Source organism: Polyodon spathula, chromosome 7, assembly GCF_017654505.1.
Source record: "Polyodon spathula isolate WHYD16114869_AA chromosome 7, ASM1765450v1, whole genome shotgun sequence".
In the NCBI taxonomy this organism is placed as follows: domain Eukaryota; kingdom Metazoa; phylum Chordata; class Actinopteri; order Acipenseriformes; family Polyodontidae; genus Polyodon; species Polyodon spathula.
This window is the reverse complement of record NC_054540.1, coordinates 19,116,448-19,260,626: the sequence shown is the minus strand read 5'-3', so window position 1 is coordinate 19,260,626 and position 144,179 is coordinate 19,116,448. Positions and strand designations below refer to the sequence as shown.

At 36.7% G+C, this 144,179-nt stretch overlaps 6 protein-coding genes and 1 pseudogene across 7 annotated transcripts in view; 1 reads left to right on the top strand and 6 right to left on the bottom strand.

The window, feature by feature from the left end:
- The window catches only part of LOC121318317 (metabotropic glutamate receptor 8-like), a 179,464-nt gene extending 158,741 nt beyond the window's left edge, over nucleotides 1-20,723 (bottom strand). Inside the window, exons 1-2 of the mRNA XM_041254837.1 lie at nucleotides 20,640-20,723; nucleotides 13,298-14,130 (exon numbers count right to left, since the gene is read on the bottom strand). Of these exons, the coding sequence (XP_041110771.1) occupies nucleotides 13,298-13,807 (510 nt within the window). The 5' untranslated portion in view covers nucleotides 13,808-14,130; nucleotides 20,640-20,723. The remainder of the gene's footprint in view (nucleotides 1-13,297; nucleotides 14,131-20,639) is intronic.
- A 4,931-nt stretch (nucleotides 20,724-25,654) lies between these two features.
- Nucleotides 25,655-50,867, bottom strand: LOC121318316 (zinc finger protein 800-like). Its single transcript, XM_041254836.1, has 7 exons — nucleotides 50,628-50,867; nucleotides 39,683-39,774; nucleotides 37,434-37,548; nucleotides 34,815-34,910; nucleotides 34,401-34,544; nucleotides 28,847-30,545; nucleotides 25,655-26,808 (listed from the first exon to the last, which is right to left on the bottom strand). Coding segments are annotated over exons 2-7 (2,109 nt in total). The 5' UTR covers nucleotides 39,737-39,774; nucleotides 50,628-50,867; the 3' UTR covers nucleotides 25,655-26,807.
- Nucleotides 50,868-77,881: 27,014 nt separating this feature from the next.
- On the bottom strand, nucleotides 77,882-92,490 carry LOC121318315 (annotated as a pseudogene).
- On the bottom strand, nucleotides 87,789-103,333 carry LOC121319028 (ataxin-7-like protein 1). Its single transcript, XM_041256255.1, has 6 exons — nucleotides 103,321-103,333; nucleotides 103,071-103,232; nucleotides 102,555-102,623; nucleotides 101,048-101,152; nucleotides 90,314-90,381; nucleotides 87,789-87,801 (listed from the first exon to the last, which is right to left on the bottom strand). The coding sequence occupies exons 1-5, from the start codon at nucleotides 103,331-103,333 to the stop codon at nucleotides 90,371-90,373; spliced, it is 360 nt and encodes a 119-aa protein (XP_041112189.1). The 3' UTR covers nucleotides 87,789-87,801; nucleotides 90,314-90,370.
- A 2,646-nt stretch (nucleotides 103,334-105,979) lies between these two features.
- LOC121318313 (cadherin-related family member 3-like) lies at nucleotides 105,980-122,275 on the top strand. 2 transcript variants are annotated; one of them, XM_041254834.1, is made up of 19 exons: nucleotides 105,980-106,121; nucleotides 106,579-106,772; nucleotides 107,708-107,876; nucleotides 108,725-108,810; nucleotides 109,315-109,412; nucleotides 109,515-109,619; nucleotides 109,890-110,035; nucleotides 110,134-110,323; nucleotides 112,022-112,187; nucleotides 113,178-113,271; nucleotides 113,837-113,935; nucleotides 114,320-114,558; nucleotides 115,628-115,799; nucleotides 115,987-116,237; nucleotides 116,626-116,819; nucleotides 120,550-120,563; nucleotides 120,674-120,699; nucleotides 120,808-120,856; nucleotides 121,374-122,275. In XM_041254834.1, exons 1-19 carry the CDS (start codon nucleotides 106,055-106,057, stop codon nucleotides 121,742-121,744), a joined length of 2,730 nt encoding a protein of 909 aa, XP_041110768.1. In that variant the 5' UTR covers nucleotides 105,980-106,054; the 3' UTR covers nucleotides 121,745-122,275. The 2 variants fall into 2 exon arrangements, with proteins under 2 accessions (XP_041110768.1, XP_041110769.1); XM_041254835.1 differs by lacking the exons at nucleotides 105,980-106,121; nucleotides 106,579-106,772 and having other exon boundaries at nucleotides 107,746-107,919.
- A 4,896-nt stretch (nucleotides 122,276-127,171) lies between these two features.
- LOC121318312 (synaptophysin-like protein 1) lies at nucleotides 127,172-135,540 on the bottom strand. The gene is made up of 6 exons (XM_041254833.1): nucleotides 135,459-135,540; nucleotides 135,241-135,312; nucleotides 130,123-130,241; nucleotides 129,392-129,596; nucleotides 128,460-128,651; nucleotides 127,172-128,031 (listed from the first exon to the last, which is right to left on the bottom strand). Exons 1-6 carry the CDS (start codon nucleotides 135,474-135,476, stop codon nucleotides 127,891-127,893), a joined length of 747 nt encoding a protein of 248 aa, XP_041110767.1. The 5' UTR covers nucleotides 135,477-135,540; the 3' UTR covers nucleotides 127,172-127,890.
- A 3,779-nt stretch (nucleotides 135,541-139,319) lies between these two features.
- Nucleotides 139,320-144,179, bottom strand: part of LOC121318311 (nicotinamide phosphoribosyltransferase) — a 17,052-nt gene continuing 12,192 nt past the window's right edge. The window contains exons 9-11 of the mRNA XM_041254832.1: nucleotides 142,736-142,876; nucleotides 140,984-141,118; nucleotides 139,320-140,730 (exon numbers count right to left, since the gene is read on the bottom strand). Coding sequence (XP_041110766.1) covers nucleotides 140,617-140,730; nucleotides 140,984-141,118; nucleotides 142,736-142,876 — 390 coding nt within the window. The 3' untranslated portion in view covers nucleotides 139,320-140,616. The remainder of the gene's footprint in view (nucleotides 140,731-140,983; nucleotides 141,119-142,735; nucleotides 142,877-144,179) is intronic.

Sequence of the window (144,179 nt, the reverse complement as noted above, 5' to 3'; positions counted from 1 at the left end):
AATCACATTCTCACATGTATATTTGGCAGGGATAGGAAATTAACCCCATCCCTGCCAATCACCACAGACTATTTGGCAAGTTTAAGTCACAAAGAAAAAAAAAGTTGCAGATGATCACTATGCAGTAAACACTTTCGAAAATGGGCTTTCTGCCAAAATGTATGTGGCCAGCTAAGCACACTCGCTACCTTGACACTTTTTTTAGTCTTTATTAGGGGGCATGCCTGATAATCAAGCTTTGTTTAGCCTCATTATTGGGCAGGTAATAACATGGAAGTGGTTGCTGCAAGAAAGCTTTATTGCTGTGATAAACTGTAGCTGAGACAAATTGAAGAAATTGTTTTTGTAATTTGGGGATCTGGCGGGTTTCTTTTAGATAGTTTTAGACAGTGAGAAAAGATGCGCTTGTCACTTATTTATTTGTATCATGTTTGAGTGTTATTTATTGTACACATTGAATTGTATTATTATTATTATTATTATTATTATTATTATTATTATTATTATTATTATTATTATTATTCATGTAATAAATGCTGCACGACATTGTCACCAGTTTAAAGCAAGGCAATCTGCCCAATAATGTTATTATCATACTGAATAAGTCTGTACTTTTGATATATGATTGTATTTTATAAATAAACTGTTTGTTTTTATAACCTGACCTTGCCTCTGGTAGTGTTATTTTTCACATACATAACTTTGGGTTACACATTATTAAATACATACTTTAGCAGTTATTTAAACCTTTTGTACATATATAAAAAAGGCCTATATATGTATATGTGTGTGGGGGGTGGTATAAGATACAGAGACAAGTTCATATTGTCATCAGAATGTTTTACATGAGAAATCTGTTCAATAAATCATACAGTTCCACAGCGAGCTAGTAGTTTGAGCGCCATGGTATGTCCTAAAACAGGATCTGCCATGAAAATTGCTACTTACAGCTGCTGTCTGGCAGTTGCAGGTTTCAAGTGAAAATTAGCGATGTCACAGCTCTGCGAATGTTTTATGAAACCTATCTTCTTATTTGCGAGGTACATGCGATTACGAATCGTTGCTAATTGTGTTTATGAAATGGGCCCCTGGCCAGCAATCAGCAAGGAATCACATAGGCACATTATTAATCACAACTAAGACCTACAGTTTGGAATATCTTCAGATACCATGCCAGTTCATTTTCTAACTACACTGTAGCTGCACTGCATTTACACTTTTTTATGTAATACATACAGAGCTTTGTGATCAGGTTGATATTATATAATGTAAAAAATTAAGTTCCATCCTCACAATTGAATGCATGTAGCAAATGATAATTACAGTGTAACTAAGTGGAGGGAATGTACCTGTATTTTAAAGTTTATTGAAAGAAAGAAAGAAAGAAAGAAAGAAAGAAAGAAAGAAAGAAAGAAAGAAAGAAAGAAAGAAAGAAAGAAAGAAAGAAAGAAAGAAAGAAAATACAAATGTTGTTGCTTATCCCTTTCTCCTTTGTAGAAAGATTGAGTGTCATGACCTTTGTACATTAGTATAGACAGGTGACACAGCAGAATCCTATACCTCATGAGGCACATGTCTTCTAATTGACATATAGTCAATACTACTTTTGTGCTACAAGTGAAATAAAAAATACAAAAAAAAAAAAAAAAAACTAATTAACCCCTTGCATTGCCTTTCTAATGAAGGGCATGAAGATGAGAAGATATAAAGAAATTATACATTCCTGGTAGGGAGGCCCAAGTCATTTACACAAGGGGCTTTTTTATGTTAGAAAGTGACTGGGGGAAAATTGGGGAGTGAAATCTCTCTAACATGGGTGTGTCTACACCACCCGTGAGAGATCAATCACGTAATCTGACATTTTAGCTGTACTGCCCGTTTGCTTTTTCTTTCAGCCAAAGGTCATGTCTAAAAGAAAAAAGATTACAAATACATCAACAGTGTATATATTACTAAATTACCTGCACCACAGCCTAAAGTACTGTATTTAACAGATCTGTTTTTGGTTTACCGTAAGCCTAAAGTACTGTATTTAACAGATCTGTTTTTGGTTTACCGTAAGCTTTCGAGTTTCTGATTACCAAAAGTAACTTCATTTTCTGATACCGTTTGAACAAAATACGTTAAATAAAATGAAAAATCTGCTTCATTGCAACGAAGATGATACGATAAACTTGTAGTTCTGCCCTGATAGGAAAGCACCATGAGAAAATGTTGCAAGTTTCAGTCTTTTTTTCTTCATTCTGATATTTTGTTAAATACTGGGCATACCTTCCAGTTGCCCTTTTGCCAAGGTCTTTGGAAGTACCCTCTGCCTTTTTCAAGATTTATTTTTTGCAAACCTGTAATGGGGGAAGTGTTATGTGCATGGGTCGTCACTAAATAATAATGAGTCAGACATAGAGCAGTGGGTGTTGACAGGCCGCACAGGCACGCAGATTTAATAACAATGCAGGTGCTGCCACTAGGGTACCAGCAATGGCAGCCCTAGTGTGAGATTTAATAAAGAAAATAGAACAAAGCTAAAAATAAAAGTTTGTCACACAAGGTGAGTGCTAGTTTCAATAAAAGAGACAGGAACTTACTACACTATGAAACCTTCTCTATGCTGGTTGTGATCAACACCCTCTAAACTAACCTACTGCTGTTGCTCCTGAAGTTCTGGCCCCCCAGTGATTCCAGGTCATTGCGAAGGTCCTGGCTGGCAGAGCCCTCACAGACACCATCTTGCAATTGAATGGTTCCATAGTACTTATCCTACCAAGTGGACACTCTCCTCCTCTATGTAAACAAAGTGCCCGTCTCTGTAGCATGGCAGCGCAGTCGCCTCAAGCTGTGGTGCAGACGTTTATTGAGCTGTGCGCAACCTCCCTGGACATGCCCCCCAGCCAATAGGACCACTCAATCAGCTCAGCGCCGGATGAGCCTACCTGCTCAATTAGTGATATAGCAATGCGTCTCCTCTTACAAGTCCCAGCTGCACACATCCGTGCAAGAACCAGTGATGGGGTCGTCCCTGTCACAGACCATCCCCCTCCGAATGGCACTACTGGTACATTCGATTTTCTTCAGCTGGTTCCACTTCTGTGGGGGGGGGGGGGGGGGGGGGGTCAGAGGGTGATAGGAGGTCCAGACATGACAGTGCACTGTCTGGAAGTACGGGCCGAGGTAGTCGAAATGGAGCTCAGGGGTTGTGGACCGGGCTATGGTGGAGCTGGTCTCCTTGACTCCTCACCATAGAAACCCGGTCCTTACTTCCTCGGTCTCAGGGATGGCAGTTCCTCCTCCTCAGGCTGTCAGGATGGTAGCTCCTCCTTCTTTGGCCCTCAGGACGACACCTACTCTTTCTTGGACCATAGCTCCTCCTCTGGCTCTTCAGGCAGGCAGGCAGCCACTCCTACTCTAGTCTTTGTGGGTTATCATTTTATAACTAACTGATACAAGTCTGTGCTGAGAAACCAAAAATTGAGCATGTACAAGTTGCAATAGCAAAAAGATATCATTAATGCAGTGACATAAACAAGACAGTATAATCACTACCCTTAGGTCTAAAACTGCCTTTCTCGGGTGGTAGATTACAAAGAAATGAACACACAATTCTGTATTAAAATGCAATTGTCTATCCTAGCAGTATTGTAGTGTGCTTTATTACTTCTTTCCCACACCCTGCAGAGTTACCAAATGTTATTGCTCAGTTTATAGAAGAGGATTATAAAGTTATATGTTATTATCTGTTCCCAGTGGTAATGATGACACAATCAATTACCTTTTTCTTTTTTTATAAATTTAGTCATCACCAATGGTTTTTCCCCTGGTTTTCGCCCCAATTGGGAATGCCCAATTATTGTTTTGATCCTGGTTCTCGCTGCAACCCCCCGCCAACTCTGGAAACCGAGGCAGAAACACACATTCTCCGAAATGTTTTCCTGCCAATCCATCATTTTTCGCACTGTGGATCCATAGTGAAGTCACCAGATCTATAGTACCAGAGGTCAACACAGATCTAAATGGCACCACTGCAGTCCCACAGGCGCCCTATCAGCCACAGGGGTCACTGGTGCGTGGTGAACCGTGTGTTCCTCTGCCAACCTAATCCATCCTTAACCGGGAGATGCCCGGCTAATTGTGCGCCGCCCCATTGGAACCCGAAGTCGTGGTCGGCAATGACACTCCAAGAGGAGCGTCTTTACTGGATCTGCCACTCAGGAGCCCTTCAATTTTTTTCAATCTGACTTTATACATTCAGTTCACTGTGCAAGGCAATGTGTTAATGTGAATTAAATCTCCAAGTTTCCATTCAACCATACAAAAATGTACTGAAACCTGAATATATTATCAGTTTTCTCCTTGCTACTACTCGCTGTAGTAAGATATTTTTTGTAATATTGATATCATTTTACACCAATAGTGTATATGATGAATGAACACTAATATGTTACTGTTATTTATATGCCAATGCAATTATTGTTGTATAAAAACAGAACAATTGTCTTTTTATTCTAAAAGGCAACAACAACAACCAACAAAATAAACAGTACTATTTCCCCGGATGTTAAACCCGGTCCATGGATCTATATATATATATATATATATATATATATATATATATATATATATATATAATATATATATATACTCATAATATTAGCATTTTCCCATTTCTCATAATGTGCCTTCCCCTACTCAAGCCCCTATTAATAAATTGTATTCTTCCCTTCCAGAATCCCTGGGCTCTTCAGTTTAGGCACACTGAATTATCGACATTATCAACACTGGTAATTTAATTTACCAAAGTCCTGCTGTCATCATATCTGGCCTCCATAGAGCTTTCTTTCAACTGTTCACTGGCATCTGTGCTACATTTGGTTTTGGAAACAGAAATACAGGTACTGGCAGCTGTCCTTCTGGAATGCCTACAGGTTGCTTTTCTATAGGTGGAGACATTTAATTTCTAGAGGACAAACATCAGACTGACAGGGATGAGAACTGAAAGGGAAAGCCCAGAATAAAAGAGCAGAGCCAGGGAAAGACAACCCCTATCATCAGTTACAAATGTATTCATTATTTAGATCATTTTAGAAGCTGGTGATAGCAGGAGACACTATTTTTATGGATATTTTTTAGGATAATCACAGAAAGGAGTGATGCAACAGTTAAAGTAATATCAATAATGGATGTAGGATTCCCACAATAGATCTGGGATGGCCTCTTTATATAAGCCTTGCTTTATCTATCTTCAAATACAGCTCAGCGGCATTGTGGACGCCAGATTTCTTCAAGGCTACTTCTTCTATCCTGGCAAAGGGCTACCTCCAGTTGTGTAGTCTCTGCCAGACAATCAGAGAATAACACATCATATTCATTCACGTTCTACATTTGTGAAGTTTTAATAGAAGGCCTATCTTTTAGTGTGTTGCTGTGTAATATTTAGCCTTTTTTGTGCCTCACAGAAGGTAAAAGAAAATGTATCTTAATTTTCTCCATGCAATGCAATTATTTGGTTTCAGGATAGTGGAAACACCCAAGAAGACAGACTATAACCACACGGTTTTCTCACAAAGGAATTACAAGACATTCACACAGATATACAAGCAAGAACAGACTGTCAGCAACATAACTGCAAATTGACCTGGATTATGATAGTATTAAATAGCTGTGTTTTAATATGTTTTAAAATGATAACAATAAGAGTTGATTTTATTAGGAGTTTCCCAACAATCTGGCAAAATAAGCATTAAAACACAGAAGAAGTGCTGATAAAACAACCATGTCTGCCAAGTATGGCACCACAGTTGGTATTTCATTGATTTCAACAGCATTCGTTTAAAAAAATGTATTTTTGATCAGTACAGCCTATTATACCATGCAAAAAAAACATGTGGCATTGGGTGAACGCACAGACGTTTTCACCACGTCATTGAACAATGAAACGGACAATGCAAGGGTTTTCAGAACATTTGCGGCTCCAGGACACACAAATTCATCACGTCTGTGCATAAACTGATGCATTTCTTAACAACTGTCCAGAATGTTCCTGTAATAGCTTTTGTTTAAATATTTCCTTAGCCTAATCTTATTTACATTGGAATTACAGTAATTTTACAATAACGCAAGAGCAACCTGAAGTTTAAAGGCATGAGTCCGATCCCAATGAAGAGTTTTAAGAACCCAACAACTTCAGCAATATCATTACCAACACCACCTAATATTCTACATCAATATAAATAATAATAATATTTGTGTTATAGTTTAAAGCTATTCATCGAGGTACCAGGCACTCTAATGCATTTACTATGGGACTGCCCAGATGTTCAGCTTTTTTGGGGGCAGACAGCTGATTCCACTTCTGCTATTATCAGAAGGCGCTTCCCACTGGACCCTGCACTTTTTCTCCTGGGTGACATTTCTAAATTTCCTCTCTCTGAGAATGAGCATAGATTGTGGCTGGCAAGCATGACTGCTGCCAAGAAAATGATTGTGAAGCGCTGGCTCCCTCCTCACCAACTCTCCATGCAGCACTGGCTTCAGGTGTTTTTAGACATTATTTTTTTGGAGATGTCTTCAGCCAGAGTTAATGGAGCCAAAGTTTCCACCGTGATCAATATGCACTGCTCATTTATTTGTTGTCAATCCATGTAACGAGGGGATGAGGGGTAGGGGGTGAGGAATCTTTCCAATATCTTTTTGTTCATTTTGTATATAATTTTTCAATAAAAATATAATTGCAAAAAAAAAAAAAAGCTATTCACTGAGTTTAACCATACAATACACAACAGTAATTGTTTTGTTTTAACTAGGAAAGGGTGCCACCTCAAAGGGTACTAGTTAGCCTAACATCTGCCCAAGCCCTTCTGTGACGGTCAGTTGATGTACATACATACTTTTGGTGTTGGAGGTGTTCCCAGAGCCTTTTTCAGGTCACATAACCTGCTTGCAACACTGCGAAAATCTAATTGTGTGTTAAAGAAATAGGGTTGTGATTATTAATCCATAGCTTTCCTGAAAGTAAGATTTACCCTCTAATGTAGGCTCGTATTGCAAGTAGAAAATACTGAAACCAACAGCACTTAAGTCAGTTAAACCTTTTTTTACATTAAAGCCTGTAATATACATTCAGTGTGTCAGTACAAATGGGATCAGAGTGTTCGGACCTTTTCCATATTCAGACTTGCTGACCTTTCTTAATTGCTTTGAAAATCAATTTCTGTCAGCCAATACAAAATCTTCAGATAATAACAGCAACTAACAAATTCAGTGACACCAAGTGAACAAACTTATATATTGCATCTCAACTAGATTGTGTATGACAGTAGGTTAATTAAAATACAGTACCATACTTGCCCTTGTGAACAGGATCTCTCTACACCTTCACACAGGTCGTAACTGTTTATATGGTAGAAACTGATTTTAATTGATGACATGAAGTCTATATGAATAATTACTAAAATGACATTGACCTGCATTCCTCATTCACTAGCTGAATATAAAGCAGCATTATATATAATCTCTGCATTAATAAAGCATAAATAAACGTCTCCTTTTTTGCCAGAAACTGTGTTACATCAATTATATCGGTAAATAGGAGTCTTCCCAAAGGGGGCTGCCAATGACCTTGTATTGATTAAGACTGCAATGGAATGTTATTTGCAATCTCATTGCATAACAGAAATCAGAAGGTAGCAGTGATGCTTTTACAAGACGAATTGCAGGCATTTGAGAAAAATCACCTTTTCTACCCTTCCTCTTACGATCACCTTTTACTGCTATGTCTATCCTAGAGCCTTTAAATACTATATCAGTCTGTCACCCCAAACAGACAATTTAAAAAAAAATCTACAGTAGGTGACCATGCATTAAATTGGTTTTTAAAATACTACAATGACCACTGCATCTCTCATTACTTCAATAGTTCTGCAGCTAGCTTCAGTTATAAATAAATTAAGGCAGTTCAAAATGTTCTTCCTTTCAGCTAAAACATTATATTAAATATATAAAAAGAAGGGAACCCCCTGTGTGTACTGATTTTCATGAATGATTGAGGATTTAGTGTCTTTTACTAAAAGTGGGTTACTTGTCCATATTAAGCTAAAGTATATGTTGATAAAATATCTTAAAAGAGCTTCAATGCTTGGGAGTGAAGGCTATTGATATAATTTTGACCAGGTTGTACTTAAAGGACAAAATTCTAAGTATGGGGTGATTCTAACTATAGCATCTCATTTTTCAAGGATGTCCTGTAAGGGTTGAAAAATAAAATAAGCATCATATAAATGAAGTGAGAAGGGAGAGTGAAGTTAGCCAACTCCAATGTGTGAACCTATATTGAAGAGCAATCTTTCTCAACATTGTGCCAACAAGGTATACATTGTAACTGCAGACAGTATATCATTTGGAGGAGGAAAAAAAAAACAAATAGAAAAACATTCCCCTTTTGTAAACATTTCAATTAAACTGTGCTGTATTAGAAGATAATCTGATTTAGTACCGAAGCATTTAATACAAGAAATCAGTTTGTACACATAACCCACATATTCTTTTTCCCCAAAGATCTTGGGAAGATGCATTGTGTGTTAAAATGTATTTGGCTGGGAAAATATTTTAGGAATCAGTAACCAGTGATGCTATTGCTCAAATCACACAGTAACATTCTAATTATAAATGTCTTCTTCTATGACTCCTCTGTTAGCGATGTTGAACAAAGATACCTCATAATTGTTTCGTAACTCGCTGTAAAGTAAAACTAAGTGAAGTAATTTTCAGTTAACCACGTTTGGTTCATTATTTTCCATTCTTGTACAAAAGCATTCATTATTTTCTATTCTTGTATAAAAGCATGAATTTAATAAGCACAATTAAAATTACATTTGCAATTTTAAATAGTTAAATAAAGAGGCAATGCAAAATGTATCCCAGACACGTATGATGCAGATTAGTGTGCATCTGTTTGCTAATTCTGTTTTTACTCTAATTGTTTTTTGGTGTCCTTCAATGATGTGTGTAATCAATCTCAATTATTAATGTACAACACAGATCTTTCCCTCATTGCTAGTTCTTGTTTGACAGTGAACTTTGACATTTGACTTATGTGCCTTAACAGGTTTGATATTGAAACAGCTTGACCTTCAAAAATTAACAATGGTATCTGGTAACCTTGGCCTCACATTCAATAACCAAGGTATGATACAAGGCCTCCAAACCACTATATACTGTATAATTTATTTTACCATTTCAGTGAGTTTATTTGTGGTTCTGCACATTCAGCAGTACCTACAGCTATGGCCAAAGGTTTTGCATCATCTACAATTTTAGGATTGAGACATAATTTAACAAAAAAAAAAAACATATGAACATAATTTGATGATGTAATCAAAGAAACTACAAACTGATATTGCAAAAGTCTACGAGCCATAATAGTAGTACCATATTTAATGTTCGATTTCGAAATGTCTCATTTTTCAATTTTTGGTTTTATGTTAAGTATATGGAAAACTGCAAAGCAGTATGTGATTCAATATGTTAAAGTTCAACAGGTTTCATTTGACAAAATTTGTTAATTTGATAGGGTGATGCAAAATTATTGGCCATAGCTGTAAGTGCACGGCTAAATTTGGAAGCAAATGATTAATGAATTAATGAATTACTAAAACTCCAGCATGTGTAAATAACTCTACTAAATCTTCTCGATATCTACAACCCCTTGAAAGGTTCGGACATATGATGTTGAATGCATTACTGCATGACTCTGAATCCTTTTTCTCCTTGAAGAAACTGAGGAAACAAAGAACCAACTGCCCTTTGGAAATAACATCTGTTTCCAGTTGCATTACAGAAAAGAGCAGCCAGAGTCATTATTGTGGGCTGTGTGAAGCTGTCAGGGGTTGTAATTGTGAGTTAATTTACAGGTTGCCAACAGCCCCAGTCAGCTTCCCAGGCTGGTATCGACATTACAAAGAAGTCCTTGACAATGAGGTGTCGTTTAAAGTTTACCGCTCTCCACTCTGCATTGTATCTGTTCTTACATCTTTTAAGGTCAAATCAATAATGGCCTCAGCAATAATTCATTATTTTTCCCCTTACTAAATGCTGCTACACACCAGACATGTTGATTTTTTCAATGGGCGACAAGATACTTTCATAGCAACTTGACCATACATGATACAAACATGATTTTTCAACATGTATTTATCCACAAATGAGTCAACATTCAATATCCATATGTGAAAAAGTATGGGAACCTTTAGATTCAGTAACTGGTGGTACCCCCTTGAGCAGCAATGACTTCATCTAAGCGTTTCCTGTAAGTCAGTCTCTCACATGGGTTTTGAGGAATTTTGGCACATTCCTCCTTACAGAACTGCTTCAAGTCAGTGACATTTGAGGGCTTCCTTGCATGGACAGCTCACTTCAGGTCCTGCCACAATATTTCGATGGGGTTTAGGACCGGACTTTGACTAGGCCATTCTAAAACATGGAATTTCTTCTTCTGCAGCCATTCTTTTGTAGATCTGCTTGCATGTTTAGGATCTTTGTCTTGCTGCATGACCGACTTTCGGTTAAGCTTCAGCTCATGGATGGATAGCTTGACATTATCCTCTAGAATCTTTTGATACAATGCAAAATTTGTGGTTGTGTCAATGATGGCAAGTAGTCCAGGTCCTGAGGCAGCAAAGCAGCCCCAAACCATCACACTCCCACCACCATGCTTCACGGTTGGTATGAGGTTCTTCTGTTCGAACACACTGTTTGGTTTTTCGCCAAACATAACGTTTCTTATTGAGACCAAAAAGTTCTACCTTTGACTCCAGAGAATATTGTTCCAGAAGTGCTCTTTGGCGAACTTCAGATGGGCAGCAATGTTCTTTTTAGAGAGCAGTGGTTTCCTCCTGGCTATCCTTCCATGAGCACCGTTCTTGTTCAGTCTTTTACTGATAGTTGAGTCATGAACACTCACATTAGCCAAGGCGAGAGTGGCCTGCAGATCCTTGGATGTTACTCTGGGGTTCTTTGTGACTTCCTTGATGATTTTCTGGTTTGTTCTTGGAGAGATTTTGGTAGGACGACCGCTCCTGTTAAACTTTCTCCATTTGTAGACTGTCTGTCTGATAGTGGATTGGTGGAGCCCCAAATCCTTAGAAATGGATCCTACATGAAATGTATCAATAACTGTTTTTCTGAGGTCCTCAGAGATTTCTTTTGATCGTGGCATGATGTGTTTCCACACACTATGGTGAAGACCAAACTCACAAAGTTTCTGATCTTTATATAGGGTCCCAAACTCACCCCTGAAGATCTACCTAATTATTTAAACACCTGATTCTAATTATCCCCATAATTGAGCTGATAAAACCAGGGGTTCACTTACTTTTTCACATACCCTGAATCTTAATTACTCATTGTTTCTCTAATTCAAATGTCATTTTGTTTCAAAAGACATGGAATTGGTTAATATAAACCCTATTGGATATTTAAGAAAAATGGTTTTGATTCAAGAAGGCTAGCATGGTAAAACTGTGGAATTTCCATAATTATCACTGGGGTCCACAAAATTTTTCTCTGCACTGTATATGTCAATAAATCACACATACCAGGCTTATCCTATTCTGTAAAATGGACTCCCATATATTATCTTTCATCTCTGTATTTTTATAATTGCGATGATCAAGCTGTGGGTATTTCTCCACATCAAGTATTATTTTTTCCTCTGTCATTCTGGATACTGCTTCACATTGGTAGACACCATGCATTGACGCTGTTCTCTAATTGCTCGAATCCAGGCTATGTCATTGCCGACTGTGAATGTGGGTTCCTAGGGGGCACAATTGGGTAGGGAGGGCTTAGGATGGCTGTGTAATCCACGGTTCACCACGTACCAGCGACCCCTGTGGCTGACAGGGCGTCTGCGGGTCTGTAGTGGAGCCATTCATATCTGTGTTGTCCTCCAGCACTGTAGGTCTGGTGGCTTCACTGTGGATTCACAATGTGAAAAATGATGAATTGGCAGGAACACATTTTGGAGGACGTGTGTTTCAGCTTCTTTTTTCCCAAGTTGCAAGGGGGTTGCAACGGTGAACCAGGATGAAAATAATAATTGGGCATTCCAAATTGGGGAGAAAACCAGAGTAAAAACCATTGCCGATGACTACATAAAAAAAAAAAAAAAATACAGTAATAAATAAGCAAACAGATCTCTTTCAGCCTGGTTATATTTCATCTCAATCTGTTTCTCTGTATACTGCATTTAAATAATACTGTGCCATGTTGTATTTGTATGAAACATACATTAACATGATGATGTTTATTTAACAGTGGAGCTGTCTCTTTCAACTGTTGGCTTTAAAATTGAAATGCAGAGCTCTCCAGAAGCATGACTTGTGTAAAACACAGGCTTTTTTTCCATTATTTTATGGAACAATCCAAACAGATTAGGAATGCACCAGAGGATGTGATTTCTTCATCACTGTCTGTGTTTCACATCACTGCCACAGTGAGAAGTGCAGCAAAGCCTATTAAGTGAGAGCCAACAGAAATACATTGTTTACCCTTTTTGTGTGTCACAAAGCTGTGGCTTTAAAAGACAACTGTTTCATTCAGATAAATGCTGTTTTTTCTAGCTTTTGGTTTAATATACCGTCCAATTTTTCCCACTTGGACCCCTTTGCATATTAAACATTCTAGTATCCCTTACTAGAAAATCATCCTCCTCTTCAAGCATGTGCATGCCATTCAGTGGAGCCCTATGTATAAATGCATTGGGACACCATAGGGTTGTAAATTCTCTACGTATGCAGAATGGCTAGAGAAAGACTGCCAATGACGAATTGCCAGAGTGGTATTGCACCAAGGGTTGTACCAGACACAGCAGTTACTGTAGCATAAACATATTTTTAGGGAGGAAAATAAAAGGATGTATTGGTAGTTTTTATGAGACAGAGAAACTGGAGTCTGTTTTAACAGCAACAGATCTAAACAGCAGTATAACTAAACAGCAGAGGATCTCAACACATTAACCTAAATTTTAAACCTGATTTGTTGTACACATTTTAGTAATGTTATTAAGTGGATAAATAAATAAAACCTGGTGGACCCAGCTAGACTAATAGGCTGGTGGTATTTAGACCCCCAAAATAGATATTTCAGTTTTAAAAAAAATATTAAAAAGGGCTTACAGATAATGAATTATTCAAACTGCCCTTTTTAATTGACAGTTATTCCAAGATTGTATTACCAGTAATAGGAAACCTATGTTTTTATTTCTATACCCCACGCACAGAACATATTCAGAAAAGCAAGATCTTACCTTAAAAAGTCTTAGAATATTGGCAACCATAATTGACACTGAACTTGCAGCAGCACCTATTACTCCAACGATCTTGTCAGGCTTGGCGAAGATAGGGGGATCCCCATTGGCACACCTTACGTCTGATGCATCTTTCTCAATGAGAGCTTGCACAAATGTCAAAGACTGCTCCAAGGCATAAGTGTCCCTGGAACAAGTGTCAAGGATCCGGGCACCAAGCGTGATATTAGGAAGGAGGTCAGGATCCTTATTGATCTGGTCTATGGCATAAAGCATAGCTTCCAGTCTATGGATCCCTTTTTCCTTCTTCAAATCCCCACAAGGCACACCTCGATCTCCTCTAGAATGAACAGGGAAAAGTCCTCCCAAAATGATATCACCTTCCAGGCGGATGGAGTGGGCATGTTCCTGGGCCTCTGTTTTTTGCATGGAAGTGAGCAGCCAGCAGCATTTTGCTGTCAGTAGAAAGAAGCATTGGCAGGAAAAAGATCTCTTCCTTTCCCTCACCATGTTTGCTTAAGATACAGCAACTGTCAAAGTAGTGAAGGTTCTTCTGGTTAGAGGAGTAGACAGAACATCTGAAGGTGCACAACATGAACGCGACCATCAGTCCCCACCCAGTGTCAGTTTAGAGCCATGCAGCGGGTCGACAAATGAGTGCTGTTCAAAGAAGGATGGCTGTTGATTTTTATAACATCTCTGCCACATGTGCTTTGCATTTGAAAAATAAAACTTTGGGGGGGGCAAAGGAACATTGAAGTGCAATGCTGCTGCTGAGTCTCAGTATGATTTTGAAGGCATTATATTCCTAATTTTCATCTGCTCTCAGTGTCCTGCAAAAGATGCATCAATAAAAACAGCTTTAGTGTCTAGTCCAATGACTATTAAACTAAGTTTTTCAGCGCGAAATAAAGCTATAAGGTGACTATATTGGAACAATTAGTTAATGTCATACAATTAACACATACACCCCCCCACCCCCCCCCCCCCCCCCCCCCCCCCCCCCCCCCCCCCCCCCCCCCCCCCCCCCCCCCCCCCCCCCCCCCCCCCCCCCCCCCCCCACACACACACTTTAATGCATTGCCCCCCCCCCTTGCGAACGTTAAACACCTGGCACCAAGTGCAAGATATATCATTACAAGTATCTAGATGTGTGGTATGCATTGTAACATCATGGACTATCCAACACCTAGATGATTTTTCTAAACTACTTCAAAATGCTTCAAATGTATAATAATATGTATGCATGGAAGTCTTGAAATTTCTGTACAAATATCAATGCATATACATTGGAAGGTACTATGAATTACCATATTTGTTTGACTATTATTATCATACAGTAAAATTTTCTTTTTCTTCAGTGAAATCCAGGAGACTTGCTTTTAATTAAGGAAGAGCGAAAACCAAAACACCCATTCTCTTTGGAGAATTTACTATGACTAGGCAACTGTAGGACATCCCACATAAAAAAAGAAAGTCTGCTGATGGATCAATCTTTTTTTCACTCAAGACCCACAAGATATACTGTCATGCAAGATAACGCATATGGTTCTAGCTAATTCGAATTTAATTCAATCACAACTCTTGAAATTGTGAGCTTCCTAACCACCCAAAGGTATTGCTGAGTTGTAGTCTCCTAAAGATCAGCCTTATTCAGTCTTAGTACTGACCTACTTAGAGCTGCATTGCACCTTTCACTCTGATCTTCCTGAATAAAGATGTTCTGTTCTGTCAAGGGCATAAATACAAGCAGCATTGTATAACAACCAGCAATAGCACTAGATGTGTGGTGCCATGTCTGGCACAAGTGCTGGTTTTGTTAGCACTAAACAGTTTCTTCTTATTTTTTAAGTGTTTTATTTCTTGACGAGTAATATCTGTCATTTGCCCTTTTGCAAGATGCTGTGAATAGGAATCCTAATATTTGACTGACCATTATTCATTATCTGCATAAATAACAAACCAGGGCCATCAACTGAAGAAACACATCAGAATAATAATGTTGTTTTAGTGACTCTCGTCTTCGGTTTCATTAAGGGCTTTTGTTGTAATGTCCCATGACAGCACTCTTTTAAATGCAATTGACATGCATTCTGCACTGTTTGCCAACAGTGAATTATTTCACATGCTGTATTGTTCATAAACATCATATAAACAGACTGAACAAAACAATGTTTATTTATATTTTTGGTAACCAAAAGCACTATTGACATTGAAGGATTTAATTAATGTGTTATGCACTCTAAGAAAAAAACAATGTTTGAACGTGGTGGAACCACAGGCTTGCAGAAAGAAATATAGGAAATGACTTGTCTTCACCATTTGACCTTAACTTGTAGGAATTAGTGTACATGTTACATGGGATCAAGCCCTAAAATCTCTGGTCAACCACTGAACTTCTTTGAAGCAGTTCTTCAAATCTGACAGCTACATACAAGAGAAAACACAGTTCCTCTAGTCTACAATGACCACTTAAAACTATTAAAGCATTCTGCTACATAAAGTGCAGTTGTTCAGTACTGATCAGCACTGCTTTATTTCAACATTGTTATGTGTTATTTATTTCAAATTCAAAACCTTCTCAGAATAAGAACAACTCAGGCTTAACCACATTTTGGTGATGAAATGCCTTGCAGTTGATTGCATTTAAACCTCCTGTTATGTTGCGGGTCAAATTGACCCATTTTAAAGTTTAACATCACTGAAATGCTATTTAAATTTTTTTTTTCAGCATGAGCCTTCATCTTATCCTCTAGGTAGTGGTAATGAACTTGTAAGAAATAATAAAAAAAATAAATAAAAAAAGGAGAAAAAAAATTACACACTTAGGGCACATAAATGATGTTCTGGGTCAATTTGACCTGGTAACTAAAGTGAATAGGGCTTGTTGTGTTCTTGCACAAAATAAACTTCTCTGTTGTTCTCTCTCTCACTCCTCATCCCACTTCATCTCTCTCTCCCTCATAGTTGCACACACACTCACACAGGTACGTGTGTACGCACAAACACACCCATTTTTGTCATATTGCCAGGAGCGTACATAGTTTCCCGCTGGGACTACAGAGCTCAAACTTTGCGCTATCGGGACACACTGTTCTATTTCTGCGGGAAATGGAACCTCTTTCTCTCTCTTATCCATACATAGATAAAACACTATTCTACACAAATAAAAATGAAGAGGAAACTTCCTCACAGCCTGAAAGTGAGGTCATGTCAAAGAATGGAAACATTGAATGGTCCCCATCCCCCCATGAAAGTCAGGGAAGAGTGCCTGCTATAAATATAGTAAGAATGGTCCCAGGTCCCACACAATATACTATCACACATGTCAAAGACATAAAGTCAGCATTTGAATTGTTCATCCCAAGAGCAATAGAGAAAATAATACTGTATATGTCAAACATGGAAGGGAGATGTGTGCTTGCAGACAATTGGAAGGAGCTTGACGAAACACACTTACATGCATACATGGAGCTCCTCATACTGGCTGGGGTCTATAGGTCCAACAATAAATCTGTTGCCAGCCTATGGCATGCAGAGACTGGCAGGGCAATCTTTCGTGCAACCATGTCACTGGAGGCCTTCCATATCTTCTCCAGGGTCATACAGTTTGACAACTGAGACACAAGACCCAGGCGACGTGAGATGGACAAATTTGCAGCTATCAGGGATGTGTGTGATAAGTTGGTGGAGCGCTTACCATTCACGTTTAATACTGGGCCTAATGTCACTGTGGACGAAAGACTGGTTCCTTTCAGAGGCTGCTTTCTCTTTCGACAGTACATACCGAGTAAGCCAGCAAAATGGAATAAAAATATGTGTGGCATGTGATGTCCACTCCAGCTATGCCATGCAGGTGTACACAGGGAAACCACCTGGAGAAGCCCCAGAGAAGAACCAAGGAATGCGGGTGGTGTTGGACATGACCAAGGTCTAAAGGGTTACAACATCACATGTGACAATTTCTTGTAACGGACGCTGCTGTGAGCACCAGAGAGGACAAGAAACCTGCTACGATTTTGGACTACAATGCCACCAAGGGAGGAGTGGACAATCTGGACAAAGTGACAGACACATATAGCAGCAAGAGAAAGACGGCCCATTGGCCACTGGTTATCTTCTACAATGCGTTCGTGCTCTGGACTGAAATGGACCCTGGCTGGCACAGTGGGAATCTTTGCCAGAGGAGGCTTTTCCTTGAGCAGCTGTGAAAGGCTCTTGTGAACCCCCACATCCAAAGAAGAAAGTTCCCTCCAAGAGCCCCAGCTGTTGCTACGATTGTTGAGAGGGTTCAAGCCGAGGGATCCAGCCCACCTGTGCCTGAGGTTCCAGCTGGGAGCAGAAAACAAGGAAGATGCCATATCTGTCCCTGGAATAAGGACTCCAAGACCACCACACAATTCTGCAAATGCAATAAGTTAATCTGCAGGTCACACTCACACACACATACTGACCTTCATGTTCTGTGTGAATATGATGTGAATACATACATACCTGCATGACGTTGTGGTTGCATTGTTCATGTGACATTGTGTATGGATTAAAACATTTTTGTTCTTGTTCATGTCATGTTTGCAATTATCTTTGACTAAAAATAAAGTGTTGTTTTTGAAAAATATACATTTGACGGTTTTGATTTGAAATAAACTGTATGGATCAATTTGACCCGGAACATAACAGATATTATTATGATGTCTGTCCCTTTGACATTGACAGCAAGACAAACAAAATATGTGTGAAATGCTAGAAACAAATTCAGCAAATAAAAATATAACATTATGTCCATTATAGCATAAAATGTTTGCGAATTGTGTGTTTTATAATGAAAATGAGTGGATAAATAAGACCAATGTGGTATCTATGGAATAAAAAATTGAATAAAAAAAGAAAAAAGTTACTTTTATAATCATAGTTGAGTGACTTGATGGTCATTAAGGTAAAATACATTTTTGGGGGGTAATGACTATTTTGACGTGACTTATAAAGCACTGGGTCGATTTGACCCAGAACATAAAGCGTGTATAGCGTTATTGAACATAACAGGAAGGTTAAATCTCAGAATTGTGATGGCATTGTCTAACATGGTTGTCCTTGTATGTCATAAATTAGCAACCCCAGTGTGGCAAATTTATAGCAATCTGGTTAAAGAATGTATATCTTAATCCCTGTTTTACAACTATACAATCAGTTAATACGAATACTTATTATGTTTTAGAATGTAAGATTCAAAATCTAATAATTTTTTTTTTAAATCGTCCAGACATGCCAACTGTTCAACCTCTCATTGGTGTTGTTGATAAAACATGTTTTCCCTTTTAATAAATAGTCCTATACCAAACCTTCACATCGTTATGGAAATGTATCAACTACATAATGCAGTAAGGTAATAATACTATCTGTGATCTGGCCCTTCAAATGCAGGCATATCACCATTAAGAGTATTAAGAGAAGTAACGGTGAGTTCAATATTAACTTAATAGGAACCTAACGCTTCTCCAGAGATATGGCAATAGGGATGCGATGTAATCGTCTGTATATAATAATTTGCCCATTAAAAATGCAATGCAGTTGTAGCCATCTTATTTTATTCTCTTAGGGATAGTGCACATTATTTCAGGTTCCCTAGCATAGCTGATACTAGATATGTATTTAGATAATTTAGGGTTTATCGGCATTTAGAATATTATCCACATGTCACTTGGTTGTCAGATTCATTTCTAACCATGTGCCTGAATTCAAACATACAATGTCGGTTTGTTTTAAATTAATCATACTATATTCTATAAAATATTTGCCATATATTACCAACTGTACAGGTTTCTTTGCGAGTATAAGCATGGAAAATTACATAACGGATGGCTAAATAAATTGAGACTACCGACTGTCACACAATAAAATCTCCAAGAAATAATATAATATCGATAAATAACACGAGTAATAACAGAAGTCAAGAAAGAAAAAAGGAGGGACACATTAGGCTGCGTGGATTACTTTCCAGCATTGAAAATATGTAACCTACACCCTTCCCCAAAAACAATTACATTGGAAAGAAACACTCTCCAATCTTCCTTTTTAATTTACACGATCCGGTATGTGTCAAACACAAAACATCTTCTGGCGATTCTATTATATTTTCTCCAAATGTACAATCCACTAGGGATCGTCACGCTATTTTGTGGAACAGATAGCTTATGTAGCCCTGTTGCTAGGAGAATGTATCATGAGAATCCTCTCCATACTCAAACTGTTAATTGTTACTGATAATCTGACATAATTAATCATGTTGACACGGATCAGGTCAGATTAAAGTATAACCGGAAACAAATCCTTTGGGGAAACATAAAACACGTTCATTAAAAATAAATAAACGTTTTTATTTTATGTTTGCAATTTTGATAATGTCACGTAGTTGTCTTCATTTAAACATTTTTTTTTTTTTTTTTTTTTTTTTTTTTGACAACACTTCGAAATCTGAATATATCACACATAAGTGATGGGGAAGGGTGGCCAACCCTTAACTAAAATGTGAGCAGAAGCGGGCAGAACGGCTGCATTTCCAAATTTTTATGTCCCTAAACAATCACAAAGTGTATTTTTTTTTTTTTTTTTTTTTTTTTATGAAACACGTTTCAGTTGGTTCTAGGCAGTCATTTGTGACGTTATTTGATGCTTAAATTGAATTAGTAATACATTCAGAATCATCTTTTTAGTTGCATAAAAATCACGGAATTGCATACCTTAGCGTAAAAAATACAAATGTATTAAATAGTAATATTATTAGTAACTGTAGTACAGTAATACTAATATTATTAGTAACTGTAGTACAGTAATAGACTTTCTGGAGCGAAAGTTTCTATTTTTTTATGTTTGGTCTTTTTTCATAAGCATATTGAATTATTAGCGCTGCATGAGGAAGTTCCGTTGAAAATAGATTGTACTGCAAGGAAAATATCAATAACTACATATAAGAAAACGCACACTTACTTTGGCGTCTTCCAATTTTCCCGGCAAATTCAGCATATGTTTTTATACAGTTTGCTCAAATACCCATTACATTCCTCTTTTTTTTTTCTTAATCAGTGGTAGTTCCAATTTCTTTGAATATAAAATACATGACGTTTTTGTTCACATGCCGATCAAATTTGTATTTAGTTCCACAGATATCATTTAGAAGTAGGAGATAAAAGATTATGGCACATTGTTACATTCAGCAGATTATCGTATCTGGTCTATGTCCAAAAAAATACAGTCGGAACACTTGATGCATAAATCACACCCATTCTTCCAATATAACTTTAGAAAAGGAACGACGGCACTCAAGAGAAGTTATTTCAGTACGTACCTGCTGTTCTGCATTTTACTCGCGTTTCCTCCGCTCTTTTAACCCGCTTGAAGCTGCATTAGTAACTGTTCTTGGTGCTGAAAGGGACAGCGAATCGAGAAAACAGGAGCGCGTCTCCTCTAAATGAATAGCAAAATACTCCCACTGGCAGTGATTGGTCTTCACGGCTGTCATCAGATGCTTTGTATCAGCCGTTCAATCAATCCACATGCAATGAGGGTTTCTCTCAGATTGTTTTACTGTTTACAAGTTGTTTTGCATTAATGCGGAATACACAATACGACTGGAATTTTACATACGTGTGTTATACATGGCAGCAAAAAAGAACACTACATATACTATTGAATATCATTAACATGTACACAACATATTCTCATTTCTTCGGTGAACTAACCCCTTGCAATAATTAAAACACTTAAGCATAGTTATTAGAGTGGTAAAGGGGCAAAGACAATATTCTGGAAAAAATAATTGAAATACTGAATTTATAAAAACGTATAGATTCTAGATTTATAAAAAAACAAGTATGTAAATTAAAGTTAATAAAGACAAATTAACATACGTAACACAACATACATATATATATATATATATATATATATATATATATATATATATAATATTATATATATATATACATTAACTAATATAAACTCTGTGTTCTCCCTTAGCAGATCTCTACTTTTGAGAGTCATGCCATCCGCATAAATATTTTATCTTTTAAATATCATAACCGGTGATTTCAGTCTATTGAATTGAATGAATCACAGATAACTAGATATAGTGTATATATAGTGACAAAAATAACGCAGGTGCGTTGGAACTAGGGGTACTGGTGATGCGGTAGCACCCCTTGGCTTTGCATGGCTTCCATCATATAAAGGGGTTACAGTTTTGTTCAATGGCTTCCAGCACCCCCACTTTATACATTGTTCCAGCGCCTCTGATATAAATTGGTAAATATAAAGGCTAATTAATTCAGGTTATGTATAACATTTTATTCCAGTGCCATAAGGCACATGAATGTATATGGAGCCCATTTAAATTTAAATATTAAAAATACAACGTCCAATCTGAAATCAGACAAGTAAACAGAACGCAATGGTGTCTAGTATCTAGTTTTCCCAAATTAATGGTTTATACAACCAATTAATGCATAGCCGTATGGTTTATCCAGGGTTTCTATTTTTAAATAAATTATTGTTAGAAGTAGCCAGCAAGTTTTCAAAATTAACATTTGCCTAGATATTGCAAAGTTACTGTATATACTTTATAACACGGTTTTTTTTTTTTTTTTTTTTTTATATATATATTACACATTTCCCAAACACGGACAGTATTTACCCTACAACAATATTTGTGTATTTTGTTTAATTTTCAATAATGCTTGCTTCTTAGGTTGAAAAGATTGGTTTTCAGACGCTGTAATACTACATGCATTTCTAGCGTGCAAAATACAAACGTCAGGTTTGTAAAGTTCTGATCAGTAGACTAGCTCTATCTAGTGGCTAAACAATGCAACAGTTGATCAGTCTTTCACTTGCCCGGCAGTGACATTTTGCTCCAACACCAATGGCATTTCTACCTCAGGGATGCATTGAAGCAGCAATCTCACATGAGCACACATCCTAAAGTATATTACTAATCGACACGAATCCATGTGAACTTAAAAAGAACGAAAGGGCAAATGATAATTAAACCTATTATTCTGTATGGAAGATAATTTGCTTTTTTAACGTATATGTAGGTGAATTAATGCATGAAAGATGTAATAAGGCCAAGCGAGTCAGTTTCAGATACTGAAGACATTTCATTAACTACTCAAGGTAAATGATCTTGACAGCATCACTAAAGCATGTTTGATAATGTGGCTTTAATTGTAATTGATCTTGGCAACTAGGCCAAGAGGTAAAAACTCATGTTTTAAAAAAGTCAACCATTTTTTAAATTTTATTTTTATTTTTCTAATTCCTATTCAAATACATTGCTTCTTATATACACGTTACAGACAAAAGTTTATTAAACTTATTATACCACAATTCAAGGTACCAGATTAAGTCTTATAATTTAACCCAAATAGTTTATCAAAAAAAAAAATCACATTTATTTCATTTAAAGTATTTGTTCAAGACAAAAGTATTGGCACCCGTTTTAGTATTTTATGTCCTCGGCTTGCTTTTATTATGACTTTCAGGTGTTTATGATAATTCTTAACCACTATGTTACATCTTCTTGTTGAAATTTGGGCCCATTCTGTCTTGCATATTTCCTTCAGCTTAGGCAGACTAGATACCCAATGCTTGGCTACAGCTTTTTTTTCAGATAAGTCTAAAGAATTTCCAATGGATTGAGATCTAGTGATTGTGAAGTCCACTCAAGAACTTTTATCTGTTTTCTTCAAGAATTTCAGAGTTGATTTAGCCGTATGCATTGGGTCGTTGTCATGTTGGAAGATAAACTGTCTATCATGCATGTCTATCTAATACTTTCCATCGATGCCAATACTGGTTACTTTTCTTGCTCACATGGTACCAAAGTTTTATGTAGTTGAATCTATAGCCAATTCATCTTTGCCTTTCCTCAAAGAGACTGTTGTGGCATGAAGCATGTAAATGGGGGGATTGCCATATAAAGGATATGTGTATTATATATATATATATATATATATATATATATATATATATATATATATATATATACACACACACACACACAGTACCAGTCAAAAGTTTGAGTACACCTGCTTGAAACCAGGTTTTTTATGATTATCTATGCTTTTAACTGTGTAAACTTGTCTATAAACACTTAATATCTCATTATATGATACGTGTACTTATATAAGCTGATAATCATAAGTGAATTGCATTCAAAAATTTAATTTTTAAATGAAAATGTAAATATTGTCAATTTCAATTAAATGGTCACCCAAAGCATGGGTATTTTTGTTAGATGTTCTCTGAATTAACTAGCATGTTGCCTAATTAACCTTTTGTCACCAATTATTGTTAACAGGTGAGGGTCCATGATTACTATAAATATAGGTAGCATAGGCACAAGTTTGTCATTCCTGAATGTAAGGGAGCAGAAAATGGCAAAATAAGTTCAGTAAGCAAAGAGTCTGTAATTACTTTAAGAAATGAAGGTCAATCTAAGTCAAATCGCAAGAACTTTGCAAGCATCTGTAACTGCTGTGGCCAAGTTCATCAAACGATTTGAAGAAACTGGCACTCATGAGGACCGAACGTCGTCAGCCAGGCCAAGGGTGACCTCAGAATCAGAGAACAAGTTCAAGTCACAAGTCTGCGAAACCAGATATTAACTGCCCCTGATACACAAGCTCATCTAAATGCTACTAGAAGTACAGATGTTTCAACATCAACTGTTCAGAGGAGGGGAGCTTCACGCAATCTAACTGGAAGAATTGTTGAAAAGAAACCATTGTTAAGAGTGCAGAATAAGAGAAAGAGACTTGCCTGGGCCAAAAAGCACAGAAACTGGACGTTTGAGGAGTGGAAGTTGGTCTTATGAACCGATGAGTCAACATTTGAAATATTTGGGTCCAACCGCAGAGTATTTGTAAGACGCAGAGAGGGTGAACGCATGAGTTCTGCATGTGTGCACTGTCAAGCATGGAGGAGGCAGAGTCATGGTCTGACGAACTGGACAGATGAGGGCGATTTCCTGCTGAAACTTGTTAACCAAATGCCTTGTGTTTGTGAGGCTGTTATTAAGGCAAAGGGTGGCTATTTTGAGGAATCCAAGATTTAGAGACAATTTTCAATTTTTGTGAACATTGCTTTGATATTCCTTGTTTTGTATATTGTAACGTGTTTTCATTTTCAAGTATTTACAGAAACGTATATGATGTAAAACATTGTCAATTATGAAAAAAACCTAGTTTCCAGCAAGTGTACTCAAACTTTTGACTTGTACTATAAAGAATCTTATCTTCTTTATGCTTCACATTATTCAATTTATATGTGCTGCATATTGAACAGCTACACCTCCACTGGGAACATGATTATTAAGGCTTTTAGGGCTCTATTTCACTCCAGGTATAAACCTTTACTATTGTATTCATCTGTAGTTTACATAAAGAACTCAGGACAGTCAAGTATGGGAATGTTGTATATTTAACACTTTTTACTGTGTGGTGTGTGGATAGAAGAGATGATACTGTATCATGGCCCGTTCTCCAAGATCACCAAAACTTGATATATTTGCAATTTCCAGACATTTCACTAAAATCTGGCAGCAACGGTCTCTTTTGTTTTAAAAATAAACCATCATTACCAATGTTCAAACTTTATAGTTCTTTTAAAGTTTGACTGTTAATCAAGAATGAGTTACTACATAAGAACACAAATGTTTGAGAATGAAAAAAGGCCATTCAGCCCATCAAGGCTTGTCCCTTATTTGCACAATAATTTACAGATAGTCTAGCATCCCAAACTAAAAGCAGCTATATTCCAGCTCGGTTTATTACAAGTAAAACACAGTGCATTTATCCAGCATCATAAACATTCAACTGAACAGTAACAGCAACAATACTATTAGTGAAAATCACTAGGAAGACAACCATAATTACATATAGATCTATACTATTTACTTTGCATTCTGAAATGGAAGATACTTGTAAAAATAGCCATGGCAGAATGATCATGTTAAAACATTTAGAATGGTCACTTTAAAAATGAACGTTTTAAAACACCATGTACAGTATCGGTTACATACATCAAATGTGCGTCATTAGAAAACTACCTTATATACGCATATGCAATCATCCTGCTTCAACCATCATTAATGGCATTTGTGAACTGAATTAATTTGAATACTGAATTTTACAACTCAAAATGTGATTTTGCACTTACAGCTTAATATTAAAATTCAAGATAAACCTTTAGTACTTAAATGTGCTGTTGATGTTTGTTGTCTATCAATTTTACTTTACCAAACTATAGTACATTTACTTCCCATTTTTATATAAAAAAGACAGCCTTCAGGAAGAGTACAGATCAAGTTATCAAAATACATATTTAATGTACAATTCAAGACAAAGACAAGCATGTTATGATGTTGCCTATCAGTTATTAACGACATTTAAATTCTGAATTGAGATTTAATGTAGCACATGACAGATAGCAAAACAAGAGTACTGTGTATAGTGTGTGTCTATAGTATAGTACAATAACATAATATAGACATGTACACACCTAAAACGACAACCCACAAGTACACAGAGAATGTACTCGTATTTGGAAAGCTGCCAGCTTAATTATTCCAAGATTTTTAACTTTAAACATATTCTCTTCAAAAAGAAGTTTGAACAAAAAAACCAAAAACAACATTCCTCAAAAAAAGCATGAACAATACTCACAGCTAGTCAATCATATCACTGCAGATTTCAAACACTGTGTGTCCTATATTACATTATAGCACTTAAATCATGTTATCACGTTGTAATATCACGTTGCAATTGGTCACCACTGTGATATCATAATAAAAACTTTCCTCCTCCAGTAGAAATGACTCCTTTGCGTTTAGTATTTTTCTTTCTCAATGAAATAATACGTGGTTCAGCAAGTGGCAACTTTTACCACACTCATGACAACGGCCTGACATAATAAACATGTGGCTTCACCATCCGTGCATTATTAAGCCATCTTTAATTGTGCAACAAAAGCTGTTACCACATGCTAAGTACATACTGCACACACATTTTATATAACATAGACTTTTAAACTAAGGCTTATTTTACTGCTGAATTGGAAATGGAACAAAAACAAAAAGAAACTTATTTTCTGAGCTAGAGATTCTGCATCTCTTAAAAGAAATTTTTAAAACAAATTGGATATGGATCTTGTAGTTTATGAATTTACTACACATACAGTAACCCTTAACCTAAAACAGCAGTGGGACCCCAAAGCCTAGTGCAATTAAGTACACATTAACTTTAAAAAATACTTAAATCATTACATCATTTTTTAATGTTAATTTAGCAAACTATTGTGATGAAAACCATTAGTATACACGTATAAGCCTGCATTTTTTTCTTCAGCGTCATCTTCTCGTTGTAGAAATTTCTGCAGTGTTGCCAGTAGTTTTCATTTCCAGTACATTTTACAATTACTAATCCAGTGCAAGCATGCTGTACATCAGTTGGAGGTATCTGGGAACAACAACAAAAGCTGTTAAATACTTTATATACTGTTAAACAAAGAACAATCTTCTTGTTTCTTAAACTCTTACTCAAAAGGACAAACTCTCTTTCATAGGTCAGTGACCGTGGACTACTGAACCAAAGAAGGTTCTGTTCTTGTATCATCTGCCCTTCCTGTAATTCATTCAAATGTAATTTCAACCAATAGGGAATAGCCAAAAGGTGTATATAACCACTTTGTTCAACTAGCTTTTAAGTCAATACCACCTCAAGGATATACTATGTACATGTTAAAATACCTTCTGCGAGATTGTTTGGGATTTTCCTAAGAGCTGCCTTTTATTGAACTGGGGAAGAATTCTTCAATGTGGACTTCCGGTTGCTGGTTGAAAGGAGTAGACATACCTTATCACTGTCCACAGCAGTTTATTAACAAGAGTGTTGTCCTTGGCTTATATTTCAATTGTATTATGAACATGGCAGCATCCATATGTTGTGATGTTTGGCACTTGCTTATAATCTGCCCAGCATTACTGAATACCCAATCACTAGGGACTGATGTTGCCGGGATTCTTAATACTTCTGACCAAAGATACAACTTTTGGAACAATCTTGGTAATTTTTACTGAGGGGGTGTAGTTCAGATGACAAATGCGGATTTCCTTTTGAAGTTTTGTAGGGTGCCATCTGATTAAATGGTCACACAAATTAGCTGAGTTACTGGAATATCCCAAACATTACTTTTTTGCCATCTTACTTTAGAAGATAATTGTCAAAATTCGGAAGGCATTGTAGCTTGGTCGATACAGTATTTGTAATTCTACCACAACGCTCTCAACTTGCTCTGTTACTTTGAAGACTCCTGCACTTATCTAATCCCATCAGTAAACACTCAAAGGGGGCGGGGCAAGGGGGAGAAGGGGAGCTCAATCGCATTCAGTTAGTCAGATCTGAGGGGAGCAGAGAAGCTCTGCGCTTAATGCAGGGCTCTACGTTTAGATTTTTAACTACTGACCCCTTGGGCCAGTGAGAAGGTGCTTTTACTGGCCCGGGTGCAATTTTATATATTTTTTCATAATGGTTTTTATTTTCAGTATGTTTCTAACTGTGTATGGTAACCAAAGAGAGCCCATGTCTCAAAAGAAAGTGGCTAAACAAAGCCTTAATATATCTTACTTCAGCCATTAATCATGAACACCTCTGTGTGCTTGTCGGAAAATGAAAATACAGTAATCAAGATTTGAAAATGTATGTGTACAAATGATACCCATTTTTTACACAAGGAAAACCACAACTAAGCTGTTACCATATGGTAACAGCAACGCTAAAACTAAATTATAATAATCGTAATTTGGGATGTGTCAGTGTAGTCAAATACACAATTACACGAAAAAAAACTATTTGAATAACATATTACACATTCGAATACAAAAAAAATGCATATATTAGCCACTATTAGAAGCAAACTTTTGGGGGGGGGGGGGGCGACGACACGACACACAACTATGCATCAACAACTGCTGCTGTAAAGTCACTTACAATAGCCCTCTGTCTCATCTGGAGGATGGAGCACAAAGAGGTTATGTGACTTGCTCAGGGTCACACACAGCGAGTCACTGGCTGAGCTGGGAACCACTTGGTAACAATCCCCTTTTCTCTAACCACTAGACCACCAAGCCTCCTAAGGTGATTAGAAAGTATTTCTACAACATCAACACCACTGTTTAATAACTACCAAATATTATTAAAATGTACCAAGACAACATGAATAGCAGGTTTTCCTTGTCCTATGGCTATAGTTCATTAACTAAAGTTTTGGTTTCACATTTAAGCCATAAATTTATTAATTTTCAGTCTTTTTAATTCCTGTCTTTTAATCTGTGAAATGAAGTCAGGCCAGAGCACGAAAGTGAATGGGACCTGCAACATAAAAAGTAATAGTAACACAAGTTCATATTTTCTGACTATTTAGTAGGAGTACATTTCTAAAGGTAAAATAACATAATCAGATAGATTCTTGCCACTTAAGTGGTCTTTACATACTTACTAGAAAACTGCCTTTGACCGTGTACTACGACCTGTAGTTTTGCTTTCTTCAGGGGAGCTGGACGTGCTTGTCCTAAGGGTTTTCTTATGCTGCTCAAGATATGTCTTTTTGGCAAAGGCTTTTCCACACTTATTATACGTGTGCAGGGAGAGGTTTTTGGTGAATTTAACTTCTGTGCCTACTTCAACAGTGTCAGGTTTTCTGTTAGACTGAGAGCTAGGTGTGCCATCTTGCTTTGAATTCATGCTTTTCCCTTCGTCCTTCTGGGGGCCCCGCTTAACCACACTGTTTAGTACCAGCTCAACAGGCTTCTTTACTGCTCTGCTTTCTAGGTTGGCAGTTATTTTAGCTAGGTATCGCGAGGACTTCTTGTGCACAACAGTGATGTGCCTGATCACATCTCTCTTACGACGGGTCTCGTACAAGCAGAGGGGGCACCGGTAGAACTTGATGTAGATCTCGTTTCCATCTGTGTGCAAATCAATGTGCTTTGTTAAATTCTGTTTGGAGGTAAACTGGCGCTTGCAAAGTTTGCAGTACAGCTGCTTGAAGTCAAAGCCCATTGATAGTTTGGGCTTCCTGACCTTCTGCTGGCCACCTGCTGCAGGAGGACTGGATGACTTTGGACTGTCGCTTTCTTGTTTACTCTTACTCTTCTGTGCTGTAGGTGTATGTCTCTTATCCGCTGCTTGACCTGTGCCCTTTGAGTCATTCGGAAGAGACTGACTGACACCTGGTTCAGGTGATTCTGCATCGTGATCTGCTAAATCAGAGGTTTCAACTTTAACTTTGATTTCTGTGCTGTTGGCCGTACCATTTGAACCTCTCTCCAGTTTGGTCATTTTGTGGACTATTCGCAAGTGTTTTTTCAGCATTAACTGTGAGGAGTATTTCCTCTTACACAGGAGACACTTACGAGCAGTGAGGTTGTACTCCGCCCTAGTAGAGTACTTATGTCTGCGCGGCAGAGAGCCAGGTGATTTCTTAGGAGAGACGTTTGTTTCTAGAGACAGTGGTTGACCTGGTTTTGTAGCAATGTCAGGAGTTATACAATCCCTCCTCAACCCTCTGTGAACTTCGTCAAAATGTCTGCGAACATTGGCTTTGGTAGCAAATGATTTTTGACAAACTGGACAGCTTCTACCTGATGAAAGCAATGCACTCTTTGAACGACCCGTCATGACAGACAGCCGATTTGGACCCCCCCTCCTCGTCTCTATGTTCTTTTTCAATTCTTCCATCTTTTTCTTGTGAACCTTCCTTATATGACGACGAACACTGCGTCTTGTATTAAAGTCTTTTCCACAGATGCAGCAAGCAACCTGTTGATCTACGGCATCAATGTTAGAGGTTTCATCTTGACAAATGAGAGGCTCTATTGCTTCGTCTTCCATAGACACTTTAACCTCCTTTTTAATGTCTTCTACAGGAACTGGCTCTACAATTTCTGTGCCTGGTGGTACTTCAGTATGGCCCTGCTCAGAACCAGGCTCCTCCAAATGTCCTTGGTGTGGAGCTTTTAAACTGTAATTCACTGTATCTTGATCATCTTTTCCAGCGGCATATTGATACACTGCATTCTGATTGGTCTCTATTGGTTCCAGTCTTACAATGTATTCTTGCTTCTCCTTTCTTGGATATATGGCTTCCAGAAGATCTTTTATGGCTTGACTCTGTTTATCATTTGAAGCTGAAGGGTCTGAAAAAAAACATATTGTAGTTAGATAATTAAAGTGATCTAAATAATAAAGCCAGAAAAATGCAGATAATTATGTACTGCAAGCTTCTGTAGGGCAGGCAGCATAGTGGTTCAGGTTTTATTAGGCTACAGCTTTGGTTGTATGACGTAAACCTCCACAGTATCTCTTTTGCAAGGGATTCAAATATTACAATATGAGCAGCCTGTACATTTCCAGTTTACGGGCTGACAGGGTTTATTTCTTTTCTGTTACAAATCTGACCAAAAAAAAGCCTTAATTATTTTGTAAAATATCGAGTCAGGTCTGACCACAGTTAAACAGCAAACACCAGATCTCAAGTTTCTTAGTCTCTTCCTTTTCTTGAGCAAATTTAAAGTGAATATGTTTTGTAGATGTGAAAGTTTAACAAAGCAGAGCTTAACTTTGTTTTGTTTAACATTCCCATTTCTTTGATTAATTTCCATGAAAATTATTTTAACCATCTCTCCTGAGGAATTCCACATCAAACATGGTTGCGTATTGTTTAATACTCTGACAATGTAATCCTGACCCCAAGCAAAGCCATGGAGGTAAAGTGCACACTGACTCCTTAACGAACAGGTGGGCATGCACAAAACCCATGTATTGTAGAGATTACCGACAGTCACATAACGGCCTTCTGCAGCACCTCTGTCTAAACTAGCCATTATTTAAATATTAAAATCTGTATATCACATTAAATGTATTATAAATATAACCCCCTTTTCACACTGGGAACACTTGTAAGTGTACAGAGTACGGTACACTTACCAAGTGTGCTCGGCACTTTTCAGTGGAAACCTCCTCGGATCGTCTCTCTTTCACACTGGATGTGTGCTGAGTACACTTGGAAATGTACTGAGTTCACTTCCATCTGTTCAAGTGTACCGAGAACACTTCCCTTTCACATTACACATCTGCAATTGTACTGAGAACACAAAAAAAAAACAGCTAATAGCTAATAAATAGCAAATAAAACAAAACTCAGTACAGTTTGATACATGATACGTAAACACATGAATTTAACATTTGGCAGCGTTAATTTAATATAATATAATAATAAAACATTTTGCACTTACTGTTCATAAGCCACTTCTCATGCATTTTTTTTTTTTTTTTTTTTTTTTTTAAACATTCTATTTTCTATTCAGTTTGCACAAAATCTCCCCTAGAGTTTGTAGTCTCTCAGCTACTGGCACTTCTACGAAAACAAATCTAAGTTATCATTTGTTTATTATATAGGCCTGCCTAATATAACATATCACATAGTTAAATATTCTTAATTCTTGATTATTTTAAATGTGGCAGTTTTTTTTTTTGTTTTTTTTTTTAAATCTTTTCTTTTAAAGTTTGCCATCTGATATCACAGTTAGCTAAAGCATAAGTACAATATTTCTACAGCTGCAGAAGAGGCAACGGATTACTTTTCTTCGCATCCATGATGTGACATCTTTTCAAGGTATGTTACAATGATGGCAATAATACTGTATACAAAATTCTTCTGGTTTTAGGTTCAACTGAGTTACATCAGTTACTGAACTCAATATAACTGACACTTTGGTACACTTGATGTCCGCAACTGAACTGAGAACATTTTTCTTTCACACTGAAGCAAAAAATAAGCGAACCGTCCCCACAACGGATGCAACCATGCCACCTCTTTCATGTGGTCTCGGGACGGATCGTTTTAATCGTTCTCGGGAACGTTGGGAGCTTTCAAATTTAAGGGCAAACGTTCCAAACTCAAACGAACCGTACAGGAAACAGAATATCAGCCAAGTGTGAACAAGCACCACAAATCTGGCCTATATGGTAGGGTGGCAAAAAGGAAGCCACTACTCAAGAAAGCCCACCTTGAATCCTGTTTGAAGTAAGCAAAAAAACACTCAGGAGATTCTGTAGCCATGTGGCAAAAAGTTTTGTGGTCTGACAAAACTAAAATGGAACTTTCTGGCCTAAATGCAATGCGTTATTTTTGGCGCCAACCCAACACAGCGCATCGCCCAAAGAACACCATCCCTACTGTGAAGCATGGTGGTGGCAGCATCATGTTATGGGGATGTTTCTCATCTGCAGGGACTGAGGCACTTGTCAGGACAGAAGGGAAAATGAATGGAGCAAAGTACAGAGAAATCCTTGAGAAAAACCTGTGCCCTCTGCAAGAAAGCTGAAATTGGGACGGAAGTTCACCTTTCTGCATGACAACGACCCAAAGCACACAGCCAAAGCTACACTGGAGTGGCTAAGGAACCAAAACGTAAATGACCTTGGAGTGTCCCAGTCACAGCCCCGACCTAAATATTTGTGGCATAACTTGAAGATTGCTGTCCATCAACGATCATCAAGGAACTTAACAGAGCTTGAGCAGTTTTGTAAAGAAGAATGGTCAAATATTGCCAAATCTAGGTGGGCAAAATTGGTAGAGACCTATCCAATTATAATCTTTCAGTTTTGTTTTTATTTTTTCTCAATAAAAACATTTTTTTCCCTTAACAGTGTGGAGTATGGTGTGAAGGTAAGTGGGGAAAAATCCTCATTTAAATGCATGAAACTCTGAGACAGTGACACAACAAAATGTGTAAAAAGATTGAGACTCTGTCACTGTGTTGTTTTACACAATTTTTCACACAGCCCCCACATCTGTGTCGGTGACACATATATTATATTTATAATATATATATTATATATTATATTATATTTTTTTTTTTTTTTTTTTTTTTTGAAAAAGCCTCTACAGGGAGTGAGCGTGTACTACCTCAGAGAAAGAGAGAACCTACAAAATAAAAAATCAGATATAGTGAAGGAATGGGTGCAATGATCTCAGAAGGTTTTAGCGATCAATACTTCAATGTATTCCACTAGTATGTACCAGTAACCATTAGAATTAAAAAAAAAAAAAAAAAAAAAAAAAAAAAAGTCTAATTTTTAACTTTGCAAATGCAATGACATTGAGGTTTTTTTGCAAACTGCTGGCATCCACTGACTCACGGACAGGCTGTGAACCAGTCACGACAAACAGACACCATTTGTTTTCTTGATAAATTAAGGCAATGGGTTGGGTACAGAATAAATGTACCTTACAAAATTGAATGTTCGGATGCTGCACATTGATTGGATGCTGAGGGTTTTTTAACCATGCATAAATATAGTTTAATGCACAGCGGAACTTACTTGTGTCTAACTACAGTTCGATTAATCAATTATCAATACACAACAGTGAAATAGTTATGGCAGTTGTAAATATTTGGAAAAGTATACAATACATAACTTGTCTTACTCCAGATTTGTTAATATTCCAACTACAGTGCTCCCCCTTTATAAGGCGGCCCTTTATACTGCAGAACAGATAAGGCAGTACGTCAGCTCTTACCGTCAAGTAAAACTTTTTTGTGTTTAATAGTATTACACCAGCTGTTAAACGTTAACCGTTAGTTAACCTTTATTCAATCTCTGGTATTAGGTTAAAATACATTGATATAACATACAGATGTAGTACTTAAATAATGGTTATTTTTGACACAGGTGCTGAAGAAGGTCTTTACATGACTAAAGGGATGTTTAGCCTGTCTCTCTGTCAATTATCTCTGTGGTACCTGAGCTTTGTACACGCTCATCAATGAACTTTGCGAACACTTGATGTTGCTTAATGAATTTAATTCAGATTTCAACATTTAGCAAATTTAAACATGCATAAAACATTAACAAGAGGAAAATGTCCCGAATTACTTAGATCTATCTGTTACGGGACAAAAATGTGTGTCTGGTCCGATTCAATCAATTGCAAGCAATACTCTAATTTAGAAAAAAGTAGAAGTTTGGTACTTTGCTATACTCACCGTTGTCCAACTTTAGCCTGGGAAAGCAATAAAACTCCTTATGTGTGATCAGGTTTGGCAATCCTCGAAAGAGACTTCGACAGAGTTTACATTCAAAAATAGTATCCACTTCCTTCAGTAAAATATTCTTAAGCTGTGCAGTTCCTTAGATAAAAAACAAACAAATAAACACGCAACATATCTACCAACAGATAAAATATTATTGTATACATATTATTCAAACTCTATTTTAGTTATCTTATTAAGTTATCCTGATGGACAAAATAACTGGTATGGCTTAACACACATTCAAATGTAATTCACACTGAAGAACCACTTGGCAGACTTCTTGAAGGTGTGCAGTGATGTTTTACAGTGTATAACAATGCATAATAGAAACTATTACAATTATTCCAATGAAGAACTTGTCAATACCTGATCGGAAGCACTCAATGATTTGCTGAATGCCAGATTTCGATGTTTGAAGTTGGTGCTGTAATAAAGGAGGATCGCCAGGCTCCGTAGCATAGGCTATAAAACCAAAAACAAAATCACGTTATCCCATTCACACTTCAAAACTGCCATTTCCTTGGGCAGAAAAGGTTTGCAGACAGCAAGAAAAGCCACAGACCAGAACTAAGTTAAATATCACTCTATAATTGGAAAGACACGAACTTCAGAGATCTCTCAGTTTACAGTAATAAGCTGGAATGAATTAATGGATGTTACACATACTAGAACTGTAAAGTTATTTCTTATGTAAGTCTAACACTTTACAAAACTTTTTCAAATATATTTGAAGATCATGGCCCGGTCTGAGCTGAGCTATTGAGACTTCATGAAGGATCAGTTAAATGCAGTCTCTGTGAGCACTGTAGATGTGCAAAAAGCCAGCAAACCATATCTATCACAGTAGTTTGTAGTGGAGAAGAGGTATCGAAGAATGTTTGTATAATTGATTGGCTCAGAGCGATTTGACGATTCAGAATTTCTAAATGTCAGTCAGGGGGATGGGACAGGGCCAGCCTCAACACAGCACATGTTGTTGGTTAATGTATTCAACTACCTTTCTTTCTTTTCATTCACAGGCTGTAAAATGTAGTGAATATTCAAAACACATCATTCATTAGTGTCAATAAAACTGACAATTAAACTGATTAACAAATTTAAGCAATTACAGCTGACAGTCTGTCAAGCTCATCATGAAAGGTCAGCTGCCACAGTTATAGTATCTCATTATGCAAAATGCTAACTGGGTCTAAGCTCGTATGTCATTCTGGTTAATATGCCTTTATTTACAATTGAATCATTATGGCTTTGCTACACCACAGCACTGTTCTATATATATTGATCAATGATCATAATACAAATGATTTCGATGGATTACAGTACAGAATTAGATATTTCTATTTCAAATGCATAATTCACGTAACTTCATGTAAGTAAAGTTCAAACAATACTGTATGTAGGCAATTACTTGATTTACTTTTTACAAATGCTGCCTCATGGTTTCTAATTTAACCACAATTGACTGCCAGAACGTTAAGCTTGCATTAACATTAAGATTTTTTTTATTTTTTTATTTGAGCCTGAAGGTGAATATAATAGGTTTTATGATTGATGAGATTCCAGCACCTTGCGCCAACAGAGATCACAGAACTGCAAAAACAGATCATAGGAAGTATAAACAGATTATCATCCCCATAACGCAACAGATACTGAACATAGATGTATGACTTCAGACTTAAAATCTTCAAAGCAGCTCAAGAAAAAAGGAATTGCAAGGGAAAAGGGCCCAGAAAATAGAATCCAGAATAGGACAGAGCTGAATGGTTCTCTGTAGATAAAGTGAACATACAAAAGTGAGGCTAGGTGGCTGTACCCATGAGAACTCCTTTGGTTCTCCCATTGTAGCTACATTCTTCTGTGTACACAGCATCTGGAGAAATTTATACATGGAAGCGACACCCCCCCCCCCCTCACTTTTCACGGCAAGATGTATTCTAAAAATCATCGTACTATCAAATAAGTAGGGCAGTGTATGTTCTGGGTTCACTACAACTCACACCTCGATATATGGATTACGGTACAACACGCACTCCTATACAATTACAACATAAAAAATAGCTATTTGTTATTGTGAACTTGCAAGTATAATTTGCTTTTTTTTTTTTTTTTTTTTTAAAGTAGTAATGTGTAAGAGAGAATATGAGAAGCTTATTTCTTTCTTTCATTACTTTTATTACTTGAATTAATGTATAATTACTAACAAAATATAGTTAAGCTTAACAGTTAATGCGAGTATTTATTATTATTGCTTCTTTTGCTTTGTCTGTAAATCAGTGCTGCCTGTAAGCAGAAGTTCCCTGGAGTTGATAATCGGCTAAAAACAGGACGTCTCAAGAGAGAACAGACTAAGGGAGTGGGGGCTAGTAGATAACAGGAAAGTACCGAGAACAAAGTTTGTGAAGGTTGATGTGACAAAAGGCACAAACAGTGTGGGGCGTACACCGATGTTGTTTTGCACGCATGTATAAAAAAAGTTGTGTGAACTCTGCTGCATTAGAGAGCTTTGAAGTTCTCTCCAGAGCTGTAACCTCACTGTTATGTGATTACAATAAACCAACCTCAGGTTTTGAAACTGGAGTGGTGTGTGACATCTATTTTCTTACAAATAAAACAAAATGTGATATCAACTGCTGAAATAATTCAACAAGCTGAACATAGCTTAATGATATGCCACTATGAACCATTTTACAAAAAATAAGGGGAAAAATCCCCCACTGTTAAACTCATGTGTACTGTACTTTTTCAAATTAGTTAAGAAAAACTTAAGTGAACAAATCATGTCTTATAATTTATGTGACATCCCCACAACTAACAGTGAAGAATGTAAACACAACTGACCGTCAACATGATCCTTAGTTTTTTTTTGTTTTTTTGTTTCTTTGTCAGATTTTACATGGTATTGCACAGAAGCCTAGAGCCATGGTGTGAAATAAAACTAGCTTCCCAATCCCTAGAGCTTATGACTTTTAAAATGTACAGTGTTACCTGGTTCACAGCAGCCATGGTGATGGTGCTCTGTCTGACAGCACTTGTCTTTCACAGGAGTTCTTTGTATCCGTGGTTTATTATCCTCCACGTCAGAGTCATTTTTACCGGTGTGCTGACATGAGATACAGAAGCATTTATTATTATTATTATTATTTGAAAGTTAGTTACTCAGCCAGCAAACTTCAAAGGCACTATTTAAGCCTTTTCACATCTTGATAATGGTGAAAACAACTGACCAGAAATCACAGAAAACTACCAAGATAAATAATTCAAGGAAAATAAAAATGATAACATTTACCTAATAAACAGCAATGACATGACTGTTCTCCATTTCTGTAAATGTTAACTTTAGACATACCCAATGTACATTATAAAGTACTATATGCCTGACCTACTGTATTATGAACCATAATAAATAAACTAATTGTGTTTAGGTTTTGTATCTGACACACTATCACACATTTTATATATCACACACACAAATATATATATATATATCACAAGATATATATGTGGTGATATATATATATACACTAATATATATATATAATTATACTATATATATAAGATATAATAATATTATATATATATATATATATATATATATATATATATATATATATATATATATATATATATATAGTGTGATAGTATATATTTTATTATTTTTTATTTCCCGCTAGAGCCTTTGGATTATTCTTTATCATTAGTTACCGGCAGCGCTCCAGGTAAGCTTTTTTATAAAAAAACACATTGAAAGAAATATGAATTACGCATGACATTTAAATTTAATGCATAATGAATACATATAGTAATTTTGCTACACAGCTTGAGTTTGCCTGTTATCAAGCTTCTTGTACTTGGCTGGTTCTTTGCATGCAGTGGCTAGAGAATGGATCATAGCAATACTGGGACAGCTAACTGCAACCTGCCTAGATATTGCAAGACACACTTGACCAATAATTCTGGGTTTTAAGTTTAAAAAAAAAAAAAAAAAAAAAAATACGTTTTTGAAACGAAATGTACAGCTGAATCCACTCACCTGCAATGCGTGTTTCTGACTACTGAATAAGCAACTACGTTCTTGATTTTGGATTCTGGATTTCTCGAAGCCATCTTAGTGCCCCTCAACATAACCTATAAATTTATCTGTCTAACACATTTTTGGAAGGTACATCTACATAATAAATACAATAGTCTCTGTTTAGCGAGTCGGACGTTTTATATTGCTATAGCAAGTTCAATCAGGAATACAATATCATTGTTTCTTTATAAATATATAGTAAGTGCACGCAGGCCTTTTGTTAAGCATATTTCCATCTGCAGAGCTGGTGTTTAAAAAAAAAAAAATAATGTCTAACTGTATTTGCTTCACAGTCATATTGTTTGCGGTCAAAAAGGCAAAGAAGAATAACTGTTGTTTTTATTTTAAGATCAAGTTTTTGTACAGTAATTCAAAGTAAAATTACAGTTAAAATATAAGACTGTAGTTAAGATTTAGCATCAGGTATGTACAGTATTTATTGAAAGTACTCATCACTTTAGGGTTATGTTGCATTTCACTCTGTCTAAATTGGAGAGTAGATGACTCAATGACCCACAACCGTATCTGAAGCTCTGGTTACCGGTATGTGTGCGAGCTGCATGGATGTTTGCCTCGAAAGCTTGCGAGGCTTAGAACTTCTAAACGCTATTGGATTGATCTGAAATAATGGCGGGGGAACGAAACAGTGCTGATTTGTATACTTAAATTAACATTGGTGTTATTTGATCATGCAGCAGTAAATCTTCCAAACAAAAAGGACACAACTTTATTGTTATGAAGCCCTTAACATTTAACAGTACCTACATCTGGTTATGCTTTTCCTTTCTGCATTCACACTTAACCATCACAGCGCTCAGCAAAAAAAAAAAGTCCTTTAAACTTGAACCTTACTAGTAAATAAATCTGTCTGATCGCAAATACAGTACTTAAACTGTCATGAAGAATGTAGCATGTGTGAACAGCTGAATGCTACACACAGACGATGCAACAGTTGGACTATCAACTAAACTGTGTTTAAAACTGCAGTGGCACAGTTTACAAAACACTTGCAGCTTTTTTAAAATGCAGACGGTTAGGATATGTGTTGCTTACTGTATGCAATTAGAGAGTAAACATACATATCCAAAGATGGGAAGATCAAACCAACATGGTAAACACAATTTATTATTTAGTTTAAAAAAATAAACAAAGTCTAGTCTACCTGGTTACGCAAGAAGTGTGAAGTCTTCCTAATGGCAGAGGGAGATTTCTCCATAGTTTTCACGACAGGACAGCAAGCCAGTTCAGTTCAACCTGTTTAACAATAATAACATTGGTTGAAATAAAAAGCAGATCACAACTATGGGGCTTAGTTGTGAAGGGTTAGGTGTGTAGGTTTTTTGCAAATATTAGTTTGTGAAAAAAACTTTATGTACAGTTCTGGTGGTATTTCATTTTAGTCGTCTGCTGATGCAGCTCCAGACCTGTGCTTATATAGGCTATGACATCTGTTTGCTAAATTATTTTATTAATGGGATTAAATACATGCTGGTAGAATATAGTGTGTAAACAACGAAATAGTTAAAGTAGGGAACTGAAATTTTTTGTTTTGTTTTTACGAACACCCATCCTCTAACATGTATATACCGACAGCATGCTAGAAACTGAGAGGTGTATGACTTATGGAGATCTGCATAGTCCCACCTTCCTTTTATATATTCATTAGACAATGGCAAGACTCCCTGGCCTAAATATGTAAATGAACCAAATCCCGGCTGGGAAACTAAAGTGATACAACTCTAGTTTCCAAGCCTGCTGTGATCTCAGTGGCATCACAATGTAAATAGCCTAAATGACTCCAATGCAGATAGATCAATGTCATTTTCTAAGCTCTTTGCTGCTTTGCGACCAAGTGTCACTATTTTTCATTGGGAGCCTCTTTGATTAGATTTTTCTAATGAAGGGTTTTGAAGTCTTCCCTTAATTTAATTCCAGTTTTGTAGTAAATTGGCACAGCAGAACATCAAGACCCAACACAAGTTACCAGAATATTAAATTAACCAGAGGATTAAATCAGAACGATGCTGCTCCATAGCTACTGTACAAGATTACAGTAGTCAGGACATTATCAAACGTTAATTCAATCTTGCCTGTTAACTATTTATGTTAAAGAACATGGGAGTCACCATGCTATGCAATTAGACCGAGGAAGTCTAACATTATTTACACATGGAATACTTTTAAATTTCTCGATTTCAGAAAATGAGGATGAGCTCCTGAGTTCAAAGCATACCGCACTACTTTATCGGTGGTAGATCGCAGAACCCATTGAGATCCACCAAAATGGATGTATTGGCCTCCACTGTTGTAACCCATTCCCACAACATTCTCATGCCAGAATTCCGATCCCCCCCCAAAAAACAATGCAATTTAAAATGAACCCAAAAGACATAACTTTGTAACTTGAATTAAGTTTCTTACAGAAATTGTTTGGAACATGAACTTTGCAGGACACGTCTTCCCCACTGCCCATGCTGCGTGTACAGTACAGCACAACGACATGACAATGAGGTTTCTTTTGCACAAAAATATTTTAGGAGTAGGTGCTTGGTGTAACGGGAATGCTCCACAACAACTTTTAGCATATCCAATGATGAAACCGAAAACACTCTTCTCGTTACGTTCAATAATAAAATAAAACTAGTGCCCTGTACAAACTACTGTAAGTGTAAAAATATCACTAAGATTAAATTAGCTTAGTGTTCTTTGATCATTGAGGGTTTTTTCTTACTGTACTTGCTTACAGTATAGTCTAAATCTTCCAAACAAAAAGGAAAAAACATATTGCTATAAAGCCATTACTAGTTAAATGTAACTTTCTTTACAGCAGTTTAAAACAATTAGCAAAATGTATCAATTCATTCACATATTTTACAATATTTAACAAGGTTTGTCTGAATAATTTATATTTACGCTTTTTTTCCTCAGCACTATAACCTTTATAGCACAATCATTTTAAACTTTCACCGAAGAGTGTACTGTAACTGTCTAAACATACATTAGTATGTTTAGACATACTATAGTTTACATAAACCATAGTTTATGTAAACTATGGTTCACACCTTTGACTTTCTAATTCTGAAATGTAACAAGTATCTTCCTAAAGCCAGCAGAGGGAGACAGAAAAATTAAATGTAGTAAAAATGAAACAAAGTTCCCGGTGGTTATCTTTCAAAACCAAAAAAAAAAAACTCACATTTCGATTTTCTGTAAATCAATTTGTCTGAAAGATAACGCAACATGACTTGCTAATAAAACGTGGTGGTTGTGGTTAGTATCGCCATATATTAGGAGATCAAGCATGTAGCTGATTTTTTTATATATACGTTTTCATATACAGTTCAGCAGGGAATAGAAAAATGTATTCCACCCCCACCCAGCCAAATTTAATTAGTCAAAGTTTTTTTTTTTCTTTAGGCTGTTGATCCCTACAGCTCTAAATGTTTCAAAGAAAAAAAAATTAGGTTTGTTATGTACCAAGTACAAATCACCATAAAACATTAAAACTAGGTTCTCAGTGCATTTCAGCTCAATAGATTACTTGAGCATAAGACTCCACACTGCGCTGGAACAAAAAGGGTAGCGCATAAAAACACTGTATCCAACAGGGAAAGATTGTTTAGCAGTTGCTGCCCTACTGCTGTGACACTAAACAGATCTTAAAAGTTGGAAAAGGAAAGGGAAAAACGATTTCTTATTTCACTGATAAGTCTTCGCTAGCAGGATACAGATGCTCTTTTCAATACGGCAGCTTTCTGTGCCAGAAATGTAAAGTGCACAATGAAGTCCGTGGCTGTAGCCCAGGCCATAAGGGACCACTGCAGGTGTACAAATGCTGTTAAACAATACACACATAATTGGGTTGTTCTGTGTACATTTCCAAATGCTCCTGAAGCACTACTACAATGAAAAGCTACTACCTTGAACTGCAGTAAAAGCTATTATTACAGCAGCAAAGTAAAATTGTCACACTAAGGCTTTCAAACTGAGATTCAGGTGCTAAGCTGAAAGGAAGTGACAAGCAGGAAGAAACACTTCTGCTCAAAACACAATGAGTGTAAGCTGGCAAATAAACCTCCTTACTGGATTTTTATTTAGCACTGAAAAGCCTCAAGCTCTTTGGAAAACTACATATTTTTTATATTACAAAATGACAGCATTAAATAGAAGAATATTTAAGAAAGCTTTGAACAGGTAGATTTTGACAAAGACACTGGACCAATGCGTCACTGAAAATCCCACTTCAAAAGAGTGTGTTTGTAAGGGTGGGGGGAGGGGGGGGGGGGTTCCATGCATGACCAGAGCAAAAAAAAAAAAAAAAAAAAAAAAGGTCATCACTCTGCTATACCCTCTTGCACATGTATGTAGTTTGTGGTATTGATGGCTATCAGTTATCATGGTTTTGGAAACATTAGACTGGTGCACAGGGTACATGGGAAGCATCTTGACATAAATATTTCCATACGTGGTTAAGGAAAACAATACAAAATGTTCAAAATGTTTAAAATGCCATCAAATTATACAGCCTTGTAACCAAGGACGGTAATAAAACACCCATTACATAGACATTAGGTATTTATTGACTTACTTTCAATAACATTCCAGGGAGCCTGATCAGGTGAAACCACTCCAGTTGGTACCTCCCATCAGCAATGTCAATTTTTCAAAAGCACTGCATTAAAGGTGCACGCTCTTTCTCCGTCTCTGTCTCTATTGCTTCATATTGATACTGTAGGTGTGTACTATTGTCCCCTCCAAGTTTGTTCTTGGCAAAGGTCTATTTGGAGATGTGCAGCTATTTGCTGGGTATCAATTTCCCTCTTCTATTTCTTAACTGCCACACAGAGATATGGCTTTACAGGCATGGATAATATGCTTGGTTTGCTGTCTTAACAGTAACTGTACTGAAATCAATTAGCATCAGCGGTATCTAAATACAGTAGCAATTTTGGAAGCATTTGTCCCAAGATAATTTTCAACATAATGTGGAGAGCCTAAGAAATCAAACCAAACTGCACTCCACTCCTTAAGGATTCTCTGCATGGACATAACAGTGATCAGGTGAAGTATACCAGGCCAATCTCCCTCCATCCAAGATGCCCAACTTGGTGCAAAATTGATTTATATCACACTCACATGACTTTCCCTGCCCTCCAAGAAACAGTGCTTTTCTAAATGAGCCACTGGGTCCCCATGATAGTTTGAATTAGTATTAAAAAAAATTTGGTTGTTAACAAGTCACTTGCATCAGTTAAGCGCAAAGTCTCCCATTGGTCTTCAAACTGGAAGGGGCTGCCAAACACTCATTATCTCATGACAGTCTAATTAAATATCTAGGTACTGATACATACATTTTCAGTCAAAGTTTACAGTGGAATCATACTGTACAGTTCTACCATTTTCTAAAGCATATCAAGGATATTGTCACAGCTCTTTGTTTAGAGTATGAAAACCAAATATTTAGCAATGCATGGGAGTTCATTTAGGGTATTTCTGTCCGTAAAAATATGTAAATATGTATTTTAGAGCTTAATATGTATCCATAACCATCTCAATTTAGATCAAATGATTTGGTCACCATATGTGGTCGGGAGTTCCCAGGGAGTGGAGCACAACTGGCCAAGCACTGACTGGGTAGGGAGGGTTTAGGTCAGCTAGGTCACCTTGGCTCACCACGCAACAGCAACCCCTGTGACTGGCCAGGCACCTGCAGGCCTGCCTGTGTCAACTCAGAAATGCATGGTCCTCCAAAAAAAAAAAAAAAAAAAATTTGCAAATACCCAAAGATTACATACACTGTAGGATTTCTGTCTGTCACCATTAATATGCAAAAGTGTAATCCACAGAATAGTAAACAGTTTTGCAAATCAAAGTATTATTCCCCATGCCAAAAGACATGAAAAAAAATCTGAAGTGCAGTAAAATCACATAAAAATAATATAAAAATATTCCTGAGTTACTGCTGTCACAGAACTAGGAATACAAATTAGTCCATTGGCTTTCAGTACTGTATGTGGTAACTGATCGGCCCCGCTGCATTTTAAACTGCTGCATGCACCATTAGCCAGGATCGAAGTGTAACGCATACACTAAGTTCCACCACTACCTTGACAGTTTTTCCCAATTCATCTTCACAGACAAAAAAACGGCAGTAGACCCAATAAGTATGCAAATTCTTTGCTACGTGTGTTTTGAACAAGGATGGAGGTGCTTTATAATGGATGGCGATGGGAGGAAAAAAAAAAAACAAAACAACAACTTTGGTTGTTCAAATCAAGCTGCTGCAGTACCACCAAAACCTTAGTTATCCTGTTAGACTACAGCCAAACTCTACTTTCTTTTGAGGGAATTCACAAGGTACTGTATAAATCCAACTGTTTGAGAATGCCGACAGTACAAACTGCACTCTTGTGAACTTTTTTGCAATAACTGAGAGCAGCATGCAGACTTACTTGGCAATAAAAACAAAAGTATATTGCTGTCCTAGGTGGTCAAACAATGATGACAGCAGACTAGGTTACTGTAGTGCTGGGCCAGGCAATAAGAGCTATTGTATAACATATAATAAGGAGTACCATTCAGAGATTTACTTCATAAAAAACTGAAGGATGCAAATCCATTAGCAGTGCTGGGACGAACACAGGATTTTCATGTTCGGATATACACTCAATTTAAATATTCATTAGTTTTCAAAAAAGTAATAAAAGCCATTATATTGCTCAGAATACAGGCAGAGACAGCACAGTAGCAAGGGCAAGGGAGTGTGACTCCTTTATTTTACAGAAAGACGTTACAATATGTAACACGTTAAAGTAGAAAGATATCCCAGGAGTAAAGCCTTGCTTTATCCCAGTGAATTAACTACAACACAAAGGAGGCCAAACAGTAGTTCAAGCTAAACATTGTTTTGTTTATTCCCAAAATAAATACTACATAAAAGTTGACAGCACATTTTTTTTATTAAACTTTTTCATTCCTTGCCATTGCCGTTTCTTCGCAGTAAACAGTGCCATTGACAAGTTTCCTTAAATAAGGTTTCATGTGCCTTTTTGTAGCTGAACAAGCAAATGAAAATTAAATCTAACTTTAAACACTTCAAATAAAACAAATGTAGAAATGGTGTAAAATGAAGGAGGAAAAAAAAAAACACCGTTTTGGTTCTTGTTTATTACATTCCACGTAAGTCGAAACAAAAAACATATAAATACATAAAATCTATATAAAAGTCAATATACAGCATTTCCAGCAAGGTGGGCACTGTTTAAGTGAGGCATTTCAGAATGGCGTGCTGCCCTTTCTGTCCCATGAGATTCTGACTCGCTCTACAGCAGCAACGTGTTTTTGACCCAAATGGCCCATAGAGATCACTATGCATGCGCATACATAATCTGGTTTGTTTGCTTTTTGCTGACTAAAACTTTTAAATAGGAGACTCAAGAGCTGTTGTGTTGATCCTGTGTTTTTTTTGTTTTTTTTTTGGGGGGGGGGGGGGGGGGGGGGGGTATTTTATATATTAATCACACAGAGCTCTTTTTCATTTGCCATTTTTTAAACATCTGATTTTTGTATCCAAATACATTTGCTTGAATATTTGGACATTTGTCCCATTGGTAGGTTATAGTGGTAAGTGCTGTACCATATACTGTAACTGAATTACTGTGCATCATTTCCCCTCATTGCTTGTAAATAATTATTGTGCATATTTACACAGGATGAACCTACTGAAACACCCTCTCATTCCCACAGGTGTCCTATCAGTAAAGTTAAAACACTAGATGAATATTACAGTAAGGTGCCTTGCTGTATTAAGTTTGGCTTATTTGAATAGAGGGAAAGAGAATTAGGCCTACAAGTTTCATAAATCTACTTAGAGGCTACATTCATTTACTGAGACAGCACCACTGTGCCATGTCAGAACCAGTTTATGTCAGAAGAAAATATATCGGAAGTCTATGAGGAGAATGATAAACTTGGAGAATATTCTTGCAGCCCATCAGGTTTTTAATATTAAGATCTGTGCTTCACATACTGTAGCTTTAAAAAAAGTCAAACACAACCCAGAACCAAAAAGGCCATCATAGACAATATTTTTTGATCATAGCAATAACACCCTCTACAGTACGCCACACAAGACACAAAACTGTAGCGACAGCCACGATCACTGCACACTGGCTCAGTTTCTTTTTTTTTTTTTTTTTATGTAAATGTGCAATAGCATGAATACCAATTTAACATGGGTGTTTCTTGGTGTACCTTGCACATCACTAGCCTATACTTACTGTACGAAAACAACATAAAATTCAAAAGCAAAGCACATTTATACTTTTGCACTTGCTAAGTGAGTAAATTCACGCAAATCCTTTTTTTTGTTTTTTAAAGTTCTGAAAACTTATCTATATAAAAAAAGGAGGGTGGGTGGCTTTCATGGCTATCCCAGTGCTCTCTCAATGAAATGTTAGTAATTCACTACAACAGGCAGCGCTCCTGACAAGTTGTGTAAAGGGTGTTTTATGCATTGAAAAAATATGAATTACGCATGATATTTACATTTTACACACAGCTTGAGTTCACATGTTATCAAGCTTCTTGTACTTTGTTGGTTCCCTGCATCTCAATGGTCAATTGTGATGAATATACTGAATGCGGCAGCGTGAGAAATGACGAGACAGCTTGTGGCCTGCCTGGGAATTGCCAGAAACAACAGTGCACGGTTGATTCCCCTCACTTGTAATGTGTGTTTGTGACTGATGAATAAGCGACTGGGTTTCTCTGCACCACCTTTGTCCCCATCAACCTAACCTACCAATTGGCCTATCTGTCAACTGAACTTTTGGAAGATACATGTATTACATATTCTGTGTTTGGAGAGAGTTGGTTGCTTTATGTTGCTATAGCAAGAACATCAATCAGGAAAACAATATTATTGTTTCTTTAGAAATATATAGTATGTGCACGCAAGCCTTTAGTTAAGTACATTACATCTGAATTGCTGGAATTAATAAAAAATAAAATTAAAAAAAACTCCTGTTCATGTGCTCATTTGCTTCACAGCCATATTGTTTGCAGTCAAAGCAAATAAGGATTGTTTTATTGCAAGTACAAGTTTTTGTACAGTAGTTCAAAGTAACATTGCAGTTAATGTATGGTTGTAGTTAATGCATACTCCATAAGTTTGTATTAAAGTACATACAGTATTTACTGAAAGTACTCATGACTTCAAAGTAATGTTGCATTTTACTCGCATAGTTTCTAAATTGGAGAGTAAATTACTCAGTGGCTCAAAACCTTATCTGGAGCGCTGCCAACAGGTAGCCTTAGCTCTACAGTAGGTTCTAAGTTTTAAGAAAAAAATTATCAAGACTGCCTACTGTATCTTGCTGTTATTTACAGTATGTACTGTAACTTTGTTCAGTACAGAACACTATATCCACAACTCCTGTTTGGGTGTTTTCATTCTAGTTTTGTGAAATGAACAGAAATCTCCACTATTACATATGCTCCCGTTGTACTAAAAGACAATTTAATTAGGCAACCGTTTTGACTAGGACACTTGAATGTCTTCTACATTCCATTTCATTACGGAGCTTCTTTTAAGTATTTCTGTATATTACGCTTCTGCAGGGAATCATCAATGCTTACAGTATTCACAGAAAGGTACTGTATATTCAAAAGAATAAAGATTCTTAGAAGAATGTGGCTACAACATCTTCACTATAGAACACAGTACTGCACGCAACATTCACAAATCTAAAGGAATGCATCTCCAGTGAGACTAGGTAAATGAAACCTTAAAAGTGTGCATTACTTACACATGCAATATTATCAAGCGCTTTGCTTGTTAACCTATAGAAAATATATTAAGATGAAAGATGGGACAGCAAACCAGTTAGGCAAGCAGCCAAATTCCAGACACTTGTTATGGGGCTTTATATAGTGTGCTCTTTTTTATTCACTTGGCACGACAAGGAACCCCAAAATCGATCTCACTAAGCTGGTGTTTCACCATGACAAGGACACACTTGGCCTTGCAAAACTACAACTTTATTATGTTTCTACTTCCCATTTTATGCATGGCACAGCAATCACTGGTGTACACACTGTGCACTATGGTATAACTGGTTACCACAGCACGCCCAGTAGGAGTTCCATAATAAAAGTTCTAAAATGAAACGTATACAATAGATCTAGACTATTCCAGTAAATGAGCAGGATTAGACTTAATAAATCACCTAACATCAGCCAGCAGCTGCCACTAAATATTTCACACAACATTTTAAAATAAAATACTGTATTTTAGGAGACTTGCATTGCCTTCTAAACAATGTTAAATGATTAGGATACTAACTTTAAAGTTGAAACTTATACTACAAAAGAATAAGGATGGAGAGACGTTGTTGAAACTCACCAATTAAACTATTCAGTTCACACAGCATAACACATTTCCTAGACAAATCTTTTTAGTAGCCTCTATTGCTATGGAACTTTCTACACGTCTACAGGCTTTCTGAACTAATCTACAGCGAAAATGAAAAAATGTACAGTAAAAGCAAATGACCACTCCCCTTTCCATACACACCATCCACATCACTATATTGTCTGTCTTCTGCACTCTACAACACAGAAATCTACCTCACTTCAATGATGACAAAAATGTATGTATGCTCATATTAAATGTAAAAGTTAGATTTTTATATAAACAAAGCACAACTGCTCTCCTAACAAGAACAAAACGTTTTTTGTACAGTATACATTTAATTTGCCAAAGTTGTACAGATGTGTTACAATACTAATGCCAGAAAGTTACATTCAATAAAAATACTTGAATACAAAACAAACTGTATTCTGCTTCACAGCTTTGCGCAGTTTACGTTTTTCAAACATATCCAGGAAATATCGGGTGCATTTCTAAGAGTCGTCGTTCGCTTTTGCAGATTCCAACTCTGGCACAATTCGTTTTCAAATGTTATCTACGCGCATGCTTTTTATTATTATAATAAAAAAAAAAAAAAAAAAAAAAAAAAACAATTAAACACAGGTAAATAGTGGCAGTATACACACAGTATTAAAAAAATAACTACAAAACTCATACGTAGTTTTTATTTGCAAAACTGGACATAAGCTTTGTATTGTCAGTGACCAATGCAAAGTGTTGTAAACTAGCGCTTCGTGCATAAACGTTTGTTTGGTCAAGTGCTGTACAGAATAAATGACCTTTTAGAACAGGCATAGATCACGTTGCTTAGAATGCTTGGCTACATCCAGGGACGCGTAGACGTACCGATTGGACAAGGAGGCAGCTGCAGAAACTTTGAATTGAATTGAAAAAAAAAATCAGTTTGCCATTCTCATGGCACGATTTGCATCGACCCATTATCCCCTGAAATCTCCTTTACACGGCTACATTGTCAGCCCAAAACGCCACTATTTTGGTCCACAAAAGGCCAGATTAACTTGATCAAAGGAAAAGCCAAGTACAAAATGCACCTTTCAAACCGTAAACGACAGGCCCCCTTTACAGATTGCTGCATGGCAGGGGAGTGCAGCGTAAAAGCGGGCTGTACCAAACAACATATATCCAAAGAACCGAGTGTGTTGACCTAAACAATTTTCATGGGGAGAGCCCTGTAACAGATAAAAAAAATCTAAATACAAAATTTGCTCGCCCAAGTATAGTTTACCAGAGCATCCCCAAAACGGGCCAATACTCTGCTGCAAAATGTGCGCTTTGCGGCTCGGTGCCACCTTTTCCAAGTAGCAGCTTGGCGCACAGGACTGGTGACCCTTCCGGCTTTGCGCGTCTTTCCACGGCCTTCCATTAATTACAAAATCATATTAAAACTATATAGTAGTTAACTAGTCGTTTGATAACCCTGGTGCCCAAAGTTAAGTATCCCTACGATAAGGTTTGACGTCAGTTTTTGCTTCAGAAACCAATGCGTTTCTCCTCGCAGTTGTAGAAACAAAAGAGAGCGATGACGCCATTTTCTGCAAAAAAACAACCACGTACGGGAAACATAGGCAAGTAATCAGGTCTGTTTTAGCGCGGTTCTAGGCCCAATTTTTTTTACAACCAACCCGGTTCGGAATGTGCTGTATTATGTTCTCACCTGAAAAGTCCTGCCCAAGGTCAGAAATCCTGGTAAAACCGTGTATGGTCACGGGGTTTTGTCTGTGTGGCTTCCTTGAGTATCCGTGTCTCGGTATCTCTGCTGGAGATTGTTTATTACCGCTCTCAGCACCGGTTCACTCGCTGTAGCTGTTCCTTCAGCAGCTGCCTTTGTGCACTGAGAGGGAGACCTTTCAGAACTAAAGAGCTGCTGCTGCGCAAAGGTGCAGCACTCATTCTGGTCTAGAGCAATGTGAATGCCAATGTCATCGCCACTGAGGGGGTGGGCAAAGGGGCAGCTGACCCCTTGGAAGGGTGGGCAGCTGCACACGTTTTTTTTTTCCAAGAAAACCTTTTTTTTCATTCTTAACCTAACTTTCCGTTTCCATATTTAGTCAGTGATAATATGTTCTCCAAATACAGTGATTTTACAAGTTTAGAACCCAATTTAATAAAACTTTGTTTTATGTTATTTTTTTTATTTATTTATCATCAAACAAAACTTATTTTGTTGGAAGGTTTCACTGTTTGATTGGGTTTTCCTTAAATGTTTTCATTCCTTTCTTAATCAGAAAAAAAAAACACAGTAGTCATCGTCCAACCCTATATATATATATATATATATATATATATATATATATATATATATATATATATATATATATATATATATATCGGTATGTATTTTGAATATCATATATGGATCTCTTCTTCGCATGTATCTTTCCTTGCGTAAATCAAAATGTGTTTTATTATTTATACAAAAACATGGACAGTGGGATGTAAAACAGTGAATTAAAAAAATCCTGTATTTTCCTTTCTTTTTTTGGATAAAACTTCACTTCAAGAAAATAATTTAGAATTTCAAAACAAAGCGTTATTCTGTTCTGCTTTGTTCTAGTTCTATTCTTAATCATAAATATGTAAATTAAACTATTTTTCTTTGGTCCTTGCTTGGTCATTCCAACCCATAATTTCGTATCCTTATCTGTCTGCTTGACAGTTCAATTCAGTAACTCACAATGACCATGTGGGTTTCTCCTTTCTTCCTCAGCCTTCTTCTTACAAGACCAGTTTGCTTTCAACTATTCTGTTAATAGCACCACTGACGTATGCTACTGTGTACAGATTCTGATCAGATTAAATTAGGTTTGGAACATCTTTAGCCATATTTAAACTGGACGAGGTCTTTTTTTGTAATGGTCATAATTGAAACAAAGAGACATTTAAAAATTAGCTCCCTTCCATAATCTAAAGTTACTGACTTTCCAGCAACAGGATTGTCAGTCAGTATCCCATATTGTCTCCTGACCGGATTTGTCACTATGATATGCTCTGCATTCAGCAGGGAATTGGTGTGAAAAGTACCAGTCTCACACTGGAATGGATCTAGACAAAGGAATAATAATGGAGCAATTACATGAATTCCAAGTTGTACTTTAATGGACCACATTATTAACCATCTGAATGTTTTGTGGTCTAAATAAGGTGTTAGGGACCACATTTTCTTTAGTCTTTTATAAGTACAAAGTACCCACACTACTCCTAATCACCACAATGTGGCACATTTAATGCATGCACACATTTGTAAACCTACACATCTTTATTATAATAGGATACAAAAAATACAAGCTTACTTAATGGCGAGTTTGACTTGAAACAGCCTACTTGTAAGGTGTCCATAAAAGCGTGTTTTAAGATGTCAAAAATAAATGCTTCTGCATTTTTTTTCTAAAGACCGATTTCTCTAAGACTATTTTTATATTTGTTCTGTGATAATATGTTCTCACAAATTAGGTAAGACAAAAAAAAACTAGATAAAACAGAACTATGTGTATTTAAGTGTAAAGCATATCCCCTGAAAAGGATATAAACAAGTCCGTCACTGGCATTTAACCCCGGAAACCACACTTGTTAATACATGAGTCTCATCATGAATTACATAAGCATGTGATGTGATGAAAAAATGTTTCATCACAATATACTGTATATGTAAAACTATGTGTGACAGATAATTTACCAGATTATTAACTTGTGCTAAAATTTTCAAAGCATATTTCATCACAATTAAATATTCATTATTAAGTGTAAAACTAAATAATATAATGGCAACACTATGAAGATATTGGTCACTCTGACCTATACATAATAATGTTAAAAATATCAAATTAATGTAAAAAGCAAACTAAATTAGTTTTTATAAGAACTGCATCTTTATTTGTTAAAAGTGCACTTTGATTGTCAAAAATAAATGATGGTAAACTTCACAAGTTCAGGACAATGTACAATATAAACAGTAGGTTAGAAACAGATGGATACAGTAATAGCTCTTGTCACGATTTAAAAGTGGCAGAAGACTTTATTAATCCATCCTTCCTGCAAAAAACAAAATAAGATATGACATTAACTTTTATACAGCCATTCATCAGCATTTATGTATCCTGGATGGTCAATTTAGTCATATTTGCCAGTATACGCTGGGGCCATTGTCTTGCTGAAACACAAAACTGACCAAATTACAACCATTCTGCGAGTGACCATATCTTCCACCTTTTTCTTTCTTATTTGTTTACACTCCCTACAAACTATGTTAAGTTAACATCCATGTTGTTTCCACTTTATGTAGACACCATCAGCAATTTACTAGTTTCTAACAATATTAGGACTTTTTTTTTTTTGGTTTGTTTGTTGTTAAAGGTTACCCATTGTTCCACCCAGGTGCCTTTTAATAACGTGATACTATGGTACTAAGGTAATGACAGCATATTGTAAATATCACCCTAAAACACTGTGTCTACATGCTGATAGAATTATCTGTCTTCATTTCAACCAGAGCAAGCAATTTAGCTGGCATGTATAAAATGGTCTGTGAGGTGGTCAATGATGTACAACTGCAACATGAAGCAAAACAAACAGTCCCTAATCATAAACTTGACCTAGAGAATCGCACAACACAGCTGTTTACTAAAGAAAGCTAATAACTCAGTGTTTTGACTATATCATCCAAAATCATAAAAAAGTTAATGATTATTACTGTATTTAGTTATTATGGTATTGTTTACAAGGGGGTCTTGTTATTATGGTGCTCAAACAGAGCTATCAAGATGCAGGCACAGAGCAAAGCGTCTCGCTAAATTCAAATTACATGCAATTACATTTTTTAGTTTTATTATTTTCTTTTATAAATACAAACAATACTCACGTTTCTTTCTTGAATGTTTCCAGTGTTAGTCTGTTGCAATCTGCTCCTTGTGTATATATATATATATATATATATATATATATATATATATATATATATATATATATATATATATATATTAGCTCAAAGAGCCAGCTGCCCAACGTTTCGATATGTTGTACATATCTTTCTCAATAATTTCTTGCTCAAAAGAGCCAACTTCCCAACATTAGTGAAAGTATGTTTGAAAACAAACAGTGGAGGTACTTATATGCTTTGGATGTCATGGCAACTACACTCATTTATTTCTATTTAAATCTACCAATGTGACTGTGATGTCATTCATCACATGCTGTAGTTGATGATGTAATGATCTACTATTCCTTTCTATTTAAACCTTCAGGCAGCATGGCACTGAGTTTATTTATCCATTTGTTTTCTTGTAGTCTTCTATATTGTACATTGTCATTCATGTTATGCTTGTTCTTTGTAAAGTGCTGAACCACTGGTTCATTTACTTTTATGTTTCTTATGTTTGTCAGGTGATTCTGTATGCATTTGTATAATGTTGTAACTGTCTCTCCTGCATATTTAATTTTATTACATTTTTGGCAAAATATACCATAAACAAGTTTGCTAGTTTTGCAAGAGGGATTTTTTAAGATTGAGTACTTGTTTTCTCTATTTGTGATTTCAATTTGATCTTTACAAATATATTTGCACACCCTACATGTGCTCTTACAGGTTTTAATGTCCTGTAATACGTATACGATCCATCTACTATGTACCAAAATGTCAGTTAAATTTGCATCCCTTCTAAAAGCCACAACCTGCGCTTTCGGAAACATTGTTTCCATTTTCTCTGAATTATGAATTATACGTAAATGCTTCCAAACTATTGCTGAAATGTTGGGTAATAATGTAGAATATGTAATTGTTAATAATACTCTTTTAACCTTCTTTTTCAAGAAGTTCATTTCTATTGAGTTTGTCAACTTTTCTCAATTCTTTCTCAATAAACTTTTCTTTATATTCTCTTTTTTAAGATTTATTTTTAATTCTTTTCTCTGTATTTTATATTCATATTTATCAGAACAGAACAGATTATTTTTATCCCTATACTTATTCCTTTAGGAATGGCTCTTTGTATGGATAAGAAGATGACATAAATAAATATAATATATATATATATATATATATATATATATATATATATATATATATACTGTGGGAGGGTAGTGGGTGGAGCTTTTGGGAAGGACCAGAAATGACAGCACACAGGAGCCGGAAATGGAGATTAGTCCTTAGAGCCCTGTACCATCAATGGTATCAGGGCAGGGTTTTATTTTACAAAAACAATAAAAATAGAACAGTCCAGTATTGCAAAAAATAAACAAGAAAACCACCTGGAATACCAGCAATGGTAAACTCAGGTTTGAAATAAAAAGAGTAAACAAAAAATGTCACGGTTACAAAATAAATAACAACAAAGGAAGCACTGGGTTTCGTTGTGGTACTGCGGTGGGTTTCCTCTCACCGCTTCTTAGCTCCCTTTCACAGATTAATGGCCAGTCCTCGGTTCCTCACTCCAGTAATCCAACAGTGTCCAAGATTTTCAAGCTTCTGTGAATAACAGCAGTGAATGAAAGCAACAAAGCAAGCACAGCATGTGTTTTCAGTTCAGCCCAGACAGCGCGAATGGCAAAACCATACTGCTTAAATACTGCCAAGTCCCACCCCTGCAATCAGCACGCTGCCCCACGTCAGCCAATCAACGAGAACAGCACAGCTGATTGCAATGATGGGACCCGACGGCCGCATGGTTCTACCTTGGGCCAAGATGGCTGCCTGACCCGGAACTTCCTGCATGGTCAGAGTTCAGCCTCCTGATCCAATCACGGTCAACCCTACACAGCGCTGCCGGTGGTCGGGAGGGCAAATTACGACAGGGACTCCTTCCAGTCCTGTCACACATCCCCCCCCTCAGAGTGGAGCCATAGGCACACTCGGCCAACCCTAACTCCCCTAAATCACCACCCTCCCTTGAAAAAAAATCAGCATTTTGATGCTCCTTACCCGAACGATGTTTAACAGTGAAGTTAAAGGGTTGCAGCGCCAGACTCCACCGAGTAATCCGGGCGTTCGTGTCCCTCATCGTGTTTAGCCACTTAAGAGGAGCGTGATCTGTGACAAGAGTGAAGGACCGCCCCAGGAGATAATATCGAAGAGAGTTCATGGCCCATTTAATGGCCAGGCACTCCTTCTCAATAACTGAGTAGTTGTGCTCCCTCTGAGCCATTTTCCTGCTAATGTATAGCACGGGGTGCTCTACCCCATCGATCTCCTGGGACAAGACTGCCCCCAGACCGACATCCGAGGCATCTGTCTGGAGGATGAATTCCCTGTCGAAATCTGGTGACACTAGTGCAGGGGCTTGGCAAAGTATCCGCTTTATCATGTCAAATGCTTCCTGACACTCATCTGACCATTTTACAGTGTTTGGGGCGCTCTTCTTAGTTAGGTCAATCAAGGGGCTAACAATGGTGGAAAACTCGGGGATAAAACGGCGATAATAGCCTGCCAGCCCCAAAAGTGACCTCACTTGAGCCTTGGTTCGTGGAACCGGAGTGTCCACCAAGGCCTGGACCTTGGAAGCCACTGGTTTTACCCGACCATTACCCATGCTAAATCCAAGATATTGGGTCTCTTGTTTGCCAAACGCGCATTTACCTAGGTTGACTGTTAGCCCCGCCTCCCTCAGAGACTGCAGGACAGCCGCCAATCTATCAAGGTGCTCCTTCCAGGTAGAGCTAAAAATAACCACGTCATCAATATACGCTGCAGCATACTGATGATGGGGACATAACACCTTGTCCATCAGTCTCTGGAAGGTAGCCGGGGCCCCATGCAACCCAAAGGGCATGGTCTTGAAATGAAACAAGCCATCCGGGGTAGCAAATGCGGTTTTCTCCTTGGAGCTGGGTGTTAATGGGATCTGCCAATATCCCTTCGTCAGGTCCAGAGTGGACAAGAACCTCGCCTTACCCAGTCTGTCAAGGAGCTCATCCACTCGGGGCATGGGGTACGCATCGAACTTGGAGATAGCGTTCACCTTTCTAAAGTCCACACAGAAACGAGTGGAGCCATCCTTCTTAGGTACCATTACCACAGGACTACACCACTCGCTCTGGGAAGGTTGCACTACTCCCAGCTCGAGCATACTGGCCACTTCCCGGCGCATTACACCCCGCCGACTTTCCGGGATCCGGTAAGGCCTCTGACGCACTCGAACACCTGGCGGAGTAATAATGGCATGTTCAATAATGTCAGTTCTACCGGGCAACTCAGAAAAAACATCACTGAATTCCTCAATTAGTTGGCCCAGCTCCTGTTTCTGACAGGGAAGTAACTGTTTCCCCATTGAAATCTTAGTTGTTTGACCAAGTGGCCCCACCTCAGGACCAAAATCCTCCTCGGGGATATCATTAGCAATAAACAGGGCCTCTCTGTCTCTCCAAGGTTTTAACAAATTTACATGATAAATTTGAAGTGGTTTTCGATGGTCCGGCTGCCTGATTTCATAATTGACTCTCCCTATAGCTCGAACCACCTCATAAGGCCCTTGCCACTTGGCAAACAACTTAGACTCAGCTGTGGGAAGAAGCAGCAGTACCTTATCCCCAGTTCGAAAAGTCAGAATTCGTGCTTTTTGATTGTACTGCTGCTGCTGCTGATGCTGAGCATTGCGCAGGTTCTCTTGAGCCAAACGACCGACTAATTCCAAGCGATCTCGTAGCAGTAGTACATATTTGACTACATTTTTAGACGTAGAGGTTTGGTCCTCCCACCCTTCTCGCACGAGATCGAGAATGCCTCGGGGTTGTCTCCCATACAGCAGCTCAAACGGGGAGAACCCAGTTGAGCTCTGTGGCACCTCTCTCACTGCGAACATCAGGAAGGGAAGGAGTTTTGCCCAATGTTTTTGTTCCTGGTTCACAAATCGCCTCAGCATCTGCTTCAGGGTCTGATTAAACCTTTCCACCAGGCCATCTGTCTGCGGATGGTACACAGAGGTCCTGATGGGATGGATTTTCAAAATTTTGTAAACTTCTTTGAGGGTATCGGACATGAAGTTAGTTCCTTGATCTGTCAGAATCTCTTTGGGCACCCCTACTCTAGCAATAATCTTAACTAGTTCTTTAGCAATGGCGACAGCACTAGTGGAGCGCAGTGGCACCGCCTCTGGATATCGAGTAGCATAATCCACCATTACTAAAATGTGCGTATATCCAGAGTCGGCGGGCTGCACTGGGCCCACTATGTCCATTGCTATGCGATCGAAGGGAGTACAAACCAGGGGCAGTGGGACCAGCGGGGCCGGGCGAACCCGTCCCGGCGCTACTCTCTGACAATCGGGACACTCCGCTACATATTTCCTCACATCCATGTGGAGTCCCATCCAATAAAACCGGGCCAGTATTCGTTCCAAGGTCTTTTCCCGCCCCAGGTGGCCAGAAAAGGGAATATCATGTGCCAACCTCATGACCTCCCGGCGGAAAGACCCCGGAACCAATAACTGGGTTACAAGGCTGTCCTGTGCCCGGGGCTTGGGATACCCTATACAGCAAATGCCCCATCACGATGAAGTGAGGAAATGTGAGCGGCCCGCAGCCTTCAACTTCCTTCCCCTCGACAGACCGAACCTGCCCCCGGATGTGCACCAGAGTGGGGTCGTTACTTTGCTCCCACTCCAGGTCCACACCCCGGTCCCAGAATTGCGGTATGCCGAGCGGGGCCTCAGTAGCTTCTGCTCTAGGGATCTCAGTAACCCGCTCCCGCTGGTCACACTGGACACCCACACCCTTCTGTGTTCGTTTGACAGGCAAAGCAGATTCCCCCACCAATCCCCAGCCTTGTCTCATTAATGCCCCCTCAAGTTTCTCAGCCCTCCGCTCTCTTTTAGTTTTACGGGGCCGGAACCTGGAAGTAAATATGTCGGCCTGCAAGGGAAAGATCCGGCCAATTGGATCCCCCGTTGCGACCACCCCTTCTACAATGGGTGGCCGAGCCGCATTGACCTTAACTTCTGAATAGTAAGGCCAATCTCGACCCAAAATCACTGGGTATGGCACCTTTTTAGCGACGGCCACGACTACATGGCACGTCCGACTTTCCACAGTCATTCTAACTTTAGTGGTAGGATATGCCTTGGTTTCTCCATGAATACACGAGATGGTCACAGACCCCTGTGGCCGCCAAGGCGTACCCTCCAAGAGAGCAGACCGAATTATAGTGTGACTACACCCTGAGTCCACTAATGCGTGGGTACTCATATTACCAACATCTACATTAATAATGCAAGGCCCCTCCCGACCCCTTCCCCTGTACTCACCACCCTCTGCAGCCGGACATCGCAAGGCCACGTCACACTCCATCGCGATGGGACAGAATCTCGCGATGTGCCCCACCTCGTGGCACCGGAAGCAGGTAGGGGAAGGCGGCGCTGTGGGAGACGGCTGTTTGTCCCTTGGTCCACTAGGGGAGGTCCAAGGATTCTCTCTAGCCCAGCTGGGAGCTAACCTCTGTCTCCACTTTGGAGGAGAGGCGCTCAAAGGGACGGGGAAAACTGAAGGCCTCGTTGCAGTCTTTGGGTGCGCTGGCGAAGGCCGATGCCTCACTGGAGCTGGACTGGGGTCCACCCGAAGCAGTGCGTCCTCGAAGGCCTCCGCCAGCTCGACGGCCGTGTCCATCGTCTCGGGACTGTGGCGAGCGACCCAGGCTCGAGTCTCTGGTTCCAACACCTCCAGGAACTGGTCGACCGCCACAGACTCCATGATTTGTTGGGTGGTCCGTTCAGTGGGACGCAGCCAGCGGGTCAGATGGTCCCAGAGTTGCTGGGCCATGATGCGAGGCCGGGTTCCCTCCAGCCGCTTGTAACTCCGGAAACGCCGGCAATGCGTCTCCGGGGTGATATTAAGGCGCCGGAGGATAGCTGTCTTCACCTGGGAGTAATCTTCCGCCGCCACGTTGCTCAGAGCCTGGTATGCTGCCTGCGCTTCACCAGTTAGACAGGGGGCTAGTTGGGCTGCCCAACATCCGGCTGGCCACCCTGACACTGTAGCCATCCGCTCAAATGTGGTCAGGAAGGCCTCCGGGTCATCTTCTGGGGTCATCTTTTGCAGACGGATTTTGGGCACTGGCAGCACTGGTCCAGCTGCTGCGACCGGGACCTGAGCTTGGGCTTGGGCCACTACCAGGTTCTGAATGGCCAGACACATGGCCGCCATCTTGTCAGCCATCGCAGTCATGTGGGCTGTACGCTCAGCATCCCTCTGAGCATCCCGTTCTTCCCGACGCCGCTCTATACCATCACGGTGTCTCTCCTGATCCTCCAGAACGGCTTGCAGGGTGTGCCGGTCCATGCTCATCCCACTTCTGACACCACCTGTGGGAGGGTAGTGGGTGGAGCTTTTGGGAAGGACCAGAAATGACAGCACACAGGAGCCGGAAATGGAGATTAGTCCTTAGAGCCCTGTATCATCAATGGTATCAGGGCAGGGTTTTATTTTACAAAAACAATAAAAATAGAACAGTCCAGTATTGCAAAAAATAAATAAGAAAACCACCTGGAATACCAGCAATGGTAAACTCAGGTTTGAAATAAAAAGAGTAAACAAAAATGTCACGGTTACAAAAAATAACAACAAAGGAAGCACTGGGTTTCGTTGTGGTACTGCGGTGGGTTTCCTCTCACCGCTTCTTAGCTCCCTTTCACAGATTAATGGCCAGTCCTCGGTTCCTCACTCCAGTAATCCAACAGTGTCCAAGATTTTCAAGCTTCTGTGAATAACAGCAGTGAATGAAAGCAACAAAGCAAGCACAGCATGTGTTTTCAGTTCAGCCCAGCCAGCGCGAATGGCAAAACCATACTGCTTAAATACTGCCAAGTCCCACCCCTGCAATCAGCACGCTGCCCCACGTCAGCCAATCAACGAGAACAGCACAGCTGATTGCAATGATGGGACCCGACGGCCGCATGGTTCTACCTTGGGCCAAGATGGCTGCCTGACCCGGAACTTCCTGCATGGTCAGAGTTCAGCCTCCTGATCCAATCACGGTCAACCCTACACAGCGCTGCCGGTGGTCGGGAGGGCAAATTACGACAGGGACTCCTTCCAGTCCTGTCACAATACACACAGTGCTGAGAAAAAGTTTGTGGACCCCAATGATAATTATGAAAATTCCATAGTTTTACCATGATAGCCTTCTTGAATCAAAACCTTTTCTTAAATATCTAATAGGGTTTATACTAACTAATGCCATATCTTTTGAAACAAAATGATGTATGAATTAGACAATGAGTAATTAAGATTCAGGGTATGTGAAAAAGTAAGTGAACCCCTGGTTTTATCAGCTCAATTGAGGGGATAATTAGAATCAGGTGTTTAAATAATCAGGTAGATCTTCAGGGGTGAGTTTGGGACCCTATATAAAGATCAGAAACTTTGTGAGTTTGGTCTTCACCATAGTGTGTAGAAACACATCATGCCACGATCAAAAGAAATCTCTGAGGACCTCAGAAAAACAGTTATTGATGCACATCAGTCTAGAAAGGGTTACAAAGCCATTTCTAAGGATTTGGAGCACCACCTATCCACTGTCAGACAGATAGTCTACAAATGGAGAAAGTTCAAGACCACAGTCACTCTACCCAGGAGCAGTCGTCCTACCAAAGGCTCTCCAAGAACAAACCAGAAAATCATAAAGGAAGTCACAAAGAATCCCAGGGGAACATCCAATGATCTGCAGGCCACTCTCGTCTTGGCTAATGTGAGTGTTCATGACTCAACTATCAGAAAAAGACTGAACAAGAATGGTGTTCATGGAAAGATAGCAAGGAGGAAACCACTGCTCTCTAAAAAGAATGTTGCTGCCCGTCTGAAGTTCGCCAAAGAGCACTTAGATGATCCACAAGACTTCTGGAACAATATTCTCTGGACAGACAAGTCAAAGGTATAACTTTTTGGCCTCAGTGAGAAACGTTATGTTTGGCAAAAACCAAACACTGCGTTTGAATAGAAGAAGCTCATCCCAACCATCAAGCATGGTGGTGGGAGTTTTTGTGATGGTTTGGGGCTGCTTTGCTGCCTCAGGATCTGGACGGCTTGCCATCATTGACACAACCATGAATTCTGCATTGTATCAGAAGATTCTAGAGGAGAATGTTAGGCCATCCATCCGTGAGCTGAAGCTGAACCAAAAGTTGGTCATGCAGCAAGATAATGATCCTAAACATACAAGCAGATCTGAATGGCTGCAGAAGAAGAAATTCCGCGTTTTAGAATGGCCTAGTCAAAGTCTGGACCTAAACCCCATCGAAATGTTGTGGCAGGACCTGAAGCGAACTGTCCATGCAAGGAAGCCCTCAAATGTCACTCAGTTCTGTAAGGAGGAATGTGCCAAAATTCCTCAAAACCAATGTGAGAGACTGACCAGCAGTTACAGGAAACACTTAGCTGAAGTCATTGCTGCTCAAGGGGGTGCCACAGGTTACTGAATCTAAAGGTTCACATACTTTTTCGCACATGGATATTGAATGCTGAATCATTTGTGGATAAATAAATGTTGAAAAAGTATCATGTTTTTGTGTCATTTCTTTAATCAGGTTATCTTTATCTATTATTAGGACTTTCTAATAACATTTTAGGTTTGAAATATGTGAAATATGTGAAAATCCTAAGGGGTTCACAAACTTTTTCTCAACACTGTATATACACAGTATATACATATATGACATATCAGTTAAAATAAGGTATTACAAAGAAACGTAGGTAAAGGGGTAGTAGTTTCAAATGTTATTGGATTTACTTATGCATTTCCAAGGGTTGTATAAGTTTAGATAATCAGTGGGATTCTTATACTGTTCAGAGAAAAATAAATAGTGCTAAGCATTTCTAAAAAGAGAACAACACTGGAGCACCAGAACTCAGAACCAGAGTGATTGGAAACATTATAAAAAGGTAGAGCACAGGTTAAAAATAAAAACCACAGCTTACCTTCTTTATACTGGCCGAGAGTAATATATCCTTGCCTTGTAGGATCCAGTATTCTGAAAATAGCTTCTTAATTTGATTCATTAAATAGACAAGGATCATCCCTAGATGTTGTTCTGGTTAATTTCTGCCTCTCAAGTTGAGTTATGAAAAACTCACATGGTCTTTCTGTGTAAATAAAATAAATACAAATACTGTTGTCTACAATCTTTAACATGTAAAACCTTAACATTTGTATTTTGTATCATACCCACTGCCATATTTAATATTAATAAGCAAATAATTTTACACACACATTGGTACAGAGTCAGACTGATATATCTCCATTATATTCAGTAAAGTACAATTGAAGAAACACTGTATATACATATTTGCTGTTAATCACCATTACTGTTTCTGTACTCATGTATTATTTGGCATATTTTACATCTGGGACAGTCTCTGAGCGGGGCAGAAACTTTGTAATGAGACCAGCTTAAACATTACCACTATGGTATGCACGGTAATTTGTTCTTAACTGAAACCGAGTTCGTTAAAGATGTACAATGGAAAATCGGTTTCAGGGAGGAAGATATTACAGGCACACTCGGTAACTCCTCATTTTTTTTATAATGGCATCATTGCACAAAGTATATTCTCAGGCTTACAGGGACTTCTCAGAAAAGTACAATATATGTAGATTATTAACCATGTCAAAAATAGATCAGTGCAGAAAAAGTAGAAAATTATGATTGCGATAATAAACAGGTATACAAAAAAAATACATTATGTTAAATTCAGAAAGCATTAATGTATTGTAGTATTTTAACAGTTAAAGTTGGAGAACATGTGTAGTTTAGTTGAATAAATACAACTTTTCTAGACTGTTTTTGAATAATTCAAAATGAGTCTAGAGCAGTAATATATTACACATTTCTGAAGCGGGGTGACAGTTCATTTGCCAGTACATTTACTCAGCAAGAATGCTCGTGGAGTAAAACCACACAGCACAAAAAAACCCACGCGCCGGAGTTGCCCAACACTGTTCCCAGGACGCAGTGAGATTATGGTATGGTCACTGTGCCACTTGGCACACTGACCCAAACTGTTTGCATTATAATCTTACTTTGTTCTATCTATCCTAGCAAGGGTTAATTTGCAATATGTTTTACTTGATCTGTCACATCTACTTTCAATTTGCTGAAATTCAGTAAGCAGGTTTGCGTACATACTTGAATACCGGCACTGTCATTACCAAAATAAACCGAAACTAAACTGAACGCTGGTCTGTGGAAGAACAGCATACTAGTAAGATTGTCCATAAATTCTGATATTTTATGCTTCTCTGGATAATTATTTGCGTCCAGTTCCCGAAATGTCTCCATGTTGTTTATTTTAGTTATTTTGTTAGAATTATGTTGCTAGGATACCTCTGTCTCCGGCGTGAGAAATTGCAAGAAAAAAAAATACCCGGCGTGCATGGGACACATCCAAGTGAGCAACGAGCCTTCTGAATGTAAAAATAATTCATGAATACCGTAAAACTTCAAATAAAAGCCTCAGACGTTTATTCTAAAATATTAGCCAGCAGACACCACGCGTATTAGAGACAGGCAATTATTTGAAGTTTGACGATATGTACTATTTCAATAAAATAAAAAAAAATTAAAAAGAATAAAATATATACCTCTAAATGAATAGCATACTGAGTAATGGAGACCACTTTGTGGAATATTTATGAAGCATTTGAATCAACACCACTACATTTCCAATAGCCTGACATTTCAACGATAATCACACTTCCTTTTTTTTTTTTAGAAAATAAATGTGTTATAATAGTGATAAGTTTCCTTTGATGCTCGGTATATATTCAAATGCATTCAAATGAAGAAAAGAGCATGGAATTGGACGGGATCTGGAGACTAAACAGGCGCAAACATTATAATGTGATGTAAGGATTTTGCCTTGCACTTAGACAATTGCATCGGCGGCACGGTGGCACAGTGGTTAACTCTGCTGCCTCACAGCTCTAGGGTCCTGGGTTTGATTCCAGTCTCATGGGTCTGTTTGTGTGGAGTTTGCACGTTCTCCCCGTGCTCACATGGGTTTTCTCCAGGTAGTCCAGTTTCCTCCCACAGTCCAAAGACATGTCTCTCTAAATTGCCCCTTAGTTGCCCTGCAATGGACTGGCGTTCCATCCAGGGTGTAGTCCCTATGTCTGCCATGTTAGGCTCCAGCTCACTGTGACTCTCTATAGGATTAAGCAGTTATAGATAATGGTTGGGATGGACTTAGTCAAAAACAAAAGCAGAGACCTGTCATTGGCTTCAGGGTGGCTGCTGTGGTAGACTTCCTAATGCAGCAACACTTGGTTTTGTTGAGGAGAGACAGGAACACGATCGAAGTAGAAGGGCAAGACAAAGAAGACCTTGCATATTCCATTCCAGTGTCACTTTGTTTGGGATACCAGAAGATGCGGTCATCCTTGACCTCATAGCTGAATTGAAGATGAGCTAGACCCCAGCATCAATCCCTACACATGTGAAAGTGCTGTGCTCTCTGAACTACATAGCCTCCTGTTCTTTCAAGCCACAGTTGAAATGTCAGGGGGATAGCCCAATACACATTTTCCAAAGTGCTAGGCAAATTTCTGGATGTCATGCTAAAAAGAGCAGGCCAATACATACAATTTCCTAAGGATACTAGCATAACTGATGTTGACTGAGGCTTTAACAAAAAACTCAGTTTCATGCTGAGTGGCCTCAGCCATAAGGATTATCAGCTCTTTCTCAGAAAATGTTTATTTTCCGTGCACCAAGAATACATTTCTTTTGGTTTGTATTTTCATGCTCCACAGATGTCATACAGCAACTGTTGCTCTCTGTACTCCTTAAGCCTGGAACACACATGAGCAGTGCGGCACCGCTAGCATGGAGTGGTGAGGGGAGATACCGCAAAAGTGGTGGACACTGTGTTACTTAACCACTACTCCAAACACAGAATATTGTATTTATTATATAAATGTACTTTCGGTTGCCAGGTAAATTGACAGGGTCGGCTGAGGAGGACTAAGACGGCGTTGAGAAATCCTAAGATTAAGAATCCAGTTGCTTATTCATCAGTCACAAACATGCATTGCAAGTGAGTGGATTCCGCTGTATGTTTTTTTTTTTATTATTATTATTATTATTATATTTTATTGAAAACCTAGAGTTATTGGTCAGGTGTTTCTGGCAATTCCCAAGCAGGATACAACTCCAGGCACTAAATTATCCATTTCTATGATCTCTAGCTACCACATTCAGTATATTCACAATTGACCATTGATAACATGCAAAATCAATAAATAAGCAATTTCTAAATAAAATAATGATATTCCAATGACTTCCATATGTAAAAAAAAGCCTCTGTATCACTTAATCAATACTACCATATGAAATTAGACACTGTACACAAAATATCCTAAAGTAGACCAGGGGTATTATAACTGGCATTCTAGTCATATTACACACATTCCAAATAGGCATTTAGGTAAAATGTGTTTATTTCTTAGATATCTAACATTTACAATATAGAACATTACAATATACAAATGGGACTCTGGGCACAACATATGAGGTAATTAAACATAAATAAGTATTTAGACATTTGAAATAAAATAAGCAAGTTTAAATACCATACCAATACTGTACATTTCTAGACTTTATAAGACATTTGAGAAGGACATGTGGAATTTCAACAGGCTTTGTATTATAAAGTATGTGGAGAAACAATCTTCGTTTATTCACTTTGTGCCTGCAGAGCCAGCACAGGTTATCTTGATAGTACAATAACTAATACAAAAAGAGACCTACGTACACCATATTCATTAAATAACAATACAACAATAAAATAATTCCAAACAATGACTATGCATCCAAAGTGATATATATATATATATATATATATATATATATATATATAGATATATATATATATATATATATATATATATATACACACACACACACACACACACACACACACACACACATACACGTATACATATTGTAGCATGCACGGGTCACGGCTGGTAGGTGACGCAATCTAAACATGAAGACATAAGACCAATACTAGCTCCTGCAAGGGAGCCAGCTCTTTTGTACAGTGGTATCGGTGCTATACTTCAGAGCGTCAGGTCCCGGATTCACATCCCACCTCCGCCTGTGAGAAACCCCTGCTTGCGGGAACTCAGGTTAACCACTATGTGTATAGAACAGCATTGTGGAGACCTTCCAACCCAGGTCTGTTATGAACACAGTGAGTGCAAAACCTTATAGAAGTGAGCAAGAGTAAAATAGGGTCTTCTGCCACTTAGTGGTTTAAAAGAGAGGAGCCACTAAGAAGGTTATCATAAGTAGAATCCCAATTGCAGGCATTTAATACAACCCTACAACCAGTTTTTGCGAGACTCAAGTTTTTAGTATTGTATTTTTTTTTTTTTTTAATGGATCCCATTCAAACAGTTGTACTCTAAAATAGATCTTTTTTGCCTTTGAGTTTCAGGCCCTCTTTCGGGGGCAAGGGTAATACATTTGGTATCAATATTTTCAGTGAGAGCTTTCAAACGGCTGTAGTGGTTACATGACACAGCTTATCGTTTAACTAAGAAAGGAATTAGAATATCAATATTTCTATTGGCTAGTTTACCTAAAAAAGGCATTGGAATATCACTATTTTATAAAAACAAATGCTCATTTATTGAGGGGGTGTGTATACCTTTGATTTTGAGGCCCTCTACTGAAGGTAAGGGTAATACATTTGGTGTTCATATTTTGTGTACAGTGAGAGCTTTTCAACGTCCTGAAATAAAATATTTTTTCAATTATTTAAACCTGTTGTGTATCTGCAATATATATACAGTATATATATATATATATATATATAGATATAGAGAGAGAGAGAGAGAGAGAGAGAGAGAGAGAGAGAGAGAGAGAGAGAGAGAGAGAGAGAGAGAGATATTACACTTGCATATATGGATGCATAATAGTCTTTTAAGTATTTTGCAAGTGTTGTAAATCTTTTTGTTTTTATATATTTTTTGCTTCAAGTGACTATGCTTTTTTTGTGCATTTGCACCTTGTCACAGTCATGTTACTTCAGGATTCAGGTTGGTTATGGCAAGAGGGTATTGATTGATTGCAGAGATCCATCTGGCTGTGACAACTGCCACGTGATGTGCTCCAAATAGCACAACTTCCACTGTGCCACAAATTTTACACTTGAATGCACTAACAAGATAGTCCAATATATTGTCCAGCAACATCCTTGGATCACCTAATAAACCCTGTATGCCTTTATTATGCCTGCAAGAAGAGCAATGCAGCTGCAGCTTTAAGCCCATACTGTGACTTAGACTGCATTGGATCTGCATTGGTTGCCAGTTATTTAAAATAATTTTTGTTAACTTACAGATCTTTAAACAGTGCTAGCCCTGCTTACTTCTCTGGGCTTCTGGAGAACTATGTTCCTGCCAGGTGTCTCAGATCTAGTGCACAGAACTACCTTGTGGCTCCTCACTTCCGTTGTATCACTTTGGGTAGGTGTTTCTTTAGTTGTCTGGCTCCAATTTTATGGAACGACTTCCCCATGAACATCAGAGGAGCTGACAGTTTAAATAAATGTAAAGGTCTATTAAAATCGCTTCAGTGCTGTTGTAACTGGGTAGTTTATTTTATGTAAAGCGCTCTTTACTGATGTATAGTATGCTAGCTAAATAAAGATTGACTGGTTGCTTGATAACGCCTGCAATCAAAAATTCCAACCCCTTGCAGGACTGATGCCAAAAATGGATGCTGTAATTGAAGCAAATGGAAATCACACTGAACTGAATACGGCTGCTCGTTATAGGCCACATAAGATGTGGGACAATGTAATATCACGCATAAACTTTATCTGCCATATTTCAGTGCTCTATGACAGTGACCCACTGAAAGAGAACTTTTAAAGAACAGTGAGTATTTGGGAATCATTCCTAATAAACACAAAAAAAAACCCAAAAAAACAAACAATCTCATCTTCACTACAAACCTTTTGTACAGGTGATTGTAAAAATTGGATTTTGTTTCACATAGACATTTGCCTTCATGTTTACTTCAAATATTCCATCAGAGACTCCATTCCCCTTACATTATGCCCATTATATATTCATTGTAATAGAGGCATCAAGTCCCTTACACCACAACTTCCACAAAAAAAGAGCAATAGTGTTGATGAATCTTATTGATTTATGATGTTTGTGATGGAACAGCCAGTTAAACCCTCAATATTTAAACTGCATTACATGAAATGCTGTCTTTGTCTAGTGTTACATGCAGAATTGTGTAAGATCCAATACCACATAACTGCTACAAGCTTTTTATGAGCATTGCCGGAGACTTCTGGTCTTGTTATGGGCCTGCCAACAGCCCTCCGTCCTCCTCCAGTCGTGGAATAATATACTCACTTTTAGTCAAAAGAAGCTCTCTGTTTCTTGTCCTCTCTGCTCATTTCTTATAAAAGTTAGAATATTCTCTTCCAAAATGGGTTCCCCATAATTTTTTGTGATCCAAAAGGAATTCAGATTTTCTAATCCCCTTTCCCTTCCCCCAAGAAAATTGAACAAAAGATAGCCTCCTGCTTTTGGTTATACAATTAAACAGAGGGTCACGACTAATCCATTATCATGATAACAGAGCACCACTGCTGAAATGAATACCAACCCTGAATTAATTATGCTTTAAATGTGTTAGTACTCAAATAAACCCTGTCTTTTATATATAAAAAAGCATCAATACACTGAATAGAAAAGCAAAGGCATTATTTTACAAACTTCACACTAATGGGATTAAAAGTGGGCAAAGACCACTCCACTTATCAGTATATTTTTAACAAGTGGGTATGCCAGCAAGCATCTCAAAACATACTGGATGATCCCTGTTTATCAAAGCTAGTGTAGCTGTGTTCAATATGCCCCATTTTCTTCTGAATCAATAAGTAAATGACTGACAATGTTAAAAATCTAGAGAGAAATAACTGTGGTAGTAAATCTAGGAACATACCTAAACTGTTTGTTTTCCTTTCACTGGAGTTAAATAGAACTTATTAAACAGGGCAATTCCGTCTTTAACTCCATAAGAGCAGTTATCTGTAAATACAACAATGTATTGTATCATCAAATATTAAGTGGTTTATTATCACAACTTGATAAAGTGGGATTTGAGTATTCATTTGGCTTTGGAGTATGTATTTCTAAGTAAAAATCTGCTTGAGCTTCACAAATTTTGATTTGCCATTTGTGTTCTTAGCAGAGATTTGCTCAACTAAAAATACCAAGCTTTGAAAATAATCCCCCAAGTCAATTTCTCCTCAGGGTTTGAAGATGTTCTTGTAGAAAGGAAGTGTTTAATTTTTTTTTTTTTTTGTCCTACTTTAAAAGTATAGCCCAGGTCTTTTCAATAGTTTATGTTTGAGAAGCTTCAATTTATTGAGGTATAATTGTGGAGAGACAATACATTTTAAAAGTTAATTCACCATGTGAATCCTCCAGCTCACGTTACATTAAGCCAATTATCATACCACCATAACTGTTTCACATAGCCACCAAGTGCCCTGGGGTTATTTTTTCTTTAATTAGCAGATTGTTAAACAGGCGACTCAGTGTGGTCAAGCGCTGGCTTTATTTTAAGATTACAAATATGTTAGAAGTTAAAAAAAACAAACATATTTCTTGGTTCTGCCACAAAAAACACACCTTAAAACACATCTTCAGATTCTAGCTGGAGTACTTTTGTATTGTATGTGCAACTGAGCTTTAATTAATAGAAACATAATTACTCCTGGAGAGAAACTGCACAATAACTTTTATATTCACTTTTTGATATATGCTTTGACCTGGAGTTCTGGAGCAGCTCTTGAGTAATTGTCAGATTCTGTTTAACCACAGACATATGCAACACAGGCTACACCAGTGAAGTATCTGTAAATTTGTTACAGCCAGCTCCATCTAGTGAATAGGTACAATGTATTGACAGCAATACAAAGAAAACCTGATGGCACAAGCTCTTAAAACTAAGAAAACACCATGCTGATGTAGACTGTGTTACTAATGTCTATGGTGAAAGAGAATCTGACAACTACAACCCAAGGGTGGTTCCTGGTGTTTTATGACAGAGTTGTCATTTGAAAACACTTCTGTCTATTGGAACAAGTGTAGACAAAATGTGGTATTGTTGCTAAATGATGATTGACAACTCTTTTAGACCTCTTGAGACTGAGCTTGCTGCCACTTTGTCAACTATACAAAGAAAATGTATAAAATACACCCAAGGGCAACAATGGATTGTTTTGACTGCTACTAGGGTGATCATTTCCATCACTAGACAACTTCACTTATTTTTAAAATGCAAGGTGCTGAGATCAATGACATCCTGCAAACATATTTCCCATTAGCGAGTTGGAGACATACTCCAGCAGTGCTCTCTGCTGATTTTTCTCCTCAATAATCAGTCAATCTAAAATGAACATGTGCTTGTGGCAGTTTCATTAACACAATTTTTTGTCTGTTAAGACTGGTCATCCTCGACCAGTTATGTTGACAATTTAAGATGATAATAGTGACTCTGTAAATAAATACCTTTACAGCAGTTTTGCCTGTGGGCAAAGCTGTGCCTGTAATTATGCAATGCTACAATTCTACAGCAGGGGCAGTAGAGTTCTCAGTCTTTCATTTTCCCATTTGATAAATCTATAACTAAGTAATTTTACGTACCATTTCGTAATATGTAGTTAGTAAAATATTAATAGATGAATCTCCCCAGCCTTAGGAGAAATACATATACAGTATGTTCCAAGTTTTTCGGACAACAGGAGGACCAGTTCATTTAAGATTTAATGTTTTCTAAACATACAGTAATATTAAACATGCTAAGAAAACAGAAAAAAAAAATGATTGCACAATTGGTACCAGGAAGTTTACAGTTAAATTATACAGTGTCCGTAAATACCAATAATGATTTCATTCCTTAGAACTGACATCCTGATTACCTGCTGTTAGTTTTTGCTGAAGGGCAGATAGCCACTTTGGTTTGCAGCACATATTTATGTATGGCAGCTGTTTAATATACCTGTGGCTACTGAAGTACTGAGTTTGAAATAGATTTCCTTAGCCTTGCAGTAATTAAGTACAACAATGAATCAACCCTTTAATGCTTAAATAAAAAATAAAACACAAATAAAGTTAACATTGTCATATCTGATATATTGCCGTGTGAACCGAATGTGATTACAGGTAAACTGACAGCCTTTTACATTTAGTCCTTTGCTGTAGAAACACTAAATGCCTAATAAGATTGGTGACTAACATATGGCAACAAAACATGCCTAAAACACGTATTAAGTGGGTAATGTATGGTCCGTCTAGAAAGCATGTCTGGAACAAGTTAACCACATATTATATGTTGTTAAAAGCAGTGTGATTACCGGCAGAGGACTCAGCAATCTATGGCAAAAAGGGATTTAAATAACCTTTCAGGAAAACATCAAACATGGCACCTTCCTGCCAACATGACAACAGCCATAGGTAAAAATAAAACATCACACAAGGATTCCACCATCTTCACTTTACTCTCAATCGGGATGGGGTCCAGACATGTAAAGGCCATCAGCACTAACAAAGCATACTTTGTGAACAGAATACAACATGTATGTACAGGTGATCAAATACTATGACGCTTTCAGGTACCTTTGCTTTACACCGATAATGATATATTGAACATATCTGCAGTTTAGCAATTAATTCTGAAAATGTATTCAGTAAGAAGACCAGTCCCAAAAGAGTGACAGTCTTAAAAGTTCTATGATGGTCATCAAGCAATGACAGATACGAGGGGGATTAAAACTGATGTCTCTATTAAGGCCAATGTGGCAAATTGATACAGTGGTCAGCTAATTAGTCATCCAAATCTTTTGTACACACACACACACACACACACACACACATACATATATATATATATATATATATATATATATATATATTATACACACACACATACATACACACATATACACACACACGATGGCCAGTAAAACAATAACATATGTCTGCAAGTGTTTGTTTTTTTTTTTGGGGGGGGGTTTGTACAATCAGCTAAGCTTCACTTATCTGTGGTATTAAGACACCTCAGTCATATCTGTCTTGAGATATAATGACAGGACCAATTATTTTCTTACAAACATATAAATTACTTTATTTACAAAGCGAGTTGCTAAACAAAATACATCCCTTACCAGATAATCTTTCAATATGAGTGTTAAACCATGGCAATACCAATTCAGACTATAGGTTTCTTGTATTCCCATAAGCCATAAGTTTTACTATTTACACAATCTACTAACAGTGACCACAAGAATGGAATGGATTCTATATGATACTGAGAATCTAAAAAAAAAAGAAAAGATGCAGAAGACCAAAAACTTTTAGTGTTGTTATACAATTATATATATATATATATATTATATATATATATATATATATATATATATATATATATATATAATTACACACAGTACCTTGCAAAAGTTCAGAGCCCTGACCAATTATCTCATATTACTGAATTACAAATGGTACTTTGAAATTTCGTTCTGTTCGATATTTTATTTTAAAACACTTAAACTCAAAATCAATTATTGTAAGGTGACATTGGTTTTATGTTGGGAAATATTTAAGAAAAATAAAAAAAACTGAAATATCTTGCTTTATATAGTTTGTTTTTTTAATATGCTTTAAGGATGTCTACAAAGGTTTTAAATCTGTAGTAGGAATGCACAATATGGCAGGTGCAAATCTGTATTTGTACAACAACAGTTACCAACACTCCCCATGACATCCCAGCCATCCATCAAGTGCCATAGGTCAACAGCATAACTTAAAATAAGGTGGAAATACTATATATATTCCCACTAAGAAATCAACACTAACAGAATATGCTGTATAAACCATTCAATAAAAAGTTTGGTCAGCATTATATACAACTGTAACTTTAATACAAAATAAGGCGTAGTTATTCACACTACCTTCATATGGCTGACAGGCGTCTGCATTTGTGCCTATGACTAGACTTGGTTACCAAAAACTTGATTTGGGCTCTTGGCCAAAACCTGTTGTAAGGTAAAGTTGAAGAAAAAGGCAATCAACAGTGTAAATTAACGACGCATCATTTGCACAACAGCTTGCAATGTTCTGTTCTATATCTCACTAACTAACTTCAAGAAAGCTCCGTTGGTCTCTTTAGTATCAAAGTGGAGCTATTTATTCTCTCCCTACTATGTCACATTAATGTGAATTGAAGTTACAGACCGTATTCCTTCTAATTTAAAACACACTTTTTGAACCATTTATTGCTTCTCAAAAACATCTTAAATTCGAGTACAGTAGTGATGCATGTATTAAAAATCGCCAACAAAAGACGTGACTACATGAGTACACAAACAGCAACGTGACCGACTGCTGAGAAAAAACAAACCAAAACATCACTGCCCGATCTTGAATCATCTATGACATACAGGCAGCCATTTTCAAACAAGCATCATTAGCTTCCCGAGGAATTCAAAGAGAAGCTTTTACAATTTCAGCTTTTCTAACTTGGACAGACTGGAAATAGCCCTTATTTTCCCCCCCCTTATTTCCCCCCCCCCCCCCCCCCCCCCCCCCCCGTATTATTCGACAATCAATGCCACAGTTCACAAACAGGGACAAAAACAGGTGTAATCACAACTGGAAATGAGAAGCAGCACATAACTGTAATGCTCTGTGCGATAGCAGATGGTCACAAACAGCCTCCATATGCATAACTGAGGTTGATTCTTTGTAAATGCGTATTTGTTTTATTTTTTCCTCAGATTGGCGGTGGAAAATTTGGGCTGCTAAATACAAAGGAATATGGTAGTTTAAACCGGATTAAACTATTATATACTGTAGTAGATAGGAATGGTCATATTCAATACAGTCTACATTAAGATCTCAAGCTGAAATACAAACCAATCACATATCAAATGCTGGAATCACACTTTTGTTTGTTTTAATTTGGGTTGTCTTTCAAATCCTTACGAGCTGTGACATTATCCAAAAAGGGACATGCTTCCAAAGAAGAAAGTTGCATACAGTTACAAAAGTGTTCATCACTTTCACCTGGACAAGAAAAATCTCAGTTGGAATTTTCTACAGTTGGAAGGTCGTAAGACACACATACCTAAAATGCATGGTTACCTTTAAAAAATAACATTGTACACTTTCAGAATTTTTTTTATATATATATATATATATATAGATATATATATATATATATATAAAAGTAAAGGGACAATTTTCCCACAATTTTGCAAAATAAAAAATAGGCCTTTGCTGGGATTGGCCTCAGTTAAAGTGCCAAATAGATCTGCAATACAGAAAAAAAAAGAGCATGCGTGTCTAGTAACATTCCAGTCCTGGTCTTTACTCCAAGCAGGTCCTAAATTAGTTAATTGCCTCGTAACAGCTTCAGTTAACTACATTAGAACCTGCTTAGAGTAAAAACCTGGACTGGATTTGATCTCGAGGGCCAGAGTTGAGTACCACAGATTTAGACATACAGTATACAAATTAAACTTAAAAGGAACTTTTACAGTACATTTCAATATCGGTACAGGGGTGATACTATACAAAATACATCTATTTTCTGTAATAAGTAAACATTTTACTAAGTGAACAGACAAACAATTTTAACATTTAACCCTCAATTTCTGATATGAACAATTATGTCTTCCATCAGTAATAACATTTTATATATTTTTTTTTTTCTCAAATAGAATTCTTGATATCAAAAATAGTACCTTTTATTTTGATATCAAAAATAGAATTCTTAATATCAAAAACAGAATTCTTTACATCAAAATTTACAATTCTGACAGCAACTATTTGAACATGCGATATAAAAAGTCTGTACTTCATCGCTTGATTTAGCTTCGTTGTGGGTGATTTGAAAGCGCTAGGCAGACATTTAGTACATCACAGCTGATCAGGAGATACATCCTGACAACAGTGCCTGGGGTATTAAGGCGTAGGTGTTTTTCAAAGCTGAAAATTTGCTACAGTTACCGTTTTCTTGCAGATTGTAGTTCTAAGGCTCGTCCGACAGAAGTGCATTTCCTATAGATTGCTCGCATGAGCATTTTCAGACATTTACAAACGATGCATGTGGTCCATAGTACAAAAAAGGAAATCCAGACCAGACGATTTCATCTAATTAGTATGCATTTTTTACATAAAAAAAATTTGAATTGTTGACATCAAAAATTAAACATTTTGATATCAAGAATTATATTTTTGATATCAGGAATGTGACAATTATTAATATAAAAAATTGATATCAGAAATTGATGATTAAATATTAAAACAGCTTGCATACTTCCTTTCTGTACTTAGTGGGAAAAATAATTGACCACCTGTAGTTTCTTTACAAATAAGAAATAAATATACAATTAAAAATGTGCAAAAATAGGTATATACACTTTTTTCAGCCTGCAAAATTGTACAATAAAGAATGATTAAAAAAATATCAATTTTACCCAAAGTTTCATCTCAAAGTAATTGTCAGTTAGCACATTAATAATGTAAAATATAAATTACAAAGCAACAATATACAATTATACATATGGGGATAATCTAATTTTTGAATTGATACAGTTTAGATTTCTTGGAACAGTAAACATTTTAATTCCAGCCATATGCAACTACATCAATAAAGATGTAAAGTTGACAAGCTCTTGTCATTTTTAAAGTGAAAACTGATTTTGCAGCTTTGAAGTGTTATCCATAAAGGTCAAATACTAAAACAGGGAACAGCGTCAAGAGTTTGGACACTTCACAATGTAGTACTGTAAACAAAATACTGATTACGTTGTCTAGGAACAGACTAAAGGGGACATTTTTAAACTAAAACTTGCAGTAATAAAATGTGTAACAAAGACCTGTGAACACAAAAGGGTTGTTTGAAGTGTTTTCATGGCAGAAGCACTATAAAGTCCTGTGATTCAGCATTCACATCTCAAAGATGAACCACAGCCAGCCCAAACACGTTCTTGTTTCTTCTCAGCAATTACTTCTGACCATTTGTAGTAACATCTTCAGTGATGTACAGTTTGCTGAAAAAAAAAATATATATATATATATATATATATATATATATATATATATATATATAATGCACTACAAATTACAACACGTTTTGGGCACAGCAAATAGTTGTTTCTACTGATTGTTGGTGTACACCTAATAATATTAACATGTAAATACACTAACTGGGTTCTACAAATAAAAATGGAAAATGTGGTTAAAATTCCGTAAAATTCTGTACCAAACGTTCAGCCTACTGTGATGAATCCTGCTGGTACCAGCAGGTCATTAATTTCCTCTTTTTAATCTCTGACCCACTTTTATTCAGTAGGTTGTGACAAGCAATCGCTCACGAGCAGCATGGTAGAGACCTGAAATCACTTTGTGCCTATATGGTTTGACACCCTCTATAAATTTCAATACAACCAGCATTAATAGGATGCAACACATGTTGTTTTTGCTAAAACGTTTTAACGCTGGGGTGGAAAACAATAAGTTTCTTGGTTCAAAGCCTAGGCTACATGCAGTTTTGAAGAAGAGTTGAGCAGTTGAAAATTATCTACTGAAAAAAAGTAAAACGCTTGTATGTGGGTAGAAGTCAATTTTCTCCCTTACACTGAGTTAAAATGTACAGGTGTGCTTACTTATGCTCAATAAGTTTCTTTATTAAACGTGTTATTGTTCTGTTTTATTTTAGACTAATGGTAAAATTGAACTGGAAAGCAGCAATCTAGAAAACAGAAATTCTGTATGGAAAACCATCACCCCTAGAAGTGTGTTCCTGAAACCTGCATTCTAATAAGTGTGTTATTGATTTTAATAATATTTGATCTGGTAAATATGTAAACTGCCCCATTTATCAAAGTGAAATACATCTCACAAGATCTACCTTAATAGAGAACCCCCACCCCGTGCTTTCACTCAACCAAATGATCTGCTATACCTCTCAGCTAACTAGTAATAAAGTGAGACAGGTAATGCTGTTCATAAAATTGCACAGTATAACAGACTGAAGAGTGTCAAAGGTGGTCCTTTTGATAAATAGAATATTATTTTGGATTGGATTTCTGGATTTTATGCAGAGCATCTGTTCTTCCTCAACTGGGATTGACAGTCCATTAAAATGGATTTTGTAATCTTGTTAAACACAATGTTTTGTGACAAAGTGTAAATTGTTTTTCTGGTTTCAGTGCCCTTTGTATTCTGTAACTACTTGAATTTTTGAGAGGCTGTGTGTAATTTGGTAAGTCTTTCTGTAGGCTTTTTTTGTTCTCTGAAATCAATTGATGTATTTTGGAAAAGTTGTGACTGTAATTGCTTGTTTAAATACTGATCTGGATGAGAGGTATTGTGCAGATGTTCCGTGTAAAACATTTCTGGCACACAACAGAAATGATCAAATTAGATCTTTTCTTACCTGGCAAGGGACAGAACTGTTCGGAGATTCAGGCACCGCAGATAAAAGGACTGCAGTCCTCTTTCTGTGAACACTGTTCATGCCAGACATTTTGGTAATTTTAACAGATTTATTGTTTGAACTAGAGTTCTTTTGCTTTTTTCCTTTTGGTTTGTTGAAGGAAAGGGGGACCGGAAACATTGCATTGTGTGTTGACAGAGTGTGGTCCCCAGAGTGGTGCATCACAGAAGATAGACAGATTAGGGTCAATAGTGCTTACACTCAGTGCTTGCTCATGTGTTTGATAGAGTCTGCTGAGCTGCCAGACAAAGAAGTTCGTCCTGAGGGCTCAGATTTGGCACGAAGTGGGTTTGTCCCATTGTGGCTGTTGCGCACTGAAACATTATTACAGCAAGAGGAGATCTGATAGGAGTTCAGTGCAAAAACACAGTTCCTCTTGTGTGACCCAGCAAAAGACAAAACAGAAGATGTTAGCAAAGGTGAAGGAGTGGAAGAATTTGCAGATTTCTTCTTGTTACCCGAGGAATAGCTGATCTTCAAGGATTTGCTAGATTGTTTGTAGCGTGATGGGGCCTGTACAACAGCAGGTACTGGGAGCATGGGCAAAGGAGCCTTGAATGGGGGGTCCACGATGCTGAAAGCTGCACCCCGTTGGGTCAAGGCTGTGGTGTATGACATGACAGATTTCCTGTCTGATGTGTTTACAAAGTCTGCTTGTGACAATACAGGGGAGTTCATGAAATAAGAGGGCATGATGCTCGAACAGACGGCTGAGGAAGAAAGATAGACTGCACTGGCACTGCTGAAGGACTGTAGAACTGGAAAGGATGCAGTGGTATGTGCTGGCATGGGGCTGTCAGCTGCAGGTGGAATCTTCCTACAATATACAAAGTATTGCAACAGAGTCAAGTGAGTTAACCCAAGTAAGTCCAAAATGATGACTTCATATAAGGTTTTTACATTTTTAAGAAAGTCTAGATTATCACTTGTATTTGACACACTTCCCAGAAAGTATTCTTATTGGTAGCCCAATGGTAAAAGCCTCCTGTCCATTCCAGTGGGGATATTTGAAATTGGTGATAGGAAGGTTATGTCAGCCACACAAGCTAGACGCTGATCTGGGGTTTGTCTCCCAGCTCATACCCATAGACCGCACTGCCTCATTAAAACACATAAAAAAGATTTCTATACATGTAACGCTGCTCCTAGGGTAGCCTATATACAGATACTGTGGTTTTCACAAAATTCAATCTTATCAAGTTCATGTTTCTTTTTTTTTTTCTTTTTTTTAATCCTCCCGAGACGTTTTATCAAGCCCAAGAATAACAGTTCACTTCAATCAAGTCACCTGGAAAGCACTATGAGCATGCTTAGTATACATACTTCCACTTTTGTGAATTCAGATGTTTTTCTACCATAGAATTAAGTGCAAAGTAGAACTGGTCCCACCGTCTGTCAAATACGTAGTAGCCCCTTCCCATCACGCGGGTACCAAAAGTGCAAAACTGGAAGAGAAAGAGACAGACACCACTGTTAAACAAGTGTTAGAAAATGAAAAAATAGAGTAATTGTTTTAAGATTGTTACACGTTTATAATGCAATAAAAAAAATTATTACATACTATTATGTATGATGCTTTAGTAAATTAAATCACTCATCACAAAAATAACAAGACATTAAAGGTCTCCCAGAATGGTGATTTAAGGATCTAATAATTTAACCGTCTTAAATAACCTTCAACATCTAATATCCTTAAATATCCAGGGTAACCTTTACTTTCACAATGTGGAAACAACATGATGTACAAGTCACGTCATGAGCATGCATGCGTGTGCAAAACCAAATCATAACTAAAAATCCGTACTCCCCGTGGCCTGGGGTGGTGCCCCGAGTAGTGACAGTCTATTCTGTCTGGCTCTTCAGCACCGTCTGTTTCTCCATCATCACTTGAAAGCCTGCTTCCCACATCTCCTCCGACAGCTGACACAATGTGCTCATGGACCAACCCACCACACACTGAAGAGCTGAGGCCATTTACACTCTTAACAGAGGATGGCCTAATGAAAATATAAAAAGGGAATTAATCTGTAATATTAGTGTATCAGTAATACAATGTGTGGCATCCATTATTGTTATTATTAAATGACATGCAATGTATTCTTCATACTATATTTCTCTTTACCTCAAAGAAAAAAATTGTACTAATCTATTTTTTTTTTTTTTTTTTTTTTTTTTTTTTTTTAAGTAAGCTACTGATACATTATAATTTAACTATTATCCTATTTTTTTCTTATATTAAAAAGTGTTGTCTTTAAACACGCTCCTGTCATAACTATACAAGCCAAGTGAAGGAAAATATCACTTTTCCATTATCAAAAAGCACCACCTTGTGGTATCTTTGTACACTGCAGATATCTTAAAAAAAAAAAAAAAAAAAAAAAAAAAAAAAAAAAAGATCATTCCATAACAACCTCATTTCAATACTATGATCTAGAGTGAATATTTAAGAAGAGACTTGCTATTTTACAAGCGCTCTGGAGTTGGGCTTACCTAGAAAGATATGAATTGGAGGGTCTGGATTTTGCTGATGATGTTACTTTGTTCTTAGGACCAGTGTTCCCTACTGATCCTGCAACATGCTCTTGTGGTTGTGCAGATTGGCTTGTTTCCCTGCCACCCTGAGGTTCTATGTCTTTTTTAGCCTCTTTCTCTCTTGTCCGCGCTTTGTGTTCTGCCAGGAGTATGTCAAACCGTTTCTTTCGGCCCTGTCAATCAATCATACACATCAGTAATAGCCACACTTTGAACAAAATTCAATTTTCAGCTCTGGAGAAGTTCAAACGCGCACTTTTAAAATGATTATATGGCATGCTGTATTTATCTGTTGGAGTGCTGTTTCATTTACCTGGCAAAGTGAGTTAGTAACAAAACAATTAAATCATAAATAATGGGGGAAAAAAATCAAACAAAAACAATAAAAACCATGAGAAACAAGTTGAGCTGATTAATGTTGAGTCAAACACTTTCATCACAATTTTCTAGAAAGAGATTTAAAAGTGTTATATTAAAACATTTGTTTCTTCACAATTGGATAACTGCTTTCAGATAGATGTAAAACACAGACTGGTTATGAAAAGAGTGAGAGTGAGATTTCCCGATTTACCTTGCAAGCAAGGGAGCTTGTACATGGTTTCTTGGTTTCAGGATTCAATACTCCACAGTACTTGTTGGGATCAAATTCTCTTTCTGTATTAAATAAATACAGAATATGTATCACTACTTAAAAACAAACCTGTAGAAATGAAACTATTAAAACAGTATTCCCTAAACAAAAATATCCATATTCAATAAGCATGTTTTTGTAGACATCTACAAAACAAGAATCTTCCTACAGTAACAGCTATAACCACACTTTCTTAATGAAATCAGGTTTATCGTGGAATGACAGAAAACTGCACAGCTGTACTTAACCTGAAGTGTCCCTTTCAGGGAGCATTGAAAATAGAAATAAAGATGCCCAATGCTGTACCTTGAGAATCAAGAATTGGCTTTATTTCAATTACTCAGTATAGCAATCGATCATTTAGAATAAGAACTAACAAATAGCCTTTGGAAACATTTCTATTACATGTCTTATTCAAGTCTAAGTGGTTGTGGTGGGTTTTTTTTTTTTTATTTGGGGGGGGGGGGGGGGGGGGGGGGTTACACTTTACACTTTAGTCCATTCGCTTTCTATATCAGTTAATGTGCACTGAAAACTAATTGGTGTCACATTAGTGATAACAAATCTCAGGCAGAACACACATTGCCTTATCAACCAGCAATTGACCTGGCATGGGCTATTTGATCAATGGAGTGAAAATGAGAAACTGAGTATATCATCTCCTAAAATAAAGATTTCAGTTTTACAGAAGTAAAAAAAACAAAAAACAAACAAAACCATGAAGCTCTATTATGTTGTGTAGCCAATGGGCAATAGGAAGAAGAGGTTTTGCCAGAGAGGAAATATCTATTATTTAAAGTAAAAAGGCAACAAAATCTGACAGCTATTCTTATTAAATTGATCATGCGTTGTACAAAAACATGCAGTGATGTTGAGTCTTTCTGTATAGGAGATTTGTGAGCCATGTGTCCAGTTTAAAGCAGTGCAGTGAAAGAGTTCACTTTACCAAATATTAAGACAGTAGCTCAATGTGTACCATCTCTAGACAGTTCCAACTTCAAAAGTCATTTGACATCAGTATGGCAGCCACACTGGGTCAGATGTCAATTTCATGGCCAACAGCACATTTAGTGTGAAGGGCTTATATAAATCACACCAATTTGAAGTCACTACCTCAGATGGTTTATGAAATACCTGTGGCGGTGGCAGCTTTCAAATAAGCTGCCAGGAACGGGTGAAATGTTCTTGTACGACACCTACAATTGAACGAATCACAGAATGCATATGTGTAGCAAATATGAAGTCAATACAAAACGGGTTTTATCATCTAGTAATCAAAAAGTCACGAGCCCCACCTTAGGATACAGGTCAAAGTGTAGTTGTCAGCTTAAACGGTTCATAAGATTTGAGCAGTAGCAGGTGTGGCAACAGGTTAACAAACTTACACAAGGGATACTTAAAATGTGAACCTTGAAGTTGGGCAATGAGTCTAATCTATCCACTGAAATTAGTTTAGTTGAAAACTAAAAGGTGGTCAGGTGAAGACTGTTGACAAGACATGCAAGCACTGATCTAGAATAAAAAAAAAAAAAAGCTTCAGTCCAAAAGCCTTCCTTCATCATTTAGATGCAATGCTAAACCTTAAATTTTTGTCTAACAGCATTCCCCTTATTTTATTAACAGTCCGCATCCAGTAAAAATTGGCAAGAAGACTTGGTTGCAATAATGCTTTTTTTTGTTTTTTTGTTTTTTTTTATTTCCACTGTTGCTACCGCACAGGCTTACAAAAATATAAAACAAAAACATACTGCAAATGATCTAACCAAATGTGTCTGATTTTGAAAGCAGACAAAGTCAACCTGCTGTATGGAAAACAGAAACTGCACTAAGCCACTTAGAAATAAAATGTATAGCATGCTCTGGATAACATAGAGGCAGCAGATTTATAATGTACTTCAAAACAATCACACACAAATATAAGTTTGATTTGCTTTTAAATTCTTGAAAAGATTAAAATGGAGACATGCAAAACAATATTTACCAATGCTGAAAGATATATTTTACAGTTACATGCCCTGCAGCAAAACAAAAGGCATAATGGGATCAGTTCATCACAAAGCCCTCAACAGTGTTAATACTTTTTTTATAGTACCTGCTGAGGAGAACTTCTGGTGTAATGTTTTAATAGTGGAATAATATTTAGTTAAATCAAGTGGCGGTACCACTAAATGAACTACAACTTGAATATGACTAAACCTTAAAATGGTATTCACACCAGTAAAGTCAATCTAGATAATTACTAGCTAATGAAATCAGAATGAGCACTCAATCCAAGCTGCTTTAACACATACATTATACCAAAATGCATTAATATGGTAGCAAGGGCATACTTGGACTAGACTCATTAAATGTATCTCTACACTGAATAAACTAATCCTACCTCCAGGTAGTTTTGCTAACAAATTAATTACTGAGGGAGTACAGCCACCCCTCGTTATATCGCCCCTCACTATACGGACATATCGCAGTCCTGGAGCTGGCTCCCCATTTTTACTGTCTAACTGCGTATGCATAGGCACTTACAATTACTGTTTGTTTTATTTCCTGCTGCAAATCACAAAAAAATATACAAAACAATAAAAAAAAAAGCAAAGCATTAATATCGTACTCCATATACAGAGGTATTGCGCAACTACACAAAGCAAATTATATATGTACTTGCTTATTTTAGCCAAAGAGGTGTTCACATGTGGCAGCAGTGCACTAGCCAATGTCACAAGGCAGTGACGTCAGTTCCCTAGCAACAAGCCTCCTATGTTGCAAATGGATTCTTTCAATGCAGTGGGTTTATGCATTTGAGAAAGGAGAGGAAGACTCATGAAATTAATTGGAGACTGAAGTTGATGAGAAGCAAATACCCTCCACTGTTAAAACGGTGTGCTGCTTTTTATATGAAAAATGAGAAAAAAGCATTTTATACTGGACTCTGACACCCCCGATAAAACGAGGGAGTGGTTGTACAGTATTTCTTAGCCTATTTGTTTTTCTATGGGTCTCTCGCTATATCGCAGCCCTCGATACATAGCAGATTTATACTGGACCCCGACACCTGCTATATATCGAGTGGGTGGTTTATCTGCATGGCTGACAGTTGTGACTGATGGTCTCAATGTTGTATTAAAAACAATGGGACACAAAACTATTCCAGTTAATAAAAGGATAAGGTAAAAAAAAAATGCAAATGACAGCAACATAAGGGTTTATTAAAGCAATACTCCACTGGGATAAGCCACAGCTGGAACATTTACAATATCAGGAAACCCACCAGCATTGATTCAAGCAATGCCATGATACCCTAGTGCTGTAGTGCGTTACAAACTCCACTGTGCCAATCCAGGTGGCGTATAAAAAACTAATCTTTAGTATTCATTAATATAGTTGAGCTGCTTGTATGTAAAAGCAAACCAAAAGATGGCACACAGTGCTGCATGTTCATTCCATGTTCATCCTGAGGGGTGGGATAATGAATGAAAACAAAAATATTCCTCAGTGTGGCAGACTTCGAACACCCCCGCACCCCCAAGAAAGGGAAACCATTATTATTATTTTTTCTTTGATTATGTTTTTTGCCTTTTATATCATTTTACAATACTACATTATTTTTAAACATGTCCTTATTGATTGTCATATTTTACGTCCTGCTGTAAAAACACAGCAGTGAGTTTATAGAAAACTATTCCAACCCATAGGAGAGGCACATTCAAGTTGCTTGTAAACTTCTCTACGTTCTGGACCAGTGTTACCAAACCCACTGACCGCATTACAGGAAAAAAGTGGTCGATATGCTCACCAGAAAGTCTTTTGTTGGGCTTATAACTGCTTTTGGTGCCATTTTGGTGTTTCTTGTCTAACAATGAAGGGGGTATGATTCTTTTGCCGTTCAGAATCTTCTCTGGCGATGGTGGGACAGGCTTTAATGCGGTTGATGTCAAAGCAGGTTTAACCAGAGCTGAAGAACATGTGGTGGATGAGGAGGCAGGGTTAGTGGAGGTGGCAGTGGTGGTGGAATTCATTTTTATATTGGCACCATCTGCCTTCAGGTTAGGAATCTTCTCAAGGCTGACTACTGGGACAGGGACACTGGAAAAAAAAAAAAAAAAAAAATCCTAATTGTTAGACCTCACTGCTCCACACTCCCCAGGAATGACTGCATGCTACTCCGGAATATTTTGTTCATTTAAAATAACAACACATGAGAAGAAAATAAGTGGTATTTAGAAGTTTAGGGGGTATTTAGATAAATGTTTGTGATTCTTTTTTATTCATATACTTTTTACCTATTTTTCACATACTATTTAAAAGTATACAATATTTTTTCCTTTATACAGATTTTATTCAGGCAATGAACAATAAAATAATTAAGTCATTATATAAGTCCTTCAACAACTTTTGATGCATGATTTCAGTCAAATACCGGTAATGAAAAAATAAATACAGTAAACTCTCTTTGTGACCAGCTCTACCTTAAAACACCATCAGGCACTTTGAATTTTGAAGATACGTTAGCTATTAGAAACAAAGCTTTCAAACAAGGTCAGTTTTGGTGGTTGTAACTGAGTGATTCCAGGTCATTTAGTCATGTAATTTTGGAAAATCAAGGGTAAATATGTGTTTTTTATTTCAGTAAATGTAAAAATGCAAAGTAGCCTCAATACCTAGTAACTACTGAAGATGTCATGCATAAACTGTAGAACCTTTTACTTATTTATTTTTTTAAAAACAGGTGAAGTGGGATAATTTTGGTAAAGCAGAAGGCATCCTGTGTTAAAAAGCCTCAACATTTGCTGCATGATATATCGCTGGTAACCATCATGGAGCAAGACTTCGAGGAACTTTTAATAGAAGTTTGTAAAATCCACATTTTTATAACCCCTCACTTAAAGAATATAGAGATGCCCAAATAACAGAAACAGCGTTGGTGTGTATTATTCAGAAAAAAATAAAAAAGGACTGGACAGAATGTAAAGCCTGATGGAGAAAGTTGTGTGACAGATTTAGTGGTGTGCAACAAAATCTATGGAAGCTAGTGGCCACACTTTGCTGGGAATTTGCAGTTGCTCTGTGCAGTGTTACTGCAAGTCTTTCTGCAGGTGTCACTGGCGTCGCATGTGTAGTTTTGCATTGAAATAATGGTCCCAATCTTTTTAACAGATCAAACCTTTCACCTGCCATTCTAAAATACCTAAAATATCGCATCTCTCGAATTCATGTACAAAATTCTCACTTTAGGGTTCTCTGTTGGTTGAGAGGACGGATGTACCAACAACACTGCTTGATTTTTCGTATAAGAGGTAGGGAACAAACTCAGCACATCTCCTAAAATGGCAATTTTTCCAATTTTCCATATGCATTCTGTATTTAAAGTATAAACAGCTGTGCAGTCAAAATGGCTGCAACACAATGCGTCCTTTATACAGCAAATAGTGAAGCTGCACAGATTTTATACTTGTCTGCACCTGATGTATCCCATTATTCTGCAACAGAAATATGCACCAGCCCTTTTTCTAACTGTGACATAGACATATGGATGAACAGACCTACAGACACCCCTCTATATCCCCAGAATTTCAATGTTAATATCAAGTTTCATGACAATTGGATACGTGGTTCATCAGTTAAATGCAAACACGTGTGATCTCCTTCCTAATGGCTATGGTCTTATGGATATTAAGCACTGTTCCCTAACTCTTCCTAGAATCAAAACAGATTTTGATAAAACATTATTTTGCTTACATACTGCTGTATCACTGATCCCAGTAGTAGGAAGTATAAGGTATTTAGAGTAATAGGTAATATAAGTTAACAGTTCTGTTAACAGCATGAAGACAATTAGAGGAATAGGTGCTTTTTACCAGATTTTGACATGAGTTTATGAATGTTATTTTACAGTACCTTACAACATACTTCATCACTCAAAATGACTGGACTTAGTACTTACCATGGAGTATCTCTCGAAGGAAACCCTGTGTGCTGCTGTTTATTAATGGAGGTATGTAGATTGTCCTTGGGTGTCTTTAATGGCTTTGAGTTGCTGCTGAAGGTGTTATGGCTGATACAGGTTTTGGGTTTCATCTGAACCACTGATGTTCTAGAGTTACAAGGGGCTAAAGCTGGGGATGAAGAGGGTTTACACGTGGACCCATGTCTTCGTTCTGAAATAAAAAAAGAAAGCTTGCATTATCTTAATGCATGAAAAGTATGTCTTTAATTACATCATTTTTTAAATAAGTATAGGTATAAATGTAAACAATATAGTGCTATATGACAAGTGTGTTTTTAATGGACATTAAAAACTATAACTAATGCAGTATACAACTCAGGAAGCCTCTAGTTACAGGACGCAATATTACAGTTTATGTTCAAGTAGTGCTATGAACTGTATTGTCTCCCCCCATTTCCCGCTTCCCATGGGGTGGAGAAAAGAAAGGAAAATTAATAAAAAACAATTATTCACAAAATAAAAACAGTGCTATGAAACTATCTAGTCAAACTAACCAGCGCTTACAAAGGATGGAGGGATAAGACTAGATTTCAAAGGTGGTCAACTAAAGCTACCGGTGGCTGAGAACTCACAGTTTGAATCGTAAAGATGTAACCAAACACAATAAATTACAATTTAAAAGAAATTATGTATGTTTCTGACGCAAACAAAAACATAGAATATAGTTGCATAAAACGGCACTTAATTCCAAATTGAAACACCCTGATAGCAAATTTATTTTTACTACAAACTCAGGATTGCTGGCCTATTACAAAAAAAGACACGTACACCCTACACCCTGTGTGAGATCAAATGTTTCCTTTCGTCCTCACTGTGGTTGAGGTTAATAGAGAAATGCAGAACACTGCATGTCAGCAATCTGTCCTGGTTCAGCAATGAGCTCTTAGCTTGCAGCCATTTTTACATTCATCCAGAATTAGCAGCATTACATCTCCTCCAAAGAAATCTGGTAACTCACGTCATACTTCTCATACTTTTAAACTAAGCGGGTTGTACTTTACGTTATGTGCCAGGAACACTAGAACCAACTCAGCCCAACTAAGGAACAAGACCAAAGTACTGCACAGTGCTTGAATTTAAGTATTTTTTAAAATTCTTAACAATGAAAAAATAAAGATATACAAATTACGTTACAAACTAAAACTACCCCAGTTATTAAACAAGCCATATTATACACGATTGAGCTACACAAAAATATACAGAATTACAATCTTTAAACAAACCAAACCCATTCAATGAAAAGCTGCCTTTTTTTTTTTTAAATACTGTTACTGACTCCTGTAGCACAGGAAATTAAACCTGCTACATTCTATAACACAAATTAAAACACTGCAATGCTTTGCAGTACTGCAAGCTGTGCACATCGTCAAATTAAATGATGCATCTCCTCAGGCCACAAAATAAATGGTTGGAACATATTTGTTATCAAGTCATCTACAGTTCAGTCATCTATCTAGCACTAAAAACAACATCAGCTGCAGTACACTCTGGCTATTGTTTACAAGGACAATCTACCTTTCATGACTCACATTTTTCTCTGATGAGCACCTGGACGCATCTCAAACAACCAGATTCTGGGTAACATCTCAAACGTGGATTCTGACGCACAAAAGTACTTGTACTAAGGTGGCCCATACCAAGTTTTATTACAAATCAGATGAGCAGTTATATACCAAAGACAAGGACAGGCAAACTGGTACATTTCAGAATAAATGATTAATTGGGGACATTCACATCTTTGATCATTTTTTTTTATTATATTTGGCAAAAACGTAGCATTTATACTGTAGTAATTACCTAATAATAAGTATTGCATAGTCTAATCAAATCTTTAATAAATGTACTTATTTCATAAAAAGCCATCATCCTGCAAATAAATATCTCGAGTTAAATAAATGTATATTTAATTTAAATACAGTATGGTGGACAGAAAACAGAGATCAAACACGTAAGATTAAACGAACGCTAGGATTACATTTTAATTGTCAGTAGCTTTTGAAAAGAGACACAACAGCTGAACAAAAGATAACATAGTTTTTGATGCTGTATGCAGATTTATCAATAAACAATTAATTTAACGCTCAGGTAATATTTACAAAGGGTGATAAATGATCTTTCAGTTGGGTAAAGATTATTATACAAATATATATTTTTTGAAATTCATCTCTTAAGAGGAACAGAGAATATTTTATAGCTGTTTAACTGTAACATTTATAACTGCTAAAACAAGAGATGCCCTTTGCTGTGGAACTGTCAAAAAGAAGCAGCAGTTGAATCACAGTGATGATTCAACCAGTAACCAGACTTTAATCTCATTAAAATTGATGAAAATAATGTTATTTTGCACTTTTTGCATCAACATGGCCAACAAATTACTAAAAATGTGATATGAAAGGCTGATAAGCAATTCAAATGAAGGCCTGATGTACAGTACTCTTGAGATAGTTGTCAAACCTTTAAATAAATAGGGCCTACTTTACAGTTTCAATTTCAATGCTATGAATGTGGGCTGCTTTAGGGAACTCTTGCAGATCTTTAATTTTGCTAGAGAATTTTACAAAATGCATCAATAGAACTGAAGAAGTCACGATAATTGTAAAAGATAACACAAGAGAACAAAGTACAGTACTGAGAGCAGTAGAGCAAAATGCTACACAACTTACTGTTCCTGCTGCGCATGTCTTTGGAAGAGCAGTCCTCTCTAATCACTGCACAACTATTCACCAGCTACCTGTAGAGCCAAAGGGTTGCACATCATCAAGAAAGAATTATAATGCTGCTGATGTTAACGTACTGGAAACAATGGAAGCTTCATAGCAGGTTGCACATTATAGGTAAGAATGTCAAAAAGGTTCAATACTGTATGGCCTTATTCACATAGTTCATCTACATCCCCAGAGTGTCACATTTACCGTTTACACTAAGAGATACTGTACCCTTTACCTACAATCTTCTATTACACTTCTTGTACTACAGATATTTCAATTATTGGGGGTTTCACCACATATTCCAGATTAAGCCCCTTTCACACCTACATGCTCTGCCCAGGTCGGAACTTGTCATGCCATTCGGCTATGCAATTTCACACTACTTTTGATAAATCAGGGTTGCCGTCGGTGACAGACGCAATTACACAATGCGCGTATCAATGCCCCGGAAGCAGCTTGTTACGGACGTTTCCATCCATGCTTCTCAGCCCAAATGTTGATGAGGGCAAATGTTTCTTCATCCCTGCTGCAATCTGGCTCATGGTGTATCTCAAATCAATAAAAAATATGTCTACACAGAATAAACAGAAACATTCCTTGCAGAAGTGAAATCTTCACGTAAGCGTGGCCATTTACTATTTTGTCAGCTTATGAACGGCCATCACACATTTAGTCTCACTCAACCTGGGTCAGAGCGTGTCGACCAACGTTCTGAGGTGGGTCGCTGTGACCCAGGTCAACCCGGGTAGCCACAACCCAGGTCGGGACCCAGGTAGGAGTGCCAGTGTGAAAGGGGCTTAATTTTGAGTTTACATAATTCGGGGAAAAAACAACAGGTGATGTTAAATTATGCACCGGTTCATGAAATGGTACATATGTTTAGTGTTTCTGTCACTGTACTATTTTCAATTTAGCTCATTCAAAATGACTACTTACATCTTTACAATAAAAAATACAGTGATCTGTTAAAGAGATAACAAAGAGAAGCCTACTCTCTGACTCACTAAAACAACTGTCTCTCTCACCTTAGCAAAATAGTGAGATGTTTCAATTGACAACAAATTGATTAAATTCTGGTACAAATTGTAAATATTTTTTTGTTCAGGTTTGTGTTGTATCCAGTATTTTATGGTTGTTTTTTCTCTTACTGAGTTTTTGTCTCAATCAATCTGCAACAAGATAAAAATATGCATTTGTTTTGCCCATGACTGTCAGCTGGTTTCACGGATAATGAATAGAATGCTACGTACGGTAGTCCAAGATGCTAATCAGGGTCTGTGAAACCAGCCGTATAATATAAAAAATAAAAAGCAAGGCTATAAATGTGTAATTCATTTGTTATATAGATGCCTAAATCAGAAGCAATAACAAAGCAAATGCATACTATTAGATTGTATCTATATTCTGTAACATGCTACAAAAAAAAAAAAAAAAAATGCTACAAATATTAAAACCAGGAATAAACTGTGATACTTGAAATGTTATACAGTTAAAAGGAAAAGCATTGCTCTGTTTGAAATATAACCTACTGTACTAATACTGAATACTGGAAAGGAAATGGCAGAAGTTTCACTTTTGTAAAGCATTAACTGCCAAAGGACGTAGCACAGTGTAATGGAACAAATGCTAACAAACACAATTTGTTTATACAGAACAACCCTAATCCAAGAACTGAAACCCACTTATTAAAAAAACAAATGTTAATCAAAATGCTGCTTCTAAAAATGTACTTTCATTTTCAGAAAAAGACAGCAAATATTCCAAACTGTATATAAAATAAAATGGTGGTTAAAAATTATACCACATAAAAAGAGTAGTGCAAAGTCAACTAAAAACAGCTTCAAATCTTGCTCTCAGAATAACAAAGGCAAAGTAAAGCCACTTACACAGGCTCAGGCTGTCAGCTTAATGAGACTGCACAAAAAGAGTAAACATGATGCACTTCCTGGAGTTTAACTCAAACGCCATGGAGACTGAAAAAAGAAATCCTGCAGCCAAATTTCTTAGAGCGACTGTCAAAACAGCAGTATCAGACAAGAACAACATTATTTACAAGCGAGTGCGAGTAACCTGTTGCAGGAAATACCCAATCCAAGCCAGTCTGTAACCACTACTTTAACAGGCATTGCATAAACACCAAAGTTTCAGGTCCTACAGACTGGGCACTACAAGTTCAAAAAAGGCTGGCAGGCTGGTTGGTTGCCAAGGATAATAAGCAGAAAACACTGCTGCCTGTCCCTGTGTAGAATCGTATTATCTGCACATGCACACAATGATATTGTTTAGAAGCAGACTATCAAGTTTCTTTTAATACTGAAATAACTAAGCTAAGCAATGGACAATAACAGCAGAGCAATCATAACCTTAGGAATTCTGCAACTGTTTGTTTTAAACTATCTTCTTCTTTGCAGCACCTTCATAATTCTTATTTTTTTAAACTAGTAAATGGTAGTCACAGAAAACAGCTGTCAGAACAGAAAGACAGAGAAAACAAGAATAGAATCTTTACATTTTTAAACAGACCTGTGGCCATTTAAACTGTCAAGTTTTTGCATTTTGAAATCCACACTCCACAACCTTAAAATATACATCATTATTATTTTAAAAAAGGCTGCACGTCTAGATTTCAATATTTCATTTAAAATATATGTTGAATTAAAGTATATATGATATATACTATACATACATGTTATATATATATATATATATATATATATATATATATATATATATATATATATATATATATATATATATATATATATATATATAGACACACACACACACACACACATCACACACACACACAGCATCAAAAGACACTTATCACTTATATTTGGATAAAATTCACCAGATGTGACCGGAAAATTACAAACTCTGTTTTAGAGCATGTGCAGTGACTTTTCATTGTGCTTATTAACAAGTAACATCACAAAGATGCTGCAAATGATCTGTCGATCTTGGGCAAGTGTTGTGACTCTTGGTCTCCCAGTTTGTGACCTGTCTCTAACAGTGTGTCTGGTTAAACTGTCTCAACAGGTTTACCTTTTTTTTTTTTTTCTTTTTTGTATAGTGCAAATCAATTCAAAAACGAGTAACATGAAAATCCTATTATAAAATAGCATGGTGGTGTAATACAGAAGATACTATTCATTAATTATTGAGAAAACTAAGTCAACTACATTTTTGGTTGATTTGAATGATTACACTGTGTAACAACTTTTTTTTTTTTTTTTTTGTTCCTGGGTAGTAAGTGTTATTTCCTAATTGCTTATGCCTCAAAAGTATAGAAAATGGCTATTATTCCCCACAAACTTTGCTTTTGTGACCAGGACAGTGATATTTTGAAATATCACTATTTCCAATGGGAAAACGGGCAAATGCGTGTCTTTTCGTTCACATAAAGTCAGGAAAAAACAACATATGAATCCAAATTAACATGTATTTATACTAAAGTAATACAAAAATGACTACAAAAGATTTAGAAGTGAGCAGTTTTTCAAGATTTACGATTATACTGTATTTGTTTTTTTCTGACTTTATGTGAACGAAAAGACACACATTTGCCCGTTTTCCCATTGGAAATAGTGATATTTTGAAATATCACTGTCCTGGTCACAAAAGCAAAGTTTGTGGGGAATAATAGCCATTTTCTATACTTTTGAGGCATAAGCAATTAGGAAATAACATTTACTACCCAGGAACAAAAATTGTGTTACATAGTATTATTTTTCTGTAAACAATAAAAAAAAAAAAAAAACGCAATACTTTTTGCACATACAAACTTTAAATAGGCTATGTGATCAAACACATAAATGATCAAATCAGCTTATTTTATGTGATCTCTCATCATGTTCATATTCTTAAATATGTTTCTCAGTGATATAAGAACATAAGAACATAAGAACATAAGAAAGTTTACAAACGAGAGGAGGCCATTCGGCCCATCTTGCTCGTTTGGTTGTTAGTAGCTTATTGATCCCAAAATCTCATCAAGCAGCTTCTTGAAGGATCCCAGGGTGTCAGCTTCAACAACATTACTGGGGAGTTGATTCCAGACCCTCACAATTCTCTGTGTAAAAAAGTGTCTCCTATTTTCTGTTCTGAATGCCCCTTTTTCTAAACTCCATTTGTGACCCCTGGTCCTTGTTTCTTTTTTCAGGCTGAAAAAGTCCCTTGCGTCGACACTGTCAATACCTTTTAGAATTTTGAATGCTTGAATTAGGTCGCCACGTAGTCTTCTTTGTTCAAGACTGAACAGATTCAATTCTTTTAGCCTGTCTGCATATGACATGCCTTTTAAGCCCGGAATAATTCTGGTCGCTCTTCTTTGCACTCTTTCTAGAGCAGCAATATCTTTTTTATAGCGAGGTGACCAGAACTGCACACAATATTCAAGATGAGGTCTTACAAGTGCATTGTACAGTTTTAACATTACTTCCCTTGATTTAAATTCAACACTTTTCACAATGTATCCGAGTATCTTGTTAGCCTTTTTTATAGCTTCCCCACATTGCCTAGATGAAGACATTTCTGAGTCAACAAAAACTCCTAGGTCTTTTTCATAGATTCCTTCTCCAATTTCAATATCTCCCATATGATATTTATAATGTACATTTTTATTTCCTGCGTGCAGTACCTTACACTTTTCTCTATTAAATGTCATTTGCCATGTATCTGCCCAGTTCTGAATCTTGTCTAGATCATTTTGAATGACCTTTGCTGCTGCAACAGTGTTTGCCACTCCTCCTACTTTTGTGTCGTCTGCAAATTTAACAAGTTTGCTTACTATACCAGAATCTAAATCATTAATGTAGATTAGGAATAGCAGAGGACCTAATACTGATCCCTGTGGTACACCGCTGGTTACCACACTCCATTCTGAGGTTTTTCCTCTAATCAGTACTTTCTGTTTTCTACATGTTAACCACTCCCTAATCCATGTACATGTGTTTCCTTGAATCCCAACTGCGTTCAGTTTGAGAATTAATCTTTTGTGCGGGACTTTGTCAAAAGCTTTCTGGAAATCTAAATAAACCATGTCATATGCTTTGCAATTATCCATTATCGATGTTGCATCCTCAAAAAAATCAAGCAAGTTAGTTAGGCACGATCTCCCTTTCCTAAAACCATGTTGACTGTCTCCCAGTACCCTGTTACCATATAGGTAATTTTCCATTTTGGATCTTATTATAGTTTCCATAAGTTTGCATATAATAGAAGTCAGGCTTACTGGTCTGTAGTTACCTGGTTCAGTTTTGTTTCCCTTTTTGTGGATCGGTATTACGTTTGCAATTTTCCAGTCTGTCGGTACCACCCCTGTGTCAAGAGACTGCTGCATGATCTTGGTTAGCGGTTTGTAAATTACTTCTTTCATTTCTTTGAGTACTACTGGGAGGATCTCATCCGGCCCAGGGGATTTGTTTATTTTAAGAGCTCCTAGTCCCTTTAACACTTCTGCCTCAGTTATGCTAAAGTTATTTAAAACTGGATAGGAACTGGATGACATGTGGGGCATGTTGTCAGTATCTTCCTTTGTAAAAACTTGTGAAAAGTAATCATTTAACATATTTGCTATTTTTTTTTCTTCCTCTACGATTTTGCCATTTGTATCTCTTAAACATTTAATCTCCTCTTTGAATGTTCTCTTGCTGTTGTAATATTGGAAAAACATTTTGGAATTGGTTTTAGCTCCCTTAGCAATGTTCATTTCTATTTCTCTCTTGGCCTTTCTAACTTCCTTTTTGACTTGCATTTGCAGTTCTGTGTACTCTTTCTGTGTACTTTCTTTTTGGTCCTTTTTTAATGCTCTGTAAAGTGCCTTTTTTCGCTGAATATTTTTTTTAATTGATCTATTAAACCATTTTGGCAATTTAGTTTTACATTTAGATTTGTCTACTTTAGGGATATAATTGTTTTGCGCCTCTAGTACTACGTTTTTGAAGAACAACCATCCTTCTTCTGTGGGTGTTTTCTCTATTTTACTCCAATCTACTTCTGTTAGTCTCTGTTTCATGCCTTCATAGTTTGCTTTTCTAAAATTGTAAACCTTAGCTTTAGTCTTTACTTTTGAGGATTTAAAAAACACTTCAAATGAGACCATGTTGTGGTCTGAGTTTGCCAGTGGTTCTCTGACCTCTGTTTTAGTTATTCTATCTTCGTTATTTGAAAAGACTAAATCAAGGCATGCCTCCCCTCTAGTGGGTGCCTTCACAAATTGTGTTAGGAAGAAATACAACCCCTGCCACGACTGTTAAAAGAAAATTACTGATATCAGTATCATTCTTCTTCTTTTTCACAGCCTTGGTCCCAGACTGTCCTGGGGTCAGCTGCTTTGGTTGCTCTTCTCCACTTGTCTCACATCTTCCTCACTCACTTCACATACCTCCATATCTTTTCTCACACAATCTATCCATCTCTTTCTAGGCCTGCCTCTTCCCCTGTTACCTTCCACCTCAAATTCCATTACCCTCTTTGTTACTTCCTCAACGTTCCTCCTCATGATATGTCCATACCACCGTAACCTCGCCTCTCGCATCTTCTCAACCACATCCACCACCCTACATCGTCTACGGATTTCTTCATTTCTGATCTTATCCTTCATTGAAATCTGCAGAATCCATCTCAACATCCTCATTTCAGTTCTTCTCATCAGGTTCTCTTCCCTCTTTCCAAATGCCCAGCATTCAGCTCCATACAGTAGTACAGGTCTAATCACAGTCTTGTACATTTTGCACTTTAACTCTCTATGAATTTTCCTGTCACAGATTATTCCAGTTATTTCTCTCCACTTGTTCCATCCAGCTTTCACTCTTTGTTTTACTGCCTCCAGTGTTTCTCCTCCCTTTACCAGTTCTGATCCAAGGTATTTAAAGCCATCAACCTGTTTCAGTTTTCCTCCATTTGTCTCCTCAACATTGGTCATAGTATCTCCTCTTCTCTCCATTACCATTATTTCAGATTTTTCTGCATTCATCTTCAGTCCACCCTTTTCCAGACTCCTCTGCCATTTGAACACTTTCTCCTGTAGTTCTACTTCTGAATCTGCCATCAGTGCCACATCATCAGCAAAGATGAGTTCCCAAGGCACTTCTGTTCTTGCCTCCTCTGTCAGTGTGTCAATAATGTTTATAAAAAGGAAAGGACTTAGTGCTGATCCTTGGTGTACTCCAACTGTGATTTCAAACTCTTTTGTCTCTCCCCGTTGTGTGAGCACTTTCGTAGTTACATCTCTATAGGTTGCTTGAACTAACTTCACCATGCTTTCTGGTACTCCTTTCTTCCTCAAGCACCAATACACCACCTCTCTGGGCACACGGTCATATGCCTTTTCCAAGTCCAGAAAGGCCACATACATCTTTTTCCCTTTCTCATCACAAAAATGGCATCTGTTGTGCTTTTCCCCACTGAGAATCCAAATTGTGAGTTGTGGATCCTGACTATCTTCCTGAGTCTCTTGTCCAGAATTTTTTCCAGGATTTTCAAGCCATGTTCCAGAAGTTTTATTCCTCTATAGTTTTTACACTCCATTGGGTCTCCTTTCTCCTTGTAGATGGTAACCATACTGCTTTTTGTCCATTCTTCTGGAATTCTCTCTTCCTTTGCAATATTGTTTAGCAATCTCGTCAGCCACTGAATCCCCTCTTCATCGAGGTTTTTAAAGTGTTCTGCTGCTATTCCTGATGGTCCAGTTGCTTTGCCCACTTTCATCTCTTTGATAGCTTCTGTCACTTCCTTTACTGAGATTTCTTGGATTGGTCCACACACTACTTCTGCCTCCATTAGGTTCTCCCTCTCATTTTCTACATTTAACAGGTTTTTGAAGTACTCCAGCCATCTTTGCTTGATCTGCTCTTCTTTAATCAAGACTCTGCCTTCTCCATCCTGATATCAGTATCATTAAAACTAGTTAAATCATCATGACCTACCCCCACTGTATGCACATAAGCAAATGACACACTAGTCATCTCCACATTCCCCCAGATTATGAAACTCTGAATACTCTACAGAACGTCCTTAGAAAGTTTCACGATTGAATAAGCCATCATCCAGATATGTCTAAAAATGAATTGTGACAAGCAGTAGGCACAAACAGGGCCCCTCCATATACTGTATCTCAGTAATGAATATGAATGTCCTTAGCAAATTGAATCAATCAGATAATCATTTCTCTAGATATATTTAAAACCAAGTGTGACTGACAAAGTTACGGGGCATCTCTATATAGCCTACTCCCAGAGTCTACATCCAATAACTCAATATAATAATGTAGATACATATGTAATAGATACAAACTAGGATACATGTGCATCCACCATAACCCCTTTCATTCATTTTTTAGCCACAGCTTGGGGATGACATTTTTACTGCAGCCTATGGCACAGCCGTATCTGTTTTACCTATAATTACAGATATCAACTGTTTGACAGGAAGAAATGCACACAGATAATAAGTTGGAATGAAAACAATAAATGACTAAATTATGTTCAATATATTATTTTAAATGATTAGATTGTAATTAAAAGAGAGAATATAGACAAATACATGAAATTTAAAAAAAGTTGCTGTATAATATTTAAGATATGGAAGAGTTACTTTAATTTGTGGAAAAATGTATTTTAATTGTATAAACACTGTACATGCACTCCATCTTTATTAATGCATCATTATGCTAGTTGCAATTAGACAATTACAGAATACATCCTTGACTAATCAATGACCGTGATGGCAAACTGCAGCACAAGGGTTTGGTAATGCTCTGCACATACAGTAGTCACCTGTTAGTGAAAATCTTTGTTATTTGAAGTGTTGTTGTGGGAAATCCAAGGCTGTGAGACGTCTGCCAGGTTTTGCTTAATCCTAACACAAGACAGCAAATCCAAAGCATTCTTCTAAACTGAATCTGAACCAAAAGGTAATGTGATAATATGCAAGCGGCACAGCCTACTTCTGTAAACTAACATGAGAGCTGTAAATGAAAAAAAGTGCACCCGGGATTACAATTTCCAGACAAGTTCTAGAAAATGACATGTCTCTTTCAGAAAGTAATCACGATAAAATAAAGCTTTTAGCAGGAATAATGCATGCAATGTACAGGTTTTCTTATGTTTAATTAAACACACCTGAGTTTGTTTGCTTGTGGCTTGTTATTAAAACACTGTGGCTAATCAAGCTCATAGTAAAAGCTGGATTTCCATCGACAGGTTTATGCCGACATGGACTAAAAATCTAAGTTTGAAAAAAAATAGGACACATGTACTGTATATGTTATACTGTCTCAAACTGCTCTCCAAAGAAGTTCCAAAAGTTATTTTCAAAAATAATGTATATTTCAAGGCCACTGGTAATTTGTTCCCAGTAACACAGAAACACACCTGATCACATCAAATATTAACATGACTGACTAGTAGGCATAATCTTAGAGCAGCGATTTTCAAGAGCAAGGGAACATCAAGACTACAGCAAGTCCTGTTGCGATTGTCTGTAGGTGCTTTATTAACAATATTTAGATCCTGGTAGAAACACAACCCTAACCACTGGGGTACATGAAGGCCAGGGCTGAAAACCACCTACCTACAGCTATGGCCAGAAGCTTTGCATTACCTAGAATTAAGATTGAGACATAATTTAAAAATATGTACATATGGAATACATGGAAAACTACACAAGCGGTATGCAATGTTAACGCAACATTATTCAGCAGATTTAATTTGACTTTATGAAGTAAAACTAGTTCATTCTGTAGGGTGAGGACCAAAAGTTTTGGTCATAGCTGTAGGTAATTAAATCCCTAATTATTTTTTACACACTGCATAAACTCCAGCCAGTTTTACAAAATGTGGCACCGTGGTACCTCTTATTGGTACTGACCTTTTTTTTTGGTTCATGCACAGCAGGGTTTAACATTAACACCAGACAGACTTTCCCAAAGCACTGACAAAGAGCATCCTAAAGAAGGAGCTCAGATTGACAAAAGATATGCTTAAAAATACATTCTGAATATGGGTTCAATTAGAAAGTGTACTAACCTATTTTTATTTTACCAAATCTCAAGTAATATAAAGTTGACAGATTGACAATATTGGAAATAGTTATGCAAATACTTCTTAGAACAAGACCTAAGATGAAGAATAATAATAACAATAATAATAACAATAATAATAATATAATAATAATAAAAACAAATAAATAATGTAAATAAAGCATTTGGTAGTTGAATGATTTTAGTTTAGAGAATGGCAAAACAATAACTAAACACCTATTATGATTAATACTTTTAATTTGCTATAAAGATCTCCTATCCACCTTGAAGTGCTTGTGATACATTTTTACCACACACTGCTGCATTACATCAGCTTTTAAATAACACACTGACTTAATATCCTACGTATGTCTTATACTATGTGTAAACATTAGAATATTTGTAATGAGGCAACCTGTATCATTATGGTCTTGGTCAGATCATAAACAAAAACCTGCTTCTTCAGAAGGTTGCACATAATTGGTGGTTCCATAATTACATTCAAAACTGTACATTCATGTCAGCATGGGTATAACAGTTTATTTTACGTTGTTTAAAATACTCTAGCCTGCCTTAAATTGCAGTAGCGCTGTGATTATTGAGACAAAAAACTAAATGGTGGTAATGGTGAACCCTTCACGTAACACTGTACTTCAATAAATACTTACCGCAGTGTGACTGGAAAACCTGTGGTTTTAATACTTGATTGCAGATATTGCAGACAACCAAATAAAATTCGTCATGAAATGGAGAATGGCCAAATATGAACATATCTGAAAATAAAATGGATAACGTTATTGAGTTAATTAAATGTTTATATGAGCGTATCTACATTCCCAAAGTGTGTTATGAGAACTGGTAAAGCAATTAAAACTCATGGTTTTTTTTAACAATTTGCATTGTTTTAATTTATTATTAGTAAATACTGACAGTTTTTTTTCTGAGAACTGCCTGATGCTCGACTAATAATCTAGGCTTCTCCAAAATGGTTATAAATGATTACAGTAAGCGTCAAGATGAGCATTATTGCAAGGAGCACAAGACTTCCGTGGAAGCACCCATCACAATTTAAACTGTAAAGATGTGAAACTGCAATGAGGCTGTAGAGAAAATTTAACCTAGTGAAGAGAAGTTGTGATTAATGTTAAATAAAACATGAAAGGCTGAATACCTTATAATTGCTAGTCTGACTGTAATACCAGATTACATTGGAAACCATCTGTTCAAACTATCAAATCATTTCTCAAAGGAAGACCCAGAAAAGGACAAGCTATAAAATGTGTGACTGATCATCGTAATTATTCAGCACGTAATTCGGCTGCTGTATTCCAAAGTGAAGAAAATGTCTCAAACCTGACAGAGTCAAATGAGTGTATATATAAACAGGATTGCCTTATTACGGAGATGTCATGTTTAATCCCATTAAACCTCACTCTGACACTAAGTCATGTACATATTTCATGGCATATGCAATTCTGCTTGTAGTATCATTTTTGTATGGGGATGGACAATATAAAGACAGGGGGTGAGGGGCTATAGTTGGTTTAAAAAGAACCAGTGTTCTTTCATGTAAACATCTTGGCTACATTGCCAATTAAAGTAATGGCATGTGTAAATGAGTGATTAACTTAGTCCTATTACAATGCCCTGTTCCTTCAAGTACAGGAAGAAGGAAACTGTGATAATGTATCAACTAAGTGTTCAGGTGCTGTCCAGGGAATGTACTATTACCAATTGAACAGCAGTTTATATTAAGGAGCAATGTGACTTTAAGAAAGCTAACCCAGGTATTTCTGAGTAAATCAATAACTTTTACAAATATTAAAGCCTGTTGCCATTACTCAAGTTTTACAGAGAGTACTGATTTGGTATACATCAGTAATTTAAATGTTACAAATGAACATCTGTAACACCAAAAAAAGTTCCTACCTCTACAACTAGTGAATCTTTATCAGTGGGTAGTTAACAAGTTTTGCAGTACAGTAGCTATAAGCTCAGTTTTATCTGGGAGAGTAAAACCTAAGACTGAAAAAACCTTCAGGCGACAATGTGTCCCCAAGAGAGACATCAGTCGTTACTGAATGTTGTAAAGTTGGTGATCAAATTATCACGTGTGTGTGACTGTGATGACAGTCGGCCAAACAAGATTTTTAAAAACATTATTACGCCACTTACCTTCTCTATTAAGTCTCACCACCTCCCTGCCTTTTCTACAATCTTTTCCAGTCTCTTCTAAATCTACATCTGCTGATAAATGCAAAAAGGGTCAGATGTATTACTATTTAAATTGTAACTGTTTCATATAAATGTTGTATGAATATATGACTAACTTACATGTTCCTGGCCCACATGCTGGTGGAATGAGACAGTAATATAGTACCAGCACGAGTATTAATCTGTACTGTCTGAACAGCTGTCAGTACTACTGCACTGGGCTGCTAGCACGAAGTAATAACAAACGAACATAGAAATGCAACAGGAAACACAGCAATACTTGCAACAACACCAGAAAATAGCAAACACTGGGCCTCTCTATCTATCACTTAAATGTAATACCTGTGTCTGTGTATTTATTTAGAAAAAGTGAATAGCATGGATGACACCAGTGGCCACGGTCTCAATTTCTCAGCATTTGTGCACAACTTCAATGTCTCGGCACGGAAACGAATGTGTATCGTGTCGGGTTCTTACTGTCAAAGCAGCGTAATTTAGCTGCGTCGATAAAGGTGGACCAGGGTTTGTACAGGAGCGCATCTGTAGTGGGCAGTTTGCGATCCAGTGTCGCCATTGCTCTTCCTTCTTGTTGCCTTTTTCTTTCTTTTTGCAGACAGCGACCCAGGACTTGCAAAGCGGCTGACGTAATATTCGTTAAATTCCGTTGTCAATCGCCTTGGCTTGCAAGAAGTAGCACAGGGACCTGCATATTAATGGCCAATCTGACCCTGCTGCGCCATCAACGAGGATATGAGCGGTTCGTAAAAACACGAATTCACGATCAACTGAGGGAGGTTGCAAGTCATACAGCCATCACCGTATTAAACTTTAACATTGGTTTATACATTTATATGAAAAATGTACATATCTTTGTTCATGACTACGTACTACGTGCCTCAACCCTGGTCCTGGAGAGCCCCAATCCTGCAGGTTTTAGACATGTCTTTAAATCATCAATAGCTAAAGATCTGGAATATGTTCATCTTGACTAATTATGCCAATAATTGGTTCAATTAAGTAAATGAGAGCTCAATTGAAACGAAAACCAGAAGATACTGCAGCTCTCCAGGACCAGGGCTGGAGACCCTATACAGGAATAACACTGTAACAAAAAAAAAAAAAAAATGTTTTTTGTTCCTGGGTAGTAAGTGTTATTACCTAATTGCTTATGCGTCAAAAGTATAGAACATGGCTATTATTCCCCACAAACTTTGCTTTTGTGACCAGGACAGTGATATTTCAAAATATCACTATTTCCAATGGGAAAACGGGCAAATGTGTGTCTTTTCATTCACATACAGTCAAAAAAAACAACACATGAATCCAAATTAAGATGTATTTATACTAAAGTAATACAAAGATGACTACAAAATATTTAGAAGTAGTTTTTCGAGATTTACAATTATACTGTAAATACAGTATAAATGTAAATCTCGAAAAACTACTGACTTTTGTAGTCATTATAGTCGTTGTGGGTGTGCTTAGCACTGCATGCACGCCCCTTACGCACTATAGCGCTGGTATATAGCCTTTCACACAGGCAGTTATGACGATTCAGTCCCATCTCTGAACTACCTCACGAGGTGGTTCAGAGACGGCACAAAATATGACAGTTCTGTGGCGGTATAGGCAATTCATACAGACCTATAAGCCACTTCAGTGGCCGTTCTGAACCGTCATAACGCCTGTGTGAAAATGCCTATATGTCACTCAGCTTTCTCCACCGAACAGCTCGCGTAGGCTGCGACTAAATAAAATTGGCCCCGCCCCTCTCCGCATTCAACCAGGCAGGTGGCAACCAGGGGACATAGTTGGAACATATTTACACAGGCAGACACACAACATAACACAATATACAGTACAATTATGTACAATACTATATAAGCCCCCCACTGTTCCAATTGTCAGGCCCGCTTGACCCGCCGTTACAATACACTAACTACAATCCTAACAAATAATCAGAAGCTAACGGACCAAACGTGATAAAAATGTAAACAATAAGCGTGTGAGTTATTTATTATTTTCACATTGATTTGATTTTGAACACCTTACAAAAAAAGATTGATGTGCCTATGAGTTTTCTTGCTGTCATGTAACATTTTGCCTACAATAATAAACAAATTTAAGAAGATAACCATGTAATTTAAATCATTTCTGAGGTGGATTTAATTTCTGATGTGACTTTCATTTCCGGTGTGTCTGTGTTTGTGTGTGCTGTGATTTTTGTTTGAGTTGTGGCTTTGAGTTTGTATGTGCTGTGACTTTTGTTTGTGTTGTGGCTTTGAGTTTGTGTGTGCTGTGATTATTGTTTGTATTGTGGCTTTGGGTTTGTGTGTGCTGTGATTTTTGTTTGTGTTGTGGATTTGAGTTTGTGTTTTGCTCTTGAGGGCCACCGTAGATTTGTTGCTACAACATCACAGACATTGTTTATTGCAGCTGACAAGGAAATTATTTGTATATGGTTACCAAGGTAAGAGTAAACATGCGATATAAAACTAAATGTTCTTGAAGGGTGTATTTGTTGAAAGGAAACGTGTACAGACTGGCATCAACATCACAGATTTATGTTTATGGGGGTTGCCTTTTATTTTGAGCACCATAAGGTCATTATGAAGACATGTTCTAACATGACAATAATTCTGACAGCAGTAAAGCCTGTAACAAATCAGAAACAATCGGAGTTATTACATTACCACTGACACTACACTACCTATATATTATGGCTTGATCAGGGTTACCATTGGTATTTTGTCATATCTAAACTGTGAATTATAGTTTCATTAAAAATAATATAATCAGTGTTTTAAACACAGATGGTTTCATTAAATGCCGGCAGATTACATTTGACCAACAAAGGTTCCCGCTTTTGCAGTGACAAACAGAAAGTTTCACTTGAGTGGTTACCTTGAGAAAACAAGACGTTTCCCTCGTGGTTTGTGTTCACAAAGGTCTGACACTTAACTTTTAGCTAACAAAATGCCTTTACTATCTAACAAAACAGCATTTCAAGAAACTGTAGAAGTCAGTTCAGCTGGACTAAATTATTTAAATATGTGTTTAGATTTGTTTAGCGGAATTATGATGTTGATGTTGAATACCTTTCTTGGACCAAACAGTACACATAGTTTAATATGTATGTATGTATGTATGTATGTATATATTATTATTATTATTATTGAACCAACATAACCAGCCAGAATCATTTAGGCATTTTGAAAATCAATACAATATCATCCCCCTCTGATCGGAAACATAGTGCTTATTTCTAACAGGGTGAAAATAGAAACAATGCAAATCAAATTAGAGTAAACATTAAATGGCACCCTAGACACGAAGAAGGTGCGGCTGCAGACTCGCCTTTTTTACAGGTAACACTAGACCACGCACGGTATTGCAGAAGGGGCATTGTGTTAACAGGAATACGCATCATACAAGAAGAGCGGCAATCTTTGCTAAACAATATGGATCTCGATAAATGTAATCCTATCATAAACTTGTTTTTATTTATCTGTTTTTGGACAATACGAGGTAAGGTATATAATATGTTAATATGTTTGTATTATTTTAATTAAGTTTTTACGTTTTATTACAAAGTATACCGCTTTCTAATATTGTATTTCAGTTTCAGGATTTTTACATAAAAAAAGTATTATTTTCTTTGCATTTCTTTGTTTTGTATTGGAAGTCAATAATCAGTTATATATATATATATATATATATATATATATATCTATACTATATATATAACTCTATATTATAATTATAGTTATGTGTTGCTTTATTCTTTTTAAATGAAGGAAGAGATGAGCTGTAAGTGGCTGGGGTTACTCTCCATTCAGTTGGGCTGGTAGATGTAAGCCTATTTCAATTATCTAACAGTTTTGGATCCAGTAACACCACTTCTCCCTATCGAAAACAAATGACCTCATGAACTGAAACCATTATTTTAAAATATTAATTTCTACTTTTTTTGTCAATTTTTAAGGCATGGGTGGCACTGTTACATTAAAAGGTTTGCCAAACACAATAAATGTGGCAGAAAACAGTCCTTCTGCTATGGTGGTGGGTAGTTTTACAGTAACTACAACAGCGACAGTTCCACCAGGTTATCCCCTCATTATAAACTCAAATCCTCTCACCAAAGCTTTTAGCGTCAACCCAACAAGTTCAGGATATCAGGTACGTCAAAAGAAAATTTATGTTTAAAGTTGGACTTAGTCTTAAATTAAAAACACTTTTTATTCCAGATTAAATGATGCAGAGTTTCTAAAATTGTTGTTCAGTTGTGTTAAGTAAATTAATATTGTGTTGAACCCCTCATATTTAACATTTCAAAGGGTCTTTCACTGCCTCACATTCCTTCTAGTATTAGAATCGCATTTAAAAATTGAAACAGTATATTTGGAAACAGTAAGATATTTCAGCAGGAATAAAGTCTCTCTCTCTCTCTCTCTCTCTCTCTCTCTCTCTCTCTCTCTCTCTCTCTCTCTAATAATAATAATAATAATAATAATAATAATAATAATAATAATAATAATAACATAGGCTTCAAGATTACAGCAGTAAACCTGCATTTATGTGGTGTGTTTGCAAAGTAATGAATGCATAAAGTTATTGAATTTGGAGGACATAATATATGACACCCATTTTTTATATTTAAGTTATGATCCTTATTATGCTTAACATGACTACAAACTGTTAGTTTAACATCTATTAGTTCTTGAACCTCTGTAAACATTTAAAGTTTATAACCCATGTGCATGCCCAGCTAAAGTTGAATGTTGATTACTAAAAAAAATGAATGTTGACACAAAGGTTTTAGAAGATTTGAGTGTGCAGGGCTTGCTGTTCTATTGGATGTCTGGATGTTTGACAAGTGGTAGATAAAAATGATTCTAAATAGTTGAAAGTTTCATATTTTTTAGTTTTCTCAATAATAATAATAATAATAATAATCAAGTAAGAAGTCAAAGTAATTTGGACTTGTTTGCAAAGTACTGTACTGTAAATACAGCAATGCATTTTCTGGTGTATTTTCTCTATGACAACAGGGCAGAAGAACGTGAAAGGGTGTTTGCCCATCTCACTTTGAAGTCTGGTTTCTTATATTTCAGATTCAGATCACTGGAAAACCTATACTGGATTTCGAAACAGCACCAGACAATTTTAATTTGCAGATATATGTGAAAGACTCAACGGGAGACACTGACCTCCAAGTACTTACTATAGTGATAACAGATGTGAATGAGCCCCCTGTGTTTCTGGACAATTTGGAAACTCAAGGTAAACAGTGAGGATGCAGGAGCACAATGGAGTGAATTGCATAGTAAGCAACCGGAATGTCTTAATCCCCTTTCTTACCAATAGGTCACTGAAACAAAAGATTAAAATACATTTTTACTGCTTCCTTTATCCTTAATAAGTGGACGTTTTCCGTACTCAGGTTTTAATTCATTGTCTTACTTTATAACATATATATCAGTGCCTTGCCTAGAATGCATTTTGTGTTTACCAGGCATTAGAAACTTTCATTCACGAATCAGGAAGCTCCATTCCAGGGCACTAGCATATGGTATTTGACCACAACATTGAAAAGGCAAATAAATCTGTAAATTAGAAATGAAAAATGATCAAAATAATAATAAAGCTACTGTTCTACTTCCAATAAAACCCTGATTATCAGGCATTACCTTGGTAGTTAACTTTGTCTGTATGGTACGACACAGTTAACTACCAGACAGTATGGCTCTCTAATCAGGGTTCAATTGCTTAATAATGGACTGATTGGGTGGAAATTAGTAATGATAATGCAGTATTATTCTTGAAAGTCACTGAAACAGAAACCCATCTCTGGCAGCTCCATATCAATACTATATAATGGCTATGGTGATAGTAATGATGTAACCCAGGCCCCAGTTATGTCTATGGAGATTCAGTGTTTTGGCAGAAACCAGTCTTGAAGAGCAAATGTTCCTGGTGGCAATTAAATAGTATAACGGGTACCTCCTCAGATTTATTTTTTAAAATATTTTTGCATTTGAGAAAATGAAGTATTCTGGTGTGACCATATGTTTAATATTCTTGGGAAATAGATAACAATGTGGGATACTAAATTATGTTTTTGCTTTTAGATGTATTAGTTTACATCGTTGAGAATTCACCAGAAGGTACCATTTATAATGTTCTTGCAAAGGATCCTGAAAATAAACCACTCCAGGTAACTATGTTTCAAAATATTATTGGATATTCAGAAATAGCTTTATTAATCTATATTTAAATGTTTTAAATACCCTTTTAAATCATAAAAAAGCATTATAGTAACAATCAAACCAGTGTTATGCAAAAGTTGATAGTCCAAAAATGTTAAATTGCAGTTACACTGCATGCTAATATTGTGATGTGAAAAACAATCACATCGTCACCTGTGACCCTGGTGGATCTGGACAATACATTAGCCAGCCTAGAGCCCGAATGTTTGTTTTAGGTCAAAAGGGTAACACAATGAACTGATTAAAGGAAATGTCACCATTATCATAAAGTAAAGATATATATTATTAATGTAGTATATTGTAAAAACACTGCAATAATGCCTATTAACGCTATGAGTTTGCAGTTTTGTACTTTAATACATATACTATGTTAAAATGTTTTGAATAAGTTATGATCTCACCAGCAATATGATAATTATTATTGTCAAATATATATATTTGTTTTATTTCAGTATTCATTGCAACCAACAAGTTCCCCATTCAGTATTAGCAACAGAACGGGATCCATTATTTCAACCAAAGTATTTGATTATGAGACAGACCCCAAAAGGCAAGAGTGACAACTATTATTCAGCATCTTTTTGCATATGTTTTAAACTTAACTAGGTACACATAATGCATTAATGCAATTGTTGTTTGTTTGGTTTTGCAGTTACTTTTTACAGGTCAAAGTAGGAGATGGAACAAACCCAGAAATTAAAGGAACTGTAATTGTTTACATTGTAAATACAAACGACAATGCGCCTGTTTTTACCATGTAAGTTTCTGTTATCATTATATTGATTCTCTTGAAATACTGGCAAGATTTTTTTTTAATGTATTTATTGTAAAATGCCATATTAACTTAATAGGAGTTCTGCATTTAATTATCATTACTGATTAAGGCTCTAGTCCCAGACAGAGAACAAGTGGATTTTGTGTGGACAGCCTCATAACTATAACTATAATAAGTCCTACATGAACAGCCATTCGGTATCCTCTATTTATCTGCATTATATTTTGAATTCATCTCATTATTTTGTTATAGGAAGCAGACAACATTTACCATTCCAGAAGAGCAGGTTCCAGGAACAATTGTTGCTAACATAACAGCTCAAGATGCAGATGACTTTAATTATGTAGGCAACCTCATCTTCAGTATTAACCCCACAGATTACTTTACCATTAACCCAGGTAAGTACAACTCACATGTCAGAACTGCCTGAGATACAGACATTATATTTTCAGTGTTATGGAAAAGATTGTACTGTTTGTGATGACTTTTGTTTCAGTGACAGGTATAATTCGAGTGTCAGAGTGGATAGATAGAGATGAAAAGCCCCTTCGAGACAATCCACTGATAATTGTAGAAGTGAGTGTTATAGACAGTCCAAAAGGGGGAAAATCAAGCTCCATGTCAATAACATTCAACGTTACTGATATCAACGACAATCCCCCTGTTTGTAATCCAGATACCTACAGGTACGTCTCAATGATATGCAATGGATGAAGTTTAAGATTATATATGTTACGGAAACCAGAACCATATATCCACAGTGTATCCCATTAGAATACAAGCCAATCACAAAAAAAAAAAAAACATTTCAAATTAGAAGTAATTAATAAACATGAAAACCCCTGTTAAAAACAGTGAAAACCTACCATGTTTTATCTTCAGGTAGCTAAGATAGAGTGTTTGAAGAATGCACTTTTTTTTTTTTATCTACACTGATTATATATACATGTGGAGGATACCAATAACTGTCGATCTCCCAAGAGGGCACAGGGTTTGATTATAGCCATCCACGTGAATATAATAAACACAGCAGTCCAAGAAAGTTCAAAAAGTATTCTGTTTGTATAACAAAAAAACATTTAATGCAAAGAAAGTTTGGTTCAGCCTAAATTAAGCTTTTGAATTTCAATAATTACCTTCCTTAAATCTAGCTCTGCATCTACTAAGAAACACATCATAATTTGGAACAGAGTGAAAGGATAAGACTTTAAACATAACTCAAGGCTAGATTAAATCTAAAACTAAGGTGAATGTGCGTTTTGAAAGGTGCAAGAATTGTGCTGCTTCCCAGTTTCTCTTATGCAGCATCAAATCAAACAATCCCTGAAATTTAAGGCCCTGCAAAATGGAAGGAGAGATATAACGCTGGTATATTTTACCTTTTGGTAGGGAACTGAAGTTACAATAGCCACGAATCAGACTCGCTTTTACTGAAATAAAAAAAGGGTCTAGAACCGCGCAAACCCACATGTACAGAAGGAGCTCAAAAACAACACAAGGGACGAAAACATGTTTTTCCCCCCATTTATTAATTGAAGCATAATGCCCATATATTTATGTAATTACTATACTAGCCCTTTATTATTGTTGTGGGCATGCTATAGGCTAGATTGCCTTTCATTTTAGAACAATTAATGTTCTAAAATCTCAAGAACGGTAAAAAGATGAAAACAAATAGTGGTAGATCTTTTGATGAAACAAAATGATGTTTGCAAAGAAATGACCTTAAAGGCCTCAGTAGGTTGTAATGTGAAAAAAAAAAAAAAAACTAGAACTATATAAGATGATCTGCTTTTCAAAAAGGACCCACCTTACCAAATGCAGGTTCTACAATGCTTGAATAAATACTGTGTGAAATGACACATTCCCTACAATGTACCATTTATGTGGCATCTTGAGTTTTTGTTTTCAAAAGTATCAATAGTATTGAATCAGCAGCAAAATAATTGTAGATCTAATAAACGGCAAATACTTATTCAAGTTTCATCATCGTTTTATGTACTTTTACTTAACCTATGACACACATTATATAGGAGAATTACTGTACCAAGATACTAGATAAACAAATCTTTGAAACAGAACCAAGTTTTTACACCCTGTACTAATTTGAAAATCACAAATTATAGTATTCCAGTCAATTTTTGTTTCAAACTGTAAAGCTTCCAGCTGTAGTTATGATGACCGGTTTGAGCTTCAGTAAATAGTAAGCACATATAATGGGTTCAGACTGGCTGGAAAGGTTAGTGTAGTGCTTTCGTGTGATTAAAAATTTGATATGTTGAATTAGATGTAGAACGAACACGTTATTTAATTTTGATGCAACATTGATCTGACACTAATGTAGAAAAATTCATAACTATATATATATTTTTTATCTTACATAGGACTCCAGTTAAAGAGACAGCAATTGCTGGTACAAGCATTACAACAATAACATGCACTGATATTGATGTCAACCCGGCAAATAATCAGTTCAAATTTGTGGACCTAACTTGTAACGCGTGTGATCTGAAGTTTGCCCTGAACTCAACATTTTCTGGAAATATTGTGGTAATAAAGTTTATAATGTTTTTTATGTCAAGCTAACAATTCACTATGTTCAAAATTATAGTGTTTTGTTACTTTACAGATCATTTACTACTGCATGCCTTATTCTAGAGCTGTTTCCAGAGCCGCTCTAAAAAAAACCCCATAGACTTCCAGAATGCAATGGCTGCTTTTAACCTTGTCCACTGTAACATTTGCATGAGGTAAAAGCAGTTATGATGGAGTACATTGCAAGCTGCTCTGGACCAGTATTTGATTAAGCAAGCATGCTTTAGCACTCTTGGAATGTGCATGACCGTACCAGTTGTAGACAGAACTTGGAACCTCATTAACATATGAAACTGGTTACAAGTGTTGTGTTGTCCTATAGTTCAGGTCCTATATTTTATACACATTCAGACTAAAGAGGTGCAACAAATAATAAATGAGTCACTATGAAAAGGTATCACAGAAGAAAAGAACAAGTGCAACAGTGCAATATTTGGATGATTCCTTTTCTTAAATGAAAACAAATATTAATAATAGGTGCGTATTTCTTAAATACAGGGCTGTTTATTTATATATGTTTGTACATAAGTATAAAGAACACATTTCACGATTTTGAAATTCTTTGCCAATGATTGTGTACCAGATTTTGAAAGTAATAGTAATGTTTCATTCAAATGTTCAAGAATGGGAAGTATGAGGCAAAAAACAATACTGGTATTATGAAAGAAATTTAAAAAAAGTATGTTTATATTGGTATGTTGTGATAATGGGTATAATAAACCTATAACATTTTCTGCCATTAAGGCTACATTCTTTACCTAGCTGTAAAAACGTCAGGATTATGCAGCTCTGCACTGCTTACAGTAAATGACAGGTGGCTGGATTATGTGAAATCTACATACTGTATATGTATGTAAAATCTCAAGGATATTTGTAAAACTCTATTCAAAAATAAAACCTATTACATTGACAGAACATTTAATATTAAATGATATTTTCCAACAGTTAGAAGGAAGTCTAGACCTTGAACAACCTAATAACCCACTTGAATACACCTTAACTGTAGTGGCTGAAGATATAACAGCTCCGTTTTATAAAGGTAAGGGATATCATGGTCGTTAAAGCATCTCTATGAGGGAACCAAACATTGCTTCTCAAAAGACACCTGAGAGCTAACTGTGAAGCGGGGAAGAATATTAACGTTTCATTTTGCATCCAAGCCCATAGTGAAGCATTGTGGGCTGAAGCTGATACAATACTAATATGCTTCCCCACCTCACTTTCTTAAAATCTGTGTTGTGTAGTTAAAATGGACCTTCTCGCTGTCCCTCTTAACTTATGACAATATCAATTATACAAACCAACACTTTGAGACAGTCTTAGAATTGGTGCACAGCTGTATTATATAATTCTCTCAGTGGTGGTGGTGGTGTTGTCCAATACAAATTTACCATTTCACTGTACCTTGTTTTAACCTCTGGGCATATCAATGACCTAATACCTTTTCACATATACATTTACTCACATTTTTGTAAACCACTTGTTCACAGAGGTGCCATTATGTCAGTGATTTGTATTTTTGTTCAAAAGCACCAATTTTTAGTTTGAATCTGGATTTTGTTTGTTTAAGAGTGAAGTGTAAAGTACATTTTGCTTCCTTTTAGATACAGCTTACATTTATGTGACAGTCCTTCCAGTAAATGAAAATCCTCCAGTGTTCAACCCAGCAACTTATAATTTCAGTGTTTCTGAACTTGATGGACGTAAGTGTTGGTGTATTTAACATTGTGTTTTATTTTTTTTAAAGTGCCAGTTAAAACAATGCAGTTAAACTTTATAAAACAATTCACTTAAAATATACAAATATGAATCCCAGTGTTTGTTTTCATACACATGAGATGTATGTTAACCATTCAGTGTTTTAAAATAAAAATAAAAATTGTTAAAATTAAAATGGGGAAGAAGAACGAATTGTGTCTGTCTCTTTACTATTTCTGTTATAATTATTGCAGGTATAAGAAATGGACTGCAAACATTGTAGACATAACAAACAGGACTAAGCAAACCAAATGCAGAGTTGTATTTCATGTTGTTTATTTAAATCATTACAGAAATGTTCTAAATATGTGTTTGTCTTCTGTTTAAAGAAGGGACAATGATTGGAGTTGTGAATGCGACTGACAAAGATATTCCCTTTACTGGAATAACCTACTCAATAGTAGCAGGTGGAAGCACTCTTGGTTACAGCAACATATTTTGGATCGATCCAAATACAGGATCAATACAGCTTATGACAGAACCAGACTATGAAACTACGTCAAAGTATGTTCTCACCGTACAGGCTACAGACAACGATCCTAAAGATCCTAAAATAGCAAATGCTGTAGTAAGTACACAAAATGTCTCCCTTTGATAAAACAACAGAACACATATGTGTTGTATTTCTTAGCACTGAAATACACACAATATACACAAAGCCATTTTTTCAGGAACAGTGGCTTGAAATCTGGTTCCATGAGACCGGGAAACCTAGTGAGGCAACTTTGCTGTAACCCCAGGTCTCCTCTGGTGTGCCATGCAGTGGCCTGAAATCTAGACCAAGTTCCAAGTGGCTCTGTGCTTCTTCAGCATTTAGATAGCATAAATCTCACATAATAATACATACAAATCACATTTTATTTGCATATTTACATAAACAACATACAGGAATGTCACCTGCGCAAAACACAACTTCACCGAAGTTTAAAAACTACATTTATTTTAATCTGAATTTATTCAAAACATGTACTTTTTTAATTCAAAGTAATCTATGGATCTTCAATAAGACAGGTCTTTTTTTTATCTGCATTAATATTGTTTTGTTAAAATTGATTAATCTGCAACCTTAAAAGGGGGTCTGCAGGGACAACAGGCACAATTCACATTTTAAACCGTCTAAAAAATATATATCAAAATGAAAATGTCCTGTTCGACATAACTAATATCATTGAACATGTTTTGCCTCAAAACTTTCTATTAATTAAACCTGTACAGCACAAATGTAGAACAAGGAGCAAAACATATTCAACAGAGCTACTGAGTTACATTTAGACACCAAGACACACAGACACAGTGCCGTGCCAAGGGTGCTTTGTGTCCCTTTGGAAGACTCAAATCTGGAACCCCGCCCCTCCATCACCCAACAAATAACAATCAACATGAAGTATTTTTAAAAAGGGGCCTTCCTAACTTTCTCTGAAGCAGTGTCAGTGCCCTACGATGGAAGAAAAGAGCAAGAAGGAAATAAAACAAACAAAAAAAAAACTGGCTTCTTTACAGGCACTTGAACCGTTGGAACACCCCTTCGCACGGCAATGAACACATACACAAATCAGCTTTCTAGTAACATAATACAGCTTTTCAAAATGCTTTTCTGTTGCAGTAACCGTAAGTTTCTTTTTTCTTTTTATTTCTAGGTGACAGTAAATATTCTTGAAGCAAATGATGAAAAACCAATATGCACACCAAATTATTATACAATGACTATTCCAACTGACCTCAGTCCAGGCACTAACATTCAGAGGTTCCAACTCACCTGCACCGATCGAGACTCCCCACCTACAGCCTTCCGTTATACCATTAATTCAGGTACAAAGATTTCCTTTAAAAAAAAAAAAAAAAAACTGCCATAAACGTGTTAATGAAATACAATGACAGTATAGTTCATGAACTTATTTTTGTGGATTTTACAGGAGAGGTAAAATGAGACGACACATTTCTCTACCTGACTTAGTGCCTTATAAATTGCACCTGATGTCTACCTTGTATTTTACAGGTAACATAAACAACCACTTTGCTTTTTCACCAACGGCGGGCTCAAACATCACAAGACTTATTCTGGCAGAACCGTTTGATTACTCTGGCGGCCTGGACAAACAATGGAATTATAAACTACTTGTATTTATAACGGATGACAACCTACTATCAGGAGCCCGACAACCTAAAGGCATTGTAGAGACTGGAACAGTTACAGTAAATGTGAATGTAGTGATCGCAGGCCTGACTACAGTTTCAACCACTACACCTGTAAGTATCCGTCAAACTTAACTGTGTAAAATAACTACACATGGGGGTAGATTAAATGAAAAGCTAGGGCTGGTGTGCGTTCTGAGAAGCTGCAAAAACTGTGCAGCTTTCCAGTTGGCAGTTTCTCATAAGCAGCACTACTACTATATAGTTTTCAAAGTGTTCAGATAGTTTGTAATATATACCATTTTTAAGGCACAGATTAGATTTGCAGTAACTGTAAATGAACACATTATTATCTAGCACAATTTTTGGTCCCAAAAGATAGCATTACTGACATTAATGCATAACGCTCTTCATTATATTTGAAGCACATGTATCCCTTTTTAATGAAATGTATAAATGTGCAGGACATGTTGTGCATTAACCTGTTATTATTGATTTTCAGCCTAGTATCACATATATCCATATTGCTAAAAATGTGTATGCTACAAATGCATGGTATGTCCCATTTATAATTACCCTGGGCATAATGCTTCTCCTCGGATTTCTGGGGTACCTACTCTATCACCTGGCAAAATATCTGTCAACAAAAGACCTCAGCTGCTGCACACCAAAACCTAACAAATACAAGGAGCCTCTGTAAGTATTTATTTTTATGTTTATATATATATATATATATATTTTTTTTTTTTTTTTTTTTTTTTACACAGTACTGTGCAAAAGTTTTAGGCAGGTGTGAAAAAATGCTGTAAAGTAAGAATGCTTTCAGAAATAGACATATTAATAGATTATATTTATCAATTAACAAAATGCAAAGTGAGTGAACAGAAGAAAAATCTACATCAAATCAATATTTGGTGTGACCACCCTTTGCCTTCAAAACAGCATCAATTCTTCTAGGTACACTTGCACACAGTTTTTGAAGGAACTCGGCAGGTAGGTTGGCCCAAACATCTTGGAGAACTAACCACAGTTCTTCTGTGGATTTAGGCAGCCTCAGTTGCTTCTCTCTCTTCATGTAATCCCAGACAGACTCGATGATGTCGAGATCAGGGCTCTGTGGGGGTCATATCATCACTTCCAGGACTCCTTGTTGTTCTTTACGCTGAAGATAGTTCTTAGTGACTTTCGCTGTATGTTTGGGGTCGTTGTCATGCTGCAGAATAAATTTGGGGCCAACCAGATGCCTCCCTGATGGTATTGCATGAAGGATAAGTATCTGCCTGTACTTCTCAGCATTGTACTTCACAGACAGTAGATGGGTATAGCAGGGTCCCACTGTTTTCTGCCAATTCTGAGCTGATGGCACTGCTGGACATCTTCCAATTGCGAAGGGAAGTAAGCATGATGTGTCTTTCATCTGTTGCAGTAAGTTTCCTTGGCCAACCACTGCGTTTACGGTTCTCAGCGTTGCCCGTTTCTTTGTGCTTCTTCAAAAGAGATTGGACAGCACATCTGGAAACCCCTGTCTACCTTGAAATTTCTGCCTGGGAGAGACCTTGCTGATGCAGTATAACTACCTTGTGTCTTGTTGCTGTGCTCAGTCGCCATGGTGTATGACTTTTGACAGTAAACTGTCTTCAGCAACCTCACCTTGTTAGCTGAGTTTGGTTGTTCCTCACCTAGTTTTATTCCTCCTTCACAGCTGTTTCTGTTTCAGTTAATGATTGTGTTTCAACCTACATATTGAAATGATGATCATTAGCACCTGTTTGGTATAATTGTTTAATCATAGACTGACTATATGCCAACAAAATCCCTGACTTTGTGCAAGTGTACCTAGAAGAATTGATTCTCTTTTGAAGGCAAAGGTTGGTGACACCAAATATGGATTTGATTTAGATTTTTCTTCTGTTCACTCACTTTGCATTTAGTTAATTGATAAATATAGTCTATTATCATGTCTATTTTTGAAAGCATTCTTACTTTACAGCATTTTTTCACACCTGCCTAAAACTTTTGCACAGTACTGTATATTACACATACACAGTGCCTGTAGAAACACCCCCTTGAACTTTTTACACATTTTGTTGTGTCAGTGCCTCAGAGTTTCATGCATTTAAATGAGGATTTTTTTCCCACTAACCTACACACCATACTCCACACTGTTAAGGGGGAAAACATTTTTATTGAGAAAAAAATTATCTATTAAAAATACAAAACTGAAAGATCATAAATGGATAAGTCTCCACCCCCCTGAGTTAATACTTGGTGGAAGCACCTTTAGCAGCAATTACAGCTGTGAGTCTGTTGGGATAGGTCTGTACCAACTTTGCACACCTAGATTTGGCAATATTTGACCATTCTTCTTTACAAAACTGTTCAAGCTCTGTCAAGTTCCTTGAGGAGTATTGATGGACAGCAATCGTCAAGTCATGCAACAAATTTTCGATTAGATTTAGGTCGGGGCTCTGACTGGGACACTCAAGGACATTTACCACTTTGTTCCTTAGCCACTCCAGTGTAGTTTTGGCTGTGTGCTTTGGGTCATTGACATGCTGAAAGGTGAACTTCCGTCCCAGTTTCAGCTTTCTTGCATAGGGCAGCAGGTTTTCCTCTAGGACTTTTCTGTATTTTGCTCCATTCATTTTCTCTTCTATCCTGACAAGTGCCTCAGTCCCTGCTGATGAGAAACATCCCCATAACATGATGCTGCCACCACCATGCTTCACGGTAGGGATGGTGTTCTTTGGGTGATGCGCTGTGTTGAGTTTGCGCCAAACAGAACGCTTTGCATTTAGGTCAGAAAGTTCCATTTTGGTTTCGTCAGACCGCAAAACTTTTTGCCACATGGCTACAGAATCTCCTGAGTGTTTTTGCATACTTCAAAACGGGATTCAAGGTGGGCTTTCTTGAGTAATGGCTTCCTTCTAGCCTCCCTACCATACAGGCCAGATTTGTGGAGTGCTTGGTTATTGATGTCACATGCACACTGTGACCAGTCTTGGCCATAAAAGCTCTTGCAAAGTTGCCATTGGCCTCTTGGTAGCCTCTTTGATCAGTCTCCTTCTTGCTCGGTCATCCAATTTGGAGAGACGGCCTGATCTAGGTAGGGTCTTGGTGGTGCTGTACACCTTCCACTTCTTAATAATTGTCTTGACCGTGCTCCAAGGGATATTCAAGGTCTTTGATTTTCTTTATACCCATCCCCTGATCTGTGCCTTTCAACAACTTTGTCCCGGAGTTCTTTTGAGTGTGCCTTGGTGCTCATGGTTGACTCTTTGCTTTTAAATGCACTACCCAGCAGAGGGAACCTACAGGAACTTCTGAATTTATCCTGAAATCATGTGAATCACTACAATTTAACACAGATGGAGGCCACTTAACTTGGTGTGTGATTTTGAAGGCTATTGGTTACACCTGAGCTAATTTAGGATTGGTATTACAAGGGGAGTGGACGCTTATCCAACAAGGCTATTTCAGTTTTTATTTTTAATTAATTTTCTACAAATTTCTAGAATATTTTTTTTTTCACTTGGAAGGATGTGTAGATAAATGAAAAAAAAAAAAAAAACTATTTTATTTCCAGGCTATAAGGCAACAAAAGGTGATTGAAAAGGTTTTGAAAGGGGGTGTAGACTTTCTGTAGGCACTGTGTCTATTGAAAATGTCTCAACAGTTTTTGCTGATTATAAAACAAGCCAAACAGTGGCTAGGTCTGTCTGGTTAATAAACTGCTGTTCCAGGGCAAATCTCTGTTTCAAGGTTAGTTGTTTTTTTTTGTTAGAAAATTAAACATACAAATGCAGAGCGTTTCTAATTTAAAAAGTTGCTAAATTACATTTTCTAACTTTATTTTATTTTTACTTTCATGGTGTTTACAGTAATTCTCAATGGTTCTTATTGCAATTTCTCAGATATTGATTTTTTAAGACTGTGTCTTCTTCAATTCTACTTACTCACCATAGACATATGCAAGGTAGGCTGGAGTAGTGTGTTTATACTAATAATCACCAGCAACATGTAGTGCCCAGTTGTGTACAAAAGGAAACTTAATTCAGAGTAGATGTTCATAAGATGACGCTGGCTCTTAATTCAATAAAAACACCTTTGCTGACCTACACAATGTTACTTTTGTATATGGCAGGCAGCAAGTACATACATACAGCTCCCGAACTCAAGTGAACACACTTTTATCTGCAGATTATATTTAAAAAAAAAAAAAAAAAAAAAAATAGTTTTTTGCGTAATTGCAATAATAACCGTTTAGAATGATTGCAAACAAAAAGGTGAGGGGTCAGTAAAACTGAAAATAAAATTTAAAGCAACTTCTTGAGTTGGAAATTGTGAAATCTTTGTGAAATTGTTTGTAAAGAATGTTGCTATTGTTGTTTAATAAAGACTTTCCTTTATTGTTTTCATTTAACAGGATTCAAAATACAAGTACGTTTTTTTTTTACGTTTAAAATCTTTAAACCTTTGTAGTTTTCAAATAAAAAATATATACTTTGTACACTGTCTAATTTTGTATCTCAATCCCATTTTCTTTGCAGATAAAGCCAAGAAAGAAGTCGTTATGGTATTTATTTATTTACTTATTTCTGTTATGTTACTGTGAAATGTCATTATTGTTTTTCCCTCAAACATGGTGTTGTTTCTGTGATCTATTATTTTTTTTGTCTCCTAGGAATTGACAAAACTTAACACTGTCTTTGATGGCGAGGCAGTAGACCCAGGTAAGAAGTGCGGAATTTAAAGTGTTATTTTGGAAACCCTTCTGTATTCAACAAGTTTGCCTCGCTCATGTAATATGTTATATTCAAGTGCATGCAAACATTACATTTTTTTTTCCAGGAAATGAGAAAATTGAGAATGCTATGCTTTCCCCTTTTTCTGGAGCATACTCTGTGAAAATGAATGATATGTCTGGCATCTTAGAAAATCTCATATGTCCACACATTTGATGTATCTTTTGGGTTGAAATATAGTGTTATTGGGACAGTGTATGGGGCTCTAATTTTTCTAAATAAGAAAGTACTCCAGATAGTGATCATAAAATGTATAAATTACAGACTGGATTTAAAGGCCTGGACAAATTCAGTTTTGTTGGTATATTTTTAGACAATGCATAGACCACAGAAAAATTGTTTCTTCTGTCAGTTTCATAAAGTTAAAAATGAATTAATAGCAAAAGTAAGTTAAACTCCAGCAGCTGTTGTCATGTACTCTGTATGCTTGTTTATTTATTTCTAGTCACAGGGAAAGTTTATGAGTTCAACACAAAGTCTGGAGCTCGCCGATGGAAAGACACCCAGATACTCAAGGACCCTCAGCCAATCAAAACAAAGAGCAGTGAGCTTGTTATTCCAGTGCTGCCCTCCAGTATTAACGAAGGCAAAGGTAGGATTGGGACAGCAAACGGACAGAAAACCAACAGTAACGATGTCCAGGCAGAACAGAAGGGAGACGAAAAGCAGAATGTATTTGGACCTAACCCCAAGAGCTTGCCTCAGAACCCAGCAGGGCAGCCCACAGAGGGGTTGTCACCATTACCAACGCCAAAGACGAAACAGGAAGGAGAACCAAAACCCATTCTGAAAAAGGGAGATCTGTCAGAAGTCTGACATTTTTTTTATAAAAATCTCAAAGTGCTGAAATCACAGCAGAACATTTATTTGTGTGTGTTTTTATAATTGTGGACGGTACTGTTGTTTGATCTACATACGGTTTTGTTAACATTTTAATTTGTTTGGATATAATATTCAAAGATCACTTGTGTTTTGACACTGAAATATGCTAGCTAATCTAATTTAAACGTTGGCTAAAAAAAGCCATTTAAACATTGGCTGTAAAAATATAATAAAAGCCAAATTAGGTCAAATTTAATTAATTGATTGTATTTTAATATTTACTTTAACTACATTTTGGATGTTACAAAATCAAAAATGGAATCAGTCACAAATATAAAATGTACTTGTGACTTACATTTGTCTTCCACTGGAGGGAGGGATTTGATCGGTAGGACAATCCACGGTTCACCGTGCACCAGCGACCCCTGGGGCTGAGAGGGCACCTGCGTGTCTGCAGTGGAGCCATTCAGATCTGTGTTGTCCTCCAGCACTGTAGGTCTGGTGGCTTCGCTGTGAATCCGTACTGCAAAAAATGATGGATTCGCAGGAACATGTTTCAGAGGACACGTGCTTCAGCCTCCATTTCCCAAGTTACCAGGGGATTGCAGCGGTGAACTGGGATAAAACCAAATAATAATTGGGCATTCCATATTGGGGAGAAAACTAATAAATAACAGAATTGTTTTGAATTTAATCATGATGAAAACAGAAGCAGCTCAGTTTGTTTAAAGGGACAGAAGAACATAAGAAAGTTTACAAACGAGAGGAGGCCATTCGGTTCATCTTGCTTCTTTGGTTGTTAGTAGCTTATTGATCCCAGAATCTCATCAAGTAGCTTCTTGAATGATCTCAGGGTATCAGCTTCAACAACATTACTGGGGAGTTGGTTCCAGACTCCCACAATTCTCTGTGTAAAAAAGTGCCTCCTATTTTCTGTTCTGAATGCTCCTTTGTCTAATCTCCATTTGTGACCCCTCGTCCTTGTTTCTTTTTTCAGGACAAAAAAGTCCCTTGGGTCGACATTGTCAATACCTTTTAGAATTTTGAATGCTTGAATCAGATCGCCACATAGTATTCTTTGTTCAAGACTGAATAGATTCATATGACATGCCTTTTAAACCCAGAATAATTCTGGTCACTCTTCTTTGTACTCTTTCTGCAGTAGCAATATCCTTTTTGTAGCAATGTGACCAGAACTGAACTGAACATCACCTGATTAGAAATAAAATCTGAAAACTTCAAGTCTGGATTTGCATTTACTTTTTCCAAAATACTTAATTTATTTTTTAGCACTATGCACCTCTATTAATATGAAGCATAACACATTATTTTAAAATAAAATACAATGCATTGTGGGATACTATCGTATTCATTCCACTGGTCATTGTGTTGCTGGAAACTGTAACCAAAATATTCTAACAGTGTGTGGACGCATTAAGCCAGAATAACCACGAAACGGTACTTCAGCGTGGACGCTTTGAGCTGGATTCATTAGAACTGGTTTGAGTACTGTTCTCAAGATTGGTTATGTAGTGTGGACAGGGCCTTATACACCATAGCACAGACTGAATGCAGAGGCCAGCTATCCATCTTTAATATTTGCTAAGGTTTTGATCTGGGTTGTCTGGTGTACTAAAATCAGATAAAGTCCATTTTGTTTTGTTTTTTATCCTGATTGTTGCTGAGGTGAAGGGTTTACCTCTTATCTTAATCCCAACTATTTTTTTGAAGGCAACCAATGTATCTATTCACACGGATGACTCTCACACTTCACAGTTGGCACATATCATGCTATTTTTCTTTATTAAAAAAAATGTTTTCTTAGAGTTTAGTTAAAACTGAGACAATTAAGAGTGCAACTATTCCTCTGATTGAGTTGTGTTGGTGTTAATGTTGTTTTTAACAATTCCTGATTGAGTTGTGTTGGTGTTTAATGTTGTTTTTAATAATTCCTGATTGAATTGTGTTGGTGTTTTTTGCATGCCTCTCATTTGTTTACCTCGTAAAAGAACACTAGTTCCAGTTATCGATGTCTTTGTTTGACAGTTGCCATGGCTTGTGCTAAGGCCTAGATAGTAACTATGTGGAACCTTGTACAATTTAGACACGGTGTGTACTTAGTTTAAACAGTCACACAAGCAATGATGTATGGAAAGTTCCAAACATCATGGTATTAAATATGTTTTGTTCTATGTCAGTGGTTCTCGTTAAACATTTGTCAAGGGCCACATTAGTGACTACAAAATCATCAGGTGCCATAATATTACACTACAGTGTAATCCCACATCCCACATTAGAAATCACAATTTTCACACTTATAGTTCCTACTGCAAAAATGTCTTGGCCCAACCCAGTTCTTGAGCAGTCATATGGGTGAGTTAGAGGACTCAGATACTTGAGTACTCAAAATAAAATCTATTCATTACTAACATTTTTTTCTCGGCAACAATTTATTCAGTTAAGTATTTGGTATTCAGAAAACACCCATTTCTTTTGGGGGTGTGGTTCCACACAAATATAAAGTTGAGAGTTCAGAATGTCAATCACTTCCCCTCACTACCCAGGTGGCTGAAATACCCCCACCCCCACCCCCACCCAACCATAAATGCTTACCACTGTTTTATACTATAAAGCCAATGTAAGGGTTTCTAGTAAACACTACATACTTTCTTCCCCTGCTTATCATAATATAATCCATAATAATAATATACATATACATATAGGGCCTTATTCTATTGTCTATTTGTTAAAAGCTTAACTCTGCAGTCGTCGTTACTAAAGCACCGAACATAATGTATTACTATTAACGTTCTATAAAAATAAAAATAATATAGCGCCTTTAATGGCAAGCCATCCCGAAGCACCTCACAATCAAATAAAAGGCCTATGCAAACAAGACATGAGAATTAGAAAAAAATTGCAAACCAATTTACTTACCCAGACCCTATTAAATGCCCAGTGATGTTTATTAAAGGCAATTATTGTTTAGTCAGTTAAAGTTGTCAGTTTCCTTCAGAGAAATCCTCAGTTAATTGGTTTCAGTCAAATGTAAAATACATTTTACTCACAGAAGTAAAGAACGATTTATAGCACACCTTGAATATCACTGTCCAATACCCTTTACTTCTTGTTTGTTCAACGCTTGTGGCCCCAATTACATACAAGTGCTACACAACTGTATATAATCACTGACTATGAAGTGCCTCTCTGTGGGCTTGTTCCACTGCACACCAAGGCATACTAATACTGCAGTGGTTTGACAAGAAAGTAATAAATGTTAACACACAGTGATGTACAGTAGCAAACAACATATATCTTCAACATGAGTTTCCACAAGAGGTTAGTGTGTACCTTTACTACGGCGCATGTGTTTCAGTGGGCCTGGTGTGAGCGAATGATAAAGTATGCCTGGATAGGATTAACCTTCATTGCTTTGATTCTAATCCCAGTGTAAGAAATTGCTGGACATATACTGTTTTAGCATAGCAGACACTGCTTTCAAATTACAGTAATTAGCATTAAAAAATACAGTTCATTCAAAATGAATCAAAATGACCTGTAAGAATTATATAGAAATAACTATAACTGGGAAATGGCAGTATACTGAACCTAAATTCCTTGCTGAAATCAAAAACATAGGAGCAGTACAACTCCAGTAACAAAACGTCACTTTACTTCATGCAAATGATAAGATTATTTTCAACCATAGTGCTTACTTGTTAAAATCAATTGAACTGCCACCCACTCAAGACTGTATTTTCCTGTTCTAAAGCAATCTGGTTATAAAAACACCCAGTTCCCGTTTGTGAATCCAAAGTAATTATTTGCATCTGATCACGTCCTTTAACACTTTGACATGGTCTAGTGGGCAATGCTTACAGTGCTTGCTGAGCACCAGTCCTGTTTTAGAAAGTGTGTATTGGTTTTTGGATTCTATTCAAAGTAGTAAATGAATGCATGTGACCTTCAACACATGTATGTGAAGGGCAAAACAAGAAGCCACTGCCCTCCAAATACAGACAAGAAAGCAAGTCAAGCGATCAAAATAGCCTGACCACCATCTCTCTTCCTCAGGGGAGATGTGCACATCCAGTCAGCATACGTCATGTTGATGTACTATTTCATGATAGTAATGTCATTAATTCAGCATTCACAGCCTTAATAACTGTAAAGTTATAACCATGGGCCTGTAGATCACAACGAGGAAGTTATAATGATGAAACAGTTAAACTAACGTAGGACGAGTCTAGCATCACTTCTGAAAGAATGCACCATTTGTTAGTAGTGAGCACTGGGAAGACAAAGAGAGAGATCACAAGATTAATAACAAACAAAAGCCACATTATGCAAGTGTGATACAAATTCCAAGCATTGGCGACATCAAGGCTTTATTTGGAGTTCTAGAGGGATGCTGGCAACGCTTCAGTGTCCTTTCATTCCTTCATAACAAGCTTTATTAATTGAAATGAAGTTAACGGGTTACTGTAAAGCATGTTGACAAAATGCTCCAAAAAACAAGTTTTTTAAAATTTATTTTAATGAGCAATTCAGCTACAGCTCGTTCAAGAATAGGCAACATTCAAAATAAACAAAACCAAGAACGATACACTGTTTACACTTTATAGGGCATCAGTTTTATTGGCCATAATTCCTCAATTACAAATTTATGGTGGAAGACAAAAATCAGTATTACTGGTAAACTTGGAGTGATGGCTCCTCCAGCCATGTCAATGAGCTCTATGTGAATCAATGTGTTTATTTCTGCAGTTTGTGCAGTGTATTAAATTGACATCATGCACACAAAACCCGAAAAGGTCAATCTTGTTTACGTAAACGCTCAAAAAAGACTACCATTGTAATTTATCTAGTTACGTTGTGTTTAAATACATTTCTTCTTGTGGTTTCCTACATCAATAATAAAAGGCATCTGAAATATAAAAACTATCAAGTACTATTTTTTTAGCCAAGTGTATAATGTATTTGTATAAATGTGCTAAATGGTGCAGAAAACACTCACATTTAAAGAGCAGTGAGACATTAACCACCTCCTTTATGGTAAAAAGCTTAGCAATATATACGATTCATAAGAAATGTCTCTATATTAATAAGGTGCAAACAATGGTATAACCTGCCATTAAGCACTGGTAAAACACGTACTATTGTGCTAAGGCACATGCAAGAAATCTATCATACAAAAAAAAAAAAAAAAAAAAAACATTTATCAGAAATAAAAGGGACTATAAATGTGCATAACATGACATTTTTCCAGCCTATGTATAAATGTGAGGTTTTCAGTATGTCTAACAGGTTAACCTTTTTATTCATATTTGTTTAAACAGGTACTTAAATTAGAACGGATTCTGAAAACGGAACTAAGCGTGTACTATGCAAGGCTACCAAATATTAAACAAGAGCCAAACAAAGGATTACTGCTTTAATACATAACAGATTTATATGTATTTTGACAACCTCTACATACACTTTTTTCCAGGTGCAATAAACCAGAAAGTGACATGAGTAAATATAAAGAAATCAATAAGTACACAAAAACTGATCATCGGCTTTTTACAGAACAAATTCAGCACAGCCTAGTGGAACCCAAAAAACACAACATGCCAAGACACACGATTTAATTTTACATTTTTGGTGCATCTATTTCTGCAACATACTACTGAATACAAAATGTTTTCTTCTTCTTAGAACATATAACAATTCTGCGAAGCTGTTTTATGAAATACTGACAAATGCGTGCAGCACTTATTAAGCGAGAGAATATCAAATTACTATGCAAAACAGCTGCTTTCATTCATTTTCTTCACAAACTTCAAAGGCAACAAAGAACAGTCAAGTAAATCTGAATGATGCAATGAAAACATTGCTCATAAATCACAAACATTAATAATAACGTAGTGAATTTTTAAGCTTTAGGTAAAAATTATCTTCAAACATTCCACAAAAAGTCTTGTTATAATGGCGAGTATATTGAAACTTACTTCAGTTATGTTTCCCAATATATTCATGAGAAACTTATTTTTAAAGAGAAACTTTTCGAAATGTACACCTGATGTATATTTATTTGTTTCTTCCCCTTCTCTGCCACAAAAATAATTTGGAGGTCTCTCTTCATTTCCCAATGTGACCTACATCCGTGGCGGTGCAGACACACTTTCAGAACTCGGCTGAGTGGTGGAGCCTGTCTGTGGGGGGGTGTGCCAGCTAGTTTCCTTGAATGCAAACCATGCATTTCCTACCCAAAGAATCAAGTTCAGAAAGCCAAACGCCTAGATGCAAGTAAAAATACATCTATATTAAAGCAGCATCTCAAAATGGACAAACTATGAGTTCAGGGGCTAGTTTACAAAGCACTTCTAGGGAGCAGTCTGCTAAATCCAATTAACTTCCAAAAAATAAAGAAAGAACATATTTATCCTTTAAATCATATAGATTCCTGAGTGAACATCTACTAAACTTTATCGCTCTATCTTGAAATATTGTTTTTTGAAAGAGAGCTAAGCTAGCAGTGTTTTGTGAAAATGGCCCCGGGTTGGATGTTAATGATCACATGACTGTGCAGAATGTTTGTACAACTGCGCACTGGTTCTATTCAGTAATGACAGGGAACACAATGTTATGCTTTTTTTAAATGCCCAATTTATATACATTAACACACTTCAGGGTGTTCAGTAGTACGATGAAGTTTGGTACCTACCACTGAGATACTCAGACCTCCCATATTAGCAAATGATGTAACAGCACAAGTGATACCATCTTCTTTACAAGCAGACAATGCCTCCCGGATTCCCTCAGTACCTACTGAAGTCTTAATGTTTCGAAGGCCTTGTGCCCAGGCTGAAGAGCTGACCAGCCAAAAGAAGGCAAAAAGACACGTCACGATGAAGTCCTAGAGAAGTACCAATGACAGAGAAAAAAAAAAAAAAAGAATTAACAAACCATGACTTCTGTGTAACAAAAAGTTCACGCAAAGTTAGCTGCTGCATATTGGTATTAAAATTATGCATTTACGCCACTGGGTTATAATTAGAATAGATGTAGTTTACATTGTAATATAATGCATTTACGCCACTGGGTTATAATTAGAATAGATGTAGTCTACATTGTTTTATTATGCATTTACACCACTGGGTTATAATTAGAATAGATGTAGTTTACATTGTTTTTTATATTTTACTTGCACAAAAATGTGTCTCAATTTAAAACAGCAAGCAAAACTTACCAATACTCAGTCCTTGCTGCAGGTAAAAAAAGGTATTATAACATTATAAATGAGATTTTATTTTTTAAAAGCTGACTATTTCTGGCTGCTTTTAAATACTAAATAAATGTGTTGACTGGCCTCATATAAAGCTAATGCATAGACATTTTCAAATAGGGTCCTTCTATTATGTACTTACTGGGTATATTTGTTTTGATCCAGGACTGGGTTACAGTGACATAACTTATCAGTCTAGATCAAAATAACTCAGATCCTAGCACTTTAAATCAAAGATCAAGATCAAGTGCAACGAATTCCTACTTTGTTTCACCAATGATTTCACCCAGTTCAAATAATATGTTCCTACTTCTAACTAACAAGTTAACTTTAAAGCACACAAAATAGGAAATATTTTTAAAATCACTTACTATCATTGGCCCACGGTTTGATTCATTGTAAACATGCAAATATCCAACATACAACACGAGGGCAGCAATACAGTAAAGAAATGCAAAGACAGCCACAGAAACAAAGAACTCTGCAGATGACGAGGAATCCCCAACTAGGTGTGTTTCCTGTAGAGTTCTATTGCATACATCCATTTTATTAGGAACAAGCACAACTTGGTTTAACCTGAAAAAAAACATGTCAGTAAGAAACATAGCAGAAATATTCACTTTCCAGTTTGTTTCCTTGCTCAGGCAATCAAAAAAGTAGCTCAATATAAGACACTTCAGCAATGAGACTAGCCAAGGGTAACAACACCAGTAGTGCATATACAAATGCAAAGCTATTTCTACTATGCATGTTTTACAGCTGTCACGTATTTAACTTAATGCAGCCAATAAACAGACTTGTATAGTTTTTAATTACTCAAATATTTTGAGAGGTAATGTACTATGCAAAGAAGAACAAACAGGTATCAATTCCGTTTCCACAAAATACACTTTTTAGTTTAGAATGAAAGTGTAAAATACAGAGCTTTCTTGTGTGGAGGTCTGTTTGTTGTGTGCTGGTTGGGAGCATGTACCCTAGGTCACCTTATGGTTCAGAGTTGTATGTGTTCCACTATAGGTTAAATAAATAACAACGCCCATTTTAAATTTCAACAAATCTAATGAAAACATACTTCACTTTAAACAATGTACCTCACACTTACTTGAATGGGTAACTGATAGTGGCATTCAAGGTGGCATTTGGTCCGTCTCTGCAGAAAACTGATATTACACTTTTACCGCTATACCCACCACAAGTTGCAAATGCAAAGATTGCAAAAATCTGAAAAAACAAAACAGGAGTCAGGCAGACTCAAAATATAGACCTGTGCCCATAGCAGGTAAAACGCAATAAAACCTGTATTCACAGTTACCTGAACTAAAAGTTAATCTGCTCTTACTCCTGAACACCCAACCCCAAACACAAAAACAATCACTGTGCGACCAATAAGAAGCAGTCAAAGCTATTGTAAGACTATTCTATGGCTGTCCAAATAGTTATCTTAGACAGATGGGGACAATTGCAGCACACCAGTGGCTTAAGGGTCGTTCACACCGGACGTGGCGCGGCATTGCCACACGGCAAAAGCAACTGTTTTCAATAAAGGCGGCCACGCGCAGCGGCAGAGAGAAGCGGCCCTCAAGCAGCACTGCAGATCGGCGCGCAGGAGATACAATATTTTCAACTTTCCCCGCGCCGCGCTGTGACGTAAACTACCAGCAACCAATGAGGGGAAAGTAGGAGGCTCCTTTGCGAGGAAAAAAAAAAGAACTTAAATGGAGGAAAAGCTTGTGGTTCTCATTTCTGATTTTCCAGAGCTGTATAATACAACATTAAGTAGGTTTGAAATATGCCTTCCTCAAACCGGTGCTCCTGTATTCGCCAATGATAGTCACCATTTCCTTTTTCTTTTCTTGGCGATGTCATGGACCCACAGCAATCTTACTTTTTTTCTTTCTCCGGTAGAGGTAGATGAAATGGCAAGAAGTCAATGTCCCTTTTCTGTGACAAGAAAATAACACATTGTCCAGTGATTGTGTTGTTAGATACACAGTACCAGTGATTGTTGCAGTGTTTACAGCAAACCAGACAAAACTCAAAGAAAGAAAGAATCTCAATATTTTAAAGCACATTATAAAATTTTATGTTGTAAAATAAAATAACTGCTTGATTGTGTTGACGTGTGTGGGGTTGAAACCCCAGTTTTATAATCCAAAATATTTTTTTTTGTTATATATATATATATATATATAGTTTTTTATATATATATATAATATATCATTACTTGAAATATATATATATATATATATATATATATATATATATATATATATATATATATATATATATATATATATATATATAAAAAAGATATATAATATATATATATATATATATATATATATATATATATATATATATATATATATATATATATATATATATATATATATATATATATTTTTTTTTTTTTACTAAGCTTTGTGTCTTCTGTATAAAACCAGTCATCCCTTCCCGCTGGCATTTACAGTTTGTTTCTTGTACATGCAGCCGTGACTTAACAACAGACCGCCCACTGACTTTTCACTGCAGAGTTTGGTGTGAACAGTGGTCTGCGGCGACTGCAGAGCGATGCGCAAAGAGGCAGCATGCGCGCCGCGTCCGGTGTAAACGGCCCTTTAATCCACATCAAGTGGACTAAAATGCAGACTAGAAAATCCTCCATAGCTGTACTAACTCAATCCTGATTGCAGTGCACCAAACAGATGATCCCAGTAACCAGGGGTTGAAAAAGTATTCAAATGTGTTACTTGAGTAAAATTACTGTTACTTGGGGGAAAAAATGTAATTAAGTAAAAGTCAAAGTATCCTTCTAGAAAACTACTTGACTAAAAGTACTTAAGCATCAGAAGTAAAAAGTAACGTCCTTAAATTCTACCCATGGAAATCCGCCTGAAAAAAAATAAAATAAAAAACTCGTCCTGCTGACCTACAGTATGTATTCACTTCTGATATTATTGACTTTTTCCTTCTTGATGGAAGAAAATCTCCGTTCTTATTGTAAACACACTCTGAACAGTCTGTCAGTGTCTTTTTTTTTTTTTTTTTTTTTTAACTCAATCGAAAATGGTATTAATCAGCAGCTATAGCAACTACTCTATGGATTTATTCACAAGTTGTAAATGCAGACATACATTTAATAACTTTTAATAACAGATCACCAGCAACAGACATGGTACCTGTTCTCTGACAGAACTTTGAATAAAGTTTATGAACACAACAAACAGCACGATTACCAATAACACATTTAAAAAGTAACCCAACAGTAAATACTGATACTTAGCTGGCTGTACAAATATGCACTCAAATCCCATTTAAAAAAAAATATATCAATAACAAACACTTCACAAAACAGGGTACGAACAGCTGCATGCAAGTAGAATATTTTAATATTTTAAATACGGTCCTGTATTAAGTAGTTATTTACGCTGCAGCTGGAAGTAGCTTACAGCGTCCACCGCTTGGATTAAACCAAAGAGCCTGAAAAGACCAAGGATGTTTTTGGAGAAATCGGCATTACTCATGGAATACTGAGGTAAACTCTTAGCAACAAAAACTAATTCTTTATAAAATCAGGCTAAAACTATTAGACAAACGCATTTTTTTAAAATTTTAATAGCATTTGAGCCCTCTGGATCATTCTCGCGTTCGGCTCGGGCATTACCACATGATTAAGCCCAGTCCTTTGGGCTCAAATGCTTAATTTAAATCCCAAATTTTAATTTTAGTCACAACCTTTATCCATAAATAAAATAATTCTAGGATCAAATGTAGAACATGTGAAATCCTGTTTCGAAACTGCTTGTAGATTACTGGTTACTCTCCTAAACTACTCCTTCGCAGCTAAACGTTGTGTTTGTTGACTGGTTATCATCTGCTTTACCCAATCAGAATCCTGGCCAGCGCAAGTCAGTGGGTGCGTTCACTGAGATCATTCTGTGCAGAATTTGAACAATTTAGCCAATGGGTGCGTTCACGGAGATCATTCTTAGAAGATTATTGGCTAAATTGATCAGGTTCTGCACAAAATCTGTGCAGAATGATCTATGTGAACGCACCCAAGTGCTGAAAAAACGAGTAACAAGGTGCTTCTGGGAAATGTAGTGGGGTAAAAAGTACAATATTTTCTAAACAAACGTACTTAAGTAAAAATACAAGTATCCCAAAGCTACAGTACTTTAGTAAAAGTACAGATCCCAAAAACAAACACTTAAGTTACTTTTCACCCCTGCCGTTAACTGGTTTAACTGATCAAAAACAAGTTAGAACACAACTGGGGCCTAACCTACAGTTACGGCCAAAAGTTTTGCATCACCCTATAAAATAAACACATTTTTCTTCATAATGTCGAATGAAACCTGTTAAATAATGTTACGTTCATTACATACCATTTTGTAGTTTTCCATATAGTTAACAAAAAACTTACAAATTGAAAAATGTGACATTTCGAAATCCAACACGAAACACTGTACTGTTATAGGCTTCTGGTAGACTTCTGCGAAATAATTTTGCTGAATCTTTGACTACATGATGGTGAATAAAATATCTCAATTATCTTCATATAGGTTTTGGGGTTTTTTTTTTTTTTTTTTTTTTTAATTCTCAATCTGTATAAACCCTCCTTTACTTATCTGTTATGTGGAATTCAAAAGTCAGATAACTATAAAAAGGGATCCCTGTACAAAAAGAAATACGATTTTTTTATTACATTAAACATATTTAACTAACAATAAATGTCATGTTATTTTGTACACATTTCAAACTGGCAGATCACACTTGCACTTAAACTGCAGACACTGCTGCATAAGCACAGCAAAGTTTAATTGTGTGATAATGTGATTATTACATTAAAGATTTTCTAAATATATATATATATATATATATATATATATATATATATATATATATATATATATATATATATATATATCTTTGCGCGAGACTTTATTCTCACAAATCTGACTGCCCAAATGTGACGGACATAAGAAATGTACAGACTATTCAGATGTACTTGTTATATTATAAGGAAAATGCAGCTGTCTCTGCAAAAGAAATAATTAATTGTTTAATTAATTAAGCAGTACAAGTTAGTCTTATCCTTCACAGTACTAAATTAATCCACTTAAACATCATCACGGATCTGATTTGGCACGCTGCAATCAGGATCTTATTCAGTCTGAATTAGCAGATGCTCCACCTGTGATAATTAACTTCTGGTACACTGCAATCGGGATTAGTAGGTGTACTAACATTAGTCCAAGCATGTGGTAAACCTGCGTAATCCACTAGAGGCACATCAAGTGGACTAAATTTGGTACACTGCAATTCACCCATGGTCTTTTTACAGACGGTTCTAGAAACAGGATGTATAAATTTCAGTGTAAATGCTACTGTGTGTTAATTAACAGGTTTCAGCATTTCCAGTATGCACTATAAAATGAGTTTGAAAAATGACAGTTTACGTTTGACTTTTGCAAAGTTGAATATTAAAATAATTGCATGACTGTGTTTTACAGTACCACACGCTTTACGACCTTTTTCAACAACAACAAAAGTATAATCTTCAGAACATAGCAGCTAAACTGAGAAAAACCTTACTTATTGCACACAAGGCTGTGCAAGTTGAGTTTCGATTTCTCTGGCTGCTGCTAACCCAAAACAGAACTTTCATTACTCATGTTTTATGACACCAATTAGGAAAAAAAAAAAAAAAAAAAAAAAGGATTACAAATATTTCTTGCGGAAATAAGGCAATTATCTGCCCATTATAAAATTACATTTTGTATGACTTTTAAAAAAAATATTTGAATATTTTTACATATGCGATCCTTTCCTAAACAGAAAAGAGGCGTGGAGAGTAAACAGTAACTTTGTATGCCAAACTGCGATACAGGGTGGACAGGAGTCATTCCGATATGCCACGCCTGGGTAAGCCAGCAATTTCACAATCACACATGGTAAAGGGAGCTAACATTTTCAAATGACGTGTGTGTGTGTGTGTGTGTGTGTGTGTGTGTGTATGTATATATATATATATATATATATATATATATATATATATATATATATATATATATATATATATATTATATTTCCGCCCGGGCCTAAATCCGCGAAGCTAAAGTTTGCCACAACCACTTTTTTTCGTGCACTTACTCAGATTTGAATTGCAGTGCAAGGCCCTCATGGCTAGGTTCTCAAGAAACGTCAAAATACTCACCCATTCCAGGACTTTGATGAAACCTAGCGGCTCCATGATGGGCCGAAAGTTTAATTGGAGACCTGTCATCTTCTGCAAAACAAAATAATAATAATAAAAATAAAACGTTAAATGTGCACACTATGCAATCCTAGAACTGTAACTACAGTAAATTGTGTTCCTTGAACTTCTGACTCACAGCCAGTTGATTAAGATTGTCCCTCCCCCTTTTTTGTCACCTGAGCCACGTTGTCCATTTCCTGTATACGATTTGTGGAAGGAAGTTGTCTTTTTTTATCCCAAACTCTTCTTTTGCAGTTAAAAAAAAAAAAATAGTTAACTTTGACACAGTTGCTGACAAATCATATGGGTTGTATTCCCCCTAAAAATAACTACGTTGTGCTCCGTTGCTGCTGCATATGTTTCGTTGGTCACTCACTTTCTCATTCAGCAAATCACATTTTGCATACTGCGATGAACTTACATGAAACAATCTACAAACCTAAAACTTCTCCTTTGCTGTGTGTTGGTGGTCAGAATATTCCCATTCGTTTGACAGAGATTTCGCTGGCCTTTCTGTCCGTATTGAATTTGGCAGCGGATTTGCACTTTCCCTTTCTGTCCCTGACTAAAGAATCCTGATACGAATAATCTGACCTCATTAAGAAACAAAACCGGCAGAAAGCCGCTAGACACATATAAGGTTCAAATACAGCATTGACCAGTATTGATCTGTCCTGGTAAGAGCAGGCAGTTTAACTGGTTGTGCTGGTTCAATAAACATAATGCTGATCAAGTTAGCTCGGGGGGAATTAAAGCCTTTTTTACACTTTCTTTTACCTGCTGGCTAACCCAGTAGAAGACCAGTCACCAGCAGTTCCTGGAATTGTAAGCAGGGTGAGTCAACTTTGGAAATATCTGCTGTTACACATCTAAGCTCTATTTACTCAAAATGGTGTTTATTACACCATTAACAATTTACATTAGCCTGTTTTCAACATGGGCTTATTAAGGAACAACCTTCTTAAACTGCTCTGCACACTTAACTATCTGAATCCTGCATATTGCATTTAATATTTTTTAGTACATTTAGTACAAATACTGAAAAGTGCATTCTTTTGTCAATGGTTTAACTTTTGTATGGCCCCTAACTGAACCAAACAGTGTTCTCACATTTGGTTCCTGAAAGAGAGAACCTACCAACCATAATCATTTGGTTATATAATTTGGTTACATAATTAGTGTGCAATTGCAGTAAGATCAGGACACCTGTGGAGGTGGTTCCCTATGAATGAATTCTAGTTGTCTTGAGAGTTAATTGGAAGCGGACAGAAGCTTGTTATCAGATAGGGCGACTTGCTTCTGATAACATATGTAGAGAAAAAGTCCAGCAAACTGTATATCAGTACTGATGTTTCTAAATTTAGTGGAACAAATTAGTGTTAGTGACGGTTCTTTTTTTTTTTTTTGGTTATAAACCATGCCTTTACCTTTTGCAATTGTCTTCCAAAAAACAACGAATAGATTGGCTCTATATAGTACAAACATGACGAGGGTTTTATTGGAAAACTACTGACTGTGGGTTCTAAACCCGGAAGCGTAATAATGTGAAAACTACAGTCAGTATCTATTTTACTAAACCTTTTTTATTATTATTTCCCACAAAAAACTCTAAAACTCCACAGTCCATGTTTGTTTTATGAAATGTTTTGCAAAAAAAAAAAAAAAAAAAAAAGCTCTACTGAGAGAAGGTAGACATTGCGCATTTTCTTTTCTCAATATCTAAATATCAACTTTTCCTTCATAATTTTTTTTTTTTTTTTTTTTTTTTTTTCAGAACTGGGCTGAGCTTGAGATAAACTTTAGTCTGGTTTAATGGCCATAAGCACAAACTATTTTGTCCATCAGATTAGTGGTCTACACTCGTTGTAACTGTATACAGCTCAATGTAAATGAGATAATCCCCTAGTCTGAAATGTATTCCACATTGGGTTGTGGTACTTTAGAAGGTGGAAATGAGCTGAGTGACAAACAGGGAACAGCTACAGTGGCGCAGGGTGATGGATCTGTAAAGCCACCCCATCACCATAACCACTAATAAAGATAGTTAATGTCTGACTCAGTATTAAAAGTAATAATTATTGAGCTTCTTCTAGAAACGTGAGCAGCGTCACAACAGTTTATAAACATAACCAACATGTGTGACAGTGTGACTGAAGGAAAGTATATATTACCATGGCAAGGCGAAAGCCCTTAACTTTTAGTGTGTGTGGGAATGTAGGAATGCAAGGTTGGCAGGAATGGGGTTAAATCTATCCCTGCCAGCAATTAGAGGTGTGGCTATTGCCAGATGAGGTCAATGGTGCATGTTTAAAAGGAAGGAGAACGCCTGTGTCTGGTGAAGGGATAAGGTGAATGTTTGTATAGCAAATGCTAGCACTGGGAAAGGTGAAGCCTCCTGAACCATTTGGTTTGCAAAAAGATTACTGAGCCAAAGCGTGTCATGCTCTTTAGTGCCATCTCTTGGTAGATCTGCACAACTGAATACATTGAGAGTAGACAGCCCCCTGTCTCCAGGGAGAAGGCATTTAGTAAAGTGGACAATTGCACTAATGTTCATGTGTTATATAGTGATATTTTATACACTTGACATACAATATCAAGCAATTTAATTTTTAATTTTCTCGGTTAAGTGGGCATCTATAATTTAAACCATCGTTTCAGTGTAAAGGAACATTTCAGTATTTTTTCTAAAGACAGAGCTCGGCCATTTTTTATTTTTTTTTTAATTGCCTGGAATATTTATTTGACATATCAACCACACATGCAATTAACCAATAAAACCTTCTTAAATCATCACACTAGAAATATAGTTTGCTTGAAATAAGACAGCATAATTTGATGAGACTTCAGCAACTGTAGTAAGATGGTCTGATAGGTAGGATTCTTCAGTGGTGCATGTAATATAGATCTAGCTCTGAAGTACAGGTGCAAAATAGTGGGTTTGAATCCCTACCGTTTCCTTTTTTAAAGAAATTGTGTACTCTGTATCTTTTATACACTTATAATAGATCAGATGATTTTTTACCAGTAATGTTTATAAAGAGCTGTGTTTGTACATACTAATGCTGTTTTGTTTGTTAATTTGAAAAATCTGTAAATGTTTATGCAAATATAAAACAAAAAGCAGCATTTTGATTAAAAAAAAAAAATTAAAAAAAAGCTCCTTTCTGTTTGACTGAAATACCACACTGAGCACTGCTGACAAAAAGAGTATGTATTGGGTAAAAAAAAAAAAAAAAAAAATCCTTCCTTACTGTTAAACATGGTTCATGGTTCACATGAACATTTGCTTCATAACAGTGTTTCCTTCAGTTGGTTCAAGTGGGGTTGAATCGGCTGAGGCTTCAGTCCCATCACTAGTGAATGCTAATACCCAGCCTATAGCACATATTGTTTTGTTTAACCTTTTTATTTTGGCCCTTGTGCCTTTTTCTTTGTGTCTTTTTGTTTATTAAATGTGCACTCTAGTGCTTAAACTGCAGTTTCCTTGTCTCTGCATCTCTTGCCTGCCAAGCAACATCTGGGCCCAGTGCTATCCTGTCACAATGACACATGCTACAAGAAAGCAACTCAAAACAACCAATCAGCAAGAGAAGTCTTACAAAGTTCTTGCCCAAAAAACTGGGACGGTTGCAGGTATGCACACCTGCGTAGAGACTCTTAAGCATCACCAGTCTACACAAATCACTTTTAATAAGAGATCGATTACAACAACCTCCTCCCTTTTTTCAGGTAATGAACTTTGAAATCAGAAAAAAAAGGTAAATACAGCTTAAACATAAAATACTGTTATATGGATCCTACTTTTTATTTTCCACACACACAGATCTGGTCAAATGCTAGAACAATTGTATTTAAACAATAGTGAAATAGCTTTATCACAAAGGTGGCAGTGGATTCAACTATAGATCTAGTATAAATAAAAATGAAGTCTCTTCTGATGTGTTGTAATAGTAAATTGTGCCAACAGCGGCAATAAAAGGTCTTACAGTCACCGTAATGTTACGGTTACAAGAAAAACAAACTTATGCAAACAGTTAGTGTGGTCGCTTTAATATTATTGACAACATAGCCACAGCAGGTTATACAAAAGTTTGAAAAAAAAATCTAAATTCTGGAAACATTACATCAATACATAAAACAATACAAGCAATTTAAATCAAAGACTTTTACAGCATTCATTCTAAACCGCACTCACACTTCAAACTAAGTGAACTAGACATAAAAACTATTTGGGGAACTCATGACTTAACTGGTGTACAACTGAATAAATTGTAATTGTGGATTTAAAGAGAAAAAAAAAAAAAATCTAGAAAAAATAATGGTCTTTCTTCATATACAGCATGTATCCCCATATGCTATTAAGTAGTAATAGAGTTTGGCCACAATAACACCTGTAATAGAGATCTGCATTTACAGCAACACACTTCAAACACAATTTACCTTTAAGTCACAAAGATACAAATTTGAACTGAAAAGTTACATATAAAAATGTTAAAATCAGCTTGTTGTAAATTGATTCCTATTTGATGATTTAAAAAAGGTGGCATACAGTACATTATTTTTGAAAATTATAGAAAATGTTCCGCAAATGTCCTAACAAAAAATTCTGTTGGAGTACAAAAGAGAAAGAAACTGACTGTGAAGCCTAATTTTATTCTTTCTTTAGCAAGACAGCGATTAGACACCTAGCATTGTGTGTTATTACTACAGAAGTGGCCATACTATTTAAAAATGGTGATTTGGCTTTCACAGAGAAAGTCGCTTTAGAAACAAAAGGCAAAACCATCTGAAAACATCAAATAACAAAAAACGAAAAGTGCATTTTCCAATCAAACACGTATTTGTTTAAAACAAATCTAATTCTGAACAAGTGAACTCTCAGTATACGCTACTTTCACATTCAGCAACATTTATTGGTTATCTATATATGCTACAGCTGAACAAAGTATTGACTTTTAGAAACTTGCATAAATCTACATTTACCGGTCACTTTAAATGAGTATTGTCGGTGCAACCTTTGGAACTATATAAAATATAAACCGCGCTAGTTTAAAGCATGGCAATATGCTCTTGGTCTTTATTTTTCCCCATCTTTAACAGTAGAACAATGTTTGGTAAATTCTGAAATTTAAAGGATAATATAGACCTGTACAAAAAAGCCAATTACACTCTGCCCTCACTTTTAGGCCTTCTTGTACCACCTTGGCCCCCAACAGGGTCATGAAAGGAGTTATTCACAGAAAGATTGGTTTCCAAGGATGGTGCTCAGAGGAGAGTGGGGTGTATTTGGACACTATTTCACAGGCTTTGTTACTTATACACCACCTCGAATTAGTGAAGCAGTTCTTCCAGTTCGGTCTCCTTCAATTTGGCATGTTCTCTCACTTCATCAAAGGTGTACGACTTAATTATCGTGCCATTTTTGAAAACTGTGTGAAGCAGATCCTGTTAAGAAAATAGATTGTTTTCAAAGCATATTTTAACTGGATGAGCTACTGCAAATATTTTATTTCCCATTATGGCATGCCCAGAAAACTAAGTTTAAAAGTCAAAAATAGATGCATTAAAAGTTATTGAAAAAACACAACATTATTACATGACGTTGTTCACTCGGTTCTTCAGATTTATGCACAAAAAGCTACTACAAAATTAACTAAATGGAAAACAAACAAACAAAAAAGAAAGCCACTATACATACCACACCGTATTCTTCCAAATCTCCCTTGCCCTCTTCAAGAGTAACATACTCCCCACTGGGTGTTTTGTGCAAGGACAGGCGACCTTTCTTTGACCTTTTATTTGGATCTGCCACTGGATCCTTGAACACGTTTACCTACAAAAAGGCAAAAGAATTTCAAGCTCAATTTCTTTGGTACAGATTCAAAATCCTATAATGAAATAAAGCTGTTTCAGTCAATACATGGCCTACATAAAAATAAAAATAAAATCATTCAGGTAAAATGCAAATAGTGCTAACTATTTCTTTAAAATTATTCATATTTTTATACCACTCATTAGATTACTAACGGTTCCCCTTTTAGCATGTGGACAACCAGTCTTTTCTGTTAATACAGGATATGCAAATAAATATAATATACTATGCTGCTGCATCCTGGTACCTTTGAATTATGACACAGGAAAGGATGAGGTACCAGGAAGCAGAAAATGGGGACCAGTGATAATATTGCAAGTGCTAATAAGAAGAAACACTGACTGTATTCCTTCAAATTTAAGACACCCTCTAATTAAAAGATGCAGACCAAATTTCCTACCCTGAATTTGAAGAAAAAATAAAACATCCAAATAAAAGAATAAAAGATACAACCTCACATATGGAGGCAGTTTGTGGCCGTATGCTGTCACACAGAGCATTACAGTTATACGCTGCTTCTCATTTCCAGTCTGCTGTCACACAGAGCATTACAGTTATACGCGGCTTCTCATTTCCAGTCTGCTGTCACACAGAGCATTACAGTTAGACGCGGCTTCTCATTTCCAGTCATGATTACTCACACCTTTTTTTTCCCCCCTTTTTGTGAACTGTGTTATCACTATGGTATACTGAAAAATACAGGGGTCTGATCAGCATTTCCGATCTGTCCAGGCTGGTACTGTTTGTTGGAACGGAGCCTAATAACGAAACACTGAAATTGTAAAAGATTCTCTTCTAATTCCTCAGAAGCTAATGACGCTTCTTAGAAAACGAGTGCCTGTATGTCACGGATGATTAGAGATTTGGCATTTTTGTTCCTTTTTCTCGGGCAGTCAGTGACGTTCCTGTTTGTGTACTTCACGTGCAGTCAGGTCTTTCGTTGTTGATTTTAATACATGCATCACTATACTTGAATTTAAGATGCAGGCCATCTGAGAAAAAAATATTTAAAAAGTGCTTCTTTAATTATGGTTTAAAAAGTGCTTCTTTAATTAGAAGGAATACAGTTGGTTAAAAAGGTCCTTTAAAAATAAGACAAGCTCGACAAACTGTAAACGGCTTCTAGAATTTAATTAAAAAAAAGGTATATCAAATATAGCATATTGGATTTAGCAGGGAGTCTCAACTTGGGACACACACGTTTTAAAATGTTTGTCTATCATACGTCCAACCAATATTTGACGACTTTAAATGACATATCTATACAAAACTGATACACAACCATTGTGAATCTAGCCCTCTCCTCTTTAAACATGATAGGCAGCATGACACATTTATATGGTCAGGAAGGTTTGGTTTTCACATGTTGCATGGTAAAAATTCAACCAAATGCTATGAGAAGGGCATTTAGGTCAACTGAACAGACACCCCATGTCTGTATAGTCTCATGGGTGACTTTTAGGACCCAGGAGTGTGCCATCTATTGAAACCCCATCACATATATTAATATGCCATGCAGTAACATATCTAATCAAATTAACCTGAAAAATAAATTAGATGTAACTGTGTATGACATACCCCCAGGCCATTGGTTACCACATAACTGCACTTGAAAGAGCAGTTTAGGAGATCTCTGGTTAATTTCTGCAGTAAGGCTCCACCAGAACCAAAGGAAATGTTTTCAATACTCCATTTGTGTTCCTTCATGCCTTCTACAATCTGAAAACAAACAGCAACACATTCAATATTCACCCACCCCCCCTCAATATATTATTTTCAACACATAAGGGAAGTCTGGAAGCTGGTTTTAGAGGCAAAATAAAAGATGTTTTTAACAAGCACAGCTCATTCATTTGGTATTGTACAAGACTCAAACAATGAACCATCTGATATCTGAACTGAATCACTGTGTAACACATGACTTTTTCAGTCTGAACAGTCAGCACTCTACTATACACAGGCTATATACTGTAAGCTGTAAGAAATAGTATCCTCCTTTTGCAGTGTTGTTGCAGTTTTAATGTGAACACTATCTTTGACAGCAGACTTTGATCTTAAAAAGAACATAAAATGAAATCATTTTTTATCAGTTTTTTTCAACATTTAGTCACAAAAGCCATTATCCTTAAGTAAAACGTTCCAGTTCCAGCCAAACAACACATATGATTTGCTCGAGACATGTCCTTCATAAAAACACGTGTTCAAAATTATAAAGTATCTGTATTTATTTGTCTTCTAAATTTTGTCCCAGTTGATTAATACAATTTGCAGCTTTGGTGCTGTTATATTAAATGGAAAAGTGCTCATACATGGGCAGGTAGACTTTACATTTTAGCTCACACTTCCAGCAAATTCAGTTCAAGAGGAAGGAAAACATCCTGTGTTGAATCTTGACACAGCTAGTTCTGTCGCAAGCATGTTCTTGACTATCGCATAATTTCAATTTGACGTCAAAGTAATTGACAAATGTAGCCTATGGAGTTTATATAACTACAAATATTAACTTTGCCTTGTACAGTTATGAATTTGAATTCTGCACACCTTTACGAAGTACAGCAATGAGCTGTTTAACCCTTTGCAGTCCTATGTTGGACCAGGTCCAACATTACAATTTTCCCTTTCCAGTCCGATGTTGGACCCTGTCCAACATCATCAAAAAGTCGTAAAGCAACGGTCTCTAGCTGTTTTTCTCCAGAAAAAGCAGAGAAAACCTTTCAATGGCCGAGTGAGACCAACAGGAGCCGAATGAAGCCAAAAGAGAAAAGAAAAAATAAATAAATAAAGGTGTATCTGATAGCCCTAAGCACCACAGAGGTAACACGGACATAAACAAAGGAGATGGGTGTTTCTGCATCCAGCGCTCAAAAAATATCACAGACATTTGCAGAGCTTTTTGAGATGTTATAGTAATAAAATAATGACTTGGATCACATTATTGAGGCGTTTGGTGACAAAACGAGTGATTAGGAGATGATTTATCAGTATGCACGACTATGAAGAGGTATACGATAAATACAGCGAA

What these genes read in the sequence shown, in the direction of transcription:
- LOC121319028 (XM_041256255.1), bottom strand. An exon ending in TAAATTACGCTGCTTTGACA is followed by an intron (nt 102,624 to 103,070) that starts GTAAGAACCCGA and finishes ATTTATCAGCAG; the next exon opens with ATGTAGATTTAGAAGAGACT. An exon ending in GGTGAGACTTAATAGAGAAG is followed by an intron (nt 101,153 to 102,554) that starts GTAAGTGGCGTA and finishes TTTTATTTTCAG; the next exon opens with ATATGTTCATATTTGGCCAT.
- LOC121318312 (XM_041254833.1), bottom strand. An exon ending in TCATCAAAGTCCTGGAATGG is followed by an intron (nt 130,242 to 135,240) that starts GTGAGTATTTTG and finishes TTGTTTTTTCAG; the next exon opens with ATTTTTGCAATCTTTGCATT. An exon ending in GAGGTCTGAGTATCTCAGTG is followed by an intron (nt 128,032 to 128,459) that starts GTAGGTACCAAA and finishes ACTTGCATCTAG; the next exon opens with GCGTTTGGCTTTCTGAACTT.
- LOC121318313 (XM_041254834.1), top strand. Translation starts at nt 106,055, where the DNA reads ATGGATCTCGATAAATGTAATCCTATCATAAACTTGTTTTTATTTATC. An exon ending in GGACAATTTGGAAACTCAAG is followed by an intron (nt 107,877 to 108,724) that starts GTAAACAGTGAG and finishes TTTTGCTTTTAG; the next exon opens with ATGTATTAGTTTACATCGTT. An exon ending in CCAAGAAAGAAGTCGTTATG is followed by an intron (nt 120,700 to 120,807) that starts GTATTTATTTAT and finishes TTTGTCTCCTAG; the next exon opens with GAATTGACAAAACTTAACAC.
- LOC121318316 (XM_041254836.1), bottom strand. Translation starts at nt 39,736, where the DNA reads ATGGAGAAATCTCCCTCTGCCATTAGGAAGACTTCACACTTCTTGCGT. An exon ending in CATTGAGTGCTTCCGATCAG is followed by an intron (nt 34,545 to 34,814) that starts GTATTGACAAGT and finishes TTTTTATCTAAG; the next exon opens with GAACTGCACAGCTTAAGAAT. An exon ending in CAGGCTAAAGTTGGACAACG is followed by an intron (nt 30,546 to 34,400) that starts GTGAGTATAGCA and finishes GTTTTTTTTCAG; the next exon opens with ACCCTTCAGCTTCAAATGAT.